The 104,051-nt window shown below is 46.5% G+C and overlaps 5 protein-coding genes across 7 annotated transcripts in view; 2 read left to right on the top strand and 3 right to left on the bottom strand.

The window, feature by feature from the left end:
• Positions 1 to 2,963: 2,963 nt before the first annotated feature.
• Positions 2,964 to 17,333, bottom strand: FDXACB1 (ferredoxin-fold anticodon binding domain containing 1). Its single transcript, XM_073657129.1, has 6 exons — positions 17,237 to 17,333; positions 16,542 to 16,718; positions 15,345 to 15,501; positions 14,657 to 14,860; positions 5,847 to 5,981; positions 2,964 to 4,274 (listed from the first exon to the last, which is right to left on the bottom strand). The coding sequence occupies exons 2-6, from the start codon at positions 16,708 to 16,710 to the stop codon at positions 3,179 to 3,181; spliced, it is 1,761 nt and encodes a 586-aa protein (XP_073513230.1). The 5' UTR covers positions 16,711 to 16,718; positions 17,237 to 17,333; the 3' UTR covers positions 2,964 to 3,178.
• CFAP68 (cilia and flagella associated protein 68) lies at positions 17,300 to 23,725 on the top strand. Of its 2 annotated transcripts, XM_073657132.1 has the most exons (5): positions 17,300 to 17,396; positions 20,795 to 20,999; positions 22,108 to 22,177; positions 23,061 to 23,218; positions 23,470 to 23,725. In XM_073657132.1, exons 2-4 carry the CDS (start codon positions 20,796 to 20,798, stop codon positions 23,168 to 23,170), a joined length of 384 nt encoding a protein of 127 aa, XP_073513233.1. In that variant the 5' UTR covers positions 17,300 to 17,396; position 20,795; the 3' UTR covers positions 23,171 to 23,218; positions 23,470 to 23,725. The 2 variants fall into 2 exon arrangements, with proteins under 2 accessions (XP_073513233.1, XP_073513232.1); XM_073657131.1 differs by having other exon boundaries at positions 23,061 to 23,725.
• Positions 23,726 to 25,656: 1,931 nt separating this feature from the next.
• CRYAB (crystallin alpha B) lies at positions 25,657 to 36,858 on the bottom strand. The gene is made up of 3 exons (XM_073657130.1): positions 36,211 to 36,858; positions 27,054 to 27,176; positions 25,657 to 26,010 (listed from the first exon to the last, which is right to left on the bottom strand). Exons 1-3 carry the CDS (start codon positions 36,400 to 36,402, stop codon positions 25,807 to 25,809), a joined length of 519 nt encoding a protein of 172 aa, XP_073513231.1. The 5' UTR covers positions 36,403 to 36,858; the 3' UTR covers positions 25,657 to 25,806.
• A 49,910-nt stretch (positions 36,859 to 86,768) lies between these two features.
• The window catches only part of DIXDC1 (DIX domain containing 1), a 190,007-nt gene continuing 172,724 nt past the window's right edge, over positions 86,769 to 104,051 (top strand). Inside the window, exons 1-2 of one of the 2 annotated variants that reach the window (XM_073657125.1) lie at positions 86,769 to 86,894; positions 100,911 to 100,974. In XM_073657125.1, the coding sequence (XP_073513226.1) occupies positions 100,936 to 100,974 (39 nt within the window). In that variant the 5' untranslated portion in view covers positions 86,769 to 86,894; positions 100,911 to 100,935. The remainder of the gene's footprint in view (positions 86,895 to 100,910; positions 100,975 to 104,051) is intronic. The other variant, XM_073657127.1, reaches the window with a different exon arrangement.
• Positions 94,549 to 95,914, bottom strand: LSM11 (LSM11, U7 small nuclear RNA associated). Its single transcript, XM_073655291.1, has one exon. The coding sequence runs from the start codon at positions 95,825 to 95,827 to the stop codon at positions 94,811 to 94,813; it is 1,017 nt and encodes a 338-aa protein (XP_073511392.1). The 5' UTR covers positions 95,828 to 95,914; the 3' UTR covers positions 94,549 to 94,810.

Genomic DNA, 104,051 nt, shown 5'->3' with positions numbered 1-104,051 from the left:
CTCGGGACATCCATATTGCAAACACCATGAAACATTCACACGTCGTGTGAATCAGTCTCACAGACGGCCCACCGGGAATACATGATTGAATTAGATGTTTACAACCCATTGGTCGGGATATATGTTTCTGTTGACTCTGTCCCAGGCTACACAGCCAAGCCTGAAAAAAGATCTGCAGAAAACAGAACATTGTATTCTATTGTGTGCTCCAATAGTGGAAAAAACTGAATATTGCAGGATATTTACATTTTTATATGGACACAAAAAAGACACCAGAATAGTTTAAAAAATATTTATAGCAAAAAAGGTCAACATATTTCTGTATCAAATACATAATCTACAGCTCTGCACAATAGCTTTCCAGTAAAAGGTTACTACACAGCCGCTCACCACTTCTGCTTCAGGAGGTGAGCGCCACCACCGCCAGGGTAGCTGCCAGGACGTTTGCACAGCCGGCGGGTATCACACACCCGTCCGATTATTTAAAATATGATGTGTGCACAAGGCTGTATCCGTGTCCTGACGGCGCGCGAGCAGTGCCGCTCATATCCTGAATGACTGACACCAGAGCAACCCTTTGTAGAAGAGCTCCCAGCAATCCTGATATGACCATTTTTGTAACACTTTCATTAAAATGACTATACTGAAGCACCTGTTCCTCTGTTATTCCTCCTGGAAATGTCCAAAAATGGGTCATAACCAACCAATGACACATGGTCCCTATTATTGCACCCATGCACGTTTGCCACACAGTACAGGCCGAAAAGACAAAGAGCTGTAACTGGTAAATAAATAACAAAAATGATATAAAAATATATATTTACACAGACATATATACATTTTTTTTTCTATTTTATTTATGCACACAGAAAAAATATATAAATAAAAAAAAATATATATATATATATATACACACACACACCGGCATATATATTCTTTTTTCTATGTGTGTATAAATAAAAAATATATATATTTATGTGTACATGAATAAAAATAATAAAAAATGATATAAAAAGGTTAAAATACAGTACAGACCAAAAGTTTGGACACACCTCATTTAAAGATTTTTCTGTATTTTCATGACTTTGAAAATTGTACATTCACACTGAAGGCATCAAAACTATGAATTAACACATGTGGAATTATATACTTAACAAAAAAGTGTGAAACAACTGAAAATATGTCTTATATTCTAGGTTCTTCAAAGTAGCCACCTTTTGCTTTGATGACTGCTTTGCACACTCTTGGCATTCTCTTGATGAGCTTCAAGAGGTACTCACCGGAAATGGTTTTCACTTCACAGGTGTGCCCTGTCAGGTTTAATAAGTGGGATTTCTTGCCTTATAAATGGGGTTGGGACCATCAGTTGTGTTGTGCAGAAGTCTGGTGGATACACAGCTGATAGTTCTACTGAATAGACTGTTAGAATTTGTATTATGGCAAGAAAAAAGCAGCTAACTAAAGAAAAACGAGTGGCCATCATTACTTTAAGAAATGAAGGTCAGTCAGTCCGAAAAATTGGGAAAACTTTGAAAGTGTCCCCAAGTGCAGTTTCAAAAAACATCAAGCGCTACAAAGAAACTGGCTCACATGAGGACCGCCACAGGAAAGGAAGACCAAGAGTCACCTCTGCTTCTGAGGATAAGTTTATCCGAGTCACCAGCCTCAGAAATCGCAGGTTAACAGCAGCTCAGATTAGAGACCAGGTCAATGCCACACAGAGTTCTAGCAGCAGACACATCTCTACAACAACTGTTAAGAGGAGACTTTGTGCAGCAGGCCTTCATGGTAAAATAGCTGCTAGGAAACCACTGCTAAGGACAGGCAACAAGCAGAAGAGACTTGTTTGGGCTAAAGAACACAAGGAATGGACACTAGACCAGTGGAAATCTGTGCTTTGGTCTGAGGAGTCCAAATTTGAGATCTTTGGTTCCAACCACCGTGTCTTTGTGTGATGCAGAAAAGGTGAACGGATGGACTCTACATGCCTGGTTCCCACCGTGAAGCATGGAGGAGGAGGTGTGATGGTGTGGGGGTGCTTTGCTGGTGACACTGTTGGGGATTTATTCAAAATTGAAGGCATACTGAACCAGCATGGCTACCACAGCATCTTGCAGCGGCATGCTATTCCATCCGGTTTGCGTTTAGTTGGACCATCATTTATTTTTCAACAGGACAATGACCCCAAACACACCTCCAGGCTGTGCAAGGGCTATTTGACCAAGAAGGAGAGTGATGGGGTGCTACGCCAGATGACCTGGCCTCCACAGTCACCAGACCTGAACCCAATCGAGATGGTTTGGGGTGAGCTGGACCGCAGAGTGAAGGCAAAAGGGCCAAGAAGTGCTAAGCATCTCTGGGAACTCCTACAAGATTGTTGGAAGACCATTTCCGGTGACTACCTCTTGAAGCTCATCAAGAGAATGCCAAGAGTGTGCAAAGCAGTCATCAAAGCAAAAGGTGGCTACTTTGAAGAACCTAGAATATAAGACATATTCTCAGTTGTTTCACACTTTTTTGTTATGTATATAATTCCACATGTGTTAATTCATAGTTTTGATGCCTTCAGTGTGAATGTACAATTTTCAAAGTCATGAAAATACAGAAAAATCTTTAAATGAGGTGTGTCCAAACTTTTGGTCTGTACTGTATATATAAGTGAAAATGCATATTTTTAAATGGCTTTTTCCCATTCACTGGTTTTTACAATATGTAAATAAACTAAATAATAATAATCACATAACTGGAGTCACCACATTAGTTACAACTCTGTATAAAAAGATTAGATAACCTAGATGGTGAATGCCATAAAAAAAAAAAAATAATAATAATAATAATATGGCAGAATTGCTGCTTTTTCTTTGCATCTTCCCAAAAGCTGAAATAAAATAAAAAAGAATAAAGAAAAACACATGCACCAATGAGAATTTTAACTTATGATGTGACAAATAAGCTATTGTTGGAAAAAAAAAAAAAAGGAATGGCTCTCAGAATATGGCGACATGAAAATAAATTATTATTTTCTTTAATTTAAAATGGATTTAATTGCCAGACTCTTCCGGTCCCTGTACGGACTCATATGGGCATGTTCAGACCAGCAGATACTCGCTGCCATATACGCAGTGTGAACGCGGTCTCAGATGTACGGAAATGGTTTCCGGATGTCCCCTCCGAGCCGCTATCTGAGAACGAGGTGTAAACGCCTCCGCAGCTCATCCCGAAGCTGCAGCTGCATCGCCAGCGCCGACCTGTAACTCAGCGCTCGGTCACAGGACTGATATTTCAGCCGGTAACACAGACCAGTTCTCCCAGTTTCTGCATTTTTATACTGGTCCAGAAGCTGAATATCCACAATGTTTCCCTTTGACACTTGCAGCGCTATGGTGTGAAACTCCACTTCATCGAATCCGGCATCCTCCACCCAAAAACTAACGTCGTGGATATAACAGGGGGGATATAGGGAGAAGGTCCGGTAAGGTTTTAGGTCACCATGATGGAACTGGGCTTCGAATCGGTCATCTTCCGTCCACAGAAGTCTCCAGTCTTCAATGCCGAGCAGACACATGGCGAGTAAATCTAAATTCAGCGATACTATGAGTATGTTATGTCGATCTCCGGTGGGGACCTGTTTGATCGTCCCTATGATCCGGTCAGGATCAGCAGGTGACATCCAGATGATATAATCTCCTTTTTCCTGATGAAATGTTAAGCCGAGTCTTACTTTCTCACTATTCACAGTTTCCGTAGATATGATGGACGCCACGGCTGTGTTCATGGTGTCCATTACCAGTTGGAGCTGTTCTCGGCAATCCAACAACATGAGCATCTCGTGATAAACCGGCATGGACTGCGGAGATATCAGACGCTTCCTAAAGACGAGGCCGCTCACCACGGTCAGAGGATCTGCTCTGACGTTGGATTTATGAGCAATATCGTCGATAAAACAAGTCAGCGACGGTCTCAGATGATGCCGCCCTGATGTCCGATTATTGTCCTGGTGAGTTCCCTGCCGAAAAGCCGGCTCAACTGAACATAAGCGCGTCCTGTGGAAGTCACCAGAACTCTCAGATCCTTCCTTCTCTTTACCACAAGTCACAAAGTAAAGTTTGGAGTGAGCCGCTGAATGCGGGGAATGAGGAGAACAAGAGTCGTCGCGACAAATAAGCGGAAATGTGTCTTCCAAGACGTTCACCTGAAGCTTCTGACGAAAACACTTCACCAGCTCTTTATATATTACACCGATGAGGTGACGAGATATTTTACCTAAGAAACCCCTGAAAGAATAAAAAAAATACAGAATTTTTATTAGAAAATTATTAAAAAAAAATAATTTTTCACACCAAATTTTTTGACTGCATTTTTAGAAGAATTTTATAAGAAATTTAGACAGATAAAAAAAAAATATTCAGACTTTCTCCTCAGCAGTCTAGAGTAGACTGTCAGCACAAAACGACTGTTCAAACTTGGCACGGCCAATCAATTCCTTGCCACCTACTTTTATTCCATCTATTTCTGCCCCCTCTTCCTTAATTGACAGCTCTGGGTTTACACGAGCCAGATGAGGCTAGAGAAAGAAGGAAAAAGGCATTAAAGTGTTTGGCAACTCCAAGGATGCACCGAGAACCAGTGCTTGGTTTGAACAGTCATTTTGTGATGACAGATTCTCTTTAAAGGATTTGTCCAGGAAACAGTTTAAAGGTGTTTTCTGGGATGAAACTTTACTTGCCCACTAATTCCAAAGAAACCTAACTTCTGTAACATCTTTTACAGAAAGTCCGAGCTCTCAGCGGTGGTGACGCGACTCAAGCCCCACCGTTATGATCCGGCAGTGATGACATCACGTCTACCGTTCATAGGCTCCTAATTCGTGCACCTTTGGTGAAATGTACAGCACGTCATCACTGCGGGAATCAGCAGTCACACAGGCATGTACGGCATGAGACCAGAGCAAGCGATGGAAGTCACCAAAGTGTCGGCCATGTGGCTGGTGGAGATTGAGTAGAGGAGTATTGTTTATTTTCATCTTATTCATTTTTTTTTTTTTTTTAAATCCTCAGACAGCCCCTTTAATATTCAATTACCAGGGTGGTCTAGGGTAGAGGAAGGGACTAAATATTAAATTCCCTAGTAGAATAGGATATAAGATGGAGGATAATATCTGATATTCTAGTGGTTTACTCACCCAAGGCAACATAAATACAGAAGCTGAACATGTGAACACTCATCATTCCTCAGTACAATCAGTACAAGGCAGGGAGGACTGCACGGCTGTGGGCGCTCTGCCCAACCAGCAAGGGATAAAATGTGCGTCGGAGAAGGGCTGGAGAAATGGTTTGTCTCATGGACTTGAGACAGAATAGGATTGAGCAGCCTGCACTGTTCTGTATTACCTGTAAGCTCTACAAGCCAAACACTTGCAATAAAAGCAAACTGCAAATCTATTTTGCAATAATGAAAAGGTGTGCTATAGTAAGAAACACCAGCGAAAAATTAGATTTTCCCCGGTGCTGTTCAGTAACACTCCAGCTGTTGTGAAACTACAACTCCGAGCATGTCCTAATGGCCAAAGCCTATCAGGGCATGTTGAGAGTTGCAGTTTCACAATTGCTGGCGTGCTGCAGGTTGCTGACCCCTGCAGCATAACAGGGCCAGATCTAGCACTCCTATAAAGATCTGTCAGGGTCGCCCTCTACCAAAACACAATACCACCAGCACTTACAGGAGACAATGACTGGGATATGTCTGTACGATTTCTTACTTTCTTTACTCTTGCGGTTGAGTTAAGGAAAAATGGGAGGCTCTGAGACTAATGTAAGGTAACCAAAAAAGTTATCACATGTAATCACCCATCAATGCACTGCGGATCCTGGACAGAAGTGAACTTCTCGATTATTTGCAAGGCTGATAAGTTCTCCAATGGTAAACTTCTGGTAAAAACGTGGTTCAAGGCTCCGATAACACGGAATGATTTCTCCTGGCTCCTAAGAAAGAAAGCGAGAAATATTAATATAAATTATTACGATATAATGTGATAATAGTGTAATAATTACATGGGAATTCTAGCTTCAGCAGATAAAGGTTATTCAGTATTCAACACAAAGTAAGAGTTTTCCATTAAAGTAACTGTATCAGGCATTGCCACTGTCAAGATCACTGCGTGGGAAAACTCATTGGTTATTTTGGGGAGATGTGAACCAGACCCGGTCATGCGATGATCACGCAGATACTTGGCTCTTCATGCTAATTGACTGCGTGCAGAAATCACGAGGAATTGATAATGAAAGAATAAGGCCATGTGCCCACGTAGCGTTTTTACGGCCGCAAAAACGCTTGTAAAACAGTCGGCCATGCAAAGCAATGTGAATTCGGATGTGCTGTGCACATGATGCGCTAATTAGCGCGCCGAATTCGCATTGCGATTACGCTGCAAATTCGCGGCCATTGAGGAACATTGAAACGCAGCAAACCCGCAGGTATATGTGGATTTGCTGCGTTTCAATTAAATTCAATGGCCGCGAATTTGCAGCATAATCGCTTTGCGTGTGGTACCCAGGATGAAGAGGAGACTACAACTCCTCTTGATCCCGGCTACCACGCGGTGAAAAAAAGAAAAGCTAAAAATAAAAAAAGAGGATTTTTGGTACTCACCGTAAAATCCTTTTCTCGGAGCCTTCATTGGGGGACACAGGAAACCATGGGTGTATGTTGCTGCCACTAGGAGGCTGACACTAGGCAGAAAAAAGGGCTAACTGCTCCCCAGCAGGCTACACCCACCCTGGGAGTGAACTAACCAGTTTGTGAGAAAGCAGTAGGAAAGGAGGTATAAAAGATTACCCTAAGATGAACCAAAAATGGCACAAATAAGGGTGGGTGCTGTGTCCCCCAATGAAGGCTCCGAGAAAAGGATTTTACGGTGAGTACCAAAAATCCTCTTTTCTCTATCGCTTCATTGGGGGACACAGGAAATCATGGGACGTCCTAAAGCAGTCCCTAGGGAGGGAAAAGACAAGTACTCAAAAAGTAAGGTTGGTCCACTACTGCATGAGGGACCTTCCAATACCGATTGGCGTTGCTGATGCCGAGTGGAGATACCGTGTAATACAAGGAGAAGGTGTGGACCGAAGACCAGGAAGGACGAACAGTCCATGGAGCGATAGGAACATTCTGGATAAACTGGAAGTGTCCCCCGTTCAGGGGAGAAACTGTGGAGGAAAAAACAGAACAATGAGTTCAGACCGAAGCACCAGACGGTCTAATTTAGCGCTCCACCCTGTATGTAAGTCACGGCTAGAACAGATAAGACGGGCTCTAAACCTAAGCGAGTCGGAAAAAGGAAAAGGTCCTGGACTTCCTGTGACCTTGAAATGGGGGGGCATTAGAAGGCAGCTCCCCGGCCAGGGAACAAGTGTCCCAGAACACTTCCCACTTCCGACAGGCGCAGGGCTCAGGCTAGACGGGAGGATAGCCCCTCCCATACAGGGAAAACATCGCTCAGGGGGGAAGAATTAAGGACCGATCTGGGGGAAGGGCTCCCCTGTTCCATGTGTTACACTGTCCCCCAAATTTACTCAACACGCTTATGTAGAGATGAGAGAAGAAGGCAAAAAAAAGAGGACAGGAAGATGGTCACCAAAGAGTCCAACCCTCCAAGGGAAGTATCGAGAACTCTTATCGTGAGAGTAAAGACTATGGCGCCAACGGAGGGAGGATTCCACCCACGGTAGGATTAATCATGATGACACATGTCACGCAGAAATAACGCCTATCTGAAGGGAATGCTCTGAGGAGAACCTTACCTGTCTCTGGAAACGACCCACTGGTTCGTGTTACGCTGGACAGGACCGGCTTGAATAAGGGCCATCATATCCTGCTAGGCGCAAGTTCTCTTCGTCGAAACAGAAGGTATGGTAAGAGACATGGCATTAATGAGGTCCTAGTCAGGTAGACGGCAGAATGGTTCAGGTTGTGGAATCAGGTGTTTCATCATAAGGCGTCTGGAGACCGATAGTCCATCTTGATTCTAGACAAGTGGCAATCCCGAAAGGAAGGAAGAAAAGAAGAGTACCTGCATGCGGAATCCTGAATCCAAAGATGAGTCTTCCGAGATGAGCTCCGTTACCAACCCTTCATCCTGCAAATGTTGGGTGCTGCCAACAACTGTCCCTGGAAGTGGAAACTTCTGACTGGACAAATGTTAAGCCGGATAGTGCCGGCTTGAGGAAAGGCTTCCATGTCCTGAAAGTCGGAAGTTCTCTTGTCGAAAGAGAAAATTAGGCTAGAGACACAACATTACCTCCTACCGATCAGGTACCTCAGTAATCAGGTGTTTCATCTCAAGGCGTCTAGAGACCCTAGGTCTGTTTCGGTCCTTGACATGTGACGGAAGAAAAGGCGAGTACCTGTATGCGGAATAGTCTCCCTAGAGGAGCGCCGCAAACAGCCGATTATCCAACTGATGAAAGGCGTTGACGACAACTGTAGGGAAAAAGAAAACCAGAACAACAACTCGACAACAACTCGTGTATAGGCATCAGACAGGTAGGTCCCACGAAGCCTGGGCGAACCGGGGTGGTCAGGATGAGCAGGACAAGAAGAATCTGTTTTCGTGACGAACTAAGACCTGATCTCTGGTATGAACAGAGCCTGTAACAGCATCTGGTCTGTAATAGCATGTCTGTAATTTGTTGCAGACCTCTTCAAGTCTTCTTCTGAGGAAACAAAAAGGAGAGTGTCGACAAACTGACAGGCTGTGGATAGTGGATCGAATACTACAGGGTTAGCAGCAAACGGATAAAAACACTGTAGCTGCTAATAAGGGGGGGGTAGTAGGTCTGAACCGCTAGGGGTAATGGACAAAGAGCCCAGATATACAGTACAGACCAAAAGTTTGGACACACCTCATTTAAAGATTTTTCTGTATTTTCATGACTTTGAAAATTGTACATTCACACTGAAGGCATCAAAGCTATGAATTAACACATGTGGAATTATATACATAACAAAAAAGTGTGAAACAACTGAAAATATGTCTTATATTCTAGGTTCTTCAAAGTAGCCACCTTTTGCTTTGATGACTGCTTTGCACACTCTTGGCATTCTCTTGATGAGCTTCAAGTGGTTGTCACCAGAAATGGTCTTCCAACAATCTTGAAGGAGTTCCCAGAGATGCTTAGCACTTCTTGGCCCTTTTACCTTCACTCTGCGGTCCAGTTCACCCCAAACCATCTCGATTGGGTTCAGGTCTGGTGACTGTGGAGGCCAGGTCATCTGGCGTAGCACCCCATCACTCTCCTTCTTGGTCAATTAGCCCTTACACAGCCTGGAGGTGTGTTTGGGGTCATTGTCCTGTTGAAAAATAAATGATGGTCCAACTAAACGGAAACCGGATGGAATAGCAAGCCGCTGCAAGATGCTGTGGTAGCCATGCTGGTTCAGTATGCCTTCAATTTTGAATAAATTCCCAACAGTGTCACCAGCAAAGCACCCCCACACCATCACACCTCCTCCTCCATGCTTCACGGTGGGAACCAGGCATGTAGAGTCCATCCGTTCACCTTTTCTGCGTCGCACAAAGACACGGTGGTTGGAACCAAAGATCTCAAATTTGGACTCATCAGACCAAAGCACAGATTTCCACTGGTCTAATGTCCATTCTTTGTGTTCTTTAGCCCAAACAAGTCTCTTCTGCTTGTTGCCTGTCCTTAGCAGTGGTTTCCTAGCAGCTATTTTACCATGAAGGCCTGCTGCACAAAGTCTCCTCTTAACAGTTGTTGTAGAGATGTGTCTGCTGCTAGAACTCTGTGTGGCATTGACCTGGTCTCTAATCTGAGCTGCTATTAACCTGCGATTTCTGAGGCTGGTGACTCGGATAAACTTATCCTCAGAAGCAGAGGTGACTCTTGGTCTTCCTTTCCTAGGGCGGTCCTCATGCGAGCCAGTTTCTTTGTAGCGCTTGATGGTTTTTGTAACTGCACTTGGGGACACATTCAAAGTTTGCCTAATTTTTCGGACTGACTGACCTTCATTTCTTAAAGTAATGATGGCCACTCATTTTTCTTTACTTAGAATTTGTATTATGGCAAGAAAAAACAGCTAACAGTCTATTCAGTAGGACTATCAGCTGTTTATCCACCTGACTTCTGCACAACACAACTGATGGTCCCAACCCCATTTATAAGGCAAGAAATCCCACTTATTAAACCTGACAGGGCACACCTGTGAAGTGAAGACCATTTCCGGTGACTACCTCTTGAAGCTCATCAAGAGAATGCCAAGAGTGTGCAAAGCAGTCATCAAAGCAAAAGGTGGCTACTTTGAAGAACCTAAAATATAAGACATATTTTCAGTTGTTTCACACTTTTTTGTTAAGTATATAATTCCACATGTGTTAATTCATAGTTTGATGCCTTCAGTGTGAATGTACAATTTTCAAAGTCATGAAAATACAGAAAAATCTTTAAATGAGGTGTGTCCAAACTTTTGGTCTGTACTGTAGATAAGATAAGTGCCTGGAGCACTACATGGATTTATGCCGTTGAAAAGAGACAGCTGTATAGCTGTGGCCATAGATGTTAGTGGGTCTGACCAACTGCAGAGAGTACCCGACAGTTGATGCATAAGAAACCTCTGAAACGGAGATAATGGAGGTTGTTGCATGTATGTTCTTAAATAGCAGTGGCAAGGTAACACTCTGTTACTGACCCGCCTTAGTCCGAAAGGACTGTTGGCGGGATAGGCAACCACATAGATCTGATGCCATTAGGAAGTGGGCAGGAGTTGGCAGTGGTTTGCCTGGGTAGTCGTGCCATAGGTATGGTCGTGGAGCTGGTGGAACACCAGGTATGTTCCATAAAGGAAGCTCTACAGCTGTGGACACGGAGGATGGAGTGTTCTGACACACTGCAAGACTGGCAAAGTATCGAACAGTCACTCCGTTATAAAAATAATAACTCTGGAGACATCTCGGTTCTGACTTACTATCGCTAGTAGGAACAGTGTGAGGGCACAACCTTGGTGAATTGTGGACCTGTCCGTAAGGAGAGGCATAAAACAGCTCCTGTGTGTACCATAAACAAGGTAACCTGCTATAGGCAAGGCACCCTGCAGGTATCAGAATGTTAAATGACCAGAAACCGTAGGTTGCAGAAGAATTCTAGAACGATAACTGCTCTGAACACCATTTCCTGAGTATACCTCATTCGCAAGGGGCACTCAATCAGATCTCTTCATGATTGGAGGTGAGAGACACTCTCGAGAAGAGAATGGTCTTTGTGGAAGAGGTTCGTCGTCCTTGACTCAGGCTTGCTTGACAGCTGATACCGGGCTGTTCATCATGTCTTGTGACCTGGAGGGGCCGGTTGGAGTCTAGATCGGAATCCGGCTCGGGTAGCAGGGTGGAGAGGTCCAACTCTAAAACTATCTCTGGGAAAGAGAAGCGAGGCATGGGAATAGTCCTAGATTATGTAGGAACAAGGGGAGTCCAGACATAAAGCTGGAGGGCACCCGCTCCCTGGAACTCTGCGCGGTCTGCTGTAAAAGCATGCATCTGATACATCTTGGGAAATAGTCAGAGCAGCTGAGGCTGATGGCTTGTTAGGTAGTCGCAAAGGGACCTCTACCAAAGGTTGGTGAGGTTGGTGCCGGATACAATAAGGCAGCAACCATTGGAATACCGCTTTCGATCCTGGTGGCAGGGAGCTCCGGAGAGAACTGAGTGCTTGGGGTTGTTGTGGTCGATGCACGGAGATTCCTGCTGACCTATGGATATTGGTACCCTCATACCATAAGTCTTAGCATGGTCTGCCCCACAATCTGTACAGTTTTGGGATGTCCCATGAAATGTCCCACAAACTCTGTGGTTTTGGAATGAAATGTCCCACAAACTCTGTGGTTTTGGAATGAAATGTCCCACAAACGCTGTGGTTTTGGAATGAAATGTCCCACAAACGCTGTGGTTTTGGAATGAAATGTCCCACAAACGCTGTGGTTTTGGAATGAAATGTCCCACAAACGCTGTGGTTTTGGAATGAAATGTCCCACAAACGCTGTGGTTTTGGAATGAAATGTCCCACAAACGCTGTGGTTTTGGAATGAAATGTCCCACAAACGCTGTGGTTTTGGAATGAAATGTCCCACAAACGCTGTGGTTTTGGAATGAAATGTCCCACAAACGCTGTGGTTTTGGAATGAAATGTCCCACAAACGCTGTGGTTTTGGAATGAAGTGCCCAACAAACTCTATGGTTGTGGAATGAAATGTCCCATAAACTATTTGGACAGTTTAGAAAAAAAGGAGGACTGGGCCCGAGGGGCCGACGGCCAGGACAGGGCCTACCTTATCCTATGTGGGGGACCCTCGGTGTTGATTGCCCATGGGCTAACGGTTGAAGCAGTGCCAGGATCCGAGGCTGAAGAGGGCCAGGAGCCGATGTGAAAGAGGCTGCGGCTGGGTGACGGAGGGAATGGCTGTAGCTGTGCCAGAGCCCGTGGCTGGCACTGCGATGGAGGCCGCTGCTGGCGCTGCGACGGAGGCCGCTGCTGGCGCTGCGACGGAGGCCGCTGCTGGCGCTGTGACGGAGGCCGCTGCTGGCGCTGTGACGGAGGCCGCTGCTGGCGCTGTGACGGAGGCCGCTGCTGGCGCTGTGACGGAGGCCGCTGCTGGCGCTGTGACGGAGGCTGGGGCAGTCACTGAAGGGGACGCGGCTAGAGCCATGATGTAGGCCGCAGCTAGCATTGGATTGGAGGCCGCAGCTGGAAAGGATACGCGGCAGGGCTAGCGCTGTGACAGGGGCTGCGGTTGGCGCTGAGATGGAGGCCACAGCTGGCGCTGTGGCGCGGGCAGCGTCTGTAGCTGTGACCCCGGCTGCGGCAGGCGCCAAGATGGAGGCCGCAGGCCGTGCGAGTAATGGCGCCAGCGGGAAAAGGAGGGGACGGAGTCGAAAAAGTGCGCACAGAGAGCCTGCGCTGAGGAAAAGAAAAAACAGCAGGGATTAGATAGAAAAAAAGGGGGTTAGGAAGAGTCCGTGGCTCTGAGGGGCTAATGGTGCGGTGGGGGGCGTGTGGAATGGAACTAGGCCGAAGCCAGGGCCTAAATTTTGAAAGTCGGCTGGAAATGAGGGAGAACGACCGGGAACAATATCCAGCTGGCTGTCCTGTGGAGCTCCCGCCACCTGAAGAAAGGACTGTAGAAAGGAGGGTACCTGTCTCTGGAGAGGCCCCGACTCCTTCTTCACAGTCCTGAAGACGGCATCAGCAGCCCCCGGTTGAGGGGGGGGGGGGGGTGTCTCTGGAATAGGAACGTCTTCCTTCCCGCACTGTCGCAGTCCCCGGCGGTGCAAAAGACGGTGTCGACCCTGGATGAGGGGAGGATCACTGACCAGTGATCACAGTCTTCCTCCCGGCCCGCTCCGAGGAGGGGGCTGGGGTGGGGAGAGGACCATCCGCCACGAGTCACCCCAAAACTCTTCGGAAGAGTTAGGGGGAAAAAAGGGTCCTGCCTGTTAGACAAGAGAGTGGACGATGTGGGCAACACCACATTGTTCTCTCTGTCCCAAAAGGTGGGAAATCAGGGTGAGCTGTTACACCCTGTTGCCCGAAGTCACAAGCTGTATCTGAAAAAGAAAGGAAAAACATTAATAAAACACAACAAGATGGTAGAGACGGGCCTGAACGCAGACCCATGTCTTGCCTCCTTGGACACTAAGCCAAAACTGGTTAGTTCAATCCCAGTGTGGGTGTAGCCTGCTGGGGAGCAGTTAGTCCTTTTTTTCTGCCTAGTGTCAGCCTCCTAGTGACAACAGCATACACCCATGGTTTCCTGTGTCCCCCAACGAAGCGATAGAAAAAGACCAGTATACTCACCTCTCCGGTCTCCTCCCGGCGGCGATCTTCTCTCCTCAGCGTCCCGAGGTGTACTGGCAGGACCTGCGGTGACGTAATTTAATCAGCTGATGGTCACGCAACCGCTGACGTCAGCGGTCAGGTGATGGTCGCGTGACCATCAGCTGATTAAATTACGTCACCGCAGGTCCTGCCAGTAGACCGCGGGACGCCGAGGAGAGAGAATCGCCGCCGGGAGGAGACTGGAGAGGTGAGTATACAGGGTTTTTTTTTTTGTTTTTTTTTTTTTTACTATAGTTGCAGCATTCAAAGCATCTAAGCTGGTCACATAATATAAATCCATGGATTTATATTGTGTGACTAACTTGTCAAGCACTTTTCCAAGTGATACTCAAAATCGCTTGGAAAAGTGCTTGAAAAAACACATGCCAATACGCATGTAGAAACGCTGAAAAAATGCTTCTCCCTGGCCGAAAAACCGCATGTAAATCTGCATGCGTTTTTTTCTGCCAGAGAGAGGCAAAAACACTCTGCATCAAATCTGCTATGTGGGCAAATAGCCTAAAGAATAATGTTAGAAAAAAGCAAAAATATTCACACTACCCTCCACTCCAGTCCTGCGTGGCAGCAGTTGACTCGCCATCCTCAATTCCTCTGACGCTTCATAGGTGCTGCAACGTCATGGCGTCGCCCTGCCGTGGAGAACGAAAGTGGACACTGGATGGTGGGAATATTTTTGCTCAACTACTTTTTATCCTATAACACTCCTGTAAGATGATACCTCTGCTATGGCGATAAGCTGCAGACTGTGCAGTTACCTGTACCCGGTGCTCTGGTAGCCGTAGTGCTTATCAGACTCAAAAGGGACCACTGATGTCAGGAGGAGCCCAGCCGTGGCAGCCATGGCCACCACTTGCCAGCTGTTATGCCATTCCCTCTTTGACTCATCAGAAGGAGTGCCACCTTGCCCCTGGCATAAGGCTACATGGATTTCACCTTTCGCTGCAAGAACACCTGTACAGCTGGAATATAAAATAAAAAAAGACAACAAAACTGATTTAGTAACTGTTACTACCAGAAATGGCCTCCAGAAATGTTTACATTTTAGTTTGTATCTAGAATAAAATTATAGTTTGGCGATATAATAATAATATTAACATAACACTGTGACCATAGATAGAATAGACAACATAATCCAAAATGTGCCCAATATTTGGTGCCATAATTTGCTTTGGCCAATGTAAAATGGATGGGGGGTGGTGTACCATGAGGATACCATCTTGTCCCTCCTCGTTCAATGCTGGTAGAATACATTATGTGAAATGTAGAAAATCCTAATGTTCAGGGTATAAACAGGGGCTAAAATGGACATGATTGAGGACAGACCTCTAAGAACCCCCTTCTATAAGCCAAAGCTACGTTCCAGCGGCTCCTTCTCTGGCACACCGGGCTATGTGATAGTACTTCTACCCTGCAGGAGGCACGGAGAAGACCCTTCTAACTTACCCTTGAAAAAAATTGGACAACAGATCCCTGTTCTTCTTGACTCCTGCCTTCCTGCCACAATGTGGAAAATTGAAGATAATTCTGTCGTAAAGCCGATTAGTGATAAAACCATATTCATCTAGTTTTGTGGCATCCACAGCAAAGTGAACCTCGGCTCCTACAATATATGGCAGGATAAACATGGCATGGACAAAGGTTAGAAACGGGAAGATAATATCATGGCATTAATATTCTCATTTTCATCAGCAAATTACCATGCAGATGTCATGAGTGAGGAAAGTATCATGGAACATAGGAGTTAGAGGGGTGCCAAACGTGACGATTGTACTGACTCAACCCTGTTGGCAGATGCCCGAGAATAAAAAGAATTAGTGAAGTTGGATTGGTTTTCAAGGGAGATACATCACAGACAGAGGGGCGCGGAAGGGGGGCGGACAGAGGGGCGCGGAAGAGGGGCGGACAGAGGGGCGGACAGAGGGGCGGACAGAGGGGCGGACAGAGGGGCGGACAGAGGGGCGCGGAAGAGGGGCGGACAGAGGGGCGCGGAAGGGGGGGCGGACAGAGGGGCGCGGAAGGGGGGCGCGGAAGGGGCGCGGACAGAGGGGCGCGGACAGAGGGGCGCGGACAGAGGGGCGCAGAAGGGGGGGCGCAGAAGGGGGGGCGCGGAAGGGGGTTGTGAAAGGGGGATAGAGGGTTGCAGACTGGAGAATAGAGCAAAGGGGACCTTGAAGGGGAAGGTGCGGTCTCACATCACTTTGCAGGAAGTGGTGGCTGCATATGTGCAACTCTCTCCATTCACTTCTATTTCACTACTCCCATAGAAGGGACTGTAAAGAGCTGCACATCCATGGGTCCTGTTCACAAGAAAGGTGGGGGGTCCCAGAGGTGAGACTTGCATCTATCAGACGTTTATAACAGTTCCTATGGATTTGCCATAAACATCTGAGGTGGGAATACCCCTTTAAGCCTAGACATTAAGCTGTGCAGAATGTGATATTGCTATATAGCAAAACTGTCACTTCTCATATCCCAAAACAAATCTAAGGACTGCTAACTAATGAGCTGCTGACACAATGCCAAATATCACATGGGAGGGGATGCAGAGCCCCATATAATGGGGTGTCTGTCAGCGATCTTACAGCTGTCAGTCACAGCCTCCGCCATCCTCAGCAGACACTGACCCTGATATTCATGTACCTTTACTTCTAAGGTGCTGGACATTCCTCCAAGCAAGGTGCTGCCCACGGACCGTATCTTCTGCCTCATAGCAGGTGGCGGTGATGTGATCAGCGTCTTCTCTGCTGTCACAAAGGGAAGAAGAAAAGGAAAAATTTCCTTCCCCAACCAACAGAATAGAAACCATCATCTCTGAACCTGAACAAAAATAAAAGGACATTTATTAAAGGGAAACGGTCTGCTCTTCTGCCCCTAAACCGCCACCATATTATACGGACCGATTAGATAAATCTCCCTCTAAATAGCAAATCAGAGAAATCATTATTAAAAATGCCGCAATAGTCATGTGGGCGGAGTCCAAATCAGGAAGAGTCAGAACCGCAGCCCCTCCTCCTCTGGGGGGATGGATGTGTCTGATGGAGCTCGTGGCTCCAAAAATGTTGTCAATCAGGCAAGAATGGCGAGGACACGAGCCGGACCGGTGATGGCCTCCTAGATTTCCATATAGACAGCACGGGCCACAACCTGCTATATAAAATAAAACGTTTTATGGTCGCAATGTGTGAATCTAGAGCAAGATTTGAATTTCCAGCAAGCAGCGACCTCCAATCCTACAGAAGGAACATTGTGCAGACACTGAAGTCGGAATTAAACGCGTCTTTTATGCAATGTTCGCGCTGTCTGCAGGGATCTGTTAACACAGTAACGCTAGTCACCTCCTACGGCAGAACACACCGGCACCGGCGACTGCTACAACCACGTGACTCCCTCCTGCAGCTACTTCCGGGTTTTGCGGCGCATGCTGATGACGTCACGTTCGGTTACTAAGCAACGCATCAACAAAAACTAGAGTTGGACTTTTCAACCGATCCCCGGGTACGTGCAGGTGTCTCCCCAGCTGTAATGTGCAATACTGGGAGGAGGACAGAGGTTGGAGATGGTGGAGGCTGATGGCAGAGTGTGAGGGGAAAGGAGGAATCTGCCAATGTATTCAGATAGAGAGAGAGGCCGTATTATAGAAAGAGGTGATGGATATACCGTCCTGGGAATGAATATACCATCCTAGTGATGGATATACCGTCCCGGTGATGGCTATACCGTCCTGAGGATGAATATATGGTCCCGGTGATGAATATACTGTCCTGGGGATGAATATACTGTCCTGGTGATGGATAGACCATCCTGGTGGTGGATATACCGTCCTGGTGATGGATATATGGTCCCGGTGCTGTATATACCGTCCAGGTGATGATTATAAGGTCCTGGGGATGTATATACTGTGCTGGTAATGAATATACCGTCCTGGTGATGGATATACTGTCCTAGTGATGTATTTACCGTCCTGGTGATGAATATACCGTTCTGGTGAAGGATATACCATCTTGGTGATGGATATACCGTCCTAGTGATGGATATACTGTCCTGGTGATTGATATACCGTCCTGGGGATGGAAATACTGTCCTGGTGATGGTTATATACCGTCCTGGTAATTGATATACCGTCCTGGTGATGGTTATATACCGTCCTGCTGATGGATATACCGTCCTGCTGATGGTGATATACCGTCCTGGTGATGGTTATATACCATCCTAGTGATGGATATACCGTCTTGGGGATGAATATACCATCCTTGTGATGAATACATCGTCCTGGTGATGAATCCATTGTCCATGTGATGAATATATGGTCCTGGTGATGGATATACCGTCCTGGTGATGAATATACCATCCTGGTGATGGATATACCGTCCTGGTGATGGATATACCGTCCTGGTGATGAATATACCATCCTGGTGATGGATATACCGTCCCAGTGATGGATATACCATTCCGGGGAAGTATATACCGTCCTGGGGATGGATATATACCGTCCCGGGGATGGATGTATACCATCCCGGGGATGGATATATACCATCTTGGTGATGGATATACCGTCCTGGTGATGAATATATGATCCTTGTGATGAATATATCATCCTGGTGATGAATATATCGTCCTGCTGATTGATATACCATCCTGGTGATGAATATACCGTCCTGGGGATGAATATACTGTCCTGGTGATGGATATATTGTCCTGGTGATTGATATACTGTCCTGGGGATGGATATACTGTCCTGGTGATGGTTATATACCGTCCTGGTAATTGATATACCGTCCTGGTGATGGTTATATACCATCCTGCTGATGGATATACCGTCCTGGTGATGGTTATATACCGTCCTAGTGATGGATATACTGTCTTGGGGATGAATATACCATCCTTGTGATGAATACATCGTCCTGGTGATGAATCCATTGTCCATGTGATGAATATATGGTCCTGGTGATGGATATACCGTCCTGGTGATGCATATACCATCCTGGTGATGGATATACCGTCCCAGTGATGGATATACCATTCCGGGGAAGTATATACCGTCCCGGGGATGGATATATACTGTCCCGGGGATGGATATATACCGTCCCGGGGATGGATATATACTGTCCTGGTGATGGATATACCGTCCTGGTGATGAATATATGATCCTTCTGATGAATATATCATCCTGGTGATGAATATATCGTCCTGCTGATTGATATACCATCGTGGTGATGAATATACCATCCTAGTGATGAATATACTGTCCTGGTGATGGATATATACCATCCTGGTGATGGATATATACCATCCTGGTGATGAATATACCATCCTGGTGATGGATATACAGTCCTGGTGATGGATATATGGTCCTGGTGATGTATATACCGTCGTGGTGATGATTATAAGGTCCTGGGGATGTATATTCTGTGCTGGTAATGAATATACCGTCCTGGTGATGAATATACCGTCCTGGTGATGGATATACAGTCCCAGTGATGGATATACCGTCCCGGTGATGTATTTACCATCCTGATGATGAATATACCGTTCTGGTGATGGATATACCATCCTGGTGATGGAAATACCATCTTGATGATGGATATACCGTCCTGGTGATGTATATACTGTCCTGGTGATGGTTATATACCGTCCTGGTGATGGATATACTGTCCTGCTGATTGATATACCATCCTGGGGATGGATATACTGTCCTGGTGATGGTTATATACCGTCCTGGTGATGGATATACCGTCCTGGTGATTGATATACCGTCTTGGTGATGGTTATATGCCATCCTGCTGATGGATATAACGTCCTGGTGATGGTTATATACCATCTTAGTGATGGATATACCGTCTTGGGGATGAATATATCGTCCTGATTATGAATATACCATCCTTGTGATGAATACATCATCCTCCTGATGAATCCATTGTCCATGTGATGAATATATGGTCCTGGTGATGGATATACCGTCCTGGTGATTAATATACCATCCTGGTGATGGATATACCGTCCTTGTGATGAATATATCGTCCTGGTGATGAATCCATTGTCCATGTCATGAATATATCGTCCTGGTGGTGGTTATATACCATCCTGGTAATGAATATACCATCCTGGTGATGGATATACTGTCCCAGTGATGGGTATACCGTGCCGGTGATGAATATATTGTCCTGGTGATGGATATACCACTCCGGGGAAGTATATGCCGTCCCGGGGATGGATATATACCGTCCCGGGGATGGATATATACCGTCCTGGTGATGGATATACCGTCCTTGTGATGAATATATGATCCTTGTGATGAATATATCATCCTGGTGATGAATATATCGTCCTGCTGATTGATATACCGTTGTGGTGATGAATATACTGTCCTGGTGATGAATATACCGTCCTGGTGATGAATATACCGTCCTGGTGATGAATATATGGTCCCGGTGATGGATATACTATCCTGGTGATGAATATACCATCCCGGTGATGAATATATCGTCCATGTGATGAATATATCGTCCATGTGATGAATATATCATCCTTTTGATGAATATACGGCCCTGGTGATGAATATACCGTCCTGGTGATGAATATATGGTCCCGGTGATGGATATACTATCCTGGTGATGAATATACCGTCCTGGTGATGAATACACCGCGCTAGTGATGAATACACCGTCCTGGTGATGTATATACTGTCCTGGTGATGTATATACTGTCCTGATGGCCAATTGGACCTATTAATGGTGCAAGCTGTACTTATAGGTGGCATTTATATGGTAAAACCTGTAACCCAAAAAACTGCTCACATTTGGTTGTGAATGATCCCATAAGGAAACATTATAAGGGGTTACACAGTTTTTAAGACAATGGACATGTCTTTATGTGACACGACTTTTCTTCTGCAGAATGTCGCATTTTGTTTCTGATCTTAAAGCCGACGGACATGGGGAGGTTTGGATGGACATCAGACCTGAGGCCAAATTCAAGCAGTACGGATGGAGGTGCACAACCAAGGAGGACGCTTACTGCAACAAGACGCTCATCGGAAACTGGAACCAGGAACGTTACGACCTGTGTAAACTAGAGCAGAGGAGACCGCCGCCATCCCAGGTACCGAAGACGAGAGGCCGAGACTAATGTGGGACCTATTTCTTCACTGCTTCTCTTAAATGGTCGTTGCTGTTTCCTTTATGTAAATCAATAGTACAAGAAAATATAAGAAACTTTGTGATGTATTTTACCACAGTAATCTGCTTCTTTCTCCACTTATGAGACACTTCTTTTCCTCCATTTAGCTCCTCGTCCACGCAGAAAAAAACTGCTAAAATACTTATTATTTTAAACTGAATGGATTGCCTGCTCAGTGAGGGATCAGATTACAGCTGCCTATTGAAGTCTATGGAGAAGAAGTGAAGCAGAGAGAGTGGCCATGCTGCTCCTTTTTTATCTGACTTTGAGTTGGATTCACAGCTACACTGCTCAGTACTGCAGTATTTTGTCCTCCATGGTGCTGCTGCTTCTGGACATGTGCAACACAGAGAAAAGGGAGCAGAAATCCCTCGTGTCGGTGTGTGCTGTGTATGGGAGACATCATAGCAGCTAGTCTCTACCCACCAGCTCAGAGAGCGACCATGCTACGACTTTTTTAACAAGTTTTTTATCGGACCCTGAGCTGGATTCACAGCTACGCTGCTCAGTACTGCAGTATTTTGTCCACCATGGTGCTGCTGCTTCTGGACATGTGCTACACAGAGATAGGGGAGCAGGAATCCCTCATGACTCTGTGTGTGCTGTGTATGGGAGACAACATGGCAGCTAGTTTCTACCCACTAGCTCAGAGACGGTTGAAAATTGGAGACAGAACCTGCAGATGCTGAAAAAATGCAGAAATAATGTTAATCCTCAAGTTTACACAGGACATATTCTGAAAAGTTATCACTTGGAACAGAAAGATAAAAGTAATCAGAAAATAAACTTCTGATATCAGCACAGTGTCCTCCTCTTGGATGCTGGCCCATCAATGAGTCTTGTATGGGGCCCCATGGGTTAAATGAACAGGACTAAACATGGTGCGGGGTATATGAGCAGGAGAAGGAGGCATCAGATGTAGTGTTGATGGTAATAGCTTATGGCAGGTTTGCTGTGTGCTCCAGTGACCTCTTGATCAGATGTAGTCACGAGTTAGATCACTAATCAAATTGTCTTCTTTTTTTTTCAGTACGCTCATTACTACGAGACCTCGTATAACGCAGACTATCTCAGGAATGGTGGAGCTGCAGAGCGACAAGGTAGAGGACGACACATGGGGTCCAACCTCTTCCACCAGTCCATATCTTTTCATACTCATACAAAGGGTTTTTGCTTAGGGTTCCTAAAACAATTGCCAATGAAAAAATTGAGACAGTGATCCCAAAGTAACTACTATAGACTCACCTGGTCCTGGGCCACTAAATCGACCCTTACACTTAGCGAGGCTTACAAGCAATCCAGCGCAATATATGTCAGATCAAGGGACATCCAAACTGGAGAACGCTGGTATAGTCCCAAGTCCCAAAGTTGTGGTGGATGGATGCATAGACTTATGGAAAATAAATAATGCAGGGATATATTACTCCACAATACAGGGTAACGGGCAACCACCGACTTACCCGATTCCTCCGCCGCTTGTCACCCTCATGGGCAAATAGTCCTGCCATCCATGATGGAGAGGACCATCCAACTTATAGATTGGGTAAGGACTCTCGTCTTTCCAATGGTTTGTGATTATAAGTTGGATCTTGGAAGGGTTGAATAATAGACCCTGAGGGTAACAAGCAATCCAGGCAGGGTGTGGGTGGATGCTTGCCTGCTGCCCACTGTAGTGGAGTAAGTCACCCCTTGAAGTTACTTTATACCCATCTCCCTTGGCTTCTTGGCTTTATTGCATCACTGAGCAGTGGATTGGAACTTTTTGGCCTCGGACAAGGCTGCGTCCTCTGCTGCCGCTGCTGCCGGGGTTTTGTTTAGTCCACAGGGTAATGATGTGATCTCACCGCTGATGCCTCATTGTGAGGCATCTCCACCCCGAGCCATAATTAATGGCCATGCTCTCTTTTAATATACAACACATACTGATTGATGTCTGTACAGATGTAAACTCCATTATTCCTTTTTTTTTTTTTTTTTTTTTAGTTTTCGAGAGAGAACCTCATGTTTTTCCAGGACATCAACCTGAACTAAACCCACCGCAATACCGACCTCAACAAAAATCCTGCTATACGATCGACTACGGCAACTCTTAACTAATAAACCAATTGTTATTCTGCAATTAATTCTTGCTATTTGTCAATGTAATTATTAACATGGATCTGTCACCAGATTTCACAGTATCAGCTGTATACATTATTAAACCCATCTCTTAGACCTGATGATACTGGTATACTTACTTTGATAAGCCATCTCAGAATAAGAATATAATTCTTTTTGAAAGTTTTAACTCCGTCCCTCCTCTCTGCTGCTGAATCTCCATCCACATAGCTTGAACGAGAGCTCCTGTATAATTCCTAAATTTAATTCCTAAACTTTATACACCTCTTTTCAGAGTGAACCATCCCCCTGGGTCACCCACAACTTTCTTGGACTCCTGATTTACTTCTCCTCCTCGCCATCAGGAAAATCACCCTGATCTAGAAGCCAATTCTTAGTGGATCCGCTTTGAGAAGATCTACAGAGGACCACCAGCCTTTTACCACTACTACTAAACCCTATACCTAATATAAATTACTCCCCTTTTACTTTATTTTACAATTGGGTTTTAATCAATTTTATCAATAAAGAATTTTATTTTATACCTTTCACTCCATCTCATATTTATTTTACGCCTGGGTCCAGCGCTAGTTAATTTTAATTTAATATCAGGATTACACAACTATTCTGTCTCGGATTTCCAGTGAGTACAACAGCCTCATCAGGTCTATAGAGATCGATGTAATAATGCGTGCAGTTTGTATTGTGAAACCTGTTAATATTTGCTTTAAGCTTGAATTTCTATGTAAATCTTGTAGACCCAATTCTGTCATCTATGAATGATTAGCGACACTTCTAAATTATCCTTCTAAGTTGTTGTTATGTTTTTCTATATATTTTTTTCACTGATGTTGTATAGCTGTAATTTACTTATTGCATTTCTGATCATTTCAGGCTTAAAAGTCCAGTGGGAGGTCCTACGATGTGAATGACAGATATCACATATATAGAAGGGAAGCTGTCAGTCACTCCTTAGGGACCGCCCACTGGACTCCTAAGCCCAGAATTTGCTCAGATGTCGTGACCATGGATTGTGCCTGGTATTGCAGTTTGCAATGTGGTTTGTTTTCCTATACCTGTACAAGGTAGAGAATTACTTAATGGAAACTTTTTTTGTTTGTTTTTATATCACTATCTACATAAAAAAAAATATCTTGCAATTTTCAGACTGGAAACTAGGCCAAAAATTAGATGCATACTTCCTAATCAAGCAATATTGTATATAGAAATCTTCTGAGCTTCTAATCTAAGCATGCTGTAATCTGGGCAATGGTCATTGTGAAGGAAGGGGAGGAGGTGAGCTGTGACATCACCTAATGTGAATTGTGGATCCTGTGTCATCTACTGTATATAGAGGTGTTATCAGTCATTGTACAGGAGGGGGAGGAGGTGAGCTGTGACATCTATTGTGAATGGTGGATCCTGTGTTATCTACTGTATATAGAGGTGTTATCAATCATTGTACAGGAGGAAGAGGAGGTGAGCTGTGATATCACCTATTGTGAATGGTGGATCCTGTGTTATCTACTGTATATAGAGGTATTATCAGTCATTGTAAGGAGGAGGAGGTGAGCTGTGACATCACCTAATGTGAATGGTGGATCCTGTGTTGTGTACTGTATATAGAGGTGTTATTAGTCATTTTCCAGGGGGGGGGTGAGCTGTGACATCACCTAATGTGAATGGTGGATCCTGTGTTATCTCCTGTATATAGAGGTGTTATCAATCATTGTACAGGAGGAAGAGGAGGTGAGCTGTGACATCACCTATTGTGAATGGTGGATCTTGTGTTATCTACTGTATATAGAGGTGTTATCAGTCATTGTAAGGAGGAGGAGGTGAGCTGTGACATCACCTAATGTGAATTGTGGATCCTGTGTTATCTACTGTATATAGAGGTATTATCAGTCATTGTACAGGAGGAGGAGGTGAGCTGTGACATCACCTATTGTGAATGGTGGATGCTGTGTTATTTACTGTATATAGAGGTGTTATCAGTCATTGTACAGGAGGGGGAGGAGGTGAGCTGTGACATCACCTATTGTGAATGGTAGATTCTGTGTTATCTACTGTATATAGAGGTATTATCAGTCATTGTACAGGAGGAAGAGGTGAGCTGTGACATCACCTATTGTGAGTGGTGGATCCTGTGTTATTTACTGTATATAGAGGTGTTATCAGCCATTGTATTCCTGTCTTTGATGATAATGAAACTGCTGAAAAGTCTTCTGTACAGAACGGTATGTGTCAGTCTAGAATAAGGCCTAATGGCCAGTGTGAACATTGCAACATCAGTCACACTAATCTGCTATAAATAGTAAATATTAGATATCATTATAATATTCAGATTCTAAACAATTCTTATTCATGCCGTATTTTCTTATTTCTGTGAGCTGCAGTTAATAATTGTAGGATATGAAATTGCATAAAACATTCTGGGTCTGTTCTTATTTTTGGGATAAATTCCTCGGTAATGAGCCACTTGCAGATGCTTCTCTTTACTTTTATTCTCATTAGTAATTTGGTTTGGTCACAGGACAGCACAAATAAATACATGTAGCAGTGTAGTACGCGCGCACTCTCTCTGGCAGGGTGGAAAGGTGTCTTCTCTAGCTGGAAGGGCTGAGAGGTTCTACTTCTTGGGGGCAGCTCCGATGGCCACCTTCTCTTCACGGGTGATGGGGATGGAGCGCTCAGGAACGTCAGCCAGTTTTCTTGGTCCAGTTACGGTCAGGACTCCATCGGAGGACAAGGATGAGCTGATGGAGAGAGGATCAACATCCACGGGGATTTTATATCTACGCTGGAAGTCTCTGGAAACATAGCCGTGTTCATCCTGAGAAGTGAGAGAATAACCAGTTGCAAGATTAATGGATAACTTTGACGCAAAGTGGCCATACATATTTGATTTGAGCAAGACCTGCCATCACTAGAGGTGTAGAAGTTGCAGTCTCACTCAATCCTGGAGACTAGGGTGACCAAAAGAAGAAGACTTATACTATTGATGACCTGCAATAGTTGGGGGCAAATTTGGCATTAGGGTCCATAAGCTTCAAAGTTCAGCTGACTTTCAAGAGGAGAAAAGGATCACACATGTTTCAAGTCAACGTGCCCAATCATTTGTTTTTAAGTGAGATATGTATGGCATGTGTCTAGGCCAGGGAAATAGCTTTTAGCTGGAAAGTCTTGAAAATATCACTTTTAGTCAGTCTGCCATCTGTATTTAGCAAACTTGTCAACTTTCCTGGAACATCTGGAAGCCTTATGGAAGAAAGGGAAGACCGGAGGAGTTGGCAGATCCTCCAGGAGCTTCTGAGACCTTCAGAAACCAGAGCTTACAGAAGGTTTCTGCTTCGTGAAGCTGAGATGCTCCATCATTGGGAATAGACAAAGCGGCATGATGGGTCTAGGCCAAGAGAAAGGGGCTTCGATCAAGGAACCTCCATACTAATGATGGCCTTGAGCTATAGCTACCAGCCGTGGACTAGTAATTCCAAAGAGGCATTTACTAAGATAAATGCTCCATAATTCTGGTTTATGTTGCATCAAAAAACTGTGGCAAAAGCCCTGCGTCAGATTTATTAGGTGTTTTAGCTACTTTTTCCACCTCATACGACTGGTGGGTCACTTGGTGGAATGGAGGAATTGCTTACAGAGGGACTGCATGCACCAAATATGGTGGAAGCTCTGGATCTAAATGGACTCTTGGAAAAACTATTGACTTTTATTGGTTCTTCTACATTTGACGGCAAGAATAAAGATAATATTGCAATGAAATATACAAGAAAGCTTGACGGAAACCAAAATGGAGTGTAATGTAGAGCAAGTGTTATCAAAGTCAAATAAAGAAGGGTCCAATAGGGGGATCCCGATCATTACCGGACGCTCCTCGTGCTTTCCATGGATTTCAATGAAATCACCCATCACTTTCACTTTCAGCTCTTCCGGGGAGAAATGTTTTACATCGAGGTTAACAGAAAACTTGTCCTTTTCCATTCTCATCTGTGGAAAATGATGGAACGTGTTATTATAACCGTGGTCGAATAATGGATAGGCCATCACTGTAGTGGTCCTAGAAAACCACCTTTAATATAAAGGTTCTCTAACAAAATGTATGTTTACATTTCAGAACAAACCATATGTAACATACCTGGCGGCGTCCTTGCATGGTGGTCCATCTCCCACTGTGCAAGAGAGCGCACTTGATCTCCTGTCCAGAGTGTCTCTCTGGCTTCCCTCCATGCTGTCTGTTTGTGTCTGTCTCTGCTGCTTAAGGGCGGCGCCCGATCACTTCCTGCTTTTTGTACCTGCTGTGGGTCACACCCCTTGTGCGTCCTCAGCCTATTGCTGTCTGACACTTGGTATATAGCTCAGCAGCTCCCTTCTATTCCTGCCTGAGCATAAGTGTTTCCTTCAGTGTGTGCTTGCATTCTGAAGGTGCCAGGTCCCGTCTTTGTTTCCTTGTCTGCCTTTCCTGGAGGCTGTATTTCCAGGCCTGTCTGAACTTAGTCCTGTATGTCTCCTGCTTTGCGGTATCAGCTCCCGTGTCTGAACTGTGTCCTGTATGTCTCCTGCTTTGCGGTATCAGCTCCCGTGTCTGAACTGAGTCCTGTATGTCTCCTGCTTTGCGGTATTAGTTCCCGTGTCTGAACTGAGTCCTTTCTGTGTATCTTGTCTGTCCTGTCTGTACACGCTCCTAGCCTGTTCCTCCCGCCTTCTAGGGGCCGATTACCTAGACCCGCTCCTGTATCTTGTCTGTCCTGTCTGAACACGCTCCTTGCCTGTTCGTCCCGCCTCTCTGGGGGCAGTATTCCCAGACCCGCTCCTGTATCCCGCTGCAGTGTCGGTCTCCTCCGTACACTCAGTTCCAGTCTGAACTCTCTCCTATCCTTTACCTGTTTTGCCTCTATGTCCGTTCCCTTCCTTTTTCTGCAGAGTCTGAACTCGTACCTAACTCCTGCCTGTTGTCTCTGTACTCCCGTTTGTGAGTTTGTGGTCCACTCGCTACTTCACTGCAAGTACCCTGTGGGTGTCTGGCTCTGTCTTTCCCTTCCTGTCTGTTCCGTGTGAACAGAGTCCTGTCCTGCCCTGCTTCTGCCCGCTGCTCCGGCAGTCCTGTCCTGCCCTGCTTCTGCCCGCTGCTCCGGCAGTCCTGTCCTGCCCTGCTTCTGCCCGCTGCTCCGGCAGTCCTGTCCTGCCCTGCTTCTGCCCGCTGCTCCGGCAGTCCTGTCCTGCCCTGCTTGTGCTCGCTGCTCCGGCAGTCCTGTCCTGCCCTGCTTGTGCTCGCTGCTCCGGCAGTCCTGTCCTGCCCTGCTTGTGCTCGCTGCTCCTGCAGCCCCGTCCTGCTCTGTTCTTGCCCACCGCTTCGGGCGTTCCCTCTCTGCTGTGGTTGTCTACCGCATCTGCGGTTCTGTGACCCAGTCTGTACTGGGTCTTAACCTTTCTGTGCTCCAGCCCGTCCTTTCGGCCAGTACCTCCCTGCCTGCATACTCGCCTGTATCCACCCATCTGCATACCTGCCGTGTTTGCTTATATCCACCAGTCTGTGCCAGCCTAACCTGCCTGTTCCTGAGTCCCAGTGTGTACTGGGTCCTATCCCGCCTGTGTTCCTACCTGCTAGTGCCTCCCTGTCTGCACTCTAGCTGTGCTTGCCTTTACCCCCCTGCCTGCATACCCGCCTGCCTGCATACCAGTCGTGCCTGCCTATACCCACCAGTCTGTGTGCCAGCCTACCAGCCTGTTCCTGTATTCCCCTGTGTGGGTCAACAGCCGTGTCCGGGGTCTGTCCTGGAGTAGCACCTGGTCCCTCTGCTCGGTTCCTCCTTGGTGCACTGGCGTCGTATGCCGTCGTGCGACCCTGGTCGGATCGGGTGAATACTTAGTCACGCCCCTCCAGGCATTCACTCTCCGGCACGGTCCAGTGGAATCACTACCAATCACACGCACACGCCGCTCAGCCCGGGCGTGTGCATAACAGCATGCTCAGGCCATGGTTCCCGTTGAGCCCCACGGCCTTCGCCCTCTGAGAAGTTTTCCAGCGAATATATGCATTAAAATAAATAAATAAATTTTTTTTCCCTTAGCTGAGTTCCAGGCGAATTACGCACCGTCCAGATGGATCTATCAGCTCTCGTTCCTGCGGATCCGCCACGTTACTATGGGGATCCAAGACAGTGTCGTGCATTTGTGGAGCAATGCATGCTACACTTTAAGGCCTACCCTCTCTACTTTCCTTCCGATTGGGCTAAAGTGGCCTTTATGATGTCTTACCTGGCGGGTGATGCCTTGGAATGGATCAACCCCCTATATGAAACACAGGATCCGATCCTCCGGGACCTAATGGCCTTCCTGGTGGCCTTTCTAATGGTCTTCGATGATCCTAACCCGGAGGCTCCTGCTGAAGCTTCACCTCCCAATATCCCGGAGCAGCCCCGATGGGTAATGTGTGTGGGTAGCGCAATAGTCCTCCAGCCCAATGAGACTACTGCCCACCCAGAATCCTCACAGGGTGACTACGCTTTCCGGAATACTTCTCTCAACCTCAAGAGGCAGTCCAGACGTGCTAGACGTAGAGGCAAGCCGTCACGCCAGGGTCTGTCCTCCCTGAGACCTCCTGACCCCAACCTAGAAGTCCCTACTGAAGCTTCATCTCCCTGTATCCCGGAGAAACCCCAATGGGTAATGTGCGTGGGTAGTGCACCAGTTCTCCTGCCCGAAGAGACTTCTGCCCATCCAGACTCCACACAGGAGAACTTCCTGCACCCGGCATCAGATGCTTCTCTCTCTTTAACCGGTGTGCATGTCCAAGGATGCTCCAAAGCTGTGGTTACCTCTGAGTCTGTGCACCTCTACTACCTGGCGGAGGATCCCCTGTTGCCTCCTGAATCCTCCGGGATACCACTCGATGACAAATGGAGAGAGACTTCTCTACACCCGGTACTCAATACTTTGTCCGCTTCGTCCTGTGAGCCTGACAATGGGTACCCCAAAGTGGTAGTTACCTCCGAGTCTCTACACCCCTCCGACCAGGCGGAGGATCTCCAGTTGTCTCCTGAACCCTTCGGGGTGCTACCTGGTAACGTAAGGACAGAGACTCTCCTATACTCTGTACCTGATACCTCGCTCGCTTCGTACAGTGAGTCCAACCTAGTGTACTCCGAAGCAGAAGTTACTCCCGAGTCTCTACACCCCTCCGACCAGGCGGAGGACCTCCAGTTGTGTTCAGAACACTTCGGGGTGCCACCTGGTGGTGAATGGACAGAGACTTTCCTATACTCGGTACCCGATACCTCGCCTGCTTCCTCCAGTGAGTCCAACCTAGTGTACTCCGAAGCAGAGGTTACTCCCGAGTCTCTACACCCCTCCGACCAGGCGGAGGACCTCCAGTTGTGTTCAGAACCCTTTGGGGTGCCACCTGGTGGTGAAAGGACAGAGACTCTCCTATACTCTGTACCTGATACCTCGCTCGCTTCGTCCAGTGAGTCCAACCTAGTGTACTCCGAAGCAGAGGTTACTCCCGAGTCTCTACACCCCTCCGACCAGGCGGAGGACCTCCAGTTGTGTTCAGAACCCTTCGGGGTGCCACCTGGTGGTGAATGGACAGAGACTTTCCTATACTCGGTACCCGATACCTCGCCTGCTTCCTCCAGTGAGTCCGACCTAGTGTACTCTGAAGCAGTTGTTTTCTCTGAGCCTCTGCACTCTTCTGACCCGGCGGAGGACCTCCAGTTGTTTCCTGAATCCTCCGGGGTACCACCAGATAACAAAGAGACAGTGACTTTTCCTCATTATGTACCTGATAACCCGTCTATTTTTTCCTGTGAGCTTGACAAGATGTACCTCGAAGCAGAGATTACCCTCAAGTCTCTGTCCCCCTCCAACCCAGTGAACGACTGGTCCTCGAATTCCCTGCGGAAGATTCTGGCAGGCCTGAAGAAGAGGGGGCGTAAGGGGGGAGGTACTGTAACATACCTGGCGGCGTCCTTGCATGGTGGTCCATCTCCCACTGTGCAAGAGAGCGCACTTGATCTCCTGTCCAGAGTGTCTCTCTGGCTTCCCTCCATGCTGTCTGTTTGTGTCTGTCTCTGCTGCTTAAGGGCGGCGCCCGATCACTTCCTGCTTTTTGTACCTGCTGTGGGTCACACCCCTTGTGCGTCCTCAGCCTATTGCTGTCTGACACTTGGTATATAGCTCAGCAGCTCCCTTCTATTCCTGCCTGAGCATAAGTGTTTCCTTCAGTGTGTGCTTGCATTCTGAAGGTGCCAGGTCCCGTCTTTGTTTCCTTGTCTGCCTTTCCTGGAGGCTGTATTTCCAGGCCTGTCTGAACTTAGTCCTGTATGTCTCCTGCTTTGCGGTATCAGCTCCCGTGTCTGAACTGTGTCCTGTATGTCTCCTGCTTTGCGGTATCAGCTCCCGTGTCTGAACTGAGTCCTGTATGTCTCCTGCTTTGCGGTATTAGTTCCCGTGTCTGAACTGAGTCCTTTCTGTGTATCTTGTCTGTCCTGTCTGTACACGCTCCTAGCCTGTTCCTCCCGCCTTCTAGGGGCCGATTACCTAGACCCGCTCCTGTATCTTGTCTGTCCTGTCTGAACACGCTCCTTGCCTGTTCGTCCCGCCTCTCTGGGGGCAGTATTCCCAGACCCGCTCCTGTATCCCGCTGCAGTGTCGGTCTCCTCCGTACACTCAGTTCCAGTCTGAACTCTCTCCTATCCTTTACCTGTTTTGCCTCTATGTCCGTTCCCTTCCTTTTTCTGCAGAGTCTGAACTCGTACCTAACTCCTGCCTGTTGTCTCTGTACTCCCGTTTGTGAGTTTGTGGTCCACTCGCTACTTCACTGCAAGTACCCTGTGGGTGTCTGGCTCTGTCTTTCCCTTCCTGTCTGTTCCGTGTGAACAGAGTCCTGTCCTGCCCTGCTTCTGCCCGCTGCTCCGGCAGTCCTGTCCTGCCCTGCTTCTGCCCGCTGCTCCGGCAGTCCTGTCCTGCCCTGCTTCTGCCCGCTGCTCCGGCAGTCCTGTCCTGCCCTGCTTGTGCTCGCTGCTCCGGCAGTCCTGTCCTGCCCTGCTTGTGCTCGCTGCTCCGGCAGTCCTGTCCTGCCCTGCTTGTGCTCGCTGCTCCTGCAGCCCCGTCCTGCTCTGTTCTTGCCCACCGCTTCGGGCGTTCCCTCTCTGCTGTGGTTGTCTACCGCATCTGCGGTTCTGTGACCCAGTCTGTACTGGGTCTTAACCTTTCTGTGCTCCAGCCCGTCCTTTCGGCCAGTACCTCCCTGCCTGCATACTCGCCTGTATCCACCCATCTGCATACCTGCCGTGTTTGCTTATATCCACCAGTCTGTGCCAGCCTAACCTGCCTGTTCCTGAGTCCCAGTGTGTACTGGGTCCTATCCCGCCTGTGTTCCTACCTGCTAGTGCCTCCCTGTCTGCACTCTAGCTGTGCTTGCCTTTACCCCCCTGCCTGCATACCCGCCTGCCTGCATACCAGTCGTGCCTGCCTATACCCACCAGTCTGTGTGCCAGCCTACCAGCCTGTTCCTGTATTCCCCTGTGTGGGTCAACAGCCGTGTCCGGGGTCTGTCCTGGAGTAGCACCTGGTCCCTCTGCTCGGTTCCTCCTTGGTGCACTGGCGTCGTATGCCGTCGTGCGACCCTGGTCGGATCGGGTGAATACTTAGTCACGCCCCTCCAGGCATTCACTCTCCGGCACGGTCCAGTGGAATCACTACCAATCACACGCACACGCCGCTCAGCCCGGGCGTGTGCATAACACCATAGTTTAAGCATACAGTACTTACCAAAATTGACACCAATATTCAGGACATCTAAGCCTCGCCCACCAGGAACGCCCCCAAAAGGCCAAAATTTTAGATGTGGTTTTGCAAGACTACTTTGACTTTACGGTCCAGTTCTCAGAAAAGTACAAGATAATCGAGCCTGTTTAAGGCATAATTTAAGTATGGCCATGTCTACCTGCCCCTTCACAGCTCTTGATGGGGTTGCCCAGTTGATAAAATATTGGGTCTCAGACTGGAAGGAAAGAAAATCATCTGCCCATTGGAGGCAGCTACCCTGCAAGTCAATGTCCGACGCTTCACTGAGCTTTGTAACATGACCAGGGATATTAGCCAAGTCAGACATTCATTGCCCCTTTATCAGTGCAGGGTTAGTTGTCTAAATGTGATGCCCTTGATGCTGCCTTATAGGTACTGACGCTTTAAAGGGGTTGTCCACTAGTGGACAACAACTTCTATTCAGCTCTCCGACCAACGCTGCTCTTCTGTACTCAGCATTGCGTCCCCCACCAGACAGATGGGATCAACATCAACACTGTTTCTTCCGCTAGGAGGCTTTGGAGCTCACATGATGCCCCCGCAAAATGCTGAACCCAACAGACCGGCGAGCGACTGAGTGCTATGTACGGTGGAGCGCCGCCGGTCCAGCAGGTAAGTATCAGTATTTTTCTAGTTTTTTTCCAACTCCATGGGCCTATTAATAAGAAGTTGAGACTTTTTGGCAATCGTCCATGCTGTCTCTTGGACTAAAAGAAAGCTCTCTAAGTACCACCGATTGGAGGTAGCTACCCTGAAGGGCAATGTCCTAGCCTTGCAACATGACCAGGAATATTAGGTCATCCCTCAGATGGTTTCCTAAATAAAGTCGTACGTATAGTTCCCATGTTGTCTCTTTGGTGGTCCTCTTGGTCCTTCATAGTTGCCTTGTCCCGACTATAGTCATCTGATTGCTGCAGTCAGTCACCGGCCTCAGCGGTGATGGTAGCACATGACCGCTGATGTCATGTAAGGTAGTTAGATCGTCTCCATTGCGGGACTGCTGACAAAGACCGGCGGGAGATGGACCAGGGTAGTATTGGTATTACTGCAACCCCATTGCAGATCCCAAGCTAATAATGTCGGCTCCGAAGAGGAAATACAAGAACCTGAAAACAAACATGATTGCATAACCCAATCTCACTGTACGACGGTTCGTGTTTCTGAATTTCGTAAGGAAAACTAATTACACGTTTGGGCGAGCTGTTGACTTCCAGTCTAGGAAGTCTATATCTGTGCTGTAATGGGATATGTGCATATTAATAAGGGAATCTCTGGGCGCCAACTGATTTATTACTGTGGGACGAGAATGTACAGTACTTCTGCGCTCGCACAGACCAAAACAAGACTTGATATATCATCAGTGATCTTTAGGGGAAACGTTTTTTGGTTTTGTTTTGAAAAGTCTGAATTGGTGAAATAGGGGAAACTGGTGAAAATGCAGGATATATCTCTACTTTTCAGTTTTCTATGAGCTAGTGGGAAGAAAATAGCTGTCCTGATGTCTCTCATACACAGTACACACAGACATGAGGGATTTCTGTTCCCTTGTTTCTTTGTAGCACGTCCAGAAGTATGGAGACCTCTATACAGCAGTACTGAGCAGTGTAGCTGTGGATCCTGCTTTGTGTTGAATCCACAGGTAAGGTGGATCCTCTAATCCCTTGGTCCAGGTGGGCTTACGGACCCAGGGCGTTAATGCAGCAAGCAGGAAGGCAGTGGATAGCGAGGACTTAGCACACACAGTAATCTCAGGAGTAGGAGAACGGTCAGAGTGGAACCCAGCAGGGATGAATGCAAGTTTAAAACACAGCAAGCACAATTAATGGAGCAAACCAAACATGGAACACTAGAATCTCAATCCCAAAATACAGGTATGTCTTTTTAATACATCTAGGGAGATTATGTCATTGATCCATTCTGAGCAATCTGCAAAACCCAACTTGGAGCACAGCATAGGGCAGCGGACCCAGAGGAAGGAAGTGGAGCCTGAAATACCTGGGACAGGTGTGGAGATGAGCTAAAACACTTATAAAAAGAAGCGGCACAGTCTGTGTATGTCTCTTTTGCTTTTCTCTCTGCTCTTACCACCTCCCCTCACTCTCCTCTCAATAGACTTCAGTAGACAGCTGTAATCTGATCCCTCAGTGAGCTAGCAGTCTATTTAGTTGTGACCATGATGGATTTTAGCATTTTTGAAAGTGAAAGATGATCTCAGGAGGCATACTACCATATCGTGTCTTGATAATACTGCCATATACTGTCCAAATACTAACACCACATAGTGTGCACGTAACAAAAAGCGACTTTGGTTGCGCGTCATGAAGCGTCACATTACAGCATCGCTAGCGCTGATTGCGAATGTGGTCACTTTGCAAGACATCATATAATGCAACTGCAACAGCTGAAAACCTGCAAGATTTTGGTTGCAATTTTGCCAGCTTACACTTTACTGTAAATCACATGCGACAGTGACTACGACGCAATTTCATTATTTTACCATCTAATGTGTGTGTTAAATCCCAATCCACATACGACTCTTTCCCAAAATGCAAAGTCTCGTGACCGAAAACCTCCATCAAATCACACACATTTTTGTGGTTATGCAAGCCCCATCCTAATATATGTTTGGAAAGCCCAAGAAATAGCGCCCTATGAATCCCAGCATAATACCGCCATATGCTGATAAATAATACTGGGTGCTTTTACTTTGCACTTAGGGTTCCTAATAAAAATCCATTCACATACAGAAAATATAAAGCTGGAATATCAAATATTGCACTTCTAACATAGTGCTTCCTCCGGGGCAGGGAATGGTCACAGCTTACAAACAGCCCGTAGACCTAGTGGATATCCCAAATTAACTCTTTTCCTCACCATGCATTGCAAAAGCAAAAATGCAAGTATTTAGACTTGGTCACTCCTCTCTATATCCGCCATGTCCCTTTATTATAAGATAAATTGCAATTTTACTCCCTGATAGTAACACATTCTACCGCTATACCCTCTGGGACCTAAACAGTTAAAAGTTTCATCTATTGACTAATCCCCCCCCCCCCTCATCGATGTTCTGACTTTTTTTACATTATCATTTGCTGGTTCTCACCCTAAATCCTGTAGCAAGACATGCTGGGAGTTGTAGTGTTACAACAGCTAGGAAGCCGCAGTCCCTATAGATTGAACTACAGGAAAATGAACAAAACAAGTAGAGAATTACCTCCGAGAAGCCGCTTTCTATCCAGGATGGAAGTCTAAGGAAAGGATATTTGAAGTAGAAAGGGGACATCATGGTGGGAAACAGATCGGACTCCTGAAGGTGATCCCCAAAACTCTGTTCAAACATCCTGTTTGGTCCAAAGAAGGAGAAAAATTGGCGGCGAAACCAGGGATGTTGGATTGTCACATCCATCTTCTTCAGGCGTTGGGTGGTAGCTGTCAGACAGAACTGTTCAGTGTTTGATTCACCCACCAAACCCAATGGCCTTATATACGGAGTGGTGGCTCTTGTGCTCCTCCCCAGCACCCCAACATTGAACTTTCTGGAAAAGTGCTGTCAGATGGTTTCATTATCCCAGCACGCCTGTCTGCCCCCATTCAGCGGATAGACGGAGGATATGAGAAATGACAAGTCTTCTGTTCTCTGGACAACTCATCGGATCAGCAAGTAAGAGACTCCGATTATCTCTCTGTGCACATTGGATTAACGGACAGCAGGATCATTTCAGCTACCGTAGTGCGACATGACAGGGGATGAGTTCATTCTGAGATCTGACAGCTGATAATGTGATCCCAGCCGCAGAGAGCAGCGTATTCCTCCTGCCATAGTCCTGAATAATCCAGCTCTGGCCCATTGCCCTTCTGCGGGTCCGCGTCCTATAAAGTGGGATGAAGAAATATGTATTGTGACCTCTCCATCTGCATACAACATGCCGCATTGTATCACTGTGTCACATTACTGTTACATAAGTGCTGTAACATTAATACCACCTGCCTGATAATATTGTGCCCCCGTCAAGGACCCCACAGCGGTACCATACACTAACTCAGCCAGTTTTCATTCTACTGCTTTCGTTTTTTTTTTCTTTTTTCCTCCCCTTCTTCCAAGAGTCAGAACGTTTTTATTTTTGGGAAGAGTTGCAGTTTTAAATATAATGTACTGAAAAACTGGAGAAAAAATTCCAAGTGGGAGAAAATGGTAAAAAAACAAACAAAAAACAATTCCGCCATTGTTTGATTTTTTGGGGGGTTTCGTTTTGTGCGGTGTAATTGACCTGGTAACATGATTCCCCAGATCAGTACAATTACAGCAATACCAAATATATATAGTGTTTTTTTTCATTATTTTATAACATTTTTTTTATTATGTTAGTGGTTTAAAAATGTTTTGAACTTTGTTAAAAAAAAGAAAAGAAAACTATAATGGATTGTGTTACCATTTTCTGAGACCCGTACCTAGTGGCATAACTAGAGTCTGATGGGCCCCGATGCAAGATTTGGACCATCCCCCCCCCCCCGCCGCATGTTGTTCAGATGTATGGAGCCTTGTATACCATAATTCTAAATCCTATAAGGACAAACAAGTTGCACCTCCTCCATTATGTAGTAATGTCCCCCATCCTGGGCTCCTTCCTGGTATATTTGTCCCCCATCCTGGGCCCATCCTAATATATATGTCCCCCATCCTGGTATATATATATATATAAATATATGTGTCCTCCATCCTGGTGTATATGTTTTCCTTTGTAGCCCCATCCTCGTATATATGTCCCCCATCCTAATATATATATCCTCCATCCTGGTATATATATGTCCCTTATCCTGAGCCCCTTCCTGGTATGTACGTTCCCCTTCCTGGCCCCATCCTGGTATGTATGTTCCCCTTCCTGTTATATACATCCCCCATTCTGGTATGTATGTTTACCTTCATGGTCCCATCCTAATATATATATCCCCCATCCTGGTATGTATGTCCCTTATCCTGAGCCCCATCCTGGTATGTATGTCCCTTATCCTGAGCCCCATCCTGGTACGTATGTTCCCCTTCCTGGCCCCATCCTGGTATGTATGTTCCTCTTCCTGGCCCCATCCTGGTATGTATGTTCCCCTTCCTGGCCTCATCCTGGTATGTATGTTCCCCTTCCTGCTATATACATCCCCCATTCTGGTATGTATGTTTATGGTCCCATCCTGATATATATGTCCCCCATCCTGGTATGTATGTCCCTTATCCTGAGCCCCATCCTGGTATGTATGTCCCTTATCCTGAGCCCCATCCTGGTATGTATGTCCCTTATCCTGAGCCCCATCCTGGTATGTATGTCCCTTATCCTGAGCCCCATCCTGGTATGTATGTTCCCCTTCCTGGTATATTTTTACCTATTAGTCCTCTAAGGGGACTTGAACCTGTGAGCGTTTGATCTCATACTATATAATGCAATATTACAGTATTGTAATTTATAGTGAAGTCGCTGTTCTTCCATGAAGTCCAGCCTGTGGCTGAGCTTCATTGGAAGACCAGGATGGCAGTGACCGGGGGCCTTCAGGAAAGCCCTGCTTGCCACAGAAACCCATCGGATCACATCTCAGATGGCCAATGGAGGTTGGTGGCAATGGCGTCATTTAAATGCAGATGTCAGAGATGCAATTGGAGCTCGGATACACATGCCGGCTATGTAATATACAGAGGCTTGTGGTGGGAACGCAGCTCCTGAGCTCTCTCTGAATGTTAATGCAGCACAGGATAGAATTACTCAGTGTGACCCTATGGAATTGACCATTGTGATGTCTAGCGGTGACCCCCATTACATGCTAGTGTGCAGAGCAAGCAGTGAATGCACAGAGTGCCGTGTCATAAGGACATTGTATATTTCCCTATGTGTGAACATGACGAGCGCTAACAAACATCTCCAGGAAATTAAAGTGATCACACGACCTTGGGATGTTTGTCCACTGCGGGAACAGAAATAAACATGGGTAACAGAGGAGACATTGTTTCCTGCCGAGATTCTGGCACATTCAGCCAAACTTGTACAAGTTATTCAACTTTTACTTTTTTTTTTTTTTTAACAGCTGCCAATGTTATAAGATGATAAAAAACACTATTGACCTCCAGGGGGTGAAGGGTGGCCTCAGGGGCGCCAAATACTAACATTTTTAGGGATGCACTGTACAAGTGTTAAGGAGGGAATCTCATCACAACAGCCGTGTGCAAACTGAAAACCATTTTTATAGTGGGCCTACACTCTGGGGGTCCCCTATGACATCTATATCCCCTAATAAAGCAAATATTAAGGTTGACTGGATAAAATAACTCCCTAAAGGACCTAAAAACAGTTACACTATACTGTCCTATTGTCACGGGTGTGTCAGACAGTCGCTCTGGAGCCGGCTGCAGAAGGTCACTGCACTGGGCATTGCAGATGCCTTCTTGATCCTCTCATCTCTTTGATATTGTTGTATCCTTCTTCCTTTAGGACCCGGTAGCTACCTCCACCTTCTGCTGCTGATTGACACACCCTTGCTTGGTAGTTAAAAACTCTCAGTTTCTCCAGAGAGGTGCTGGTGATAGTACTATGTACCTCTGTCTTGGCTTGGAGCACTAGCAGTTGGCTAGTTTCTTCTCTGGTGCCCTTGGAGGACAGTTGGCGTTATCTCTCTGGTGTCTGCTCAAGCTAAGTGTATCCCCTTTGTTTGTCTACCTTGTTGTCTTTAGTTTGTATCAAGGCCTGACTAGTGCTCACCCTGTCCCCTCCCTACCTGGGGCCAAGCTCTAGGGACACACAGGGCTTAGGTTCCTGCTCGGCGATAGATGTGGAACCTATATAGGGACGATAGGGTAGTCAGGGTGATATTAGATCTGCCTAGGGGTCTCCACTCCCCCTTTCCCTAGTGTTTGGGCTTCCTCCCCCTCTTCCCTTCATGTTGCACTTAGTCTTTCCCTCACCCTGCGTGACACCTATGCTATATGTTATCAATTACCACCATTGGTTTATTCTGTAACTTCCAGATCGAATTTGTGACATCTGCTTCATGCTGGATCTCTGGGATCATTCAATGACTTTGTATATTTTCCTTCTTTGTGCACACAATCTCTCCTCTTAACTTTTTTGGACCACCCACAAATATTAGTGACCAGGAATCAAGACGCTTGTGTCTGGCTTTGCATAATTTTTTTTCCATCAGGTCATAACAGCCAGAGGGGCAGCAGGTCATAACAGCCAGAGGGGCAGCAGGTCATAACAGCCAGAGGGGCTTTACTAAGTACTAAAGATACTGAATAATCTTGAGACTGCAGTAGTAGTAATAAAAGTGGCATTTTGTGCTGAATTTGGAGAAACCACTTGTTATATTAGTTGTGTTGAGCGATTTCCGTTGTTCTTTTTTCATTGGTTTATCACAAACAGCAGAAAGTTTGTAGATTTTGCTAATAAATCTAATTTGCAATAGGGGTAGTGGGGAATAATTTGGTTTGCACTGGTATAATAGTTGTAATTATCTTGGGTCTTAGATAACGATCACTTCATTGGAGACACATTTATAAATATCCAGAAAATGTGGTCACCATTCCAGCCGCTGGCTCCGAGCAGCGGACATTGTGCCAGCTCCAACTATAAAGGGACAGGAATGTTGGATTCTTGCAAAGGCTTTTTATATATATAGATCCTGGGACGCAGCCATACACCTGGATATCTTGCATGGCATCATTTGTTGACATCGTCTTGTAGCTTGATTTTTGGGAAGCTGAAACCAATGTGCCCCCCTTGTAAAACTATCTAATATATCCAGTAACACCTGGGAACATTTTATCTTAACCTCTTAATGACCTGTGATGTACATTTCGGTCACAGGTCAGATGCTGGGAGTATACAACAGGCTCAGGTGCTGAGCCCACACTAGTGTGCAGATGTATATGCCATACAGCCAATATCTGCCTATAACACCAGCGACTGGAGCTGCTCTCATTGCTTCTGTTTAACCATTTAAATGCTGTCAATCACTGCTTTAATTGCTATGCTTAAATGGTTCACAGGTGGTCCCATTGGCATCCCATCAGTGATGGGACCCCCAGCAATCCTCTTTATAACGTAGGCTCTGTTCACTTGTTTCTGTTTCTAAATGGAATCAGAGGGGCTCAACTGATTATTTTGGGGTTCATCTGGTTTTCGTTATCTTGCTTTCTAAAAGCTGAAATCAAATGTAAACCAGACTGACCCCATAATAACCAGTTCGGTCCCTTTGCTTCCAGTTAGCACCCAGATCTGTTTGGAAATTCATTCGATGTGTCTATTCCTAAAATGGAGCAAACTAACATGTGAACTCAGCCTTACCAACCAGGTACAAACCCTTTAACACCTTCACTCCTGGGCCATTTTCTGTTTTTGCGTTTTCTTTTTTTGCTCCCCTTCTTCCCAGAGCCATAACTTTTCTATTTTTCCATCACTATGGCCATGTCAGGGCTTGTTTTTTGCCAAACGACTTGTACGTTTGAACGACACCATTGGTTTTACCATATCATGTACTGGAAAATGGGAAAAAAAATTCAAAGTGCAGTGAAATTGCAAAAAAAGTGCAATTCCACAATTGTTTTTTGGGGTATTTTTTTACCATGTTTATTAAATGCATAAACTGACCTTCCAGTAATGATTCTCCAGGTCATTACGAGTTTGTAGATACCAGACATGTGTAGGTTCTTTTTTATTTAAGTGGTGAAAAAAAATCCAAACATTGCAAAAAAAAAAAAAAAATTGCCATTTTCCGAGACCTGTAGTGTCTACACTTTTTGGGATCTGGGGCCAGATGAGGGCTTATTTTTGTGCGGCAAACTAACGTTTTTAGTGATACCATTTTCGGGTAGATCCGATGTTTTGATCTCCTCTTATTGCATTTTATTGTAATGTTGCGGCGACCAAAAAACAGTAATTCTGCAGTTTTGACTTTTTTTTTTCTCGATACGCCGTTTACCGATCAGATTAATTGTTTTTTTTATATTGATAGATCGGGCAATTCTGAACGCGGCGATACAAAATATGTGTATTTTTTATTTCTTTTTACTGTTTTATTTTGAAGAGACGAATAGGGGGTGATTTGAACAGAAACATTTGGGCCCAATGCCAGCGCCCGCATGGGGTGTAGGAATGCGACATTGGACGTATTCATATGCCCAAGGTCGGAAAGGGGTTAAATTGATATTGACAGCTGATACATGTTGCTTGATCCCCGGGCAGCACGTATAAGACATTGGCTTCTACACCTCTGCCAATAACTGACAGGTCTCTCCCTGCATGCGCCTATAGGGAGAGACCTGTCAGTCACTGGCAGAGGTGGAGAAGCCGCCAAGAACCTACCTGTCTGACTAGTTAATTAACTAGGTTATTTCATGGATTTCCTTCTGGATGTTATACGGGAATTTTCACATTTACTGAATCTCTTGAAAACAATATGAAATTAAAGGAAGAGTATACTACAAAGCTGCCGATCCTTTTGTCATACAGGATTACAATGTTGTTATAAAACATGTTCAGAAGCATCAGCAACATAAATATTAGACAGCAGAACTGAGCAGTGTAGATGTGATTCAGGCTCTGATACAACATGAATATTAGACAGCAGAACTGAGCAGTGTAGATGTGATTCAGGCTCTGATACAACATGAATATTAGACAGCAGAGCTGAGCAGTGTTGATGTGATTCAGGCTCTGATACAACATGAATATTAGGCAGCAGAGCTGAGCAGTGTAGATGTGATTCAGGGTCTGATACAACATGAATATTAGACAGCAGGACTGAGCAGTGTAGATATGATTCAGGCTCTGATACAACATGAATATTAGACAGTAGAACTGAGCAGTGTAGATGTGATTCAGGGTCTGATACAACATAAATATTAGACAGCAGAGCTGAGCAGTGTAGATGTGATTCATGGTCTGATACAACATGAATATTAGACAGCAGAACTGAGCAGTGTAGATGTCATTCAGGGTCTGATACAACATGAATATTAGACAGCAGAACTGAGCAGTGTAGCTGTGATTCAGGGTCTGATACAACATGAATATTAGACAGTAGAACTGAGCAGTGTATATATGATTCAGGCTCTGATACAACATGAATATTAGACAGTAGAACTGAGCAGTGTAGATGTGATTCAGGGTCTGATACAACATAAATATTAGACAGCAGAGCTGAGCAGTGTAGATGTGATTCAGGGTCTGATACAACATAAATATTTGACAGCAAAGCTGAGCAGTGTAGCTGTGATTCAGGGTCTGATACAACATGAATATTAGGCAGCAGAGCTGAGCAGTGTAGATGTGATTCAGGGTCTGATACAACATGAATATTAGACAGCAGGACTGATCAGTGTAGATATGATTCAGGCTCTGATACAACATGAATATTAGGCAGCAGAGCTGAGCAGTGTAGATGTGATTCAGGGTCTGATACAACATGAATATTAGACAGCAGGACTGATCAGTGTAGATATGATTCAGGGTCTGATACAACATGAATATTAGAAAGCAGAACTGAGCAGTGTAGATGTGATTCAGGCTCTAATACAACATGAATATTAGACAGCAGAGCTGAGCAGTGTAGATGTGATTCAGGCTCTGATACAACATGAATATTAGGCAGCAGAGCTGAGCAGTGTAGCTGTGATTCAGGGTCTGATACAACATAAATATTAGCAGGACTGAGCAGAGTAGATATGATTCAGGCTCTGATACAACATGAATATTAGACAGCAGAACTGAGCAGTGTAGATGTGATTCAGGCGCTGACAAAACATAAATATTATACAGCAGAGTGAGCAGAGTAGATATGATTCAGGCTCTGATACAACATGAATATTAGACAGCAGAACTGAGCAGTGTAGATGTGATTCAGGTGCTGACAAAACATAAATATTATACAGCAGAGTGAGCAGTGTAGATGTGATTCAGGCTCTGATACAACAGAAATATTACACAGCAGAACTGAGCAGTGTATATGTGATTCCAGCTCCGGGGATGAAATAAGACACTTGTTAGAAAGCAGCAGCAAAATCTGTGTGTGTTTCTCTGCCCTATCCTTACTCTTTTTCCTCCTTCTTGCTCCCCCCTTCTACTTTCTTCATAGACTTTAATAGGCAGCTGTAACCTGATTCCTCAGTTATCTCGCAGTACGTCTTGCTTTGAGCAAGACACATTTTAGCAGATTTCAGAGTGGATGAAGAGTTCAGGAGGTGCTGGGATAGATGAGAAATAAGCAAATTTATTTGATAAGATATGTTATAAAGTTTCTTAAATTCGCCTGTACTTTTAATTTCCCCCCAGTGTGTTGAAACAACAGTGTGCATTGTAAGTTTATTGCACGATCAGATGTATTTTGTCATTGCAATAAATAATTACAGTTCAGTCTGTTACATATTGGGAGAAGTATTCATCCTGCGTCCATCTGCAAATCCTTTTGCTTCCCTTGACACGAGCTTCTTGTCTGTTTGGCCCAGTAACTGCTGCGGAGCAGAGGGTATAAATAGTCAGGCAGCTGTTTGGGCTCCGATTGTCCGCTGGCACAGACCGGGCCGGGGCAGTGACATTTTATTGAGATGACTTTGCATTCTTTAGAGGACAAGCGATGTTAGAGCAGTCCTGCCTCCGTACGCTGCCGTATCCTCGTGTCCCTTATTGGATCCCTGTTTACACCGCTTGTTCTGGAAAAACAAGAGTGACGTAACCCGCAGCGCGAAGACTGCGTTTACTGCGCAAAGTGTAAACTTTTAACAAAGTCACCCTGCTGCCATTAAAGTGCATTCGGTAAGCCAAAAGTATGAAAAGTGAGATATAACTAAAAAGCTGAGACTTCGGGAACCTGGGAGTAAGATATTAATAAGATTCTGTGTATTTTACCATTTAGTGTTAGCTCCAAATATGTCGAATTCTGCAAGCGCTCCTGGATGAGTTGGGTTATATTATTTAATGTTACAGCCTTTCATCAGAGAGCCAAGTCCGATCCCATGTGAGCCCATGTGGCCGGCCTCGATGCCCCCGTGCCATGCTTTCTAAGCAGAAATGATAATTGACTGAGCATGTTAAAGATCCAGACTGGAGCCCCTCTTTTCTTCTGTAAATGGTAGGAATGCAGGTGTCGGGCCAAATGTCCCATTTCCCTGCCAGTGTTCATAGTCTCGTTATTGTCCCTGGTGCTGCTAAAGCAAACGGCTTGATCTGCTTTTGTTTCGCTTCCCTGGCAATGACGGTGGGACTCACGGATCACACAGGTTCTCATTTATTTACGCAGACACCGAAACAGACAGAGACTCCAGTGAATGTACATGTACAGCAGGTGCAAGAACAGCGCTGTGCAAAGGTTTGGCGCAGATGTGGAACAAATGCTGCAATGTAGGAATGCTTTACAAAATAGAAGGAATAATACTTTATTTTTAGCAATTAACAAAATGAAAAGTGATTGAACAGAAATCTAAATCCCATCAGTATCTGGAGACCACCTGTCACCTCCATCATCAGCATCGGGTGACTGCCCGTCGCCTCCATCATCAGTATCTGGTGATCACCCGTCGCCTCCATCATCAGTATCTGGTGACCGCCCGTCCCCTCCATCATCAGTATCTGGTGACCGCCCGTCCCCTCCATCATCAGTATCTGGTGACCGTCCGTCACCTCCATCACTTCTTCTCGTCACTTGCACACAGTATTTGAAGAGACTCAGCAGGAGATTGTTCCAAACATCTTGGAGAACTGGCCGCAGATCTTCTGTGTATGAGGCTTGTGCGAATCCTTCTGTCTCTTCATGTGATGCCAGACAGATTGGATGATGTGAGATCAGGGCTATGGGGCCGGATCATCACTTCTAGGACTCCTCGTTCTTAGAGACATTGTCTGAATGTTGGGAATCATTGTCCAGCTGCAGAATACATATGCAGCCGATCAGATGCCTCCTGATGTCAGGGGCTGACCTACCGCCGGTGCAACTGCATTGGGGCCTGGCAGTTCAGGGGGGCCCTTGCCGGGCGGCTGATAATGAGGGCAATCTGGCCTGCTTCTCAGAGCCCCAGGCTCTAGGGGGCCCATGGGCAGATTGCCCTCATCATATGCTGTGGGCAGGGAGCGATCCCTGCAGCTCTGCTGCCATCAGGAGGAAAATGGCAGCGAAGCTGCAGGGATCCATCCTCACCTCTCCTTCCTGGCTGCTCAGCGCTTCCTCCCTGACACAAGCCCGCCTGCTTGATGACATCATCATGCAGCGCGGGCCTGTGTGTCAGGGAGAAAGTTACCGGAGACAAGGAGGATGCTGCAGGGGAGTGAGCTGAGGTAAGTTGTGCTTTTTATTTTTTTAACTGAGTCTGGGGAACCTGGGGAGAGGTACAGGAGAATGAAGGGGGGCTGGGGAGAGCAATGAGAGAAGGCTGGGGAGAGCAATGAGGGATGGCTGGGGAGAGCAATGTGGGGAGGCTGGAGAGAGCAATGTGGAGAGGCTGGAGAGAGCAATGAGGGGAGGATGGGGAGAGCAATGAGGGGAGGCTGGGGAGAGCAATGAGGGGAGGCTGGGGAGAGCAATGAGGGAAGGCTGGGGAGAGCAATGAGAGGAGGCTGGGGAGAGCAATGAGAGGAGGCTGAGGAAAGCAATGAGAGGAGGCTGAGGAGAGCAATGAGAGGAGGCTGGGGAGAGCAATGAGAGGAGGCTTGGGAGAGCAATGTGGGGAGGCAGGAGAGAGCAATGAGGGGAGGCTGGGGAGAGCAACGAGAGAAGGCTGGGGAGAGCAACGAGAGGAGGCTGGGGAGAGCAACGAGAGGAGGCTGGGGAGAGCAACGAGAGGAAGCTGGGGAGAGCAATGAGAGGAGGCTGGGGAGAGCAATGTGGGGAGGCTGGGGAGAGCAATGAGAGGAGGCTGGGGAGAGCAATGTGGGGAGGCTGGGGAGCGCAATGAGAGAAGGCTGGGAGAGCAACAAGAGGAGGCTGAGGAGAGCAATGAGAGGAGGCTGGGGAGAGCAACGAGGGGAGTCTGGGGAGAGCAACGAGAGGAGGCTGAGGAGAGCAATGAGAGGAGACTGGGGAGAGCAACGAGGGGAGTCTGGGGAGAGCAACGAGAGGAGGCTGGGGAGAGCAATGAGGGGAGGCTGGGGAGAGCAACGAGGGGAGGCTGGGGAGAGCAACGAGGGGAGGCTGTGGAGAGCAATGCTGGGGCTGGGGAGAGCAATGATGTGGATGGGGAGAGCAATGATGGGATGGGGAGAGCAATGATGGGATGGTGGTGAATGGGAGAGTAATGATGAGGATGGGGGTGCTGGGGCAGAGCAATGATGGGGGTGCTGGGACAGAGCAATGATGGGGGTGCTGGGAGAGAGCAATGATGGATGTGCTGGGACTGAGCAATGACGGGGATGCTGGGAGAGAGCAATGACGAGGGTGCTGGGACTGAGCAATGATAGGGATGCTGGGAGAGAGCAGTGATGGGGGTTTCACTTTGCTTGTACTGTAAAGTCTTGTATATTTTTTGTGTTCACATTACAGTTAATTGGGGAGAGTCACAGAGACTGAATAATTTATATTGTTGGCCGGTGCAGATTATAGTTAATGCGGGGCACAGTGCTACTTATCACTTTATTTTGATTACTAAGTGGCTAATAGTATATTAATGGGGGGGGGGGGGTTACATATCTGTAGTAAGGGGCGCAGTGCGGGTGAAACACAGGTATATATATAATATACAGTACAGACCAAAAGTTTGGACACACCTCATTTAAAGATTTTTCTGTATTTTCATGACTATGAAAATTGTACATTCGCACTGAAGGCATCAAAACTATGAATTAACACATGTGGAATTGTATACTTAACAAAAAAGTGTGAAACAACTGAAAATATGTCTTATATTCTAGGTTCTTCAAAGTAGCCACCTTTTGCTTTGATGACTGCTTTGCACACTCTTGGCATTCTCTTGATGAGCTTCAAGAGGTAGTCACCGGAAATGGTCTTCCAACCATCTTGAAGGAGTTCCCAGAGATGCTTAGCACTTGTTGGCCCCTTCGCCTTCACTCTGCAGTCCAGCTCACCCCAAACCATCTCGATTGGGTTCAGGTCTGGTGACGGTGGAGGCCAGCACCCCATCACTCTCCTTCTTGGTCAAATAGCCCTTTCACAGCCTGGAGGTGTGTTTGGGGTCATTGTCCTGTTGAAAAATAAATGATGGTCCAGCTAAACGTAAACCGGATGGAATAGCATGCCGCTGCAAGATGCTGTGGTAGCCATGCTGGTTCAGTATGCCTTCAATTTTGAATAAATCCCCAACAGTGTTACCAGCAAAGCACCCCCACACCATCACACCTCCTCCTCCATGCTTCATGGTGGGAACCAGGCATGTAGAGTCCATCCGTTCACCTTTTCTGTGTCACACAAAGACACGGTGGTTGGAACCCAAGATCTCAAATTTGGACTCATCAGACCAAAGCACAGATTTCCACTCGTCTAATGTCCATTCCTTGTTTTCTTTAGCCCAAACAAGTCTCTTTTGCTTGTTGCCTGTCCTTAGCAGTGGTTTCCTAGCAGCTATTTTACCATGAAGGCCTGCTGCACAAAGTCTCCTCTTAACAGTTGTTGTAGAGATGTGTCTGCTGCTAGAACTCTGTGTGGCATTGACCTGGTCTCTAATCTGAGCTGCTGTTAACCTGCGATTTCTGAGGCTGGTGACTCGGATAAACTTATCCTCAGAAGCAGAGGTTACTCTTGGTCTTCCTTTCCTGGGGCGGTCCTCCTGTGAGCCAGTTTCTTTGTAGCGCTTTTTCCAACTGCACTTGGGGACACTTTCAAAGTTTTCCCAATTTTTCGCACTGACTGACCTTCATTTCTTAAAGTAATGATGGCCACTCGTTTTTCTTTACTGAGCTGCTTTTTTCTTGCCATAATACAAATTCTAACAGTCTATTCAGTAGGACTATCAGCTGTGTATCCACCAGACTTCTGCACAACACAACTGATGGTCCCAACCCCATTTATAAGGCAAGAAATCCCACTTATTAAACCTGACAGGGCACACCTGTGAAGTGAAAACCATTTCTGGTGACTATCTCTTGAAGCTCATCAAGAGAATGCCAAGAGTGTGCAAAGCAGTCATCAAAACAAAAGGTGGCTACTTTGAAGAACCTACAGTCATGGCCAAAAGTTTTGAGAATGACACCAAAATTATATTTTCACATGATCTGCGGGCCTCTGGTTTTTATTAGTGTTTGTCTGATGTTTATATCACATACAGAAATATAATTGCAATCATATTATGAGTACCAATAAGTTATATTGACAGTTAGAATGAGTTAATGCAGCAAGTCAATATTTGCAGTGTTGCCCCTTCTTCTTCAAGACCTCTGTAATTCTCCCTGGCATGCTCTCAATCAACTTTTGGACCAAATCCTGACTGATAGCAGTCCATTCTTGCATAATCAATGCTTGCATTTTGCCAGAATTTGTTGGTTTTTGTTTGTCCACCCGTCTCTTGATGATTGACCACAAGTTCTCAATGGGATTAAGATCTGGGGAGTTTCCAGGCCATGGACCCAAAATCTCTATGTTTTGTTCCATGAGCCATTTAGTTATCACCTTTGCTTTATGGCAAGGTGCTCCATCATGCTGGAAAAGGCATTGTTGGGTGCCAAACTGCTCTTGGAAGGTTGGGAGAAGTTGCTCTTGGAGGACATTCTGGTACCATTCTTTATTCATGGCTGTGTTTTTAGGCAAGACTGTGAGTGAGCCGATTCCCTTGGCTGAGAAGCAACCCCACACATGAATGGTTTCAGGATGCTTTACAGTTGGCATGAGACAAGACTGGTGGTAGCGCTCACCTCTTCTTCTCCGAATAAGCTGTTTTCCAGATGTCCCAAACAATCGAAAAGTGGATTCATGAGAGAAAATGACTTTGCCCCAGTCCTCAGCAGTCCACTCCCTGTACCTTTTGCAGAATATCAGTCGGTCCCTGATGTTTTTTCTGGAGAGAAGTGGCTTCTTTGCTGCCCTCCTTGAAACCAGCCCTTGCTCAAAGAGTCTCCGCCTCACAGTGCGTGCAGAAGCACTCACACCAGCCTGCTGCCATTCCTGAGCAAGCTCGGCACTGCTGGTAGTCCCATCCCGCAGCTGAAACAGTTTTAAGATACGGTCCTGGCGCTTGCTGGTCTTTCTTGGGTGCCCTGGAGCCTTTTTGACAACAATGGAAGCTCTCTCCTTGAAGTTCTTGATGATGCGATAGATTGTTGACTGAGGTGCAATCTTTGTAGCTGCGATACTCTTCCCTGTTAGGCCATTTTTGTGCAGTGCAATGATGGCTGCACGTGTTTCTTTAGAGATAACCATGGTTAACTGAAGAGAAACAATGATACCAAGAACCAGCCTCCTTTTAAAGTGTCCAGTGATGTCATTCTTACTTAATCATGACTGATTGATCACCAGCCCTGTCCTCATCAACACCCACACCTGTGTTAATGGATCAATCACTAAAACGATGTTAGCTGCTCCTTTTAAGGCAGGACTGCAATGATGTTGAAATGTGTTTTGGGGGTTAAAGTTCATTTTCTGGGCAAATATTGACTTTGCAAGTACAGTAATTGCTGTTAAGCTGATCACTCTTTGACATTCAGGAGTATATGCAAATTGCCATTACAAAAAATGAAGCAGTAAACTTTGGAAAAATTACTATTTGTCTCATTCTCAACACTTTTGGCCATGACTGTAGAATATAAGACATATTTTCAGTTGTTTCACACTTTTTTGTTACGTATATAATTCCACATGTGTTAATTCATAGTTTTGATGCCTTCAGTGTGAATGTACAATTTTCATAGTCATGAAAATACAGAAAAGTCTTTAAATGAGAAGGTGTGTCCAAACTTTTGGTCTGTACTGTATGTGACCTTGTTATTTTCTAGGCAGGAGATCATCGTGACAAGATGAGTCGTGGCTGGGAGATGTCGACATGAAGGTCTGACCAGATAGAGAAGAAGCAGCAGAAACCGGCTCTGATCAGATGACACGTCTGCGGTAAGTGCCTGGATGTAAATATTATTCTGTATCTTCACTATGGGACATGGAATGGTAATGTTACATGTAAAATCCCTTAGGCCACATTTTCACATTTGTGTGAAATGTCCATGTGCTGCCAGATTTTTTTATCGGATGGTTCACGGACTCGTAGAGTTTTCTGGGACCTTTCACACATCCATGAAAATCACGGATCTCAGAATGAAATCTGTGAGGGTCAGAGAATGTCCTGTTCTGAAATGATTTTCAGGATTAGAATAGGACATGCTCAATGCGTCTGTGAAAGCTGGCAGCACACCGACACTGCACACAGATGCAGGAATGTACAAATGTGCTCAAAAGTTTACATACCCCGGCAGAATTTTTCCTTTCTTGGCCTTGTTTCAGAGAATATGAATGATAACAAAAAATCTTTTTCTCCACTCATGGTTATTGGTTGGGTGAAGCCATTTATTGTCAAACTACTGTGTTTTCTCTTTTTAAATCTTAATGACAACCAAAAACATCCAGATGACCCTGATCAAAAGTTCACATACCCCAGTTCTTAATACCGTGTATTGCCTCCTCTAACAACAATGACAGCTTGAAGTCTTTTGTGGTAGTTGTGGATGAGGTTCTTTATTTTCTCAGATGGTAAAGCTGCCCATTCTTCTTGGCAAAAAGCCTCCAGTTCCTGTAAATTCCTGGGCTGTCTAGCATGAACTGCGCGCTTGAGATCTCCCCAGAGTGGCTCAATGATATTGAGGTCAGGAGACTGAGATGGCCACTCCAGAACCTTCATTTTGTTCTGCTGTAGCCAATGACAGGTCGACTTGGCCTTGTGTTTTGGATCGTTGTCATGTCGGAACGTTCAAGTACGTCCCATGCGCAGCTTCCGGGCTTATGAGTGCAAATTTGCCTCCAGTATTTGCTGATGACGTCCTGCATTCATCTTTCCTTCATCTTTTACCAAGTTTCCTGTGCCTTTGTAGCTCACACATCCCCAAAACATCAGAGATCCACCTCCGTGCTTTACTGTAGGAATGGTGTTCCTTTCATCATAGGCCTTGTTGACCTCTCTCCAAATGTAACATTTATGGTTGTGGCCAAAAAGTTACATTTTGGTCTCATCACTCCAAATTACCTTGTTCCAGAAGTTTTGAGGCTTGTCTCTCTGCTGTTTGGCGTATTGTAGGCGAGATACTTTGTGGCATTTGCACAGTAATTGCTTTCTTCTAGCAACTCGACCATGCAGCCCATTTTTCTTCAAGTGCCTCCTTATTGTGCATCTTGAAACAGCCACACCGCTAGTTTTCAGAGAGTCCTGAATTTCAGCTGATGTTATTTGTGGGTTTTTCTTTGCATCCCGAACAATTTTCCTGGCAGTTGTGGCCAAAATATTTGTTGGTCTACCTGACCGTGGTTTGGTTTTTACAGAGCCCCTGGTTTTCCATTTGTTAATCACAGTTTGAACGCTGCTGACTGGCATTATCTATTTTTGGATATTTTTTTGTATCCCTTTCCTGTGTAATACAGTTAAACTACCTTTTCCCGTATATCCGTTGACAATTCTTTGCTTTCCCCATGACTCACAATCCAGAAACGTCAGTGGCTGGATGAAAGATGCAAGAGTCTGTCTGGATCCCAGAAACTCACTCAGCTTTTATGCACACACACTGATTACAAGGAAACAGGTCACAGGTGAGGATGTTTCCTTTAGTAGCCATTCGAACCCATTTGTGTCAAATTCTGTGCATGTTATCAGGCCAAAATCACCAGGGTATGTGAACTTTTGATCAGGGTCATTTGGATGTTTTTGGTTGTCATTAAGATTTAAAAAGAGAAAACACAGTAGTTTGACAATAAATGGCTTCACCCAACCAATAACCATGAGTGGAGAAAAAGTTTTTTTGCTATCATTCATATTCCCTGAAACAAGGCCAAGAAAGGAAATATTCTGCCGGGGTATGTAAACTTTTGAGCACAACTGTAGGCTTATTGTGTATGGCACATTCCCTTAGTATATAGTGTACTCACTTATTATATATAGCACAGTCCCTTAATTTATAGTGTACTCACTTATTATGTATAGCACAGTCCCTTAGTATATACTGTACTCACTTATGTATAGCACAGTCCCTTAGTATATACTGTACTCACTTATTATGTATAGCACAGTCCCTTAGTATATACTGTACTCACTTATTACGTATAGCACAGTCCCTTAGTATACAGTGTACTCACTTATGTATAGCACAGTCCCTTAGTATATACTGTACTCACTTATTATGTATAGCACAGTCCCTTAATATATACTGTACTCACTTATTACGTATAGCACAGTCCCTTAGTATACAGTGTACTCACATATTATGTATAGCGCCGTCCTTAGTTATATAGTTTCATATTTTATTATGTATAACACCCTCCCTTATTACGTACCATCCTCTCTAGTTCTATATGGGGCCGTCTCTTATTATATAGCTTCCTCTGCTATGTACAGTGCTGTCCCTTACATAGCGTATTCTTGTTATTTTTGTCAGTCACAGCGCCCTCTTTTATTACATAGTTGTCTCTTGTTACATATAAAATGACTGCTGATGGAGCAGTCGGTGACCAGAAGACCCGTCCATCAACTCCTCCATCAGAAAAGAAGCTTTCCCTTGTGCCATCAGAAGTCATTGCATTATATATGTAACAAGAGAGGACGGTATGTAATAAAGAACAGGGAGCTATAGATAACCCAATATGTAAGGGACGGTGCTGTACATAACAAGAGAGGGCACTGTGTAATAAGGGATGGCAATATACATAATAAAGGAGGCTATGTAAGAGGTATATATGTGTGTGGCTATATATACATCTGTAGCTTTGTCGCCATAAAAGGTGGGGGCCCCAGACACATTTCTTGCACAGGGGCCCCAAGCAGTCAGTGTCAGCCCCTGCCTGATGTGTTACATGATGGATAAGTGTAATTAGCAGAATAGATGCTTTCAAAGGACGGTTACTCCGAATATTGATGGGATTTACTGTACATTTCTCTTTTGTTCATTATTCACTTTGCATTTTGTTAATAGATGAAAATAAGGTATTAAAGGGAATCTGTCACCAGATTTTTGCTCCCCCATCTGACAGCAGTATGATGTAGGGGAAGAGACCCTGATTCCAGCGATATGTTACCTACTGGGCTGCTTGCTATCATTTTAATAAACTCACTCTTTTCTCTACTGCCGATCTACCAGTTCTCTGAATGCTGAGCCCTGTATAACCCTGCCCACACCACTGATTGGCAGCTTTCTGCCTATGCATAGCGTACACAGAAACTGCCAATACAGAGCTTGATGACTATGAAGGACTACCTGGCAGCAGGTTTACTAGTCCTCTAGTGATAATCTCCTGCTGATAAAACAGTAATTTTATCAAAACTACAGCAAGCAGCCCAGTAAGTGACACATCGCTGGAATTTGAGTTTCTGCTCTCGGATTACGCGGCAATAACCTGCTGACAGTTTCCTTTCACACTTCTATTTTTGAAAGCATTCTTACTTTGCCACATGTTTGCCTAAAACGTTTACACTACATGTATATTTAGGTATACACCATGCAATGACCGATGTACAGTATAATACGGCGGTTACCCTTAAAGGGGATGGATCAACCCTTAAACGCGTGGCCAATAAAGTCCCTACGCCTACTGCGCTCCTGTGCCAATTCATCCACAGCAGCGCATTTCTTTCTCTCCTCGGTTTAAAGGGGTCATAGGGTATCAGAGAGCCGACAAATGGGTAGGTCATCAATACCAGATCGGTGGACGTCCGACAGCCGGCACCCCCATCGATCAGCAGATTATAGGGGCCGCGATGCTCTAGAGGTGACACCGGTCGGCCCATTGCGTTCTTGCCGCCAGCGACACTGCAGCTCCCTCGTATTCACTTGTATGCCTGCTTGCAGTACCATCCACAGCACCAGGAGCTGCGCCACATCCGAAACATGGCAGCATCTTCTATCATCAGACTCTAAATAAGGTCAAGTCATTAATAAAAAATATAAATCATCATCAAAAGTCATAAAAAATAATAATATCCACATCATTATACAGCACCAGCAAAGTAGATGAGATGTTATTACATTTTATCCACACGTTGTGATTATTTTCTGCATGTAAATTGATCTGCGGTGCAGATTTTGAAGGCTGAGTTCACATGGTGCGTATTTGCTATAGTTTTACATGCAGATTTTCTGCACATAAAATACGTTGAAAAATGCACAAAATTTGAGCTTGGTTTGAGTTGGTATACATGCAGCACATAAATGCATGTTCACAAGGGCCATAAATCAGAAAAACCTACAAGAAGCAAAATGAACAGCTTTTATTTTACCCGAGCAGTGCTTCAAATGAAAGCTGCATTCTGATTGGCAACAAAGCCTATTTTTTTCCCCATAGTTTTGATAAATGAGGCCCAGTAGCCGGTTTATGAGTGAATTTATCTGTTTCCTTAGACATCAGGTGACCGCCCACCTACAGCTGCCTCCTGAGATGCCTCTTACAGGGTGTGGACGCCTTTGGGTGGATTTCTGTTCAAGTAACTGGATTTGTTGTAACTAATAAACCTGTTGCGTACTGAAGTTTTAAAAATGATCTCGTTCTTAAGAGGTTAAAAATGAATGTTATTTGCATATCCCCGCCTACAATACCCTGATTGCCCCGCCCTCCTCGCGGTCAGATTGCTGGTTGCTGTAGCTCATTTGCATATCCCCGCCCCAGCTGAATTCTAAGTGTAAACCGTTTTGCGTATCCACGGCCACCTGCCAGGCCACGCCCTCTTATCGGCACTATGTGGGATATTTGCCTATCCCCGCCTCCGTCCACCTGCCAGGCCTCGCCCACTGGTTCCGTGCCGGGCGCAGCGCAGACCAGGAAGCGTCGCGCTCCATGGAGGAGTCCGGGACCAGATGGGGAACAGCGGCAGCAGCAGCGGCGGAGGAGGGAAGCTCCTGTGGCCGCAGTAAGTAGCTCCCGGCCGGAGCACAGGCGTGGTGCGTGTGCAGACGGGAGGAGCTGCAGCTCCGGCGGTGACTTCTGCACCTGTTCCCGGGAAGTTTTGTGCCTAGGGCTGGGACACCTCTGACTCCCGTTATATTGGGGGGGTGGAGTGTAATAACTATAAAGACACAGTCTTCACCCAAACCCTTGCAAAAAAACGCCCGACCGGCCGCCATCGCTTTCCCGTAGATCCTTGCCACAACCACTTTACCGTAGGTCCGCGCCGGCACCGCTTTCCCGTAGGTCCGCGCCGGCACCGCTTTCCCGTAGGTCCGTGCCGCCACCGCTTTCCCGTAGGTCCGCGCCGCCGCCGCTTTCCCGTAGGTCCGTGCCGCCGCCGCTTTCCCGTAGGTCCGCGCCGCCACCGCTTTCCCGTAGGTCCGCGCCGCCGCCGCTTTCCCGTAGGTCCGTGCCGCCGCCGCTTTCCCGTAGGTCCGCGCCGCCACCGCTTTCCCGTAGGTCCGCGCCGCCGCCGCTTTCCCGTAGGTCCGCGCCGCCGCTTTCCCGTAGGTCCGCGCCGCCGCCGCTTTCCCGTAGGTCCGCGCCGCCGCCGCTTTCCCGTAGGTCCGCGCCGCCGCCGCTTTCCCGTAGGTCCGCGCCGCCGCCGCTTTCCCGTAGATCCCCGCCGCCACCGCTTTCCCGTAGATCCGCGCCGCCGCCGCTCTTCCGTAGATTGGCACCGCCACCGCTTTCAAGTAGATCCGCGCCGCCACCTCTCTCCCGTAGATCCGCGGCTACTTCCGTTATTTATTTTGTGGAGAATTTTTTTTTTTGTTTCAATCGTAGATTCAGCTCCGAAATCCAGATAGAAAAAGCTTCAGATCAGCGTGTAATGAGAAAACAGCTGCACGGCGCAGGACGCTTTTTTCCCTACACAGTTTTAAATGCGTTCTTTTTTTTTTAATTAGCATCACGTCCATTCTTCGGTGCGCTCTCTTGCGTTGCATTTCTCTTTAGGTTTTTTTTTGTTTTTTTTTTGGTGTTTGATGCTTTAAGTTTTGGTGAAGATTTTGCAGTGGAAACCAACCCAAAAACGTGTGAAATTATAGAAAGTCACAGTAAATAAAGACATCAAAAAGCCTGTCGAAACCCATGCTAAAAACTGCATCAAAAACCAAAGGGTGAAAAACAAACCACACAAAAAAATATAAAAATCCACAATAAAAAAACGCATCAAAACCTTACTGAAAACGCTTTGAAACCTTGCTAAACTCATCAAAATCATGGTAAACACTGCATTAAAAAAACACCCCAAAAAAGCATAAAAATGCTAAAAAATTGTTAAAAAGCCATGCAAAAAAAAATACTAAAAACAGCATCAAAATCCATACTAAGGCCACGTGCACATGTTCAGTATTTTGTGAGTTTTTTTCACATCAGGATTTGTCAGCCAAAACCAGGAGTGGGTGATAAATGCAGAAGTGGTGATGTGTTTCTATTATACTTTTCCTCTGATTGTTCCTCTCCTGATTTTGGCTTAAAATACTGATGTAAAATACTGAGGTTAAAAACTCAATGTGCAGCCTAAGGGTATGCGCATACTAAAATTTTTGAAGCAGAAACTGAGCCGAAACTCTCCAAATCCTCCTCAAACACTTGTAGTTTCAGCTCAGTTTCCACTCGGCATAAAGATGTGTGAAAAACCTCCACTTGATTGTAAGTCGCAGCGGCATTTCGTTTTTTCCTTGTGTTTTTATGACCTGAGCAGCGTCAGTTCCAGGTTTTTACTGCATTTTTCTACCATTGACATCAGTGTGCCCCAGCACCAAAAAAACAGCATTAAAAAATCCCCAAAAACCTCATTCATAATTAAAAAAAAAAGCATCGAAAATCGCTACTGATTTCCTAAGTGTCTCTTTAGCAGCCGCACCTCGAAAGCTCTCTGAACGCTACGTGGGATCCTAATCCTACTGATCATCCGGATGGGAGCCCTTGTTATTCCCAAGTGGATTCTGCATCCTTTTGCCCCGATCCCACAGACTTTGTCGCAAAGCTCCATAAAAAGTGTAATTTTCTCAAAAGAAAAAGTGTAAAGGACGGAGATTCGCTGGTGCAACTACTGTGGTTTTGGCAGGTGCAGGTACAGTGACTCCTGCTGTGTTGATTTTTCGGGAGGTTTCCCCCGTGTGGGATGAACACTTTTACTTGCTGCTCAGTTATCTCCATCCTTGTATTTCCTTTAGTGGAGACTTTTTTATTATTAATGCCAACAGTTAAAAACAACATTTGCACGTATGGACAAAAAGCAAAAACTTGTGTCTACTAGCGGTTGTATTTTTAGCCTTTCTGATTCTCCCGTTCTGTCCGTCTATGTAATGAATCTAAATGTTTTCCAGTCAACTGCATGAAGACGATTTCCCGACATCGGTGATGTGTTATTATTGGTTACATGTGTTTGAGATGGTTTTGGTGTATTTTCGTGCTTTCACATAGCTCAGTCTGTGCAAGATGGAAAAAGAGGCAACAAGGGCTACACAAATTAAAGGGAACGTAGCACCTCACAGGCATCTGATCCATGAGCAGCAGGTGATAGTTTCTTAGGAAAAGATTTGGTAGAACTTGTAATTTATTTGTTTAAACCTGTAAATCACTGATTAGAAGCGCGGCCCGCTGGGAAAAAAACAGAAGTTTAACCCTTTTCCGTTGTTAAACATGGTTGACCGCTTGTGCTATAATTGCAATACTATAGTATTGAAATATATAGAGACATTGATGTTCCACTATGAATTCCAGCGAAAGAGTAGCCTCCATTAGAGGACCAAGATGGCAGCAACAGGGACCTTCTGGAGACCCCCGACTGCTGTGACATCTACAGTTGATCGATTCTCATGACTCTGGCCAAGGGGTCATGCCGGTGTTTATTGGCCGCCGAACGGGATCCTTGTGAACCTCCTACCTTCTGGCATCCCCGGTTCCTCTTCTGATCTGTTGGCCATTGTTACGGTGTGATGCACACAGTACGGCAGGTAGGGGACGGTTCGCAGGGCTCTCATCATGGAATGGTGATGTGGACACTGGGCCTGGGCTTGCAAATTTGCTAACTACTTCTAATGACAATTCATCGGCACAACGCGATCACATCCCGGGGTGTTGATGGGAAACGGCGCTGTCTACAGATCAGTCTCTGGTTTGGCTGGTATCAGTAACTTTGCATATTTTTTTCTCCAAAAAGCATTGCAGCGAAAATATGTTTCCATGCACAGTTGGGTCTCTTCAATGAAAGTAGAAAGCAAAGTAACACCTCCTGAGCTGGAGAGGAAAGCCGAGCGCCTCCAGGAGAGCTCCTGCAGACACGGGAGAATTGTGTAGATGTCATTCATGGTGGTGTCTGGGACTCTAATGCTGCCCCGTGTCTATATCCTCCAAGTTTCTAATCTCTTCTCATCCCGGAGAACTTTACCCAAGTCGTGGTCATTCATTCATCAATAACTACGGGCAGAGGGAAGTGCCCCAGATCCTGTTGCCCTAATCTAAATGCAACGTCATAAAGATGTGTTACATATCGATGCAAAATCTGATGGATGTTGGAGGCCGATCACTTTCACTCCCGGTTAGACAGGTCTGATGGGCGGACTAGTTTCATTCATTTTAACGATCAGATGGGGTCGAAGGACAATCGTGTGCCCTACACTCCGTTACGCCATTGTGCGGTGTGACTGGTAGATCATTAGAGAATTCCGTTCCGGTTATTACTTTTCTACCTTCTCCTTCCTTTTCCTATTGTTAAATATTGACGACTCCACGTCAACCACTCTCTTTTTCATCTTGGGGTGTAATATTAAGATTTGTCCGGGTGTGCCTCGTGCCACCTTTATCATCAATGGGGTTGTGGTCGCAAAATATAAGAAGAAAACACATTCTCTCCTAAGGGACGCCTGGTGCCCCTCCACCCTCCATACTGCTGCCGGTGTCACTAGTAGGTCATTTAATTTATTCTTCCAGCAGGTAACGTCACGCGATCACTGAAATCAATGTGATTGGCTCTGATCCGGGAGTCAAACCTTGGAGATTGCCTCTTCCGGCTCAGATGGAACGTGACCGCTGCAGCCAGTCAGTGGCGACTAATATGATGTTCCCCACTGGAAGAGAAAGGAAGGAGACTATTCTCTACATCGTGGACATACCAAAACGCTCAGCAAATTCTCCATCCGTCCACTCTGCATTAATGGTACCACTTTAATAATGGAGCATTTGCAGAACTTTCATGTGCACATGCCAGTGTAATCCACTCTGAAGTTCATGTTACATGCAGTTTCCCCTGCAGATTTTTTTTTCCCCACAACGCGCCTGCGATAAAAACGTCGGTTCAGAATCTTTCATGTAAATGCTTAAAAAACTGCTTATGATAAGATCTTGCTCCACTTTCTGTAACTCCACATGCAGCTTGTGAATAAGGCCCGAGCTTAGATTTGCCATGAAAAATTTTTGCATCAAGTCTGACGAGAGCCATAGGAAAAGCTGCGCCAGTTTATACTGATTTTTTTTTAAAATCTTTTTAACATAAAGAAAAAAACAAAAGCATTCCCAAAAAGAGAAGGTCAACCCCCACCCCTATCAAAAACGAAAAAAAAAGTCACTATACAGACTGGGAACCAGAGAAACTTTACTATGGAAGATTAAGGACAGGTTCATATAGTGTTGTTTCTTTTTTGTAAACGTAGCTGCCCATGGTGGGCTTCACAGTAGATCTGTAATTTTTTACACTACAATATTACAGTATTGCCGACGATCAAGTGATCACATGTTCTAGTCCAATAAAAGATGTAAAATATAAAGTGGATAACACCCCCCATTCTTTCAGTAACGTAAATATAAGCTTAAAAAAAATTAAAGGGGTTGTCCAAAACTCAGAAAACCCCTTCTCAATCCCTAAGTGAAAGAGTGAAGCAAGCGTCGATTGGCCACGGGGATTGCGTGACGCGTCGATTGGCCACGGGGATTGCGTGACGTAACAATGTCACGCAATCCGAGTGACGACAGCACTAGAACGGTACTGGCATCGGAGGGGAGTAAAGGTTTTTATTATTTTATGAGGGGGAAACATTGGGATTGAGTGAGTTGTCAGAGTAGTGGACAACCCCTTTAATATATTTAGTCTCGCAGTATGCGTTACTGTCCCAAGTTATAGCCTTGGAAGGTGAGGAGAAAAAAAGGAAACAAAGATATAAAGGAAGGACGAATACTTATTCCTTATATATCCACTTTTGGTTTTGGCTCTAAAATACAGCGAAACGTGGTGTTTTATTAGGGCAGATTTATTATTAAGTCTTGTTTACTTTGAATCTGCCTTTGTTACCCATAGCAACCAATCAGAGCAAAGCTTTCATTTCTCAAACTGTTGTAATAAAATGAAAGCTGTGCCGTGATTGGTTGCTATGGGCAACAGACAAATTCACAGTTTTGATAAATCTGCCCTAAAATGTTATGCAAAATTAGTAAAGGCCGGTTTCACACATCTATATATTGTGGTCTGAGTACAGACCATGGTGTCCGGACCTGAACTCGTCAGCCTTGTATGTGCTGTGTCGCTATGGGCCACAAAACCAACTTTGGCGCTGGACAGTTTTGATAAATTTGCCCCAAAACTGCATGGGAAATTATTACAGACGACTTTCACACAATGATCTTTTATGGTCTGTGTTCAGACTGCAATATCTTGAATGACTGAGGGTCTCCAAACCCAAATCAGTCGCGCGTATGAGGCTGCGGAGTTAGGTCCAGACATTAGTGTCCTTCCTCACACCAGACCGTCTGAGCTTCTCCGCCTAGTATCTGTCACTTTTGCCTCAGATTTAGCTTTTTTTGCATCACCTAAAACCCTCAAAAAAAAAAAAACAAACTTCCCCAAATCTTGATTTCTGAGACTAATAATGCCCCTACCCCCAGTGTGGGGATTACCGCCCTTTCCCTGGGAGATGAGATGTTATTGTGCAGATGCCAGGCTGGTTGCCCGGCTACAGATGCCATCTTGGATGCCAGGCCGTGTGAGTTGGCTGCGGAGTGGCGGTCATGCTTTTCTCATTGAATCTGGGTGACAAGTTCAGGCTGCGCCAACATAACTGAGCGTTTAGAGCGGCGCCCCCCGGTGAAGAGTCCGCCCTCCATTCGTCTCCGCTGTTTGGATCTTTTTCTCTCTTTTGACCCCTTTGTGTATCACCGCCTCAATCAATATCCCCTAAATGAGACCCTCATTAAAAAACCCTACATCTCCCATAAATATGCACCAGTGTGCCCATGTCTTTCTTAAAGGGGCGCATCAGAGTACAACACAATGCCAGTGAATGAGGTCTTACAAAGCCCCGTTCACACAAATGCGCAATCAGCTGATTGCTTCTTTTATGTGACCTAAAGAAGTAATGTGGAAACTGTATTGTGACTCCTCATTCATCCCTGTATATATTGCAGCAGCCATCCGAAAAATGGCCTTTAAATTTGCCCTGAACTACTTTTTAGGCAGGAATGGGTCCTAGATGCAAAGACTTTTCCTTCTCTTGGGTCCTGTTTTAGGTTTTGCTTCAAAAATCCGACTGTGTGAACGCAGCCCTAGTAATCATGGCACTTTGTGCTGCCTTTTTCTAGTTCGAAGCTTCACAGCAGCAGAAGGTGAGTGTGCAGATTATGCAGGAGGCAGTGACTCTTTTGCGCCTTTGTTTTGTTGGTTAGGATGAGTTTGCAATGGCCTTAGCTGCAAAACTATAACCTACTGGTAGTTGGTGCTGCCTATTGTGTTACACCTGTCCGTATCCCATTATCTCACGAGCCCTTGGCCGTGGTATGCCGCACACCCATCTGCTTTTCCGTACCTGTCCCTGTTCATGCTTCACATTTTTCATTAGGGCTTGTAGAATACTGGCCACTTTTCTGTGTTTTTAGTTACACCTTGTAGAGACTTCACCATATCTTATTAGTCGGGTATTTGTGCTATGTGTCTTACACAATGAGGATGGACGAGCCAGTGACCTCCTATGGTGGGAGCAACCCCTGACTGTCCGATGTTGGGGAGACTAGAATCGGGCATGTTGAATCGGACATGCCCAATCTTGAAAAGTGTCTTCACTGTTTTTTATTCTTATCCTAAAGAAATTAAACATGCATGCCTTGTCAAATTGAGCGTGCATGCTTTTAGGAGTGTGCATCCGGTGGAAATGTTGCAGCAAAAGCCGCTTTTTTATTTACTTATATTAAATTATCTTGGGGCAGCGCTGCCTAAGTCACGGCCACTCAAACAGAATACATTGCCAGTCGGACCGCCGGGCTAAAGTCGACTGTTCAGCCGGACATTGCCAGCTAGATTTTACCTGTCTAAAGCCGGACACCTGCAGCAACTCCGGCAATGCGAAGGATCAGCCTTCCTGCATATCCCTTCTCTCGGATCCATCGCTGCAAAGCCAAAAACCATCCATTAGACGTTTTCTAAGGCTATGTTCACAAGTTGCGTTTTTGCTGCATTTTTTTTCTTCTGCAAATTTTAAGCTGCGTTTTACACTACCAGAAAAATCAGAGATTTCAGAAATCTTATACACAAACTGTTTTGTTATTTTTTTCTTTCCTGACTGATTTGGAAAACGTATTCGTTTTTGCAAACTGCAGCATGTCACTTCTTTCAGCGTTTTATCACCCACAGAATGCAATGGGTAAGTGTAAAAACGCAGGAATCGGGATACGGTGCAAAAAACTCAGGACGTGGCATCATGTTTTTTTGGGGGGCACTAAACTTTATCAGCATGCACAAGAGACAAATGTACCCAACAAAAATGCTGCAAAAAATGCAGCAAAACCAGCTTTTTGTCAGCAGCTTCTTTACTGCCAAGAGAGCAGGTTTTACCTGCAGAAAAAAAACAGCAAAAATGCATCCTGTGAACATAGCCATGATTCTTCCTTAAATAGATGCATTTTGTACAATGCCACAGACCCGACTTATCCAATTACCTCTCCCCTATAGATGACCTACTATTCCCGGGACACATCCCCCTACTCCTGTCTACTCCCCCATTCTCTCGTCAACTTTTTCCACCCATCCCTTTGCCCCAAAACCCCTTTATCTTCATACACCACCATAGTCATTTTGGGTGGTGCACTGGACTTCCTTATGGCTCCTTTCTTCACCTGAAGCTTTGCCCATATTGCCATTGTGCACTCTTGTATAGGATTTTTGCACATGGCTACGACCAGCATAGTAATGCACATCAAACATCAGGTGTGACTGGAGTTATCACCATAAGTTTGGAGGGCTGTGCACTTGCATCACTGGATCAAGCCTTTTTATGAGCGGCACACCAGTAAAGAAGTGCACAGGCTGCACCATCCTCCGTGCAGGTTCCAGCACACAGCGTGCCATCGTGGTGCATTTGTCATGTTGGGGTGAATTTTTGCAGAACTGATATTTCAGGCTCTCCGGGAGTAGCTGTCAGTCAGTGAATGGAAGTGAAGTTGTTTGATTTCTTTCGGTCGAAACTGTGCAGTCTTCTTCCTCACTAAGCCGTCATGATACGCCGAGCCTGGATGTGTGACAGGAGGAGCGGCTCTGCTCAATGCAGCCCTTTGTGAGGGTTGAGCCGGGCTCAACATATGAGGCGTTCTTCCAGCATAATTAAAAGGCTCTCTTCATTCATGTGAGGATAGTAATATTTTGCGGAAACGTCATCTAAACAAAAGAAGAAGAGATTGCGTGCCAAAGTCATAACGCTTGCGCCTGTCCTACCAAATCTGACCTAATAAAAAAGATTTGCACAAATGAAATTACCCTTAAATGTGGGATTTCCAATAATTACAATTTAATTTAAATATCCACAAGACAGGCTGTTGATGTCCGATCACTGGGGGCTGCAACGCCGGAGCGCAAGCGAGCCCCCTTTCCTTTTTATTGCACCATCCGGTGCAGAGGTTGCGCGTATGCACTAAGTCTAGGTTTTCGATTTTTAGAAAAGTTGACCCCAAAAAGTTTTTCTGTATTGTAAAGTGAATAGCACTCCTCCTCCCCTATTCCAGTGCCAGTTCCCCTCTGCTGCTCCAGTTTCGGTATTTTGGCTGCAGTCGATCACTGAGCTCAGCAGCTTTGCCATTGTGGATGGCTCAAGCCGCTGAGCTCACTGATTGTCTGCAGCGGTGACTATGTTGAGTCCACCATGTTTTTGTGACTAAATGGTCTAGATCAGATGACTGTCCACTTTCAGGTGTAAATTACAGTAAATGTGTTGAGCCACTGAAGGCCATGCTACTTCCAATCCACTTTTGAAAAAGTTGTCAGAAAGACGTGAATAGTTTAGAATAGATTATATAACCTATAAAAAGCCACAAATTATGGCACAAATGTGGCGAACATCGTATTTTGTGACTTTTTCTTGCCAGTTTTCTTGCAAATGGCAATTCATGAATTGCCCCATTTATTCCCGTATATCCCTTTCATGGCATCCACCATGGAGTCCGACATTTAAGAGTGGCCCAACTACATTCAGGGATGAGGCGCAGATGGAGATCACTGTGGATAATGGAAGAAAAAGTGAACGTGCCTCCAAAAAATATCTGCTAAAAGCACAAAACAAGCAATAATCTTATCAAAAGTAAGAAAAAAAGGGGCAAAACATAACATGCGACGTCAAAAACAATTCCGATTTTATTTGTTTTCAGGCAAGGAGGGTCGGACTGGTTTCACCGTCGCTCGTTTCTTAATCCTCCGCTTACTTCCTCATTCTTTATATAACCTTAAATACAATAAATGCAAAAGCAACAGGTGTTATATTACAGCTGAGAGCACCCAGTCATGGGAGTGCCTGTGTTACCTGAAATGCATTGGGTGCAAGTCTGAGATTTCCAGAAATGTCAAAGCAAGTGCTACTTGTGTGTGCGGCGCCGATGGGTTAAACCGCTTTATGGATCATGCATTAGAGCAGAGAATGAGTGCAAAGAGTGGTGTTTAACGTGCCCACCCAATATTTGGACAGACTGGTTCAACCCAAACTTTGCCTCTTCTCTTCCTGCAGATCCAGTATGGACGCTCCAGCGCTCCCCTAGTCGTGGTTTACAAATGGTCGGCCTGTGATCGCTGCAGCAGCGATGCCAGTAAGTACAACACATGGCCGCTGATGCTGCAGCGATCACAGGCTGACCGCTTGTGAACAATGACCGGGAGGAACCCCGGAGTCTCAGAGATTAATCTGTAGAGGAGAGAAGAGACAGTATGATTGATTTTTTTCTTCTTTTATTTTTGCAGCGTTTTTTTAAAAAAAAAAATAAAGTTGAATAATCCTTTTCAGGGGATCCAGCTGAAGTATGGCGTCTTCCAGGCAATGCTCCGTGTGCACGGTAGTTCTGTTTTTAGTGCCACCTTACTCCAATTTTCCCATCTATCCGCAGAAGAGCTAGTGTAAATAAAGGAATTGCTTGTATGTACGTGAACATGGTGAGGACAGTCAGACTGGGGGATATCCCTATGGGAGCCAGCTATGGAAGACTCCACAAAAAAAGTTGTTTTTTTTTTTTTTGTATTTTTTTTTTTTTTATCACAGCCTGTTCTTTGTCATTTAATAGCTGCCTTATATATTACTATATATTACTTTTTTTTAACAAAAAAACAGGAATAATAAAGGATGAGCCCATAATGGATATAAATGACTTAAGATCAGTAAGTTCAGTGTGCAGTGAATTATATATGATATATCAGATATATGATTCCATTAAATGATAAATATTTTTTTTATACATTATGTATTTCTATTTTTATCTTCATTTTGATTACATAATCCTTAACATTTTTAATTCCCAGTGTAGCCAGTAGAGGACACCAGTGCACTCTTCATTCCTGCACGTTCTATGACTTTAGCCTCAAGGTCCAGTCCCTAGTTTGCACTTTATTTTTCTTCAAAACTAAATTTTTTTAAAAAAACATCAAAGGTATTTTAAACCCTTCTCAGACCCAGTATTTCTAGTATAGAATGAATAAGCATAATAAAAATGGAAGAAAAAAAATACAAATATTAATATATATATATGTGTACAGTACAGACCAAAAGTTTGGACACACCTCATTTAAAGATTTTTCTGTATTTTCATGACTTTTAAAATTGTACATTCACACTGAAGGCATCAAACTATGAATTAACACATGTGGAATTATATACTTAACAAAAAAGTGTGAAACAACTGAAAATATGTCTTATATTCTAGGTTCTTCAAAGTAGCCACCTTTTGCTTTGATGACTGCTTTGCACACTCTTGGCATTCTCTTGATGAGCTTCAAGAGGTAGTCACCGGAAATGGTCTTCCAGCAATCTTGAAGGAGTTCCGAGAGATGCTTAGCACTTGTTGGCCCTTTTGCCTTCACTCTGCGGTCCAGCTCACCCCAAACCATCTCGATTGGGTTTAGGTCTGGTGACTGTGGAGGCCAGGTCATCTGGCGTAGCACCCCATCACTCTCCCTCTTGGTCAAATAGCCTTTACACAGCCTGGAGGTGTGTTTGGGGTCATTGTCCTGTTGAAAAATAAATGATGGTCCAACTAAACGCAAACCGGATGGAATAGCATGCCGCTGCAAGATGCTGTGGTAGCCATGCTGGTTCAGTATGCCTTCAATTTTGAATAAATCCCCAACAGTGTCACCAGCAAAGCACCCCCACACCATCACACCTCCTCCTCCATGCTTCACGGTGGGAACCAGGCATGTAGAGTCCATCCGTTCACCTTTTCTGCGTCACACAAAGACACGGTGGTTGGAACCAAAGATCTCAAATTTGGACTCATCAGACCAAAGCACAGATTTCCACTGGTCTAATGTCCATTCCTTGTGTTCTTTAGCCCAAACAAGTCTCTTCTGCTTGTTGCCTGTCCTTAGCAGTGGTTTCCTAGCAGCTATCTTACCATGAAGGCCTGCTGCACAAAGTCTCCTCTTAACAGTTGTTGTAGAGATGTGTCTGCTGCTAGAACTCTGTGTGGCATTGACCTGGTCTCTAATCTGAGCTGCTGTTAACCTGCGATTTCTGAGGCTGGTGACTCGGATAAACTTATCCTCAGAAGCGGAGGTGACTCTTGGTCTTCCTTTCCTGGGGCTGTCCTCATGTGAGCCAGTTTCTTTGTAGCGCTTGATGGTTTTTGCAACTGCACTTGGGGACACTTCCAAAGTTTTCCCAATTTTTCGGACTGACTGACCTTAATTTTTTAAAGTAATGATGGCCACTCGTTTTTCTTTACTTAACTGCTTTTTTCTTGCCATAATACAAATTTTAACAGTCTATTCAGTAGGACTATCAGCTGTGTATCCACCAGAGTTCTGCACAACACAACTGATGGTCCCAACCCCATTTATAAGGCAAGAAATCCCACTTATTAAACCTGACAGGGCACACCTGTGAAGGGAAACCCATTTCCGGTGACTACCTCTTGAAGCTCATCAAGAGTGTGCAAAGCAGTCATCAGAGCAAAAGGTGGCTACTTTGAAGAACCTAGAATATAAGACATATTTTCAGTTGTTTCCCATTTTTTGTTAAGTATATAATTCCACATGTGTTAATTCATAGTTTTGATGCCTTCAATGTGAATGTACAATTTTCATAGTCATGAAAATACAGAAAAATCTTTAAATGAGAAGGTGTGTCCAAACTTTTGGTCTGTACTGTGTGTGTATGTATGTATGTGTGTATGTATGTATGTGTGTATGTATGTGTGTGTGTGTATATATATATATATATATATATATATATATATATATATATATATATACATATACACACACACACACACACACACACACACACACACACACACATATCCCTTCTGGGAAAGAAGGGCGATAGACTTCCTCCAATGCTCCCTGACAGTTTTTGTTTACAGCAGTGATGTTCTGTCTGCAACATGTGGCCGCTGCAGTCAATCACTAGACTCATCGAGCAGTGATTTGTCTGCAGTGGTCACTTATTGTAAACAGGACATCACTGCTACAGACCTTTAAACAAAGCCCTCCAAATACCTGCAAGAGGGAGGCCAAAAGGGCTAATATGATGCTTGAGATGAGACAGATACCAGTGTGGGTGCATGCTCCATACTGTGCTCCGCGATATGTTGGTGCTATGTAACTACAAGGTATTAAATGGCAAAGGAAGGAAAACGAATAATGCAGCAGATATATTGCCTCAATATTTTGCTAATTTTTTTTTTATTTCCTTGCAGAAAACTGTTTAAAAAGGAGAACAAGAAGAAAGGTAAGGTCAATAATGCATATATATAACAAGACAGAAGTCTTGCAATTTTTATACTGGTCACTGAGACTAATATTAAACTTGTCTTCTGTAATTTTCAGACGTTTCATTATCACAGTCAAGATTACAATGACTGATAACACCTCTATATACAGTAGATAACACAGGTGGCATCATTCACAATAGGTGATGTCACCGCTCACCTACTCCTCCACCTCCTCGTCCTGTACAATGACTGATAACACCTCTATATACAGTAGATAACACAGGATGCATCATTCACAATAGGTGATGTCACAGCTCACCTCCTCCTGTACAATGACTGATAACACCTCTATATACAGTAGATAACACAGGATCCACCATTCACAATAGGTGATGTCACAGCTCACCACCTCCTGCTCCTCCTCGTCCTGTACAATGACTGATAACACCTCTATATACAGTAGATAACACAGGTGGCATCATTCACAATAGGTGATGTCACAGCTCACCTACTCCTCCACCTCCTGTACAATGACTGACAACACCTCTATATACAGTAGATAACACAGGATCCACCATTCACAATAGGTGATGTCACAGCTCACCTCCTCCTCCTGTACAATGACTGATAACCTCTATATACCGTATACTAAAATATAGGAATAGGAAAATCCCTTTAACAACCTGAACACAATTTATGTTGCTAAAATACCAGTAAAAAAAGGGCAGTCAAAAAATGTCTATTTTTTGTTTTCCAGATTCAAAGAAAAAGAAATCGAAAGTTAGACGAGTAAACGTAAGTGAAGACCCAGAGAGCTGCGGCATGTTCTGTGCCGCCTCCTGTAGGAACGTTGTGACGCCTTGGCGGCATTTTGCTTTGTGCAGTAATCCTATGACTACTGTGCACATATCAAAGATAACCTTTTTTTTTTTTTTTTTTTTTGTCTGCCCGGTTTCATGTGGAAAAACAAGAGGAATCCAGAAATAATGGGGAAGATTTAGGGCAGTAGACAAAAACATACAGTAAAGTAAGGCTATGTGCACACTGTGCGTTTTTGGTGCTTTTTCGCTGCGTTTCTTTCCGCACTGAAATGGGCCAAAAACGCCCTCGGGAATCCGTGTGCCAGCAAATGCAATGACAATCCTGAAGTGCTGTGGATTGTCAGGATTGTCACTGCGTTTAAATCTGCAGCATGTCAATTCTTTCTGCGTTTTTGACTCATTGCCTTCAATTGAGTCAGTCAAATATGCAGCAAATGCGCAGGTATAACGATATTTGCGGATTTGACTGACTCGATTCAAATCAATAAGTCAAAAACGCGTCTTATAGACTCACTTCATTACTAAACCCTGGGCTTCATGTCAGCTGCCAATACAAGGCTGACATGAACCCCAACCCTATTACCCCACTTGACACTGCACCAGGGCAAGTGGGAAGAGCTGAGGCTAAGCGCCAGAATTGGCGCTTTTTATGGATGCGCCATTTCTGGGGCGGCAGAGGGCTGATATCCTCGGAGGGGGCCAGGATCCATGGCCCCTTCCCTGGCTATTAGTATCAGCTCACAGCTGTCTGTTTAGTCTTTGCTGGTTAGATTTTATAGGGGGACCCTACGTCAGTAGTTTATCTGGGGTTCTCCTGTAATCTAGCCAGTAAACGCTAAGCAAACAGCTTTGAGCTGTTATTAATAGCCAGGGAACATCTTTGGCTAATGGCCCCTTCCCTGGCTAGTAATATCAGCCCCCAGCAGGCGGCTTTCCCTCTGCTGGTTATGAAAATGACTTGAGATCCCACGCCATTTTTTTAATTTAATTCATCTTCTTTTCATTTATAAGAAATGCCATGCCCACCGTGCTTGTTTCTGACGCTGCGTAAACTCACCCGCATCATGTTTATTTCTGGAGCGGAGATCTGCAAGTGATGTCATTACATGTGGTGGATCCGCATGTACTGACAAAACAAGTGCGGCATTAGAACACAGCAAAAATACGCTGCGTCCAAAGCTCTGCTGGTTGCTGATCGTGGGGATGTAGTGGCTAAACAAACAGCTGTGAGCTGTTATTAATAGCCAGGGAACATGTTGGCCTAATGGCCCGCTCCCCGGCTACTAATATCAGCCTTCAGCTGCCCCAGAAATAACATGAATGGGAATTAGGGTTAATGGGATTAGGTGTCGCTGACACCTAAGCCCTTTGTTTAGCGATGAAGCGGTGTCGGCCAGACACCCTCATTACTAAACCTGTAAGTAAAGAGTTAAATAAACACACCCACACACCCACACACACACTAAAACACTTTATTTGAAATACAACAGGCACATTCTTTAATCCTTTAAATTAACCAATATACTCACCCCAGGTCCAAAGGTAATTCAAGGGTTAAAGCGATGTCCCATGTTTCTTTTTTCAAATATCTTTATTTAGCTCCAAAAAGCATTTCTTGCTGTACAAAAACGCATGCAAAAACGCACCAAATCGCGGCAAAAACGCATGTTTTTTTTTTTTTTGCAGTGTTTTTGCTGCCAAGAGGTGCAGAAACCTTGCAGAAATTTCTGCAATCAAATACTGGACGTGTGCACATGGCCTAAATGTCTCCTTGTAGCCTCGGTTCACCGTTCGCACTTCATGCTGTTGAGGAAAAATTATTATTTTTTTTTTTACATTATCCAAAAGCCACTGAATTTTTGGGGTCAATATTCTGCAATAATCGATTATTTGGTGTCCATGTAAAGGGCAGTGGCCGCATAGTAACTTAATCCTGCCAGACGGACATCCTCTGTGTTGGTGAGTGCGGGGAGCTCGGAGTAGGGTTGAGGGTAGTCATTACCGGGGATTAAAGTGGCTGGTCACTGCTGGATCTAATCTGAGCTCCAACAATCTGGAGAAGCCTAGGAAATGTTGATGACAGTGGTGCTCTGTTAATGAGAATAGCTGGGTATTAGGGATGAATCGTCTCCATTGTGGCGTGAGATGATGTGAACAGACAGCTGGAAGAAGCCAAAGCTGTGGAGACATGATGGTGGCATCCGAAGAATGAAGGGTTCAGGTTTTGGGAGTTCTGGGAGAGGAGCCATGGCACTTGGGAGAAGCCACGGAAATAGCCAAGTGGATGGAAAAGGTGAGAAGTTGGTGGTGTCCAAATAATTGGGGTCTAACAAAACCCTTTAGGGATGAAAACTCACATCAACAGATTACCCAAAGGGTAAATAGACCCAATTTAAGGGATATTGTGATAAAACGTGGCTTTTCTTAGAATTTGCTTAATAAACATAGTCTATATCATATAAAAACACTGAAGTGTTATTGTTGTACAATAATTCTTTTTTAGATTCCTATAATAGGTATCACTATCCTAACGGCTAACAATTCTCCTACCTAGATTAATGGCCGCAGTCTACTAGCTGGAGATTGGCTCATAGACCCACCCGACCTGTTTCGCCCAACCGGCTTCATCAGGGGACTGAGGCTAGTCCCCTGATGAGGCTGGTCAGGCGAAACACGTCTGGGAGGCTATGAGCCAATCTTAATTAGCTTTAGTGGTTTTGCATTGAACATCTAGTAATTGTCCTTAAAAGACTACCCTAGCTAGTGGACTGCAGCTATTAATCTAGGTAGGAGAATTGTTAGCCGTTAGGATAGTGATAATTCTGTTAGATTCCTATAATAGGTATTATACAGCAAAACCACTTCAGTGTTTTTATATGATATAGACCATGTTTATTAAGCAAATTCTAATAAAAGTCAAGTTTTATCACAATATCCCTTAAATTGGGTCTATTTACCCTTTGGGTAATCTGTTGATACAAATAATTAGGGTGGCACATATCTGGGATGAGGTGGCAGCAATGTGGAGTGAGATCATGAGAACCAACAGCCGGAAGAAGCCAAGGTTGTGGAGAGATATCCAGAGATTGAGGGTGGCAGGATTTGAGGGTGAAGGTAGAGGACGTGAGCCATGATGTTTAGGAGAAGCCTCGGAAATAGCTAAGTGGGTGGACAAGGTGACAAACTTGGTGGCATCCAGAGAATGAGGGGAGCAGGCTTTGGGAGTGAAAGGAGGACGTGAGCCATAGCATTTGGGAGAAGCCACGAAAATAGCCAAATGGATGGATGAGATGGGAAGTGGTTGGCGTCCAGATAATTAGGGTGGCACATATCAGGGATGAAGCATCTCCATTGTGGCTGGAGATGATTAGAACCAACAGCCAGAAGAAGCCAAGGCTATGGAGAGATATCCAGAGAACGAGGGGAGCAGGTTTTGGGAGTGAAGGGAGAGGACGTGAGCCATGGTACTTGGCAGAAGCCTCCAAAATAGCTAAGTGGATGGACGAGGTGAGCAGTTGGTGGCAACCAGATAATTAGGGTGGTACATATCGGGGGTGAAGTGGCTGGAGATAATCTGAGCTTTGGCAGAACTGGCATCTGGATAATGATAAAGCAAAAATGCACTTACATAGTAGATGCAAAATTTGCAAGGTGTCGAGTAAACAAAGCCTTTACCAAAGCTGCATCTTGATGGAAGGAATGTTGCATCTGCTCTTGAATTCTGAACGTGCACCATATTCAATTATGGGGTGCAGGGTATAATCCACACCAGGAAAGTGGAGGAAGACCTTGATTTGGAGTTACCGAGTGTTACTGGAAAGACCTGCCCAGAGAACAGTCATACGTACATTTACGCGTCTGCCCCAATGACTTGATAGGACCAGGAAACGTACCCAACCATATAACTGTCGGAGGTCGTCAGTAATGTCGGGGTGCGTGTAGTAACTCCAGTATCTAATGTTCTTGTCTCTTAGAGCGCCCCAATGTACGACACGGTGGTGGATGTGCCGGTCTATTCAGTTGTGGACAAGACTCGGAAACGAAATATCCCAGCCGATGACCACGTGCAGTACGCGGAAATCGAGGTGGTGCGGCGGCCAGTGCACAGCAGGTCCCAGAAGAGACTCCCTGGCCGGCAAGACCCGGAAGTGACAGAATACGCTACTATAAACTTTATCCCACAGGAGACAGCCAGGAAACGTGCCATCACCCCTCCGCATAAACCTGTCCATGATGGCAGCCATGCCGGACAGATGCCGCCATATCGGAGATACAATTCTGTCAATGGTACCTTGGTTTAGCGAGTCTTCTCGGAAACCTCTGGACTGGATTGCAGATGGCAGAGCTGAAGGACTTGTGCTGTTCTGTCTTCTGTAATGACACTTATTAATACATACTTGGGCATTCACATACTTGCTGATATTCAGAGCAAAAATTCGAAACATATAAGTCTAACCGTCCAATGTACGCCACCAAATTGCCCACTTTTGGCAAAACGAAGACTGATGGCATTATCTGCTGTGGACCTGCTGATCTTTTTGTATCAGCCATACTTGCCAAAAGTTATACGAAAAATTTGGGACATTTAAAGGGATTGTCCACTTTTAGGGATTTTTTTTTTTTTACTTAAATGTATGTATTTGGGACTAAAAATTTAGTTTTGCAGTTGGGTTTCCTTAAACATTTTGCACCATTTTGCTTTTACAGGTTCTTTGTTTCCCGGCACATTCAACTTTGCTGCGGTCTGTGGTCCTAAATCAGCCGAGAGGAGCTCAGAAAAAGGCGGATAAAAGTTACAAACTCTCTGTCAGACCATCATTGCGAGCTCACTGACAGATTCTCCGATAACTCATTCTGCAACCAACAATAAATAATGCAGCACAGAGGCTAAGAAAGGAAAACGGTGCAAACTTTTTAATTACATACAATTGCAAAAAAATATTTTTTTTAGCTCCAAATATATGCACTTAGTTAAAATGGCCCTAAAGGTAGACACCCCCTTTAAGCCCCGCCTCCAGGACTACCAAGGAATACTGATACTTTTATGCAGGGTTCACCACCCTTTTTTGTTACCTATTTCGCAGGGCTGTCCAAGACGGTTATGGAGTCCAGAGATGAGAAAATCTGCTGAAATTCAACGGGAGCTTTGATTTGCATTGAATAAATTTAGTGCAAATCAAATCTGCTGGGAAGGGGTTAAAATAAAACAAAAAAGTATGCTCACCTCTCCTCGGTTATCCCCTTACCCCCCCTCACGGCTGCCGGTCTTTCAGTCAGCTCTTCCGTCCCTTTACCTTCTTTTTCAGGACCTCCGGCGCTTCCGCTATTCGCTAGGACCCATGTGGGGCGCGACGTACTTAATTGTTGTCACGTTTATGGGCACAGACCTGTCATACATGATCTGTATGTCATTGTGTATCTAGGGCTGAAGATTTATCGTAACCCTTACGCTGTAATTATATGTACACTACTCTGAGCTGTTACTCTCTGTTATCAGCCACTTTAGGCTCCATAGTGTAGGAATGGAGTTCCCTGTATGGTAAATGAGAATGTACTCCAGGTGATCCTTTAAAATATTAGATCTTGTTGAGCATTTCATATCTATAGATGTGTACAGACGGCTTGTGATTTTCGTAGTATGTGATTGCGCAGACTGCATTCTGCTTGCATCGATCTTCCCTACTTGTTGTATAAGTAGGTGTCTGCCAAGGGACTAGATTTGGGATTTCCATGCTGATGATTACTGAACCACTGTCCCCCCAAAATTACACACAGAAGTAAAATAGTAGTGCAATAGGGCCAGTCAAAAAAACACCCCATTTCCCACCCTATTCACATAGTGACAATCTCTGACATTTTTGAAACCGGGTTTCATTAAACAGTTGGACAGTTCATCTTCTACAGCCTCTATGTATTGCAGTACATAGTACATTCTGCAGACTGTACTGTCATACATTGAGGCTGTAGAATCGAAATAGTGACTATATTCTATTTTAGAATAAGGTTTCATTAAATATGTGGATATTTTGTCTTCTGCAGCTTCTGTGTATCATAGTACATTCTGCAGACTGCTATGTGCTGTGATACACTAAGGCTGTAGAATCTATATAGTGACTATATTTAATTTTAGAATAAGGTTTCATTCAAAATGTGGACATTTCGTCTTCTACAGCCTCTGTGTATCACAGTGAATAGTGCAGACTACCAGGTACTGTGATACATTGAGGCTGTAGAATCTAAATAGTGACCGTATTTTATTTTAGAATAGGGTTTCATTAAAAATGTGGACTTTTTGTCTTCTACATACGCTATATATCGCAGTATATAGTACATTCTGCTGTTTGCTATGTACTGTGATACACTTAGGCTGTAGAATCTATATAGTGACAATATTTAATTTTGGAATCTGGTTTTATTCAAAATGTGGACATTTCGTCTTCTACAGCCTCTGCTTATAACTGTAAATGTTACATTCTGCAGACTGCTATGTACTGTGATACATTGAGGCTGTAGAACCTAAAAAGTGACTATATTCTATTTTAGAATCTGGTTTCATTCAAAATGTGGACATTTCATCTGCTACTGCCTCTGTATCACAGTAAATGGTACATTCTGCAGACTTATGTACTGTGATACATTGATACTGTTGAAGCGAAATAGCGACTATTTTATTTTCGAATTGTTTCATAAAAAAAAATTGGACAGATTGTATTCTACAGCCTCTGTATCCCAGCACAAAGCAGTTTGCAGAATGTACCATGTACTGTGATACACAGAGGCTGTAGAAGACAAAAATGTACATGGTACATTTGCAGAATGCTGATACATAGAGGCTGTAGAAGCATTAATAGTCCACATTTTTTAATGAAATCTGTAGTGTAAAAATAATTTTATCTAAAAAATGCTGTATTGTATATCTAGCTGGGTTTCCTATGGCTAAGGCCAGTTTACACTATGTTCATGGATCAGAAGAAACAGCCCGACCGCCTATAAGGCAGTCAGCTGAGGTCAGGAGTTCCCACGGTTGGATCCAGGTGTCCCGATCCGAGTGTGTGAATATGGCCTAATTCTGCACTTTGTGTTAGCAGTTTTGGATCTGTAATCTTTATGCACTAAATCAATGAGCACATTAATGCAGCGTGTTATCCCTCCAGTTTGTATCTATAAAGTTGTGATGTTATGTTTGTGATTCTTTTACTTTTTTAATAAACTTTGTTTCTTTCATTATTAATCTCAATGTAAACGGCAAAGTCCTGTAATCTGGCACCGGAACAGTGTAAATGCCTTATGAAGCATAATCTACCTAACCGACTGACAAGCTAATGATATAACTTGAGACAAGAGCCCTCATGAAAGGGAACAGGACTGTGGAGATTTGTCTGTATGTGTTTATTAAATATCTTGTTCCTAATTTCTCCTTTGTGATTGCAGATTTATTTCATAACGTGTCTAGTTAGTTCCTTCTAATATAAGATATAATATAAAGTCATCAAAAGGTGCTGACGATTAATAATTTTTTCATTGCCCGACCCCCAGCCCTGCCGCCTCTGCCTGGCCCCCAGCCCTGCCTGTTATGATCTGCAACATGCACTAAGGAAAGATAGGGGAAAGCTGTCCCTACAGTAAGACTAAGCTGAATCCCTACGATGTAGCGGACTGCCTGTTCCTAGCGAACAGACCCGCCTTAGTCCTCAGCTAGTCTGAATGAAGACCTATAGCATAAGGGGAGGGGTCCCTAAAAGAACTAAGGACTGGGAAAAAAAATGGGACACCTCCTAAACAGAGAAGTTGTTGCAGAACACAAAAAGACAAACTGACAAAAGGTACTAGAGGCCCCAGAGGAACAAGCGAGCTGCCAGAGAAAGGCATCGAAGCACCAGGCTCGAGAAACAGTCAAACACTGAAGTCCAGCACAGCCAGAAGGGCGGAGCTGGAATATAAAGGCAGATGATCACGTGACCGCAAAACACAAGATGGAAAAAACAAACAGGAGGTTTCTAACAGTACCCCCTCTTCTATGAGGATCCTCCAGGCCCAGGCCTATCCGGAAACCTACTGTGGAAAGCTTTAACAAGTCTAGTAGCAGAGACATCATCCATCCTTACCCAGGAGTTATCTTCGGGACCGAAACCCTTCCAGGAGACGAGATACTGTAATCTCCCTCTTTGCCATCTACAATTCAAGATACGAGAAATTTCATATTCGCCGTCTTCCACCACAGGAGGAACTGTGACAGTGACATCCCTATCTGATACATCAGCCTTTTTCAACAAGGAAACATGAAACACAGGATTAATCTTCCAGGAAGTAGGGACATCCAACCTAACCGCAGACGGGTTAACAACCTGAAGCACTTTAAATGGACCCACAAACTTAGGACCCAGTTTTTTAGAGGGAATCCTCAACCGCAGGTTCTTCGAGGACAACCAAACCATGTCACCCACAGTAAACAAGACCTCCTTACGTTTCCTGTCAAAATACTTCTTGGACTTCTTGTTAGCCTCTTGAAGGTTGCAATGTACAGTACAGACCAAAAGTTTGGACACACCTCATTTAAATATTTTTCTGTATTTTCATGACTTTGAAAATTGTACATTCACACTGAAGGCATCAAAACTATGAATTACCACATGTGGAATTATATACTTAACAAAAAAGTGTGAAACAACTGAAAATATGTCTTATATTCTAGGTTCTTCAAAGTAGCCACCTTTTGCTTTGACTGCTTTGCACACTCTTGGCATTCTCTTGATGAGCTTCAAGAGGTAGTCACCGGAAATGGTTTTCACTTCATAGGTGTGCCCTGTCAGGTTTAATAAGTGGGATTTCTTGCCTTATAAATGGGGTTGGGACCATCAGTTGTGTTGTGCAGAAGTCTGGTGGATGCACAGCTGATAGTCCTACTGAATAGACTGTTAGCTGCTTTTTTCTTGCCATAATACAAATTCTAAGTAAAGAAAAACGAGTGGCCATCATTACTTTAAGAAATGAAGGTCAGTCAGTCCGAAAAATTGGGCAAACTTTGAAAGTGTCCCCAAGTGCAGTTGCAAAAACCATCAAGCGCTACAAAGAAACTGGCTCACATGAGGACCGCCCCAGGAAAGGAAGACCAAGAGTCACCTCTGCTTCTGGGGATAAGTTTATCCGAGTCGCCAGCCTCAGAAATCACAGGTTAACAGCAGCTCAGATTAGAGACCAGGTCAATGCCGCACAGAGTTCTAGCAGCAGACACATCTCTTCAACAACTGTTAAGAGGAGACTTTGTGCAGCAGGCCTTCATGGTAAAATAGCTGCTAGGAAACCACTGCTAGGGACAGGCAACAAGCAGAAGAGACTTGTTTTATGCTAAAGAACACAAGGAATGGACATTAGACCAGTGGAAATCTGTGCTTTGGTCTGATGAGTCCAAATTTGAGATCTTTGGTTCCAACCACCGTGTCTTTGTGCGACGCAGAAAAGGTGAACGGATGGACTCTACATGCCTGGTTCCCACCATGAAGCATGGAGGAGGAGGTGTGATGGTGTGGGGTTGCTTTGCTGGTGACACTGTTGGGGATTTATTCAAAATTGAAGGCATACTGAACCAGCATGGCTACCACAGCATCTTGCAGCGGCATGCTATTCCATCCGGTTTGCGTTTAGTTGGACCATTTATTTTTCAACAGGACAATGACCCCAAACACACCTCCAGGCTGTGTAAGGGCTATTTGACCAAGAAGGAGAGTGATGGGGTGCTACGCCAGATGACCTGGCCTCCACAGTCACCAGACCTGAACCCAATCGAGATGGTTTGGGGTGAGCTGGACCGCAGAGTGAAGACAAAAGGGCCAAGAAGTGCTAAGCATCTCTGGGAACTCCTTCAAGATTGTTGGAAGACCATTTCCGGTGACTACCTCTTGAAGCTCATCAAGAGAATGCCAAGAGTGTGCAAAGCAGTAATCAAAGCAAAAGGTGGCTACTTTGAAGAACGTAGAATATAAGACATATTTTCAGTTGTTTCACACTTTTTTAAGTATATAATGCCACATGTGTTAATTCATAGTTTTGATGCCTTCAGTGTGAATGTACAATTTTCATAGTCATGAAAATACAGAAAAATCTTTAAATGAGAAGGTGTGTCCAAACTTTTGGTCTGTACTGTACATTAGTCCAAACTCTCTCCAAATCACCGGAAAAATTCTCCTCCTCCGGCACCGCCGACCCCAATTTGGAGAACGAACCAAAAGACGGATGTCTCCCAGTACAACAAAAAGAACACCCAGCTGAGGAGGATGTATGATTGTTAAGAGCAAATTCTGCGAGAGGCAGAAACTCAGACCACACCTCTTGATTGTCCGCCACAAAACAACGAAAAAACTGTTCAACATCCTGGTTCTTTCTTTCAGTCCGTCCAATAGACTCAGGATGATACCCAGACGAAAATGACAAATGGACTCCCAACCTGTCACAAAAAGCACGCCAAAAGCGAGCCACAAACTGAGGTCCTCTATCAGAAACAATATCCGTGGGAACGCCATGGAGCTTGACAATCTCTTTAACAAACGCCTTAGCGAGTGTCTTGGCGCAGGGCAACTTAATGAATGGAACCAAATGACACCTCTTACTAAAACGGTCCACGACCACCCAGATGACAGTAAAACCCTCGGACACAGGAAGATCAGTAATAAAATACATTGTGAGATGCGTCCAAGGCGCACTAGGAACCTCCAGAGGGCAAAGCAACCCCTCAGCAGGAGTATGTGAAGCCTTTGACCTAGCGCACACAGTACACTGACGCACCCACTTGATGACTTCTTTCTGCCATTCAGGCCACCAAAAACTGCGACTGATAAATCTCTTAGTCTCCGAAATTCCTGGATGACCTGCCAACCGAGACTCCTGACACTCCACAAACAAATCTCTCCTAAAGGTTCTAGACACGAACAGCCTCCCATGGGGAGTGTTAGATGGAGCCTCATCTTGAGCTTTCAGAATCCTATTCTCCAAAACGGAGTCCAAAGCCGCCATCACAACTCCTTTCTGCAAAATGCTCTCCTCCTCCGCGGTGCTGACCGTAGGAGAGAAGCTGCGAGATAAAGCATTGGCTTTAACATTCTTAGCACCAGGGATATAGGTAACAGAAAAATGAAACCGAGAAAAAAAAAGTGCCCACCTAGCTTGACGGGCATTCAAGCGCTTGGCAGCAACCAGATAGATCAAATTCTTATGATCTGTGAAAACCTGAATAGGAAAGCTAGCGCCTTCCAAAAAATGACGCCAATGTTCAAACGCGAGTTTAATAGCCAGCAACTCCCGATTTCCAAAATCATAATTCAGTTCGGTTTCTGAAAATTTTTTCGAAAAGAAGGCACAAGGATGTGCTTCATCCCTGTTCTCCTGAGACAAAACTGCTCCGACCCCTACCGATGAAGCATCGACCTCGACCAAAAAAGGCTTGGTCTCATCAGGCTGCATAAGGATAGGGGCAGAACTGAACCTCTCCTTGAGATACTCAAACGCTTCAATGGCCTCAGTAGTCCACTGGGCCATATTCGCACCTTTCCTGGTGAGATCGGTCAGAGGTTTAACAATTACAGAAAAATTCTTAATGAATTTCCTGTAATAATTGGCAAAACCCAAAAATCTCTGTATAGATTTCAAACCAATAGGCCTAAGCCATTCCTGCACAGCCTGAACCTTCACAGGGTCCATCTCAAAGCCCTCGCTGGAGACAATGTAGCCCAAAAAACTAATTTTCTGCACAGCGAACTCGCATTTCTCCAGCTAAGCAAAGAGTGAATTATCACTCAATAACTGCAAAACTTCATGTACACTCTGCCAATGGGACTCTAGATCTGGTGAATAAATCAAAATGTCATCCAAATACACAACCACATTCTTACCAATCAAAGGTCTCAGGATGTCATTAATAAGGTTCTGAAAAAATGCAGTTGCATTGGTAAGACCAAAAGGCATCACCAGATTCTCAAAATGACCTACCAGAGTGTTAAAAGCAGTTTTCCATTCATCACCCTCCTTCATCCGTAACAAATTGTATGCCCCCCGGAGATCAGTTTTAGATAACCACTTGGCCCCCACCAACTGGTTAAACAAGTCAGGAATTAACGGCAATGGGTAGGAATTGCATACGGTATTCTTATTAATTTCACGAAAATCCAGACATGGACGTAAACCGCCGTCCTTTTTTTTAACAAAGAAAAATCCAACTGCCACAGGCGACTTAGAAGGTCTAATGTGACCAGCAGCCAGTCTAGTCTGTATGTACTCCTCCAAGGCCTTTCTTTCAGGGATAGTCAGATTAAACAAGCGACTCTTGGGAAGAGTAGCTCCAGGAACAAACTCAATGGCGCAATCATAATCCCTATGAGGAGGTAAAACTTGCGACTCCTCCTCTGAAAAAACCCTCCAAAAATCTTGAATAGGTACAGGTAATTACCCTTTTTCCACAGCCGCAATGCGACCATTACAACATTTATCATAGCACTTCGGACTCCAAGACTTAATTACATTAGTAGACCAGTCCAGTAAAGGATTGTGCAGTTTTAACCAAGGCAAACCTAGAATGACCGGAGAGGGTAAATTATCCAAAAGAACCAAGTCCAAAATTTCTTGGTGAACTCCATTGATAGTGAGGGGAAATGCAGCAACCTTGTGAGTAGTACATTTCAAGGGAGTGTTATCAATTGCAATCACAGAAATAGGTGATGACAAAGGTTTGGATCTCAATTTAAGGTTTTCCAAAAACCCTTTATCAATCACATTAAGTGTTGAACCACAATCCACAAATACCTGAAATTCAATCAAATCTCCCTGCAAAGTAGTACTCCCTGAAAGAAATACTCCTGCAGAGCGTAAACAAGCTATACGGGTGTAACTGACCTTTTTTTTTTCCTTTACTTAAACGACGCTCACAATACTTAATCAAATGGTCAGCTTTACCACAATAAAGACACAATCCCTCGGCGAACCTCCGGTCTCTTTCCTGAGTGCGGAGTGACATCGCCCCAACATCCATCGGTTCTCCGCCGTCTGAGCAGATTTTCTGGGGACTAGGACCTGACATTACAGGAGTCTACCTCATTCAACCTGCACCTCAGCCTCCTGTCCACACGAACAGCTAATTGCATGGCATCCTGCAGAGTCTCACGTGCAGGGAATGCAATTAGCAGATCCTTAACCCTATCACTCAGACCAGCAAGAAATAAACATCTCAGCGCAGGATCATTCCATTTAACTTCTGAAGCCCATCTCCTGAAGTGTGTGCAATAATTTTCAACATCACCTGACCCCTGATTCAAACGCCTGAGTTCTGCCTCAGCAGATGAGATTCGATCAGGATCGTCATATAATAGCCCCATAGCAGAAAAAAATTCTTCAACAGACCTTAAACATGGATCATTAGGTTGGAGAGAAAAGGCCCAAACCTGTGGTTCATTGCGCAAAAGTGACATAATAAAACCAATGCGCTGTGATTCATTCCCAGAGGACCTTGGTCTCAAACGAAAATATAACGAACAAGCATTTTTAAAGGAAAAAAAAATCTTGCTTTTTACCATAAAAAACATCAGGCAGTCCTACCTTGGGTTCGACAAAATGCGCTCCAGGACCGCTACTCACGTGTTGCTGAAGCTCGGCCACCTCCAGAGATAATCCCTGCAGGCGTTGAGCCAAATCCAGGATGGAAACCATACTGATCCCCGAATTTCTTTCCTTTTAGTTTTTTGGGCTGGACTTACTGTTATGATCTGCAACATGAACTAAGGAAAGATAGGGGAAAGCTCTCCCTACAGTAAGACTAAGCTAAATCCCTACGATGTAGCGGGCTGCCTGTTCCTAGCGAACACAATTGCAAAAAGAACTTCGGCACTCCATACATGAAAATATAAGAAATATTGTATCTGGACTAATGTCACTTTGAAAAATGAAGGTTTTTTGCGCATAATTTGGCCAATTTATGTGTGCCCATCAACCATGACAAGGTCACCTTCGTATGATGGGAAACTACGCTACACTACCACTGGATATGCCACTCTTGGGCTGTAAGCCTGTATGGACAATATGTCTCTGCTTGGGCTTTTAACCTACAATGTATGGGCTGGTAGAGCTAGTTAAAACCACCTGTGACTGAATGGGAGGGACACATGGTCAGAAAAAAGGCTGTCAAACTTCTAATAGTGTGAACACGTACCTGCTGCAATGCTCCAGGAGCGGGATCCCAAAAATGATTAATAGAAGAAAGAGAGGGGTCGCTCACTGGTCTATTCGGGTGCTCTGAAGAAAAAAGTAATCTCAATTGCAAAAAGAACTTCGGCACTCCATACATGAAAATATATGCTCCTGGAGCATTGCAGCAGGTACGTGTTCACACTATTAGAAGTTTGACAGCCTTTTTTCTGACCATGTGTCCCTCCCATTCAGTCACAGGTGGTTTTAACTAGCTCTACCAGCCCATACATTGTAGGTTAAAAGCCCAAGCAGAGACATATTGTCCATACAGGCTTACAGCCCAAGAGTGGCATATCCAGTGGTAGTGTAGCGTAGTTTCCCATCATACGAAGGTGACCTTGTCGTGGTTGATGGGCACACATAAATTGGCCAAATTATGCGCAAAAAACCTTCATTTTTCAAAGTGACATTAGTCCAGATACAATATTTCTTATATTTTCATGTATGGAGTGCCGAAGTTCTTTTTGCAATTGAGATTACTTTTTTCTTCAGAGCACCCGAATAGACCAGTGAGCGACCCCTCTCTTTTTTCTGTTCCTAGCGAACAGACCCGCCTTAGTCCTCAGCTAGTCTGAACGAAGAGCTATAGCATTAAGGGAGGGGTCCCTAAAAGAACTAAGGACTGGGACAAAATTGGGAAATCTCCTAAACAGAGAAGTTGTTACAGAACACAAAAAGACAAACTGACAAAAAGTACTAGAGGTCCCAGAAGGACCAAGCGAACTGACAGAGAAGGGCACCAAAGTAGTGTTGAGCGAGTATGTTCTGTCCGAGTATGCTCCGCCCGAGCTCCGAGTATTTACAGCTGCTCGGTGATATGGTCGCTCCCATGTGCATGATTTGTGACTGTTTGACAGTTTTATTACATGTGAGGAATGTGTAAGAAATAGTCATTCCTCTCATGTAATAAAACTGTCAGGGTATGTGCACACGATGCAGAAATGAAGCAGAAAATTTCTGCATCATTTCTGCATCTCCCTGGCAGAAAAAACGCATGCAGATTGTACATGCGTTTTTCCTGCAGAATACATGCGGATCCACATGCAGATTCACATGCGTTTCCACATGCAGATTGACAAGCGCTTTCCAGGCGATTTTAGCATCACTTGGAAAGTGCTTGACAACTAGGTCACACTATATAAATCTATGCAAACAGCATGAATTTATATAGTGTGACCCGAGAGAGTGTATATACTTACCTCCGATGGCCCGCGCTGTCCTACTTTACACTCCGTTCTCCCGGCTGCCGAAAAATGTGAATTGAAAGACCTGCCGACGTCAGCGTCACGTGACCCGTCACATGACTCTGACGTCAGCGCAGGTCCTTCAACTCACTGCAAGTGCCGGGAACCAAGCAGGAGCGATGCGCGGGCCGACAGATGGTAAGAATACATTTATTTTTTATTTTATTCTTGTTTTACAGCTTTTTTAATGGTACCTGGGTGTGGAGGAGACTCTCCTCTCCTCCACACCCGGGTACCATCCGCACATTAGAACGCGCCAATAAAGCAAGTACAGATGCAGTCTTGCGGAATTGGCGCGTTCTAATGCAAGTCAATGGCGGCGAAAATGCTGCGTTTCCGCAAAATTAATGGACATGCTGCGGATTTTTGAGCGCAGCGTTTACGCTGCGGAAAAATCCGCATCATGGGCACAGCACATGCGGATTTCAATTGGGGAACATTGCTGCCCTTCTACCATGCGTTTTTAATGCGTTTCCGCAACTGCAAAAACGCCGCGGAAACGCATTAAATACGCATCGTGTGAACTCAGCCTCAAACAGTCACAAATCCTGCACACGGGAGCGATTCAACCATATCACCGAGCAGTGGTAAATACTCGGAGCTCGGCCAGAGCATACTCGCTCAACACTACACCGAAGCACCTGGCTAGAGAAACAGTCAGACACTGAAGTCCAGCACAGCCAAAAGGGCGGAGCTGGAATATAAAGGCAGATGGTCACGTGACCGCAAGATACAAGATGGAAAAAACAAACAGGAGGGTTCTAACACTGCCGCCGGCCCGCCTCTGGCGCTTACTAGGCCTTATGACGTCAGGACCTGGCGGAGACTAGTAAGTGCCAGAGATGGCCAGAAAGTGAAGAGCAGCAAATCAATGGCTCATGTATAACATAAACCTGGCGCCGACCCCACTCATGTGGTGGCATCACCATGGGCAACGCCTCGTTATACACTTTTTCACATAAGGGCCGTCTAGGACCGTTATGTGCACAAAATAGAGGAGAAAGAAGCAGAAGTTTTCGCTACACAATAGATTAAAGCTTTATCTATAAAAGATCTAAAGACAATTAACAATTCTGCTGCAGTGATGCGACCACACAGCCGCAGGGTCAGAAGGACAAGTAAACAAGTCGCCATCCTGGGCGGCTGTCAGTCATCGGCTTTGACCAATCAGAACCCGCCATTTTAGTCCCGCCTCATTCTGCGCTTCACCAATCAGATACTGATGCGAGAAAGGAGCAGAGGATGAAGGTTTCCCATTGGCTGAAGGCGCTGTGATGGCCACACGTCTTCCCCTGTCCGAGTGGTATCGGTTGCTATGGTGACTGCCGCACGCTGCCGCTGTGTGGAGACCTGCGGCACCGCGGAGTTATCGGCTGCGTCTGATCTGCGTCTGTGAGGTGAGTGCATGGAGATGTCTGTGCGGTGTATTGTGATCCCCAGCATCAGTGCCGGCGCCGAGAATGAAATCACACAAGTGATCGCAGACGTAAAACCCGCAGTGTGTACACGCGCTAACAAGCTCCCTTTAACCCCTTCCTGGCCAGGCGATATTTGTATAGTTTCTGTTTTTCCCTCTTCTTCTTCCAGGAGCCACAACTTCTTATTTTTCCGTCCACTCGGACATGTGAGGTCTCGTTATTCACCGCTTTGATGGACAGAATTCATTTTATCATTTAGAATACGAAAAAAAATAGCAAAAAAACCCCCAAGTGCTGAGAAATGATGAAAAATGCAGACGCGCCATTGTTTTTCATGACGTTTATTGCGCGGTTAAAATGAGCGGGCGATGACTACGGCTCCCCAGACACTTATGGGTTTATTACTTTAGTGGTGAAAAAAATAAATAGAAACTAAAGTGTTTTATGTTAAGACCTTTTTCTTTTTTTTCCTACGGAGCTTGTTTCTCTTTTTGCGCCCTGGGCGGCTATTTTAGGTTACATTTGACATTTAAAAGAAAAAAAAAGTAAGAAATATCCCCTAAAAACAGCAATGAAATATGCAAAAATCAAATTGATATATTTGAGGCGAACAGCAGACGGGGCTGGGAAGAGGGGGCACTGGGAGGAGACGGCTGCAGACGGGGCTGGGAAGAGGGGGCACTGGGAGGAGACGGCTGCAGACGGGGCTGGGAAGAGGGGGCACTGGGAGGAGACGGCTGCAGACGGGGCTGGGAAGAGGGGGCACTGGGAGGAGACGGCTGCAGACGGGGCTGGGAAGAGGGGGCACTGGGAGGAGACGGCTGCAGACGGGGCTGGGAAGAGGGGGCACTGGGAGGAGACGGCTGCAGGCGGGGCTGGGAAGAGGGGGCACTGGGAGGAGACGGCTGCAGGCGGGGCTGGGAAGAGGGAGCACTGGGAGGAGGCGGCTGTAGGCGGGGCTGGGAAGAGGGGGCACTGGGAGGAGGCGGCTGCAGACGGGGCTGGGAAGAGGGGGCACTGGGAGGAGGCGGCTGCAGGCGGGGCTGGGAAGAGGGGGCACTGGGAGGAGGCGGCTGCAGACGGGGCTGGGAAGAGGGGGCACTGGGAGGAGGCGGCTGCAGACGGGGCTGGGAAGAGGGGGCACTGGGAGGAGGCGGCTGCAGGCGGGGCTGGGAAGAGGGGGCACTGGGAGGAGGCGGCTGCAGACGGGGCTGGGAAGAGGGGGCACTGGGAGGAGACGGCTGCAGGCGGGGCTGGGAAGAGGGGGCACTGGGAGGAGGCGGCTGCAGGCGGGGCTGGGAAGAGGGAGCACTGGGAGGAGGCGGCTGTAGGCGGGGCTGGGAAGAGGGGGCACTGGGAGGAGGCGGCTGCAGGCGGGGCTGGGAAGAGGGGGGCACTGGGAGGAGACGGCTGCAGACGGGGCTGGGAAGAGGGGCACTGGGAGGAGACGGCTGTAGGCGGGGCTGGGAAGAGGGGGCACTGAGAGGAGGTGGCTGCAGGCGGGGCTGGGAAGAGGGGGCACTGGGAGGAGACGGCTGTAGGCGGGGCTGGGAAGAGGGGGCACTGGGAGGAGGCGGCTGTAGGCGGGGCTGGGAAGAGGGGGCACTGGGAGGAGACGGCTGTAGGCGGGGCTGGGAAGAGGGGGCACTGGGAGGAGGCGGCTGTAGGCGGGGCTGGGAAGAGGGGGCACTGGGAGGAGGCGGCTGTAGGCGGGGCTGGGAAGAGGGGGCACTGGGAGGAGGCGGCTGCAGGCGGGGCTGGGAAGAGGGGGCACTGGGAGGAGGCGGCTGCAGGCGGGGCTGGGAAGAGGGGGCACTGGGAGGAGGCGGCTGCAGGCGGGGCTGGGAAGAGGGGGCACTGGGAGGAGGCGGCTGCAGGCGGGGCTGGGAAGAGGGGGCACTGGGAGGAGGCGGCTGCAGGCGGGGCTGGGAAGAGGGGGCACTGGGAGGAGGCGGCTGTAGGCGGGGCTGGGAAGAGGGGGCACTGGGAGGAGGCGGCTGTAGTTGGCGCTGGGAAGAGGGGGCACTGGGAGGAGGCGGCTGTAGGCGGGGCTGGGAAGAGGGGGCACTGGGAGGAGGCGGCTGTAGGCGGGGCTGGGAAGAGGGGGCACTGGGAGGAGGCGGCTGTAGTTGGCGCTGGGAAGAGGGGGCACTGGGAGGAGGCGGCTGTAGTTGGCGCTGGGAAGAGGGGAGACTGGGAGGAGGCGGCTGTAGTTGGCGCTGGGAAGAGGGGACACTGGGAGGAGGCGGCTGTAGTTGGCGCTGGGAAGAGGGGGCACTGGGAGGAGGCGGCTGTAGTTGGCGCTGGGAAGAGGGGGCACTGGGAGGAGGCGGCTGTAGGCGGAGCTGGGATGAGGGGGCACTGGGAGGAGGCGGCTGTAGGCGGGGCTGGGAAGAGGGGGCACTGGGAGGAGGCGGCTGTAGGCGGGGCTGGGAAGAGGGGGCACTGGGAGGAGGCAGCTGTAGGCGGCGCTGGGAAGAGGGGGCACTGGGAGGAGGCGGCTGTAGGCGGGGCTGGGAAGAGGGGGCACTGGGAGGAGGCGGCTGTAGGCGGGGCTGGGAAGAGGGGGCACTGGGAGGAGGCAGCTGTAGTTGGCGCTGGGAAGAGGGGGCACTGGGAGGAGGCGGCTGTAGTTGGCGCTGGGAAGAGGGGGCACTGGGAGGAGGTGGCTGTAGGCGGGGCTGGGAAGAGGGAGCACTGGGAGGAGGCGGCTGAAGGCGGCGCTGGGAAGAGGGGGCACTGGGAGGAGGCGGCTGTAGGCGGGGCTGGGAAGAGGGGGCACTGGGAGGAGGCGGCTGTAGGCGGGGCTGGGAAGAGGGGGCACTGGGAGGAGGCGGCTGTAGTTGGCGCTGGGAAGAGGGGACACTGGGAGGAGGCGGCTGTAGTTGGCGCTGGGAAGAGGGGGCACTGGTAGGAGGCGGCTGTAGGCGGAGCTGGGAAGAGGGGGCACTGGGAGGAGGCGGCTGTAGGCGGGGCTGGGAAGAGGGGGCACTGGGAGGAGGCGGCTGTAGGCGGGGCTCGGAAGAGGGCACTGGGAGGAGGCGGCTGTAGGCGGGGCTGGGAAAAGGGGGCACTGGGAGGAGGCGGCTGTAGGCGGGGCTGGGAAGAGGGGGCACTGGGAGGTGGCGGCTATAGGCGGGGCTGGGAAGAGGGGGCACTGGGAGGAGGCAGCTGTAGTTGGCGCTGGGAAGAGGGGGCACTGGGAGGAGGCGGCGGTAGGCGGGGCTGGGAAGAGGGGGCACTGGGAGGAGGCGGCTGTAGGCGGCGCTGGGAAGAGGGGGCACTGGGAGGAGGCGGCTGTAGTTGGCGCTGGGAAGAGGGGGCACTGGGAGGAGGCTTCTGTAGTTGGCGCTGGGAAGAGGGGGCACTGGGAGGAGGCGGCTGTAGGCGGAGCTGGGAAGAGGGGGCACTGGGAGGAGGCGGCTGTAGGCGGCGCTGGGAAGAGGGGGCACTGGGAGGAGGCGGCTGTAGGCGGGGCTGGGAAGAGGGGGCACTGGGAGGAGGCAGCTGTAGGCGGCGCTGGTAAGAGGGCACTGGGAGGAGGCGGCTGTAGGCGGGGCTGGGAAGAGGGGGCACTGGGAGGAGGCAGCTGTAGGCGGCGCTGGGAAGAGAGGGCACTGGGAGGAGGCGGCTGTAGGCGGGGCTGGGAAGTGGGGGCACTGGGAGGAGGCAGCTGTAGGCGGCGCTGGGAAGAGGGGGCACTGGGAGGAGGCGGTTGTAGGTGGCGCTGGGAAGAGGGGACACTGGGAGGAGGCGGCTGTAGGAGGGGCTGGGAAGAGGGGGCACTGGGGGGAGGCAGCTGTAGGCGGCGCTGGGAAGAGAGGGCACTGGGAGGAGGCGGCTGTAGGCGGGGCTGGGAAGAGGGGGCACTGGGAGGAGGCAGCTGTAGGCGGCGCTGGGAAGAGGGGGCACTGGGAGGAGGCGGCTGTAGGCGGGGCTGGGAAGAGGAGGCACTGGGAGGAGGCGGCTGTAGTTGGCGCTGGGAAGAGGGGGCACTGGGAGGAGGCGGCTGTAGTTGCCGCTGGGAAGAGGGTACACTGGGAGGAGGCGGCTGTAGTTGGCACTGGGGGAAGGCGGCTGTAGTTGGCGCTGGGAAGAGGGGAAACTGGGAGGAGGCGGCTGTAGTTGGCGCTGGGAAGAGGGGGCACTGGGAGGAGGCGGCTGTAGTTGGCGCTGGGAAGAGGGGGCACTGGGAGGAGGCGGCTGTAGTTGGCGCTGGGAAGAGGGGACACTGGGAGGAGGCGGCTGTAGTTGGCGCTGGGAAGAGGGGGCACTGGGAGGAGGCGGCTGTAGTTGGCGCTGGGAAGAGGGGACACTGGGAGGAGGCGGCTGTAGTTGGCGCTGGGAAGAGGGGGCACTGGGAGGAGGCGGCTGTAGTTGGCGTTGGGAAGAGGGGACACTGGGAGGAGGCGGCTGTAGTTGGCACTGGGAAGAGGGGACACTGGGAGGCGGCTGTAGTTGGCGCTGGGAAGAGGGGGCACTGGGAGGAGGCGGCGCTGGGAAGAGGGGGCACTGGGAGGAGGCGGCTTTAGGCGGCGCTGGGAAGAGGGGGCACTGGGAGGAGGCGGCTGTAGGCGGCACTGGGAGGAGGCGGCTATAGGCAGCGCTGGGAAGAGGGGGCACTGTGAGGAGGGGGGCGCTGGGAAGAGGCACACTTCTTGCTGTCGCCACCCCCCATTTATTAGGCCAGCGAAACCCACACCTCCACACCCACCTCCCCAGCACCAAACAGGGTACCACAGCTTAGTTAGACTTTCCCTCTTTGAGGTTGTGGGTACGTTTAGAACAGCAAGAAACAAACTTATTAATTTTATGATTTAATATATAAAAAGGTACAAAAACATGAAATAACAAAAAGACATAAACAAAAGGGAAAACAGTACACAAATAAAAAGCGATAAAGACAGACCTCATGCTTAAACTTCTACAATCCTCCTCGGTTTTCCCGGGTCGGACATTGGGTGTTTGTGGATGAGATATGCTCCCATGCCACGTGGAAACAGGTCCTTAAAGGGGGTTGTCCTCTACTTTACAACTTACTAAATGGACCTAGAGCAATTTAAAAAACAAAAAACCACTCGCATCTTGGACTGATGCCTCGTCTCCACCACCTGTCTTGGGGCGTCACATGAAAACTGCAGACAATCAGCAGCAACTGATTGGCTGCAACCTCCAAATTCCTTCCAAGGCTGCTGCTGATCGGCTGCAGTTGTCACTTGACGCACCGTGCCGGATGTTAATGCCATCAGGGGATGTAGTAGCGAGTGCGGTGAAGGGACATCAGTAGAGGCTGTTTTTGGACCCTGTAACGTAATGTAGAGGACAATCCTTTTAATGCTTCATGCAGTATTGGAGCGCCATTATTACAGGCCTCTAATGCTGACTGGCCTCTTCTTTGCCCCACGCTGGTAATTTGATGAGATCTTTCATGGCATCCAACTGAAAAGGACATTGGACAGAGGCACTGCGAGTTACTGTCTCTTCAGTAGTCTAATACATTCACCACCAGAGTATTTTGCTGATAACAGAGAGCAGCAGACACATAGGGCTCTCATCACAATACTCCCTCTTCATGTCCTTTTCAGCTGAATGCCAGATAAAGTATAAAACCCTCTACTCTTTCATGTATTGGCTCTTAAAGCAACTTATCAATCACTTTATGATGGTTGAGGGCCTGACTTGAGAATACAGAGTTCACAGCATGATTTAGAGCTGCATTTCCACACAAGTTTTCCCTGCAGAGCTGCGCTCAGCCCCCAGCTGTGGTGCTGTACTGAAGTTTCCGAGCCTGCGCTGTGGCCCCTGCCGTCTCAGGATCAGTAGGTCCAAGCAATGTGCATTTATCAGAGGTGGCCCCCACTAAAGTGCTTCCATCTCACAACACGGACCCTTTATACGACCCATGAACATTATTGTCCTGTTTGTGGCTCCTGGGTGACATCACCAGAATCCCTAATCTTCTGCCATCGTCCTTCCTGCAACTTTTTATTTAAGATCCATGATCAGGATGGGACATGAGCGTGTGAATAATGCGATAAATGTTCCGCCGCGGATCATGACGATCAAACATGGCAGAGACCTTTGTGGAGATGTCAAGTGACCGGGGGAAGTCCTAAAGCCGGTCCCATAGAAAAATCCAGAGACTCCCAGCTGAGTGGCTCCCACATAGGGCACTTCTGCATTCACCTGGTTGCTTCTTCCAGCAGAGGCATCAGCAACTGCTGATTGACTGCAGCGGTTAATTCTCTTTGAGCCGGAAGAAACCATCTCCTCTCTCCTGGCTGCAGCGATCACATTTCAGAAGATGTTTTTTTCTGGCTCAGACAGAATGTGACCACTGCAGCCAATCAATTGCCGCTGACATCTGATGCCCATTGGAAGAAGCAGCCAGCAGACTGGCAGGGGACATGGGCAGCAGTGCAAAGGAGCAGGAAAGACATTGTTTTTTTGCACCACACCGCTTGTGTAATTTCCATTAAAATGAATTAGATACAGAAAGGAGTGGTGCAGACGGGCGGGCAGATGTCACAGACCCCGCTCACCACCCATGGGGCACATGTGCTGGAGAATCTGCAGCGTAGTGACCAGAGCTGTGGATGGCGTGAGGCAGCAGGTGTCACAAGGGGCGTCTTCACCTCCGAGCATTCTGCAGGTTCCCCAACGGCATCCTCCGTAAGAGCACGTCCCCACACCGTCAGCAAGAACAGCGGCCCGGCTATCACTTATGGCTAGTGGCAGCAGTCTTCAGGGCCTACAGTCATAGAAGCAGCCGTCCTCATCCCAGCTGTTACTGGAGTGATGGAGAACAAAGTACCGAGGTAGTGAGAGGTTTTCAGTTTTAGACCAACATAAAAAATGTCTTACAAGATTCAGGAACTGGAGGAATGTCCGACCTGTAAAAAGCCCACCCGACCCAGCCAGAGCCCACCTGACCCGGAACACAGCCACCCTGTGTGTGCCACGTAGTCCTATATCCAGGCTGATGGCTCTCTGATCAGGAGATTCATAGACAAGATAGGAAAAGGTCCCAGGAAAACTGCAGAAATGGTGCAGCCAAGCCCCCCACATCCCCGCTGCCGGCTAATACTGGGATTTGGACTAATAAGGGGGGCTCCAGTCTGTATACTGAGGGGGATCTGCTCCATAACTTGTGAGACGGCTCCTAAACCTGCCCCAGCTCAGTATATAGGTGTGCGCAGTGCTACAGCCTGGGGCTCCCCTACCCCAATGGATTGATAAGAGTTGTAGTTTGTGTGTGGGGGGGGGGGGGGGGCAGCTGTAGTCCCGGGGGTCAGGGCATGCCGACAGCTGTGGTCCCGGGGGTCAGGGCTTGTTGCTTCAGCTGTGGTCCCGGGGGTCAGGGCATGCCGACAGCTGTGGTCCCGGGGGTCAGGGCATGCCGACAGCTGTGGTCCCGGGGGTCAGGGCATGCCGACAGCTGTGGTCCCGGGGGTCAGGGCATCCCGACAGCTGTGGTCCCGGGGGTCAGGGCATCCCGACAGCTGTGGTCCCGGGGGTCAGGGCATCCCGACAGCTGTGGTCCCGGGGGTCAGGGCATGCCGACAGCTGTGGTCCCGGGGGTCAGGGCTTGTTGCTTCAGCTGTGGTCCCGGGGGTCAGGGCTTGTTGCTTCAGCTGTGGTCCCGGGGGTCAGGGCATGCCGACAGCTGTGGTCCCGGGGGTCAGGGCATGCCGACAGCTGTGGTCCCGGGGGTCAGGGCATGCCGACAGCTGTGGTCCCGGGGGTCAGGGCATGCCGACAGCTGTGGTCCCGGGGGTCAGGGCATGCCGACAGCTGTGGTCCCGGGGGTCAGGGCATGCCGACAGCTGTAGTCCCGTTGGTCAGTGATTGTTGCTTCAGCTACAGAGCCTGCTGGGAGCTGTAGTCCAGGTCCTTCACTCGGGGATGTGCACCAGCAGGACGCTCTCTCCTCGGATGAACACCTGCTGTATGTGCCGGGTGTACACCCGCTGGTAGTCCGGTTTCTGTTTCTTCTTCCCCGGCTTCTCCTTCCTTTGCTGATACTCCGGCTTCTCCTCCTTCCTCGGCTGATACTCCGGCTTCTCCTCCTTCCTCGGCTGATACTCCGGCTTCTCCTCCTTCCTCGGCTGATACTCCGGCTTCTCCTCCTTCCTCGGCTGATACTCCGGCTTCTCCTTCCTTTGCTGATACTCCGGCTTCTCCTCCTTCCTCGGCTGATACTCCGGCTTCTCCTCCTTCCTCGGCTGATACTCCGGCTTCTCCTCCTTCCTCGGCTGATACTCCGGCTTCGCCTCCTTCCTCGGCTGATACTCCGGCTTCCCCGTCCCGTCCTCCCCGGCCTCCTGCAGCCGCAGCCGGGCCATCAGCCGGGGCAGGGTGAGCTGTGGCTCGCTGTAGAAGGCCCGGCCCAGCACCGGCCTCCGGTACGTCTCGTCCACGTCCACCATCGCCAGGTTCCAGCACTTGTCGAAGGCGACGATGAAGCCGGAGCAGAGGCCGCGCAGCCCCCGGAAGGTGCGGGTGTGGACGTGCACCCGGAGCCGCTCCTGCACGCAGCGGTACAGCCGGCCCACGGGGCTGCCCTCCAGCATCGCCATGCGGGTCAGCACGTTCCGGGGCGGCCTCCTGCCCCTCCGCGGGGCCCGGCTCCTCTCTGCGCCCTCCTCCTCCGGCAGCATCAGCTTCTTCAGCCGCTGCACTCGCTCCGGGTCCGGCGCCGGCTTCCGACCCTTCTTCTCCGGCTTCTGTGACCGGCTTCTCGGCCGGCTGCCCCTCTCCAGGAAGCTCTCATATTCGGCCAAGTTGTTGAAGCAGCGCACGTCCGGGAAGGGGAGCGGAGTGTCGGCAGAGTAGAGGGCGAGCAGCGGGTCAAACGACTCCGAGGTGACGTCCAGGCCGCACGCCGGCACCTCGTCCTCCTCCGCGGCCATCAGACCATGTGATGAGGCGGCCGGAGCCTGTGCGAGACGCCACTAACACGTGTGTGCATAAATAGCCAGCAGATGGCGACAACACTGCTTATATACAGGGGCTACATAGCAATACTGAGCTATAGCCACCAGATGGCGACAACACTGCTCAAATAAAGGCACCACATAGCAGTACTGCATTTTAGCCACTTGATGGCGATAACACTTCCCATGTACACTGAATGGTAAATTATTAACCCCTTGAAGACTATTTAAAAGGGATTTTCCATCTTCAGGAGAGTAGACCACAAACACTCTCAAATATCTAAAATAACAAAAAACAGTTACTCACCTTCCCCGGGTCCACTGCTGGTCCTCTGCCACTGCTCAGTCTTGGTGTTTTGGCTGCAGCAATGATATGAAGTCGCCAAACATTCAGCCAATGTCATTAAGTAAAAGGAGTCCTGGAGGTGATGATCCGACCCCGAAGCCCTGATCTCACATCATCCTGTCTGTCTGGGATCACATGGAGAGATAGACGGATCCGCACAAGCCTCATACACAGAAGATCTGGGGTCAGATCTCCAAGATGTTTGGCACAATCTCCTGCCGAGATCCTCAAGTGCATCTAGAAAAACTGCCGAAGGTGACGGGTGGGCGCAAACTGATGGGATTTACATTTCTGTTTTCTTCATTCACTTTACATTTTCTTAATTGTTAAAAAATAAAATATTAACACGTCTATTTTTTAAACCTTTTTTTTTCAATCTGCAGCAATTTTTCTACATCTGCCTAAAACTTTTACAGTATTGTATCCTAGCTGCAATGAATATGAGCATGTGCAAAGATGCCGAGGAGGAGGAGGTGAGCTGTGACATCACCTATTGTGAATGGTGGATCCTGTGTTATCTACTGTATATAGAGGTGTTATCAGTCATTGTACAGGAGGAGGAGGAGGTGAGCTGTGACATCACCTATTGTGAATGGTGGATCCTGTGTTATCTACTGTATACAGAGGTGTTATCAGTCATTGTACAGGAGGAGGAGGTGAGCTGTGACATCACCTATTGTGAATGGTGGATCCTGTGTTATCTACTGTATATAGAGGAGTTATCAGTCATTGTACAGGAGGAGGTGAGCTGTGACATCACCTATTGTGAATGGTGGATCCTGTGCTATCTACTGTATATAGAGGTGTTATTAGTCATTATAAAGGAGGAGGAGGTGAGCTGTGACATCACCTATTGTGAATGGTGGATCCTGTGTTATCTACTGTATATAGAGGTGTTATCAGTCATTGTACAGGAGGAGGAGGTGAGCTGTGACATCACCTATTGTGAATCCTGTGTTATATACTGTATATAGAGGTGTTATCAGTCATTGTACAGGAGGAGGAGGTGAGCTGTGACATCACCTATTGTGAATGGTGGATCCTGTGTTATCTACTGTATATAGAGGTGTTATCAGTCATTGTACAGAAGAAGGAGGAGGTGGGCTGTGATATCTATTGTCGATTCTGTGTTATCTACTGTATATAGAGGTGTTATCAGTCATTGTACAGGAGGAGGAGGAGGTGAGCTGTGACATCACCTATTGTGAATGGTGGATCCTGTGTTATCTACTGTATATAGAGCTGTTATCAGTCATTGTACAGGAGGAGGAGGAGGTGAGCTGTGACATCACCTATTGTGAATGATGGATCCTGTGTTATCTACTGTATATAGAGGTGTTATCAGTCATTGTACAGGAGGAGGAGGTGAGCTGTGACATCACCTATTGTGAATGGTGGATCCTGTGTTATCTACTGTATATAGAGGAGTTATCAGTCATTGTACAGGAGGAGGTGAGCTGTGACATCACCTATTGTGAATGGTGGATCCTGTGCTATCTACTGTATATAGAGGTGTTATTAGTCATTATAAAGGAGGAGGAGGTGAGCTGTGACATCACCTATTGTGAATGGTGGATCCTGTGTTATCTACTGTATATAGAGGTGTTATCAGTCATTGTACAGGAGGAGGAGGTGAGCTGTGACATCACCTATTGTGAATCCTGTGTTATCTACTGTATATAGAGGTGTTATCAGTCATTGTACAGAAGAAGGAGGAGGTGAGCTGTGATATCTATTGTGGATTCTGTGTTATCTACTGTATATAGAGGTGTTATCAGTCATTGTACAGGAGGAGGAGGTGAGCTGTGACATCACCTATTGTGAATGGTGGATCCTGCGTTATCTACTGTATTTAGAGGTGTTATCAGTCATTGTACAGGAGAAGGAGGAGGTGAGCTGTGACATCACCTATTGTGAATGATGGATCCTGTGTTATCTACTGTATATAGAGGTGTTATCAGTCATTGTACAGGAGGAGGAGGAGGTGAGCTGTGACATCACCTATTGTGAATGGTGGATCCGGTGTTATCTACTGTATATAGAGGTGTTATCAGTCATTGTACAGAAGAAGGAGGTGGGCTGTGATATCTATTGTGGATTCTGTGTTATCTACTGTATATAGAGGTGTTATCAGTCATTGTACAGGAGGAGGAGGTGAGCTGTGACATCATCTATTGTGAATCCTGTGTTATATACTGTATATAGAGGTGTTATCAGTCATTGTACAGGAGGAGGAGGTGAGCTGTGACATCACCTATTGTGAATGGTGGATCCTGTGTTATCTACTGTATATAGAGGTGTTATCAGTCATTGTACAGAAGAAGGAGGAGGTGGGCTGTGATATCTATTGTGGATTCTGTGTTATCTACTGTATATAGAGGTGTTATCAGTCATTGTACAGGAGGAGGAGGAGGTGAGCTGTGACATCACCTATTGTGAATGGTGGATCCTGTGTTATCTACTGTATATAGAGCTGTTATCAGTCATTGTACAGGAGGAGGAGGAGGTGAGCTGTGACATCACCTATTGTGAATGATGGATCCTGTGTTATCTACTGTATATAGAGGTGTTATCAGTCATTGTACAGGAGGAGGAGGAGGTGAGCTGTGACATCACCTATTGTGAATGGTGGATCCTGTGTTATCTACTGTATATAGAGGAGTTATCAGTCATTGTACAGGAGGAGGTGAGCTGTGACATCACCTATTGTGAATGGTGGATCCTGTGCTATCTACTGTATATAGAGGTGTTATTAGTCATTATAAAGGAGGAGGAGGTGAGCTGTGACATCACCTATTGTGAATGGTGGATCCTGTGTTATCTACTGTATATAGAGGTGTTATCAGTCATTGTACAGGAGGAGGAGGTGAGCTGTGACATCACCTATTGTGAATCCTGTGCTATCTACTGTATATAGAGGTGTTATTAGTCATTATAAAGGAGGAGGAGGTGAGCTGTGACATCACCTATTGTGAATGGTGGATCCGGTGTTATCTACTGTATATAGAGGTGTTATCAGTCATTGTACAGAAGAAGGAGGAGGTGGGCTGTGATATCTATTGTGGATTCTGTGTTATCTACTGTATATAGAGGTGTTATCAGTCATTGTACAGGAGGAGGAGGATGTGAGCTGTGACATCACCTATTGTGAATGGTGGATCCTGTGTTATCTACTGTATATAGAGGTGTTATCAGTCATTGTACAGGAGGAGGAGGAGGTGAGCTGTGACATCACCTATTGTGAATGATGGATCCTGTGTTATCTACTGTATATAGAGGTGTTATCAGTCATTGTACAGGAGGAAGAGGAGGTGAGCTGTGACATCACCTATTGTGAATGGTGGATCCTGTGTTATCTACTGTATATAGAGGTGTTATCAATCATTGTACAGTAGGAGGAGGTGAGCTGTGACATCACCTATTGTGAATGATGGATGTTGTATTATCTACTGTATATAGAGGTGTTATCAGTCATTGTACAGGAGGAGGAGGTGAGCTGTGACATCTATTGTGAATGGTGGATCCTGTGTTATCTACTGTATATAGAGGTGTTATCAGTCAGGAGGGGGTGAGCTGTAACATCACCTAATGTGAATTGTGGATCCTGTGTTATCTACTGTATATAGAGGTGTTATCAGTCATTGTACAGGAGGAGGAGGAGGTGAGCTGTGACATCACCTATTGTGAATGGTGGATCCTGTGTTATCTACTGTATATAGAGGTGTTATCAGTCATTATAATCCTGCCTCTGCTGATAATGACTCTGCTGAAAACTCTTCCAGTAATAACAGGAAATAGGAGTTCTAAAAAAGCCCCTGTGGCTATTGTGAAAATTGGTTACTATTTTTTAATCTAGACAATGATTTGAAAAAAATTCAATAAAACAAGTACATGTAACCTGATATAAACAATAGGGCATTTTCTGACAATTTCGTGACCGGGCCAGTGGGGGTGACGGGGACATAAACGTCAGCGCAAATATTAACTGAATGGGAGTCCTCGGACGCACAGTCAGCTGAAGTGTGTTGTGGCACAGATGCCAGTCGGGTCCCTGCTCGGCATTACACGCTGCCGGCCAATCAGAGCCCAGCAGCCGATGTCGGCGTGTACATGACCGGGGCTTGTGGCAGTGATGTCATGGGCTCTCCTGTCGCTTGCACACTGAAGTCAGATGTCGGCTTCAGAAGAGGACGCTGCGGGGGAGCGGAGGGAAGGGGAGTATAATGCTTTATTTTTTTCTATGCATTAAAGAACAGCGGCGGAAAGGGGACATATACCAGGATGGGAAATATATATACCAGAATGAGGTCCAGGATGGGGGAGGTGGCCCCGGTCCAAATCTTGCAGCGGAGCCCATCAGACTCTAGTTACGCCACTGGTGCAGTCCCTCTGTATGTGGAGTACAGTGGGGAATACCTGTGGGATCAGTGGCTGCCAGTAGCACAGTCCTGTACGGCAGCCATATTACATCTGTACAGGACACGTCCATGTCTATGAGCCATAACGCTGAGAGTATGGCGACCGGTCCATGCTGGAGCCTCCTGGTGTCTGATCTCAACCTCTATCCAGCGCCGCACATGGGATTATTCCTATAAACATCCATATAGTTTACATCCTGAGGTTTACGACCGTCCCACCCTCAGTAACGAGCGGGGGCAGCCGATCCCCAGGTCCTGTGTGTAACGTGCGGCTCCTGTATGCTCTGTGTTCCAGGATTCTGCGCTCCGTATAGAAGAGTATGGGGAGTACAGCCCCGAGCGGCCCCACATCAGCACGAGTGAGTACCCCCATATCTGTTCACCATCCATCTATGCATCATCTATCATCTATGTATTATCTGTCTATTATCTATTTATGGCTGTGTGCCCACGATTCGTTTTTTAAGCGTTTTTGCAGCGGCAATTCCGCTGCAGAAACGCTTAAAAAACGCATGGTAGAAGGCCTGCTGCGGATTATCATTGCAGAAAAAGCGCAGCACTACCAATTATTTTGCGGAAGTGCTACGTTTTCGCCGCCATTGACTTGCATTGGAACGCATGCATTCCGCATCACTGCATCTGTAGATGCGGAATCCATGCGTTTCAATGTGCAGATGGTACCCGGGTGTGGAGGACAGGAGACTCTCCTCCGTAACCCGGGGACCATAGAACCTGTAAAAAAAAGAATAAAATAAAAAATAAATATTATATTTACCTTCTGACGGCCCCCGGTGCGCTCGTCTTCACTAGCCAGCAGATCGCGGTGGACTGAAGGACCTGAGCTGACGTCATAGTCATGTGACGGCAGGTCCTTCAGTGCAGTGTACCGCGAGCTTCCAGCAAGCCAGGACGGAGCGAAGCAAGACTCCGGGGGCCATCAGAAGGTAAGTATAGATTTCTTTTTTACCATTCTTTATGGTCATACTATATAAATCCATGCCGCTTGCATGGATTTCTATAGTGTGACCAAGTTGACAAGCACTTTCCAAGTGATGCTAAAATCGCTTGGAAAGCGCTTGACAACCCGCATGCGGAAATGCATGTGAAGAACGCTTCACATCCACATGTCCCTGGCAGGAAACGCATGTACAATCCGCATGTACAATCCGCATGTACAATCCGCATGCATTTTTCCTGCCAGGGAGATGCAGAAATTGTCAGGAAAAAATCCGGAGCATTTCTGCATCGTGGGCACATAGCCTCTCTCTCATTACTTATACATTCTTGTGGATTATGTAGTTTTATTGTGAAAAACCTTTTGAAATAAAAAAGTAACTTTTTGTGAGGGTCGTCCTGTAATTGGGCAATCACCATGTAAAATAACAACATCCTATCCCCTCTTTCCCCTCTTCCTCTCTTCCACTTTCTCTCTTCCCCTCTTCCTTTCCTCCTCTCTCTCTTCCATCTTTCTTTCCTCCTCTCTTCCCCTCTTGATTCCTCCTCTCTTCCTTTCCTTCTCTTTTCCCTCTTCCCTTCCTCCTCTTTTCCTTTCCTCCTCTCTTTCTCTCTTCCTTTCTCCTTTTCTCCTCTCTTCCCCTCTTCCTTCCCTCCTCTCTTCCTTTCCTTCTCTCTTCCCCTCTTCCCTTTCTCCTCTCTTCCTTTACTCTCTTCCTTTCCTTCTCTTTTCCTCTCTCTCTCTCTCTTCCTTTCCTCCTCTCTTCCTTTCCTCCTATCTTCCCCTCTTTCCTTCTTTCCCTCTCACTTCCTCCTCTTTCTTTCCTTCTCTCTTTCCCTCTTTCTCTCTTACTCTCTTCCCCTTTTCCTCTCTTCTTTTCCTCCTCTCTTCCCCTCTTCCCTTCCTCCTCTCTTCCCCTCTTCCCCTTTTCCTCTCTTCCTCTTTCTGTATTCCTTTCTTCCTCTCTTCCTTTCCTCCTCTCTTCCCCTTTCCTTCTTCCCTCTTCACTTCTCCTCGCTTTCTTTCCTTCTCTCTTCCCTCTTTCTCTCTTCCCCTTTTCCTCTCTTTCTCTCTTCCACTTTCCTCTCTTCCTCTTTTCCCTTTCCTCCTCTCTTCATCTCCTTCTCTCTTCCCTTCTTCCTCTCTCTTTCCTCCCCTCTTCCCATCTTTCCTCTCTTCCCTTCTTTCTCTCTTCCCCTCTTCCTTTCCTTCTCATTTCCCCTCTTTCTCACTTCCTCTTTCTCTCTTCCACTCTTCCCTTTCTCCTCTCTTCCCCTCTTTCTCTTTTCCTCTCTTCCCCTTTTCCTCTTTCTCTCTTCCCCTCTTTCTCTTTTCCTCTCTTCCCCTTTTCCTCTTTCTCTCTTCCTTTCCTTCTCTCTTCCTCTATTTCTCTCTTACCCTTTCCCTCTTCACTTCCTCCTCTTTCTTTCCTTCTCTCTTCCCTCTTTCTCTCTTACTCTCTTCCCCTTTTCCTCTCTTCTTTTCCTCCTCTCTTCCCCTCTTCCCTTCCTCCTCTCTTCCCCTCTTTCCTTCCTTCCTCTCTTCCCCTCTTCCCTTCCTCCTCTCTTCCCTTCCTCCTCTCTTCCCCTCTTTCTCTCTTCCTTTCTTCCTCTTTCTGTATTCCTTTCTTCCTCTCTTCCTTTCCTTCTCTCTTCCTCTATTTCTGTCTTCCTTTCCTCCTCTCTTCCCCTCTTTCCTTCTTTCCCTCTTCACTTCCTCCTCTTTCTTTCCTTCTCTCTTCCTCTTTCTCTCTTCCTCTCTTTCTCTCTTCCCCTTTTCCTCTCCTCCTCTCTTCCTATTTTCCTTTCATCCTCTCTTCATCTCCTTCTCTCTACCCTTCCCCCCTCTCTTCCTTTCCTCTCTTCCTTTCCTCCCCTCTCCCATCCCTCCACTCTTCCCTTCCTTCTCTTTCCCCTCTTCCCTTCCTCCTCTCTTCCTTCCTCCTCTCTTCCCCTCTTTCTCACTTCCCCTTTTACTCTCTTCCTCTTTCTCTCTTCCTTTTCCTTCCTCTTCCTCCTTTCTTCCCCTCTTTCTCTTTCCTCTTTCCTTTCCTCCTCTCTTCCTTTCCTTCTCTTCCCTCTTTCTCTCTTCCCTTTTCCTCTCTTCCTCTTTCTCTCTTCCTCTCCTCCTCTCTTCCTCTTCCTCTTCCCTTTCCCCTCTCTTCATCTCCTTCTCTCTCCTTCCCTTCCTCTTCTTCCTTCCTCTCTTCCTTTCCTCCCCCTCCTTCCTTCCCTCTTCCCTTCCTTCTCTCTTCCCTCTTCTTCTTCCTCCCTCTCTTCCTTCTCTCTTCCCTTTCCTCCTCTTCCTTTCTTCTCTTCCTTTCCTTTCTTCTCTCCTCTTCTCCTTCTCTCTTCTTCCTTTCTCTCTCTTTCCTTTCCTCTGTTCCTTTTCTTCTCTCTTCCCTCTTCCCTTTCCTCCTCTCTTCCTTCTTTTCTCTTCCTCTTCTCTTTCTTTTCCTCTCTCTACTATCTTCCTTTCTCC

Source organism: Phyllobates terribilis, unplaced genomic scaffold (assembly GCF_046119375.1).
Source record: "Phyllobates terribilis strain yellow unplaced genomic scaffold, ASM4611937v1 Scaffold_12__6_contigs__length_324123572, whole genome shotgun sequence".
NCBI lineage: Eukaryota > Metazoa > Chordata > Amphibia > Anura > Dendrobatidae > Phyllobates > Phyllobates terribilis.
Note: the sequence above shows the minus strand (reverse complement) of the source record. Positions and strands in the feature narration are given on the sequence as shown.

Coding starts and splice junctions, on each gene's coding strand:
- FDXACB1 (XM_073657129.1), bottom strand. CDS start 16,710: ATGATGGTTTCTATTCTGTTGGTTGGGGAAGGAAATTTTTCCTTTTCT. Junction 5,982..14,656: donor TACCAGAGCACCGGGTACAG/GTAACTGCACAG, acceptor TTTCTTTCTTAG/GAGCCAGGAGAAATCATTCC. Junction 4,275..5,846: donor GATCCGCAGTGCATTGATGG/GTGATTACATGT, acceptor TTATTCTTTCAG/GGGTTTCTTAGGTAAAATAT.
- CFAP68 (XM_073657132.1), top strand. CDS start 20,796: ATGTCGCATTTTGTTTCTGATCTTAAAGCCGACGGACATGGGGAGGTT. Junction 21,000..22,107: donor GGAGACCGCCGCCATCCCAG/GTACCGAAGACG, acceptor TTTTTTTTTCAG/TACGCTCATTACTACGAGAC. Junction 22,178..23,060: donor TGGAGCTGCAGAGCGACAAG/GTAGAGGACGAC, acceptor TTTTTTTTTTAG/TTTTCGAGAGAGAACCTCAT.
- CRYAB (XM_073657130.1), bottom strand. CDS start 36,402: ATGGATGTGACAATCCAACATCCCTGGTTTCGCCGCCAATTTTTCTCC. Junction 27,177..36,210: donor TAGAAAGCGGCTTCTCGGAG/GTAATTCTCTAC, acceptor CATTTTCCACAG/ATGAGAATGGAAAAGGACAA. Junction 26,011..27,053: donor GAAAGCACGAGGAGCGTCCG/GTAATGATCGGG, acceptor CTCACTTCTCAG/GATGAACACGGCTATGTTTC.
- LSM11 (XM_073655291.1), bottom strand. CDS start 95,827: ATGGCCGCGGAGGAGGACGAGGTGCCGGCGTGCGGCCTGGACGTCACC.